This window comes from Oculina patagonica, chromosome 4, assembly GCF_052425735.1.
Source record: "Oculina patagonica isolate OP01 chromosome 4, crgOcupat, whole genome shotgun sequence".
In the NCBI taxonomy this organism is placed as follows: domain Eukaryota; kingdom Metazoa; phylum Cnidaria; class Anthozoa; order Scleractinia; family Oculinidae; genus Oculina; species Oculina patagonica.
This window is the reverse complement of record NC_135761.1, coordinates 44,965,289-45,109,467: the sequence shown is the minus strand read 5'-3', so window position 1 is coordinate 45,109,467 and position 144,179 is coordinate 44,965,289. Positions and strand designations below refer to the sequence as shown.

The 144,179-nt window shown below is 39.2% G+C and overlaps 10 protein-coding genes and 3 long non-coding RNA genes across 20 annotated transcripts in view; 6 read left to right on the top strand and 7 right to left on the bottom strand.

Annotated features, from left to right (window-relative positions):
- The window catches only part of LOC144650312 (uncharacterized), a 4,825-nt gene extending 1,702 nt beyond the window's left edge, over positions 1-3,123 (bottom strand). The window contains exons 1-3 of the mRNA XM_078509962.1: positions 2,784-3,123; positions 2,248-2,567; positions 670-799 (exon numbers count right to left, since the gene is read on the bottom strand). Coding sequence (XP_078366088.1) covers positions 706-799; positions 2,248-2,567; positions 2,784-2,963 — 594 coding nt within the window. The 5' untranslated portion in view covers positions 2,964-3,123 and the 3' untranslated portion in view covers positions 670-705. The remainder of the gene's footprint in view (positions 1-669; positions 800-2,247; positions 2,568-2,783) is intronic.
- Positions 3,124-5,847: 2,724 nt separating this feature from the next.
- On the top strand, positions 5,848-10,179 carry LOC144650311 (uncharacterized). Of its 3 annotated transcripts, none has more exons than XM_078509960.1 (3): positions 5,848-5,910; positions 6,975-9,943; positions 10,104-10,179. In XM_078509960.1, exon 2 carries the CDS (start codon positions 7,002-7,004, stop codon positions 9,450-9,452), a length of 2,451 nt encoding a protein of 816 aa, XP_078366086.1. In that variant the 5' UTR covers positions 5,848-5,910; positions 6,975-7,001; the 3' UTR covers positions 9,453-9,943; positions 10,104-10,179. The 3 variants fall into 3 exon arrangements, with proteins under 3 accessions (XP_078366086.1, XP_078366084.1, XP_078366085.1); XM_078509958.1 differs by having other exon boundaries at positions 6,955-9,943; XM_078509959.1 differs by having other exon boundaries at positions 5,859-5,920; positions 6,955-9,943.
- Positions 10,180-14,720: 4,541 nt separating this feature from the next.
- LOC144652654 (uncharacterized) lies at positions 14,721-17,889 on the bottom strand. The gene is made up of 2 exons (XM_078512734.1): positions 17,784-17,889; positions 14,721-15,190 (listed from the first exon to the last, which is right to left on the bottom strand). Exon 2 carries the CDS (start codon positions 15,163-15,165, stop codon positions 14,764-14,766), a length of 402 nt encoding a protein of 133 aa, XP_078368860.1. The 5' UTR covers positions 15,166-15,190; positions 17,784-17,889; the 3' UTR covers positions 14,721-14,763.
- Positions 17,890-18,767: 878 nt separating this feature from the next.
- LOC144652666 (uncharacterized) lies at positions 18,768-31,364 on the bottom strand. Of its 2 annotated transcripts, XR_013570578.1 has the most exons (6): positions 30,842-31,364; positions 28,803-28,930; positions 22,694-22,801; positions 21,592-21,624; positions 19,795-19,922; positions 18,768-18,899 (listed from the first exon to the last, which is right to left on the bottom strand). It is a non-coding gene; the product is annotated as an uncharacterized LOC144652666 (long non-coding RNA). The 2 variants fall into 2 exon arrangements; XR_013570579.1 differs by lacking the exons at positions 19,795-19,922; positions 30,842-31,364 and having other exon boundaries at positions 18,823-18,899; positions 28,803-28,941.
- An 8,608-nt stretch (positions 31,365-39,972) lies between these two features.
- LOC144652690 (uncharacterized) lies at positions 39,973-43,882 on the bottom strand. Its single transcript, XR_013570602.1, has 2 exons — positions 43,140-43,882; positions 39,973-40,867 (listed from the first exon to the last, which is right to left on the bottom strand). It is a non-coding gene; the product is annotated as an uncharacterized LOC144652690 (long non-coding RNA).
- A 9,969-nt stretch (positions 43,883-53,851) lies between these two features.
- On the bottom strand, positions 53,852-88,555 carry LOC144648510 (uncharacterized). Its single transcript, XM_078508042.1, has 12 exons — positions 88,466-88,555; positions 86,997-87,411; positions 74,711-75,012; positions 74,023-74,165; positions 63,750-63,814; positions 62,277-62,681; positions 61,012-61,319; positions 59,948-60,093; positions 59,611-59,708; positions 55,665-56,075; positions 55,123-55,424; positions 53,852-54,208 (listed from the first exon to the last, which is right to left on the bottom strand). The coding sequence occupies exons 1-12, from the start codon at positions 88,466-88,468 to the stop codon at positions 54,062-54,064; spliced, it is 2,745 nt and encodes a 914-aa protein (XP_078364168.1). The 5' UTR covers positions 88,469-88,555; the 3' UTR covers positions 53,852-54,061.
- Positions 65,735-74,021, bottom strand: LOC144652614 (lactadherin-like). 2 transcript variants are annotated; one of them, XR_013570567.1, is made up of 4 exons: positions 70,856-71,760; positions 68,835-69,151; positions 65,893-66,398; positions 65,735-65,858 (listed from the first exon to the last, which is right to left on the bottom strand). XR_013570567.1 is itself a non-coding variant. In XM_078512690.1 (4 exons), the coding sequence occupies exons 2-4, from the start codon at positions 71,259-71,261 to the stop codon at positions 66,252-66,254; spliced, it is 870 nt and encodes a 289-aa protein (XP_078368816.1). In that variant the 5' UTR covers positions 71,262-71,266; positions 72,611-74,021; the 3' UTR covers positions 65,735-66,251. The 2 variants fall into 2 exon arrangements, 1 of the variants encoding a protein (XP_078368816.1); XM_078512690.1 differs by adding an exon at positions 72,611-74,021 and having other exon boundaries at positions 65,735-66,398; positions 70,856-71,266.
- LOC144652682 (uncharacterized) lies at positions 76,028-86,805 on the bottom strand. Of its 4 annotated transcripts, none has more exons than XR_013570592.1 (4): positions 86,503-86,805; positions 82,380-82,445; positions 81,452-81,705; positions 76,028-76,606 (listed from the first exon to the last, which is right to left on the bottom strand). It is a non-coding gene; the product is annotated as an uncharacterized LOC144652682 (long non-coding RNA). The 4 variants fall into 4 exon arrangements; XR_013570593.1 differs by lacking the exon at positions 86,503-86,805 and adding an exon at positions 82,782-83,018; XR_013570594.1 differs by lacking the exon at positions 86,503-86,805 and adding an exon at positions 82,835-83,018.
- A 1,526-nt stretch (positions 88,556-90,081) lies between the features above and the next one.
- Positions 90,082-96,412, top strand: LOC144648509 (uncharacterized). The gene is made up of 2 exons (XM_078508041.1): positions 90,082-90,153; positions 93,916-96,412. The coding sequence occupies exon 2, from the start codon at positions 93,938-93,940 to the stop codon at positions 96,410-96,412; it is 2,475 nt and encodes an 824-aa protein (XP_078364167.1). The 5' UTR covers positions 90,082-90,153; positions 93,916-93,937.
- A 1,728-nt stretch (positions 96,413-98,140) lies between these two features.
- On the top strand, positions 98,141-106,694 carry LOC144650309 (uncharacterized). Its single transcript, XM_078509957.1, has 2 exons — positions 98,141-98,232; positions 103,732-106,694. Exon 2 carries the CDS (start codon positions 103,755-103,757, stop codon positions 106,182-106,184), a length of 2,430 nt encoding a protein of 809 aa, XP_078366083.1. The 5' UTR covers positions 98,141-98,232; positions 103,732-103,754; the 3' UTR covers positions 106,185-106,694.
- A 2,039-nt stretch (positions 106,695-108,733) lies between these two features.
- Positions 108,734-113,209, top strand: LOC144648508 (uncharacterized). The gene is made up of 2 exons (XM_078508040.1): positions 108,734-108,843; positions 110,759-113,209. Exon 2 carries the CDS (start codon positions 110,777-110,779, stop codon positions 113,207-113,209), a length of 2,433 nt encoding a protein of 810 aa, XP_078364166.1. The 5' UTR covers positions 108,734-108,843; positions 110,759-110,776.
- A 6,581-nt stretch (positions 113,210-119,790) lies between these two features.
- LOC144648507 (uncharacterized) lies at positions 119,791-123,208 on the top strand. The gene is made up of 2 exons (XM_078508039.1): positions 119,791-120,032; positions 120,865-123,208. Exons 1-2 carry the CDS (start codon positions 120,022-120,024, stop codon positions 123,206-123,208), a joined length of 2,355 nt encoding a protein of 784 aa, XP_078364165.1. The 5' UTR covers positions 119,791-120,021.
- A 2,115-nt stretch (positions 123,209-125,323) lies between these two features.
- On the top strand, positions 125,324-130,655 carry LOC144648506 (uncharacterized). Its single transcript, XM_078508038.1, has 2 exons — positions 125,324-125,712; positions 128,283-130,655. Exon 2 carries the CDS (start codon positions 128,289-128,291, stop codon positions 130,653-130,655), a length of 2,367 nt encoding a protein of 788 aa, XP_078364164.1. The 5' UTR covers positions 125,324-125,712; positions 128,283-128,288.
- Positions 130,656-144,179: the final 13,524 nt, after the last annotated feature.

Below are 144,179 nucleotides of genomic sequence, written 5' to 3'. Positions count from 1 at the left end.
AAATGAAGCTGTTGGCTTTCCCTCAAGAATGCACTCCACCTCAATCTTATTTGAATTCTGTGGAACTGATATACAGTCAACTCTCTATTAACGGACACCTCTATAAGATGGACACCTATGTAAGATGGACACCTGGTGTTGGTCCCATCTCTAGACCGTTTCTCAGTAATTTTACTGTAACTTAGCCCACTACATGTATGTATGAGACAGAGACCTCTGTAAGACGGACAGTAAGAGCTCAGCTGGTCTGGATGGTGTCTGTCTTAGAGTAAGAGGGAGTTGAGTTGTAACTGGTATTTTTTGTATACATTGTGTGTTAACTAGTGATGTAACTGCAGACACTTTAAAGGATTGAGGTGAAATCTACATTGGATCTATCATTATGTACAAATTTAAATTTAAAAAGGAGGCATAATAGTTACCATTGCCAGTAATTAAAAACAGATAAACATCCATGTCATGAAGTGTTAAGGGTTCAGCTAAATCGAAGCAAAACTAACAAGTTCCACAACTATCAAGCTTCTAGGTCAAAGAAAGAAAATACGGTATGACACAAATGACCCTGGCCAGTGCTCAAACCAGTGCTGCTCAGTCTGGAGTCCAGCCGCAAACCATTAAGCCACTGCCCCTAACTTTAGAGCGTTAAGAATTACTGCACAGTAATTTTACCTTTTATCATGGCTGTAGAAATTCAACAACCATGTTCTACAGACCATGGTATACCTCCAGCATAACATCCCATAGTCCTCCTGGGTGGCAGTAAGACGGAATACAATGCATTTGATACTCAGGCCTGTGTCTTTGAAACAAAACAGAAAAATAAACAAAACATTATAAATAACAAAAATATAATGACAAATTGCTCAAAAGAACCCCCCAAAATTATGGTTTTGGCTATAGTCACTGGGTTACTCGATCCTTACAAACTTTCAACAGTGCTGTCTTGCCAACTGAAAACTGCTCAAGCATTCCTATCAAGGGTGAATTAATTTCCTGCAGTTTACTGGTGGTTGTCATTTGATACATGTAGTTGTGCAGTAAATAATAAAGATGGATAATTCAATGACAAATAATGAAGATGAATTGTTCAACAATGATGCGAGCATGAGTCACCGGCAGGAATCAAAGTAACCCATGGCCTCCCAGATACCAGTTTGGCGCTCTAAACAACTGAGCTATGAGAGACTCATAATGAACTGGGCAATTTACTAGGCTGATATGTGACACACGTCCTGCATACTGCTATCTGCTACACATACTGTATTTATTTGAATGAACGCTGCAGCGTTTATTAAATTTTTCACAATTCCAGTGCGGCGTTTATCGAGGGCGGCGTTTATTTAAAATTCAATTTATTTCTTGCAAACAACAGCACGATAACTGAACATCTAAACTTTGAAAACAGGAACATGTTGTAGTACTTGTCTCAAAAGTCATTTTCAATATCTTAAAACATTGTTACCATCAAGAAAAAGAATTGTTTTAGGCTTGCTCAAATTTGATAGTTACTGCATTTGCTTTTTGAGTCTTTAATACGAATAAACACCGCATCATGATGCCGCGTTTATTCAAGGGTGGTGTTTATTTATATTTCTGCTCTAAAATGCGGCGTTTATTCGAGGGCGGTGGCGGTTAATAAAATAAATATGGTGTCTGGAATGCCATGGGTTCAATTTCCGTCCCACGGGGAATGGTTATTACTGTATATGTACTGAGGAAAAATTGGTCAAGTTCTGTAAAGGCAAATGTTTTGAATAAAGTCCAAGACTTGATCCAAAACAGCTGCCATAACATAACAAGAACATCAAGTACATTTTGTACATGTACACTGTTTTATAAAAATTTTATGACTGGTTTAAATATTATGTTTTGCATATCCAGAATAAACTTGCCAGAGTGTTGTAACTGGTGAAATATAAATTGGATCCCAATGGCATAGCATAAAACGTCAGTCACTTCCTGTAGGAGTAATACTCAGTATATTTTCTTATAAACACCTAGATGGGATGCTACATGGGGCTATAGTCAGTCAGCCAGTCAGTCAATCAGTCAGTCAATAGTCGACCAGTCAGTCAGGTAGTCAGTCAGACAGTCAGTCAGTTAATATAATTTTATATGACAAATAATTTAGTCTGCAGCCTCCAATATAACCTCTCATGTGCAGATACACAAGTTGTATTAAAATTCCCTTGGCAATTTAAGTTAATTAACAAACGTGGAACGGTGTTCTTTACTTCAAACACTTACTTCTGTAAATATTCCCTTGCTGGGGATCCTTTAGTCGGCGAACTTTCATCATTTGAATTTGGCGGGCAACCATTCGTGTCAACAGTTTCACATTCGAAGTCCATATTTTCTGTGTTTTCTTCGCCTCCGTTGGATATATGACATTCTAAATTATTTTGCAGTAAAGAATCTGCTCCAACGCTGTTTCCGTTTTGAACTATACTTGGGCAAATATCGCCATTGTTGACGGTTGAGAGGTAATTTAAACCACCATTTGTGCACATTTCTTGTCTGTTTACGTCATAGACTTGAGTAGAGTGGTCTGAAAATCGCTGTCTTTTCTGCAATAAAAAGAGAAAAAAATGTATAGTTCTTCTCTGTTAGCTCGTGAAATACAGGTAAATTTCAATAAAAGAAAGATTCAAGCTCAGGATTGAGTTTTAACTAAGTTGATCTTCGACGAACAAATCGAAGGTCAACCAAAATCACAGTTAGCTTGTAAACATTTGTAAATTTAGTCGTTCAAATAGTAAACTTTTCGAAATAAACTAGCCTACCTCGCTTTTAAGACTACATTCGTGTTCTTGGAAACCCATTTCGTGGTATTCTGTAGAAGCAAAACCATTTCTACCGGCGGCTTCCAGCTTTCTTTTCAGACAGTTGTTCGGTAACATATTTAGCTGCTGGTCGCGTCCGGCGCTCAAAAGCTGCTCCGAAATTGAGAATTGCGAGGACATTCTTCACTTCATATGAAGATCTACAGTAAAAACAGCTTGAAACGATGATTTTTAGTCAGGAAACAGTCTTGCTCGGAGTTAAAACCGTTTCCGCGTTAAATAAACAGTGTGGTTTTGAACAATGAATGGCAAGTGATTTCCCGCCATTAGCATTCATGAAATTTCCGTCCTTCTTCTCTTCCCCAGCCCTCTCGCCACCAAATGGCATCTTACTCACCCCTCCCCATCAAGTCTACTTTTGCCATATTTTTAAAAAATCCTTGTCATTTTTCCTGTTTTTTTTTCGATTAAGCGAATGGCCAACTTTTGTTTTGGAGATGGCTTTGCTTTTTGTAGTGACATCAAAGCGTGGCAAAGTGAAATTTGAAATTGCGGCAGTAAAATGGCAGCCCCACCCTACCCCCCTGCTTGTGCAAAGTACTCAGCACGGCCGGCCTCACAGGTCACGGCACGGACAACACACCCAAATAACAGGTCCGCAATGCGAACATGTGTCTAGTGCAAGGTGGATACTGGTACTCGCGATCACACCTGTAACTATGGTTGATTTCCGTTGATCTCTCGAGTCCAGATGTGTTTGGTTTTTCCGGAGGATTAGGATCTTCGTTTTGGGGATGAGCGTGGGCTGATTTCCTGGCTGCTAATTGAGCCTAAGATGTATGCTTTAGCTCTTTTCCTTCACGCTCTTTTTTTATGGGTCGATTTGTACCCTTAAAAATAAATAATTTTGCAAAAATTTGTGTTACTCCCCCTCCCCCCCCCCCCCCACTCCCAATTCAAAGTTGTTTTCTGGATTTTGGAAATATAATTGGGTGTCAGGAGTCGAATGCGGGTCATAAATCTTAATAAGGTATTTAATTAGTTCACCGCAAAAATAGCTCTTAAAATCGACGTGTTTGGCGATAATATCTCATATTCAGTAATCTTTCCCAAAAATTATTTCTCACAATGTGGATGTGCCTTCTAATGGCGAGCAATATAATAAACGGGACGCAGTCCATGCAGAGGGATGACGTTTCCTAACGGGATATTAAATAAGGAAATTTGTCAAAAAACTAACATACTAAATAAAAATAGCTAGCAACTTCTGTATTGAATGACTGTTCAACAAGACCTAAACAAAAGTTGCGTTATCTTGTAGCGTGACATAAGGTAATACATGCGACAGAGGTCAAACGTGGTCTCGTAATGTATTACACAGGCCAATTGTAGAAGTTGTCTTTTTACTGAATCTAATAGAAGTCATCAAAAAATTGTCTCATCCGTACATTGTATAGTCCTTTCTAACTTTCCAAAGAATTTATCTTGCTCTTCGTGGCGATTTCTTGTTGTGCTAAACTTAATCTCCATTCGACGTTCACGTGTAGTTAGTTCGCAGTCCTATTTGGTCGGTCGATAGCTACAAAACATTCCTTAAGACGAAAGATTCACTCATCGCCTAAAATACTTGTTTTTTATACATTGCAAATTAGGCGAAACCTTATCGCCACGATCTTTTTTATCGCCACGATCTTGCCCTGTCGTCTTTTGAAAATGTGACGCACAAGCAACAGTGATAGTTTGACGCTTATTTTCATTACACTGAAGGATGCACTTCTTAGGCCTGTTTATACTTAAAACCCTGTTTTTCAATTGCTTCTTTAGACATTAAAGCGGGTTTGCGAAATGCTTGTAAAACAGTAACGACCCTGATGTTAATTTTAAACAGCGTAAACCAACAGCTTATCGCCGGGCCAACAAGGGATAACAAAAACTAACACTTTCGTGCCAATCGCGATCAAAAGGAGATAATGAAATTACTTCATTTATCTCGGAAGCACGCTTTTTCGCAATTCCGAAACAATACGTGCACGAACAAACTTTGCAAAACCTAAAACGTTTAAATTGACAGTAAATTGGAACAGGGCAAACATTAGCGAAGTCTAAATTTATAAAGCGTGAGTTAAGTCAGCGCGCGTGCATTCATGCGGCGAATCATTGATAATCACAATAATCATCTTAAGCGGCTTTATCTATTAAAGGAAACGAATGACAGAAGCTAACCTAACCCCAGTTGGCGCATTTCGCACGTAGTAGCGGGAGCAATAGAGGCGGCTGTATTCGCTGAGTAATTAGAGTTTTGAGTGTCAAAAAATTTTGGGGAATTTGGAGGGCATTTGCACGCTTAATAAAGGCCATTGTTACCCCGAAATTGTGTGATTTTTTAAGTGGTAGATAAACTGAGTTTTTAAAAGTGTCTGCAATTTCTCGTGCTCTTAAAGGCAACAATCCCGTAAATATGGAAGCTCTCACTTTATATGCCGTAATCATTAGACGTGAAATAGTGAAATTGACCAACGCTTACATGATTTGCAAGTAGTTTACTACTTCTATTATTACTTTGTCCACATAAATACTCAGCAGCTTTTGCAGATGTTTGGTCAGTCACAGCTGTTTTCAGTCGGGCAGCTTCAGCTTTTTCTTGCTCTACAAAATACACTTCACAATAACTTCTCTGGGCTAGCTAGTTCCGCTGCAGTTCGCTACTAGAAGCAAATGCATTATCACTGACACAGAGCATCGCAAACGTCGCGGAATATTCGTCTCAAATTCAATTGGTCCCGAATATCCCTTTTGTGATCATTCTCGAATTCAATTGGCTCCGATATCCTCTTTGTGCTCGTACTTGATTTCAATTGGGTTCCGAATATCTCCTTGTACTCGAGTGATTGCGAAATGGTCACGATGATATATCGATAGTTACACTTTTCCTGAATGCGTTCTTATCCTCATGTAAATGGTCACGGAACGGGAAACCCAGTGAAACTCTATGCGCATTACTTGATATCTTAGCTTACATGAAGTATTTATCTGAATTTTTACCCCTTCTGCATAGTGTCTAGATACACTAGACACAAAAATCATTCCTCGATTTCCTGTATTTCTTGCAACATAAATATTACCAAAGGTTCAGTAAGGTTAGTACTACGTCGTAAAACTTTAAAAACTTTGTAAGCAAAAAGAGTGAATGAGATCGGAAAACATTCGAAAGTTCATTACGTTTATTATTCAGAGGCTAAATATCATCAGCGTTTTCGTGACTACCATATGAGTATAATCCTGATTTGCTGTATACAGTGGGATCCAGGTTTTTTGAACCTCCAAAGGAAACGAAAATTGGTTTGAGACATCGGGACCCTCGGGGAGTTGGAGGAATCGGCGATAAAATAACTGGTCGACTCAGAGAAGAGAAACGACTTTTGCATGCCTCAATAGGTACGAAAAATCAATAATCTTATAATCTGAAGAATCAAAAAATCAAGGGCTTGAAAAATCGAGATTTCACTGTATACCATGTACCAAGTGTTGCTAAGAGATGTTGTTTTTCGCAATATTTCGTTCGTTTTCCGGTTGAACTGCGGTAAGAACATTCACTGGGTATTAATCGTGCAAATATTTTAAAACTATGCACTAGAGTGGTGAAATGTCACGGCTTAATATTAGACGCGTACAACAAAGTTCGTGTTTGTACACATGTATGCAAGGGAAATTCTTGCGATATTTTCTGTTGTGTTGTTCATTTGTGTTTTGTGCTGTTTTGACGAATGCCCTGCTAACTGTGTTGCTCACTAGAATCATACGATTTTTACAATTGAATTAAGTGCGAACTGAGTTTTTGACCTTTTCAAGCTTGTCACGCAAGGAAGCGCCGGTTGTAAATATAGGATAAGACCTGGATCACTGGACTCAAGGAACAGAAAATCGGAACATCAATAAAAATCTCTGACGCCCCAATTAATGCTTTTAAAAAAAGTAATGTAAACTAAAGCATCATCGCTTTGCCTTTTCTAGGTTTCCTAACCAGATTATTTACTACAGAATCAATGTACAGCTGCAGTTTGTTTGAAAAATGCCAAAATAAATTAAATGCGTAATGAAATGACAATAAAAATAAGAGTTCGGTGTCGAGGATTTGTTTTGAAATCACAATTTCTTTTATTCCTTACTGCAGACTTTAATGTACCTTTGCAGTGAAGGTGGGCTCTAGCGATAAAGAGCATGTATGACGATCCATTCTGCCAAAAGCTTGGCTTAGACTTGGTTCAAGCCGCCAAGAATGAGTTGGAATTTCTGAAGCTGGTAGACCAACATCCCAACTTATACAAAGGCTCTGTTCTGAGGAACGCTATCAGACGGTATGAGGTTTACTGGTTACCACTGGCTGCCAGAGAAGGTTATGGAAGCAGGCTTCTTGCGGCTCCACTGGACATTGCCTGGGTGTGGCATGTACATATGTTGGCACCGTATTACTACGAACAGGATTGCATCAACAGTGTCTCCACCATAGTGGACCATGTACCTTTAGATCACTGGCAGAGAAAAGACGGCCTCGAGAAAGCTAGGAATCTCTGGGACAGGAACTACAGTGATGAGCCTTTTGAGATCGATCTGGACCAGCCCCCGGATGTGCTGACAGTTTACAAAAAGTCCAGCATCCAGTATAACTTGGAAGAAGCTTGTTACCGCCAGTCCAAGTTCTATTACCAAGTGTCGTTTCCGCATTATAGAGACACTAAATTTCTTCAGGAAGCCGTTGAGCGATACGAACACCATCTACAGTTGAAGAAACGTAATCCCCAGGTATTCCTTGTCCCATGCTACGATTTTGATCTCATCTGGCATGTCCATCAACTTCACCCAGTGAACTACAAGCAAACTACAACGAAATTTCTGGGACGCTTGCTACATCATGATGATACTTCGACAAGTCGAACTCCAGGGTCCAAACTGAATGACTCTGAGATGGAAACGCGAGCGGTGTGGAAAGCAGCAGGTCATCAATTTGCCAAACCTGGAGCCATGTATCGGGGTGATCCACCAGATCCGGCTCTGCCAACACCCATGTGGCTGTATGCACCACTCGCACTTTCTGAATACGCAGTGGACATTCTTCAGGTAGAATCCTTCAACATGGCCAAGAAAACGTTTGTGATTCGATTAGAGGGCCCCAGAAGAGAAGAAATCTTATCTCATGTCTTCAAAGGAAACCGTGCTGTGAAGAATCTGAAAGCAAGACGGTTTACTGTCGACAATGACAAAAGACACACGATCACTGCTGTAATATATCAGAGGAAGATGTTTTTTCGAAAGAGGTTCGTCACAAAAGCCACTGTAAGTGTTTTACCGTACCTCGATGCTACTTCGATTGCAGAAGCATCAACTGCATGTGTATCCGTTCCCTTTAATGACGATAAGGGTCAATACACAGCACAGCTAACAATGACCATAAACACTCCAACTCTCAAAAAATACAGCTTCGAATTGAAAATTGGCACCTTCCATACCCGAGACCACCCATCGAAATATCTCTGCCATCCACAGCTAATGCTTTCTCCAAGTGATTTGGCAAAGCCGGTATTGCCTTGCAGTTCCGCTGCACAGCGAGTGCTTGACTGGAGAGGAAGAGAAGCGTTCACATATCGTATAGTTCACTCATCTGTGGGTTTGATATCCGCAGTTGAAATTTTCAATCTTTATGACCAGCTTCTGGCTTCAGGTCACACCATCAACCCGAGCTCATTTCCAGAGAAAGATGCTGTTCACGATGCAAAGAATTCAATCTTCCTGAACCAAGTAGAGGGCGAAAGAGCCATGCTTATTCGCGGGAAAAAGGATTGGGCAGTGTGCATTGGAAAATGGCAGCATGAACGAAGTCTTTTTCAAAGAAGCTTCAGCCGAGGAGGCCAGGGATTTGTCGGCATCAGAGTTTTCAAACTTTTTGACAAGCAAAGTTGGTGTGTTGTCAAAAAGTCGAGACTTGGAACATTCGTTATAAAAATGGACTCCTATACTTTGATACGCTTGCACCTAAGGAAGAGCAAGATTGACATCTCACCACACGCGCAGGCTATTCCTGAGGCTATTGCCTTAGGAATGTCAGTGGCTGTTCTTTATCTTCTTTGCATGCCCTATCTCCCTAAACGCTCGATGGAGTCGTCGCCTTATGACCAAACATCCAGCGTTGGCTCGATAGTCTCACCCATATTTCGAGTGGCCGGTTATTGCTGTCACACCGTGCCCACCAATGTTTATATCAAGCATGTGCTAGGTGACGATGCGTGTGCAGTATGCGGAGCCTCTATTCAGGTTGGATGTTATGACTTCAATAAAGACGAGGCTCGTGACTGTAACATCGGACCGGCGCATGCGGACTTTGACACGTCATGGGATAACAGTGGTACAGGGGAAGGAGGTGGTGTACCTGCAGAAGAAGGCATTGATGGAGAAGATGGAAGCTTTGGCAATGGAGGCGGATGTCTAGGTGAAGAAATGGGTGGTAGCAGCGGTGGTGGATGTATCAGTGCTGGCGGCGGTGTTTGTGGTGCTTCTGGGGGCTGTGTCGGTGGCGACGGTGGAGGATGTGGTGGCGGTGGTGGTGGTGGCGGTGATGGAGGGGGAGCTAGTTGTGGTGGTGGCGGTGGCTGTGGAGGTGGTTGTGGTGGTGATTAAGACAGACAAACGGACAATTCTACTTTCACGGGAGGCAAGTGTCTCTCAACCAAGTGTCTCCGGCAGATCTAGAGTCCGCGGTGGATGTCAATCACTAACATCAAAACACCTGTATCCATATTTAACGTTTCTGTATACTTATTACAGAAATTACAGACATTTTTTGATTCATTTTTTGTTATTATTGTATCAGTTAATCCGTCAGTCAATCAATCAATCAATCAAATAATAATAATAATAATCATAATAATAATAATAATAATAAATAATAATCATTCAATCAATCAATCAATCAATCAATCGTCAATCAATCAATCAATCAAACAACAATCAATCAGGCAATCAAGTATTAATCATAGATACATACATTCAGTCCATCATTCATTTGCCAATTACAAGAATCATCATATATATACTGTACGACAGAGGAGCCTCTGGCTCTACGAGGAGATTCTCTTTCAACAGTGGCTTCCTCAATTATATCAAATACCGTAGCGGGGGGGGGGGGGGGGGGGGGGGGGGAAGGAAAAAAAAAAGGGGAAGGGGGCGGGGGCCGCCCCGCCAACCCCCCAAGGGGCCCGCCCCCCACAAACTACGAGGCCGCCGGAATTTCATTCACAATAATAATGTTTTTAAAGGGGGGGGATTCAGTAAAATGATCAATATAATGTTTTTATTCAGTAAAATGATCATATAATGTTTTTATTCATGAAAAGTAAAAATAAAAAGTCACAAAAAAATCTTACAGTGTTAACCGAGCTGAATGTCTCTTGAAACTGACATACGTTTTGACTGGATGCTTTTTAGACACGTGGCACCGGCTAAATTCAAATGTTCAGCCCTGCACTGCCAAGTGCGGGGTACTTGTTGCACTAAATTTTTATTATCTGTCTCTGCCAGGGAGGCGCGGTGGCCTAATGGTTAAAGCGCCGGACTCCGGATCGAGCGGTCCGAGTTCGAGCCCTGGCTGGGGTCACTTGTGTTGTGTTCTTGGGCTCGACTAGCATCCCATTCAGGTGGGAGTAGAAATATTCCTAGCCGCTTAATGCTACGGAAACCGGGATAAGCTCCGGCAGTGTGGACGGCTTGGCTCGTGGCTACTCCTTCTGTCAGAATAGTCACATAAGGATATCTTCTCTGGGTGCAATCTTTGACATGTAAGCTTCACTTGGGATGCGCGGTGGCCAAATGGTTAGAGAGCTTGACTTCAGATCGAGTGGTCCGGCCAGGGCTGGAATCATTGTCTTGTGTTATTGGGCAAGACACTTCACACTCATAGTGCCTCTCCCCTATTTTGTTACATCAAAATAAACAATTGATTTTCCTTCATAGGAGGGCGGGGGGGGGGGGGGGGGGGCAAGGGGGGCTGTAGCTCTCCTAAAAGAAAATTTGGGAGGTTCTCCCCCCACGTTTTGGTGCCGAAAACATCGCGTAAAATTGGTTTGTCAAGTAATTTTTCCGTCTTGTAGGTAAGTCCAAACCTCTCCGAAACCTCCTTGAAAGTCTTTGGGAAACTTCGTTTATCTTCGGAAAAGTTCAAATAATGATCGGGAACGTTCGTATGGCCTTCGAACAATAATAGGAGAATCTTTGGTCTAGAAACTGCTTATATTAAAAAACAAAACGTTACTAGAACGTAAAAAAGTTGCTCCAAATGTTAAATCCTGCCAAGAATTTTCTGGGCAGTCTAAGCTCCCCCCCCCCCCCCCCCCCCATCCACCCCACGTTCCAAAACGCTCCACCGGCTCTGTCCTTTCTTTTCCTGGAAAGGACAGAGCACTTTTTTGTTGTTTTTATTGGCTGAAAGAAACACTTGTTAAAGCTCGGGAGAACTCGATAAAGCTACCGGATCACTAGTCGTTTCTCGCTCTCGCAAATTTGCACTCAGCGCGTTGTTCCAGAATTGACACAAGCAGGGAAATAGTCAGTTTATATTTATAGACATATTGACCATGTTAACTTATTATACAGCTGGACATACATCTCTTGCATGTGACACACGTTCTCATTGGATGCCTCTTAGGACGGGATACGTTACGAAATAATCAGGCCTTTAAAGGTGGATAAGACACGTGGTACCAGAAAAGAGCTTCGAAATTGTTATCCCGACATATATGTTCCCGCTCGCGAGTAGCTTTTTTTTTTAATTTTCTCTTTTTTTTATAACCAGGAAATATGCGCGCGTAAGACTTAAAACTTAAGCAAAAGATGGAATGTTACATGTCAACTGAGGAAAAAGTTACAACGAACTGCTTTCCAGACAAAGACTTCGCCCTGCGAGTGCTCTCTTAAATAAAAAAAAAATAACAAAAATAAATATGTGTTTATAGTGGTCATGCACTTAGCTTCATATCTCAACGAGTTAGCTAGTTTACAGGCATGCCACTGAAACAGAGGAAACAAATAATTTTAAATGAACATAACAAGGTTAAAAATCCCAACTGGCAGGAGGCAGACCAGTTGGCTATATACAAAGCGTGGTCGAGGATTTGAACTCGGGACAACCGAGAAACAAATCCAGCTAGTGGCAAGGGTAGGCCTCGAACCGCGCCGGTGACCTCCGGATTACAACACCAGCGCCCTAAACCACTGGGCCACGCTTGCCTCTCTTGAATCAATCACCACTTCATCTTCAATCCCTGAAGTTGGATCCGCGTTTTCAACAGATAAAAACCAACTCACCCCGTCACTACGAGATATAAAGAATAGTCTGCGTATGTTCCATTGACGAATGTTTCGAAGAGGAATCTCTATCTGTCGTTTTGGGCAAGGTTAGTGAATCACATCACATCGTACGTCAAAACTAAAGCTCCATCTCCACTGCACTGACAGCAGCCTTTGGACCTTTGATGCAACAGTTTCGGCCAGTAGATTTGTCGCCGTCTGGAAATTTCTCATTGACTCTGTCTTCAAGTACTGCACAACAGCAGCCCATCACCTCTTTAAATTTACCAAAAAATACTGATAATCATCAGTATGACAATGACATGCAGCTAGGTCAGTGAAGATTCCCGATGAGCAATATTTTTCATGGTTCGGAAAAAGGAGCATTTCGTCTTATTTGTTTATATGTAAAGAAAAAGTAAAGTACTGTATAACATATAAGTGCTCGATGCAAAAGTTGAAAGTGCAGAGATAGTTAAATAAAAATGTTCTAATCTTATTTCTTACATTGGGTATGTTACCAGTTACAATATTGAACATTATTTTTTTCCAAGAGGGCACGGTAACGAATCCTGCAATCTGATTGGTTATTAGCGCGGGCAAGATTCTCCTATATCTGCCCACGGGCCACGGTAACGCTTTCGTGAGTTTCATTTCGCGGCGAGACGAACGAACCCAGACAGTTTTGCTCTCCAAAATGATTTAAATCGATGTTGTTGCTCACCAACCGTTGTAAATTTGAAAGGGAAAATTAGCAGTGGAATTAAAGGCCTTGAAGTTCTCCAAAAGGCGAGTATTTATTCTCTTTAGTGACAAAATGAAGTTATAGTTTTATGGCCGTGGTTTGCCGATCGTTGTTTGTGCATTCGCACTGATTTTCACGCCATTGCGGTTAACTGCAAGTCGCCGGTTTACAGACTCGATTTATCCTTTCAAACACCTTGCTTCTCTGCTACTTTTCTCCAAAACCGAATACTGCTTATCGCCATTCAAGAAAATGAGATGCTTTATTAAAAAACAGTCAAATTAATTCTCGCAATATTGTGCCGTCACTGTGCAGGCGACCAAACTACACATTTCACTTCATTCAGTTTCACTTTCGCAAACTTTTTGTCAAAGCAGAATACTGTGGGAATCAACACAGAGGTTTTTGACTCGTTAAATACAAATGTAAATAGCTAAGTGCTTTCCAGTCCGAAAAGTAAGTTTAATTAACTGAAGAACTCACAAGCCGAAATGGAGTTAAAAGTGTTTCGCAACTCGCTGATTGCTCTGTTCTACATTGTGCTTTTCTATTATTTCAGATGCTTTTTTTCTTTTTTTTTTTTTCAGATGAATTTTCCTTGAGTACTGTTCATTTTAGTGAATTTATTTTGTTTGGCAGTGCTCTTATAGCAAAAGATCATTATTTACTCTTCCGTAGCTCATGGCGATCGACTCAACATTGGATGCGCGCGTATATAAACAAGTTACATTTGGCAGAAAGTCTTTGTAGGTTTTTTAGGTGTTTTTTAATCAAACACATTAAAGTAGGAAAAAAAAAAAAGTATTACCGGCTAGGGCGGACTGACCGGTCTGAAACCCCGGCCTGCGGCCTCGGGCAGCTTTTCAGCCTCGGTCACAGTTTTTCACTTCGGACTCCCACCGGCAAATAAATATATATATGAACAATTGCAAATGAAAATAAATTTTACAATGTCTGGCTTCGGTTTACTTGGTTTTAAAACAGTAGATGCAAACAGTTACCGGTCAGTTTAAGAATCACTTTGGTTTTACTTGGGCTTCTTATTGTCTGACTCGGATGACTTTGATTAACTTTAAGTTATGTCAAGTAATTCCTCATTTTTCTTGTAGCGCAATATAAATCACGTGCATGTCAGGTAGTCATTACTATACCTCTCTCCTTCGCAGAGGCCTCTTTCGTGTTCAGTACGGGCTGGAAAATCGGGAGAGGTGAAAAGAAAGCGCTCAGAGCCTATTTTTCGTTTTTCGTGTTTTTCGCCCTCCTCCCCCCGTGTTTTTCGCCTTCCCCGACTAAAGGGGTCTCTGCGGAGGAGAGAGATAACTTTACTGCGACGCATTTAGAATGGCCAACACGTTATAGCAATACGTAACAGTGACGTAACACTGTGGTGTAAGTTACCGTTAGTTTTTCTTATAATTTCGCTGATTTCCTGGCTTAACTAACAGAACTGACAGTCAACAGGGACTGACAGGAATCTATTGGGAAACTTTCGAAGCTAGTGCACAACCCCTATATTTTATATGTTCCCAAAAATACACAAAACTGATAACGATACTAAAAGTCTGTTTGCCTCCTTCGTCAACAGTGACGAGAAAGCTTAACCCGCAGCAGCGTACTTTTCGTCTCAGACGTCCGTGGATAACAAAGGATTTTTTTCGGTTCGCTTCACGGACCGTTGGTTTAAGTCTGCGGTTCAAAAATCATGGTCACGTGATAATGTTTTTTGCGGCGCTGCAGTTTGCAAAACACTGATCACGTGATGGCCAGCGCCGCAAAAACACTATCACGTGACCAGAATTTTTGAACCGCTGACTAAAACAGCGGTCCGCGAAGCGGGCTGAAAAAAAGCCCTTGTCGGAATCAATCTCCACTCGAGCAAAAGATGGATATTACATGCAAAACTTAACACTTTGTCTGCCTCTGAATGGTCTCGTCAATTGTTCTCTTCCAATACTCAGGATCTGTTACCACAATAGCTACTTGGTCTTCAATCCCTGAAGTTACATCGACGAAGTCAACAAATAAAGCTGGTTGCCCCACCCAAGCTTGCTGTCTGCCAAAGCCGAAACTAACTTGCACTACACGAATATTCCGAAGTGGCATCTCAATTTCTTTATTTGGGCAAAGTAAATTAAACCACAGCACATCTGGCGTCAGAACCAAAGCTCCGTTTCCTTGAATCTGACAGCAGCCTTGGCTTCTTTGATACCGCAGGGTCGGCAAGCAGACTTCTTGTACAATAATCTGTTCTTCTGAGAACTTCTCGTTGACTCGTTTTTCAAGCGTTCCACAACGACAGCCCATGTCTCCTTTGAAAATACAGCAAACACTAAAAAAATCCAGTACTTCAATTCAGAACAGAATAAACACAGTTAGGATATAGACTCTTGGTTTTAGGCTATCGTAACTTGATTAAAAATATAACACAAACAGCGGTGATAAACATTATGAAAAATCGCATTTTACTAAACTTGACGTTTCGTATGCTAAGCTACATACATTTTCAAAAGTATGACCGTTAAAATTTTGGCAACTATTTATATATTGTTATGAAAGAGGTCTGGAACCTAGACTGAGACAATTGATCTTCAGCAGTAACTTAATATTTACAGTTCAGTTAATAAAGTAACAACCTCTCACTGCCTACATTGGCATTTAAAGAAGGCTGTAGTTCTTGAATGTTTAAATGCCAATGTAGGTAGTGAGAGGTTGTTACTTTATTAACTGAACTGTAAATATTTAGTTACTGCTGAAGATCAATTGTCTCAGTCTAGATTCCAGACCCCTTTCATAACAATATATAAATAGTTTTGAAAATGAAAATGTATGTAACATACGAAACGTCAAGTTTAGTAAAATTCGATTTTTCATAATGTTTATCACCGCTGTTTGTGTTATATTTTTATACAGTTAGGATAGTTGTTGAAGGTGTCTGGATATAAAATCCGGACAAGAAAATCTGGAAAGTACAATTCTGACAAAACCCAGACCTGATGACAGTTTCAGTAATAAAGGACGAAGGATATCCGAATAAGTCATTGTGTCCAACCAGAAGATCTTGATAAATAGATTGTTATATTTCGGTATGAACTATACCATCATCGACTAAAAAAAAATACAAGCTAATCTTAAATACTGCGAGTGAGGAGACGAAAAAATAAGTTACTCAGGAGAATGATAGAGTTCTCTGCTTGATTTTAGTCCATTGTTTAGGGAAGGTGCTGGCGTTTGATATAATTGCCTCTTTGTTGAGGATTCCAGTTGTGGTCACAGTCTTACCGTTGTATTATCACGAAACTGGTGAAGTATTCTTTGTCATTACTGATGAGGTGGAGCGTCGTGTTTAATCCGGTAATTAATAATCGCGAATGTAATGGTTACACGTTCGCAGGTGTGTGCGCTCTCGTCGAGATTGCGTGTTCAGTGTCGGGAGGTTCTCTCCGCCGGGGGCGCCTGCGGCCATACTTTTTTTCGCTTTGTACCGATCTCCACCTCTTCAGTTGACTTCACCTGTTTCCGTGATTCACGGTAATACTGTGACCACAACTAATCTTCTTTTATACAGGGCTAATATCACCCACCTTCCTAAAAGGACTTCACGAGAACTATCTTCCTGGTAAACTTATTGTTTTCGTCTCCTCACTCGATGTCTACTGTATGTATTAGTCTGTGTGGTATAGTTCATACCGAAAAAATCTATTCAGATCCTTTGTGGTCGGACACATGAACTTTCGGTCCTCCTTTGTACAATTCTGACACGTCGGCGAAAATACTTTCCCTTCTGCCTCGATTACAACTCTGAGGCAATCTACCATCTTAAATGTGGCTCTGTTAGGTGGGTTTAATTTATCCTTTATCCCATTAATTTTGAGGGCAGTTATTCTTTATCCCTAAATTACCAAAGGTCTTATCCTTATTATTTTGATTTTCATAATCGCTAAAAACTGAGTTGTTATACCTTATCTCTGTAATAATTTAAACATTTATCCCTTATCCCTGAAATAATTTTCTGAGTTATCCCTTATCCTTAAAACTCGATCTCCTGACTTAAATGTGAACGCTTGAATAATTCTCAGGCAATATCGTAAATGTTTATCAAGAGTACGCAAAATTCAGCTCGTTTTATGATACTACGATCAGGCACTTGTTAGGCTCTTAAAATGATTTTCGTTCAGTGGATCACGCTTTTTTTTCCAAAAGCAAGAATTGTCGTAAAATTATTTTTCCTGACCACAAGTCAAACGCGATTTATTAAACGTACGTCTTACTTTTGGCACGTTGTGACACGAATGCGTGACCGTTATCACGATTTATTAATGACATGACGGATTTATGCATAACAAAACATAACATAACATAAACCTTTATTTATACGTGATCGTGATCACGATTCATAGTGACCTGACGGATTTATGCATAATATAACATTAACACAACATAAAACTTTTGTTTATACGTGACCGTGATCACGATTCATAATAACCTGACGGATTTATGCATAATCATTAACACAACATAAAACTTTATTTATACGTGACCGTGATCACGATTCATAATAACCTGACGAATTTATGCATAACATAACATTAACACAACATAAAACTTTATTTATACTCGAATTTTGGGTTAGCTAATACAAGCTAGTATCTTCGAGAAATTAAACTATAAACATATATATAAAAAGATCATCTCCTCTAACTACTGAGACATTAAAAAATGCACACCAAATAAATTATTTGTGTCTTCTGGTGTCTTTTATTTTTGTAGAACTACGTATCTGCTGGTATAATATTCTAATTTAGGTCAAATTAGTAGAGCAAAGCAGAGTTTAGCCTTGAAGTTTTAGGTGTGTTGAAGAAACAAAATGTAAAGAAGTATGTGCCTCCAGCCGTATAAAAATTTTTTATAAAACAACCACTAACCTTAGCCAGTGTTGAAATTATTGTAGCTTTTCGTCACTTTCTTCAGGAGGACACTCCAATTAAGACGGTCGATTTAAGTTGTTGTGCACGTAATTTCTGTTTTTTTTTTTCAGTCAGAAACGAGGCTTCTTGATTTTACGTCATCATTACCAATCGTCACCCAAAGCTTTTATTGCGTCTCCCGCTACCCCTTGCGCGCCCACTCCCGACAACCTGTGCTCTCCCACTGAAATAAATCGAGATGTTTCTGGGTGCTTTCCATTTTCAAAGTGCGAACGGTCGGACCAACTGGAACTGACCGTTGTAAAAGGAACGACATTTTCTGATTAAACGGGCCACCCGAGTGGAACGTTCCTTTCCATTTTGCATTCCTTTCCCCAATCCCCGCGTCTATGAGAGCGATTGAACTTAAGTAAGCCTGACCAGTTTGTAAAAAATGAAACGGTAAATTGGTCCGATCGGTCCGACCGGTCAAAGTGCACCACCTCCGGAGGTGGTCCCGAATATCCGGTTACTCCGAACCGAAACGGACCTTTCCATTTGACTTCTACCGAAATTTCCGAAATATTTGGCTTAATTGAAAGCACCCTCTGTATACCAAGGAAACCTATTCGCGGGGACAAAAGGATGCCCCTCGAGTTTCGACCGCCTCTGGGCAAAAACCCTGCGTGGGTACTGAATATGCCTGGGGTTATAATCGGAATGATTTATTTTCGATTTTTCTTTTGCATAAAAGATTATGGGGGAAGGGGAATTTTGGGAAGGGGGGCAGGGAGGGAGAGTTTTAATTTTATTTTACGGCATTCCATATTTTGGAAGGGGACGAGGACTCTCTTATCTGACTCTTATGAGCTGCAAAGACTACCTCGACACTGCAGTACCAATTCGGTTGACGCAATTGTCCTAAACGCAGACACGGTGACGATAACATTTGCCATCTGAATTGAAGTTAGTGAGCAGTCGAAGACATCAATCTTTTTATTAGTTAAATAACTTTATTGAAAAAAAATTTTTTCATTACACAAGCATTCCTTAATGAGTAGCAATCAAAATTGGTAATTTTCCAACTGTTTCAAGTTGTCCACATATTACAAACGGACGCCAGAAACTCCAACCCTGCATCGAGGAAGAAATATTGAACAGTTAAGCTTCGACTCTGTGCGTTCTGTTTTTTTTTAGGATATTAGACATAGGAAACTACACTTAATTGTTTTGTACTCTTATATTGTAAATATATATATGTCAAAAACTTGTCATTATTAAGAAACCAGAGCCATGTACTGAATGCTGTCGTGCCTTTGTTAATATGAGATCGCTAAGGAATGTAGAGGAAAAGGTGACGACCAAGAAATTAATGGCGACGGAACTTTGAAGCAGACATCAAGAGATTGGGGCTGATTTGGAGCCACCTTGATAGGAAAGCTCAGGACAGGGATGCCTCGAGGACTCTTGCAGGTGGCCTATACCCCAGGGGGGTGGGGGAATGGGCATTAGTAAGTAAGTAAGCAAGCAAGCAAGCAAGCAAGCAAGCAAGCACGCAAGCAAGCAAGCAAGCAAGCAAGCAAGCAAGCAAGCAAGCAAGCAAGCAAGCACGCACGCAAGCAAGCACGCAAGCACGCAAGCACGCAAGCACGCAAGCACGCAAGCACGCAAGCACGCAAGCACGCACTGCACGCAAGCACGTAAGCAAGTCATGTAGAAATAATTTTCCTGCAGCTCGTGCTTTCATACAGTTCCCCGCGAGTGTCTTGCTACGAAATATGCCAAAATGTACAATGCACGTGCAGAGCCATTGCACTGGCCATTATTAAAAGAATAATTAATAATGGATAGATGTGTGGAGAGAATGAACTCAGAAAAAAAATTCTGAGTTCACAGATGGGACTCGAACCCACGACCTCTAACCGTACACTCGTACACTAGTCGGACGCTCTAACTCATTATTAAAAGACTTTATCAAACAACATTTTTTCAACATTTTTACAACGATAGTCACAACCAGTCTACTCACCTCACTTCATTGGCAAACACCACATGTAAGCCTACATCTGGTCCTGATCAGCTTGCCGTTCTCGTTGCTGTCTTGACAAAACTGCTTATTTGTTTCACAAAATACGCCGCTATATTCATTTTTGCAATCTAAAAGAAAACAATTTACCAGGATAACATGAGAAATATCGTAGAGTAAAATAAAAAGATTATCTCCTCGAGACCTAGAGGCTCCAGGTACCGGCATGAATTACGTTTCCACATGCACAAAATAAAGCCGTCACGCGTATTGCCCGGCCTGACCAATCGATGAAAATGGATGATCGGAAATCAATCAATCAATCGATATCAATCGACGATGGTTAGTTAATTGATATCGATTGGCATCGGCCAATCGATGACCAATCGATAGTCACAAAAAAACTTAATTACATCGATTGTCATCGTTTGCTATCGATTTTCATCGATTTCCATTCATTGTTATCTTGCGGTGTACTTGGGCATCCCCAGGACAATTCTCCAGGATATCCGGAAATGGATTTTCGCAATCCTAAGACGACTGATCGTGAGCTGACCCGGAGAGCTGAGCGCACGATGTCTGAAGAAGCGAATAAAGCCGGGGATAAAGCAACGGACGTTACACAAGGGCTACCATGCCTGCGACTTCACCGTTGAAGTTGTTGAGGAGTTTGTGGCGAAGAGAAAACGCGTTTAAAGTTACTATAGGTTAGGTATTCGAAGATAGGTATTGATCGCTTTTAAAAGCCACTGAGTTGATGTAATAACAGACATAACACCCATATTCAATCAAACCAGATAAAAAACGATCGATGAAAATCGATGGTAATCGATGATAATCGATGATAGTCGATGAAAATCGATGAAATTAAAAGTCACAAAATTTTCCGTCATCGATTGGTCATCGATTTCCAATATCAATCGATTAATTGGCATCGATTATTATCGATTGGTATCGATTATCATCGACTATCGGTTTCATCGATTGGTCAGGCCGGAGGTATTGCCACTTCCCACGTATGCCATGCTAGTCCCTGCATAGTTGGTTACTTCCAAACATTTTACTCCAATATTCTGGTATCCATTTAAATACACTGGGGTGGAGAAAGACACTGTGATTGTCAAGTGCCTTTCCCGGCACAAACAAAATACAGGACCCCAGCCAGGTTAGAACGCCGGTCGATCTCTTGACCTGAGCCCAACTCTTTATAATCATTATGCTATCGTGCTTCCCACGATAGGAATGTGTCAAATCATCACAAATGATATCACTCTGACACAACTTAAGAAAAGCGCGCGCTCCAAGTCGCTCGTCATTGAGTCCGGATAGAGTAAACCTTGAAAAAGTATAATAAAATCGCGTGAAATCTACTGATTTGTCCGTGCGTGTTGGCACGCGGAGGGCACTAAATCTACAAATGGCTCGTTCCGCGCAGCATACATATGGCGCAAGAAATCAAACCAGAAAAAAGGAAGTGTAAGTACTACACAAGTTTTTCTACTTTTCTTCTATTTCCTACTAATGAATTGAAAAGCTGCACGCGTTAAAATTCAGAGAGTAATCTTAGCATGCGCAGCTGTTATACAGAAAAACAACATAGTAAACCACCTTAAAGTTGTGCAATGAAACAAATGGTAAACGCCACAGCCTGCACTATTGAGTTATGGAGACACTTGGGAGGTGTGCTAAGCACTTAAAAAAAAAAAGCTACTTTCGTGCTCAGCAACTTCCTGCGTGCATCCATGACTCAACAGTGCACGCGGTGGCGTTTACCAATTATTAAATAAACTAGATATTTACCTAATCCACGACGATATTCCTTCTGAGAGTCAACTGAGGAAACAGAATGGTTAACTTACTATAGCGTAAGCTGATTAAGGGCTTTCTTCTAAATTCCCAATAAACTGAATATTTGTCAGGGCGGTATTTATCGTCTGAAAGTTCACCTGGAGAGCTGACACAACAACAGTCAGAAATTACCTCTTAGTGTTCAGAAATCCCGCGCTTTTTTGAAATACAGGTAATCCAACATCATTAGCAATACCAGAATGATTGCGCATAAAATGTCTACCCTTGGCCAAAAAATAACCTTCTACAAACAGATGTCATGATATCTAGAATTTAGTTAACTCAGTTTAGTGTTCGAGCATTAATTTGAAAGCTTCTAAATTACAATTTAACAGCAAAATTGAATTGTGGCCTTGTAAGTATCTTAACTTCAGCTTTTTCCTTAGTAAAATTCCAGTCTGGCAAAAGGTATTTTTGGAAAGCTAATTTACATTGTTTTTGCCCCGCTTGAAACCCATACTATAGCATGTGAAACACTCAAGGGTAAATGGGTTATAACATTTCATTCAAATGTTGAGCTAACATTTAGAACTTCTCGTTTGAGTTAAATTCATTATTTTCATCGCATATGTAGCAGCTTTGTTTCAAGGTCCTAAACAGGATCAATTGCGCGCAACCACTCGAGCTTTGCAAAAGCGTAACTTTTCATTTCAAAATGTTTGCAACTGTATCAAATAGAGGGACATGCAGAATTTGCGAACAAAATAAAAAAAAAGATTATGGTAAAAATATCGAAGATCTCTTACCAGGATTCATGAAAAAACAGTAAAAAAAGCCTTCTCTGGTGATAATTATTAAAAAGTTATAAGCTTTCGGCAGTCAGTATGCTGTCTTAGATGGATAAAAATATGTGATAAAATAGACCTAACAAGTTACACGAAACAAGTGAATCGCAGAAATCCAAAAAAAAAAAATAAATAAATTTGCGACTCGGCTTGTTCGCCTATGCTAAGGGCTGACCCACATTTAGGGAATAAAGGCAGAACTTAATTGGTTGTATCGCCTGACGTATCTTAAAGTTTACTTAAACTGTTGGCGGAAGCAACTTAATTACCCAGCATATCTAGGATGAAAGTGGAATCTGCACAGGGAATGCTTTGCATCCAAGACACCAAAATGACGGCCGATAGAAGGAACAGCAAGGCTCTGGTGGATGCCATAACTGAGGATAAATATGTTTTCCCAAAGAGTCAGTTTTAAAAGGACTATGTCACGGATTTCAGTTACCAGATTTTTTGAACAGCCAAAATTTATATTTGTGTCGCAGGAAACCTAAAAATAGTAGTCCATTTTTATTAAAAATTGCTATATTAGAGCACTGAAACTGTTAACAAGCATCTTTGACTGCGGATGGCTTGGATGGAAACGGATTGCAATTTGAAAAAAAGTTAGGCAAAATTAACGTTTTCAAGTTGTTTCCGCGCGTCTTCGAAATATCGGTACTTACTTACTTACTTGTATTTTTGGTGCGGTGTGCCTAATTCCGAACGTACGCATAACGACAGCAAACTTTTTTCCCTACTTAAAGACAATTTCATGGAATAATTTTGGAAAACAATTTTTTTTTATAACCACCTGTGCTCCATCTAAGCTTACTAATTTAAGCGAGTGGTTTCATGCACTGATTATCACATCGCCAAAATTAAAAGAAAATGCATTAAATTTTGCCGAAAGGTACTTTTTAAAAGGATAATTCTTTATTTAGCCTTCATTAGTTATATTTGTCATGATCAGGAAGAATATTTCCGAAAAAAGGAAGTATTAACCTCGTAAACGATCGCCCGGAAATAGGGCAACCAAACTGTCCAGAATTACGGCCCCAAAGTCGACCAAGACTTTTCTTGATTACAAAGAAGCCAAAGAGAAGTTAAAACTTCAAGGCTTACTTACTAGCAGTGAAAGCCACATGGTGCCATAAGTTTCAGCTTTGTGCTGATTTAAAGTAAGATATTACAGTTTTGCAACAAGAACATTGAGAAGCTTGAGAAGCTTAAAATCGGGCGCTTTGCCTTGAAAGGCAGGGTTCAGTACAGCAGAAACCACGAAGCAGTTACTTAAGTAGCACTCAGTCCGACTGTGTTTGTGTAAGTCACAGGGCTTGCATGAGCTGTATTAGTGTGCATAATATAATATCTAGAACGTTGTCGAGATTGCATTATTACTTAATGACATGATGGTTTCAATTTATAAATGTATCTCACACAATACAAATAAACGATTGAAGTAGACGACTAGACAATGTAAAGTTTTAAGACTTAGCAAAGTGCAGTGTATTGGTAATACTGTAAGGTGCGGTTTCACCTGAAGGTCGTGTGCTTTTCGGTATTTTCCAGGCATTGCACTTTGATGGGACAGTACTACAACCGTTTACCGGGGAACTACTATTGTCAAGAAAATGATCACAACTTGTTGATGAATGATTGAACATTTGTTTCATACCATTACTGTAATAGCAATTGATGAAGGCTTTTAGTCCTGAACCAAAGTATAAGGACTGGGAAATACTGAAACCCATTATCAGCCACCTTAAACGGAAATATCTTGTTGGTGTTTCAAGGAATCCAAGGAAACTTCACTCATCCCATGTATCTATGTATTGCGGTATTTTGTAATTTTTTGAGTGATTTTTGGGGATGTTTGGCAGGTGATAGTTTTTTTAAAAGAATTAGTAAAATTTAGACAACTAAGAAATATTGAAAATTTAATGTGAATTTAACATTGGAATTTGAAGTTAGAAATTGGCAGACGAACAACAAACAGCCCCGTGACATCCTGGAGTGTTTTTGCATGGGGGTCAACTGTGTGATGATGTTTCCATTTTTTTCTTCAATCCCCACTGATAAAGAACTGTTGTTGGTGTTATGTTGGTGCTATCACATGTCAAGCCTTTAACAAGGTATGAAAGAACACAAGGATTTAAATTATTCTGGTGCTCAATTTTTGCGTAACTAAAATTAATGTTACTCAAATTCCTGATGGATTCTGTCTTAAACTGTTACGAGCTTAGTATTTCCAAATTATTGCATGTCAATGTAAGGCAAGACAAGACATGCCTTGGTTCTTATGTAATTCTCTTAAAAACACATAAGATATTGACTATAATTTTGTCTGTGCTATGGCAATTCACAGTGGGGTGGTCTTGTTGTGTCTTTAACTTGTAGACTGGACTGGACTAGTAAAACGCGGACTAGTAAAATGCGGACTTGTAAAACGCCTCTAGACACTTCGAATTCCTTGGCCACAATCATCTTACGGCTCTCTTCAATACATAATGTCTCAAAAAAACAGTAACCTCAGAAAGAAGTCAGAAGCAAATAAGGTCGAAAGACCGAATTTGAACATATAACGGCAAATGTTCTAATGTCACGAACGTAGGAGTCGTGTAGGCCCGTCACCTTTATTTACCACATACTGCCCCCAAATTAAAACAGTACCCTCAGAAAGAAGTCAGAAGCAAATAAGGTCAAAAGACCGAATTTAAACATTTAACGGCAAATATTCTAATGTCACGAACGTAGGAGTCGTGTAGGCCCGTCACCTTGATTTCTGGACGGGCCCCGTTCTACCTCGTGCGAGCAATACAAACGACTGCACTCAACAGACGTCCAGTAGTGGAAAGAAAGAAACATATGCACACAACTCATAGCATCAATCCCGTTGTTTAAGTAGGGGTTTGCAGAACGATCATGTGCTATACTGCAAAAACATCTCCACGCTAAAACAGACCATAGAGTGCTCAAAAAAGCTAGAAATATGCCGTCGAAGAAACACACAAGAGCTTCAAACACAAATTGTTTCGCTCGCTAAACCGTTTAGTTTTATCCGATTTACAAGCGCTTGTTTTACAAGTCCGCGTTCTACAAGTCCGTGCTTAACAAGCCCTCGTTTTACAAGTCCGCGTTTTACAAGTCCGCGTTTTACTAGTCCTCGTTTTACAAGTCCGCGTTTTACTAGTCCGCGTTTTACTAGTCCGCCTTCTACAAGTCCGCGTTTTACCTGAGTCCGCGTTTTACTAGTCCGCGTTTTACAAGTCCGCGTTTTACTAGTCCGCGTTATACTAGTCCGCGTTTTACAAGTCCGCGTTTTACTAGTCCGCGTTATACTAGTCCGCGTCTTACAAGTCCCCGTTTTACTAGTCCGCGTTTTACTAGTCCAGTACAGTCCTCAAAATACAGTATGCCAAAACTCCCCGCCCTCTAAAGATAAGTCCTTGACGGTTCTTGTCGTTTTTCGGTGCCTATTCATCTTCGGCATCTTTCTCATCCACCTCTCGTTCTGTCCTGTGTCTGTCATCACACGAAAGAAAAGCTGATTCTCAAAAAATCTGCCACAAAAGGAAATTGACAAAAACAATATGAAAACCATATATCGAAAGTTTCTTATTCTAAAATTTTATCATACGGCGTCTTAATTCAGAGCTACAAAGAAGTTCCTCCTTTTGAGTTATTGATACTGTTCTTACAGTACCTCTTTCCACTAGCGAAATTTTACAAAATTCCTTCGCGGCGAAAAGGTAGCGCGAATCCAGAACAGACTCCAATCGAGAGTGGGTTAATTCTAGATTACTATTAATTAACTATTACAACATTCATTTTTAAAATAGTTTCCCAAGCCGACTAAGCTAACTAAACGTCGAGTGTATCTTTCAGTAAACAAAACATGCCGTTATGACGCCGGAAATCCAGCTCACGCATACTATACCCCGTGACTCACGTAAACCTCCGACTTACGTGCTACTACAGTCATTCCTTTCTAAACATTTTTTTTTTGACCACCACCGTACCTTTCTACCCAAAAAACTCATGAAACCGCCCGGTTTTAACCTGTTTTAACCTTTCAAAAATTAGAGCGTTCGAAACTAAATAAGATCCGTAATCACAAACAACATACAGCCGTTTACCAGCACTCTTTAAAACTCCTGAAACCCTTCAAAATCAGGCAAAATAAATCTTTGAAATAACCTTTATCAATGTTTCTTATTTTTTATTCAGTTCTATAAAATGCCTTTCATACACTACTGTCAAACAAAAATTTCAATTTCCTCAAAGTTTCAAGACAAAAGAATAACAAATATTTCGTGCACAAAGTAATTTGATTAAGCCAATATTATCACGTCTAAAAATACTTCAAGCAATTCAGTGAAAACCCGTTTTTTTTTCGTATCAACGAAAACCACTTTCGAATAATCAATACATGAAAATAACAATAAGATCAAAAGGAAGAAAGGAACCTTTCTAATTATTTGAAGACTTTCAAAGCCGTGATATTATGCATCCAATCCGCGATAAAATTTAATTACAACAAAATCCAAGTTGTCATTTTGAATTCCATTTTTTTTAGTTGATACCTTTATCCAACTTGTGAAAAATTCCATTCAAGTTCCTATTAATACTGTACATTCCCAATGTTTTGCTCAGGTCTTCAGAAGCGTCTTACTAACCAAATCTAAAATAATTCCAAAACATGCTGTACAAACATTCTACTCTTTGTGACAAACGACTTGACGACCAATTGTTCAGAAATGAAAATCGACACAGTTCTTGCTAAATAAAAAAAAAGTTTTACGGCGGAGTCAGGCTCAAAAAATATACCGCAAGATCACACCCCCATTCATAGTCAGAAACCAGCAAACCATCTAGTTTGCTAAAAAAAACACTGCGTGACATCAATGACGTTACCTTTTTCATTTACAAAAATAACTTTAACTTGTCAAAGTAAGTGCAATTTCACAATGGTGAATATCAGTACAGTATGGGGCCCAGTTCTCGGCCGGGTCCAGTTCTCGGCCACTTTGTGTTTAACGCGCTTTTTCACACTCCAGTTGAATCAAAAGAAAAAGGTATTTCCTTCAAACGATAGACTGATTCATGTGCTTTAAGTATCTTGAGTTTGATCGTTCAATTCGATATAGAAAGCTCACACGTCGAGTTTACGCGGAGGTAGGTGAATTTGCATTCCCGAAAAAGTTGTTTGTTTACGGCTCCAAATTCATGGATGTAGTTAAATTCGTATTTTATCCAAAAGCCCCCACCATACGAGCTAATTTTTGGCATGTGAAACGTAGAATAATTCAGCTTTCTGCTTTAGTTAACTTTTCGTTGAACTGTTGTTTTTTTTGGTCTTAATTTACTTCGAAATTTTTTCTTGCGACGTTTGCGTATTTGCCAGTTCTCGGCCACCCTGCTCGCTATCACAGCTTAGCGCTTGGTTTTTAATATAATTTCATCTGCTGCTGCCAGAATGAAAGAAATAAATGTTTTAAAAATCAAGTTCAATCTTATCTCTAAGTTTTGAGCTGACTCTTGTCTTGTCTATTATTTCTACAACACCTAAATCTTTCAAGACCTTTTCACTGCAAAATAAACCATCTAAATGCACGGGTCACACAATGCGGTTTTGCCAGAACCTGCACATAGGCAACTAGGCGCGTTAAAATTCTTCTTTTCTAAAGTAAAACAAAGCATCATAAAAATAATTTGGGATCGATATAGTATAAATAGGTTTACAGAGTGATTTTATGACTGTGAAAATTAATTGAGCATTTTTTTACAGATAATTACGCACAAGCTTTTTAGTGGCCGAGAACTGGGCCAAGGTGGCCGAGAACTGGGCCCACAAGTGGAGCTTTTATTTTTATTATTGCTCGGGCAAATTAATTTTTGACCGGTCGATAGCTTTACACCAAAAAGCTGAATAATGTAGCTAGCTCTGGGAGAAATTTCAAGTTCCTGCGGTTCTTCTGAGGTAAGAAATACAAGTTTACGTCAAAAGTGGCCGAGAACTGGGCCCCATACTGTACTTTGCCCCGTAAGCTTTTTTCTCTGTCCTTCCGCCGAAGCAAAAAAACACAACCTGATTACACATTAACCCAAAAGTCGACCAAGTGTGCCTGCAACGATTTCCTGTCAAAACTAAAATGAAAACCATTGCGGTATGCGTCACCCGTAGCGGTTTTGTAGCAACCCCAAGCTATCCCCGTCTTTTTGGCCGCGCCAGGAGACTACGCTTTAGGACGACCAAAGGGTAAACTATAAATCGGCCACGCCCGATTAAAAAGTGTCCTGAAATATGGCAACATACTGTTGTGTCGAAGACACGGAATGTAAATAAGTATTTGGCTCCGGTTTACTTCATCTTATCAGTGTAATAAAAACACCACTTACTTTAGGTCGGTCTTGAAATAACTGTGGTTTCACTTTGTCTCCTTGTAGACACTCCGATGACCTCGATCGATTTGAGTTATTGTGCCAAGTATTTCCTGTTTTTATCGCCATTGCGTTGTCACAGAATGCTTTGCAAGATGAATTGCAAAATGAAAGCTTAATTGAATCTTGATTTAGTGGCTATTAGGTTAGGGCAATTAATGCCAAAAATTCTCGAAAATACACAATATATTGAAAATAACTATAAAAACAAGATAGTGGTAATTGATTAAGAAAATCACGTTTTTTGTAGTCACTTGGCACGAAGTGTTTTCTTGTATTTAAGTTCTTGATTGGTGACGTTTATGTCTTAAGAACAAAGTTTAGGAATATTTGTGATTGTGAACGTGAGTTGAATTTACTGGAAATAGATCTAATATATTTTGATCTGTAAACTGTGAGACATCATGTCTCAAACCTCACATTTACCCCGTGAGACCTACTGCTATTACCACCGAAACCCATTATTCGGCAAACCGAGGTGGATGGACCCTAATCAATCTTGTTTATGGATCTTAATCTAAAACTAAGCAACGCTGTAAAACAAAGAAAGTAGAGGAAGACAAATGATGGAAGTCAAGACTAGAAGAAAGTAAACTGTTAGTCAAGACATTGAAGAAGACAATGTAAACAATGTAAAGTCAGCGTATAAACTAGCTATCTCGAAGCTAAGTGCATGACCACTATAAACAACATTTACATTTACATTTTTACAATGATGGAAATGAAAAGTGGAAAGAAGATGTAATATCTGAAGAAGGTAAACTGTTAGTCAAGACATTGAAGATCATGAAAATTAAAAGTCAGGAAGCACAGCATGAAAATTGGGATTTATGTGAAATTAAAGGTGGTTAAATCTGGTTTAAAGTTGCTTATTCAAATTAACACCATAATTAAAAAGCTGTTAAAGGTAGTTTAACGCCAATCTTTACGCTACCATGTGTGATGGTAGCGTCATGTGATTTAAAGTTGGCTTAAAATTTTTAGTCTCTTTAGGCAATCTTTAAACTTGAGTGTAATGCTGGCATAAAGGTCAGCTTTAAACAATGTAAAGTCAGCGTATAGCTGAATAAATTCCAAATTTACGCCAGCTTTATTTGAGCTTTACACCACGGTAAAGTTATGTTTTCATGCTGTGAAGGAAGATGTAATATCTTAAAAAGGTAAACTGTTAGTCAAGACATTGAAGAAGTCAATGATAGAAATTAAAAGTGAAGGAAGATGTAATATCTGAAAAAGGTAAACTGTTAGTCAAGACATTGAAGAAGACAATCATGGAAATTTAAAGTGGAAAGAAGATGTAATATCTGAAAAAGTTAAAATATTAGTCAAGACATTGAAGAAGACTATGATAGAAATTTAAAGTGGAAAGAAGATGTAATATCTGAAAAAGTTAAAATGTTAGTCAAGACATTGAAGAAGACAATGATGGAAATTAAAAGTAGAAGGAAGAAGCATATCTGTAGAAGGTAAACTGTTAGTCAAAACATTGAAGAAGACGATCATGGAAATTAAAAGTGGATGTAATATGTGAAGAAGGTAAACTTCTGGTCGTTCGTTGGTCCTTCGACAAGTAGAGTATCAGCTCAGAGCTAACCTCCAGTCCAACCCCCAACAGCAGAAATAAATCCCCTTTCACAACGCAATGCGAATCACGTGAACAGTAGGCTGCATTGTTTTGAGAACTTCCTGTACTTCTCAACACGCGTGTATTATGGGCGCTGATGATGCACAGCATATTGAGTGCCCGGGGGGGGGGGGGGGTACTCCGGCTTGTAAATGACGGGGATGATCGAATGAAGGCAAAACTCAGGACCCAAAAAAATTCCCTAAGTCTTCCGACATTACCCAAAAAATCCCTGGACCAAAAGTAACTCCCCAAAAAATCCCTTGTCAAATTACCCCTAAATTGCCTCCCACTAGCGAATCACAGAGAACTATGAGTGTTAGCTAGGCGGAGAACGCCTAAAATTGAGAAAACAAGAAAACTATGTACTCACATCAGCGCTTGAAGCGATTCCTTTGCTATCCACTTCGACATGTTTCTTTTAGAAATAATCGACAATGTCTCGGATGTATTTGAATGTCGTCGAGCGCGTAACGCCCAAAACTTCAACAGTAAACTCCCCAAAATTCAACAGTAAAAAACAAAGTCTTCAAGCCAAATATCGTTATGACCGCCTTCAAATCAGCCCTCAAGTCTAGTTCCGAGTCCTAATTGATGTAGCTAAAGAACTTTGCTGTCTAAAGCAAGCTCAACGTTATCTTGACCTGGCTAAACGAGCCGACCGGTTATCTGTGTTTAACCGCCTAAAGCTTCGGTTTGAGGTACGATAACAGCCGACGCATAACTTGCAAATTGTAAGACTTTCACCTTCACGGGACTTAATCATGTCCTCCGGCAAACTTCCTTTAGACAGCAAAATAGAAAGCTAGAACACTTCTGTTATCCGAGTCAGCGCGCGCGCCTAAAATTCAAATGTATTGAAGTCCGGTAGACACAACGAGTTGGAGACTGGGGTAAACTAACCAAAGGTAAATGGAGGGGGGAGGGTGGGGGCGGAAAGACAAACCAAACAATATAAAATTGAAATCACTGTATCAAACAGGGCATCATTCCATTGAAAATAAGGCAAATAATTCTCCATGTCCTTGGGAAAAAATAACAAAAACAAAAAGCACACTCATTTTCTTAACATCCCGAATAGCCACCTTTTTATAAATCAAGTCAGAAATACGTATACAATCATGTAGTTAAGGTGACAAGTAGTTAAAGTGACGATTAGGAATTTAAACAAACAATTTTGCTCGGATTGAGTCTGATTGAGTGTTGAGTGTTGGCTGAAGTTCTCTGATATAAAACATTTCATATAAGAGGCAGTCAAGCTTACTCTTGCATTTCTTTAAGATGATGAAATGGTCTTCGATATCAGATATCAGTTTCTTTTCTGTACACTGTGGTTCAGACCACGGTGAAATTTATACCGATGTTTATCGGAAACCAACACGACACTTATTCATACTTACATCGGACCTTAAAAAGTGGTTCTGAGCACCATGTACAGATTTTTTTTTTAAACTTTGCCGAAACATGTATTTTAACATGCTGATCATTATTCCGTCATAAAAAATGGGGGTCACCATCTAGTTTCAGTTTAAGCACTTAAAGCGAAAATTAAGGGTGTTTTTAACAGATTCTTACGTTGCTATGGTTACCAGTGACGTAATGAAAAAGACCACAACTTGTTCAGCAATGATTGGTCGTTTGTTTGATATTATAATTGCAGCAGCAGCTGATAAATATTTCTATTACTTACCCATCAAAAAAGTATAAGAGCTGGAAAGTGCTGACTGATCCCTTAAATTTGCTTTCTCCTGGTTACTTCACATGTTCACTTTTAAATTATTCACCTTCGTTCTTCAAAAATCTTAGTTATCAGTGACGTTGATTAATCGTGATAAAAGATAAGCGTGACTTTAAAACATGATAGTATGTACATTAATCAAGAGTACATTAATCAAATGATCCTTACTCTACTACAGAAAATGAAATTTATTTCTGGGGATAGATATTAGAAATCACGATCCCATGTTAAACTAAATACTAGGGAATAAGAAAAAAACCTTACTCAGTAGATCACAAGTTATTTTTAGCTAAAATAATGCTAATCATATCCGGTACGAAGTATAGGAGATAGCTCTTTTCATTCCAGACACAATACTCAGACACAATACTCAGCATTCATTATTTATACTAAAGGCCCGGCCAAACGAACGCAACATTTCAACGCAATATATCCCAACATTGTTGCGCCCAGCATGTTGCAATCGTTTGGCCACCCCGTGTTGCAACATGTTGCAACGTGTTGGATAATGTTAGACCAAGTTTCGAAATGGTCAAATTTTTCTCCCAACATCTCGCAACATTTTTGGATGTTGTATGATGTTGTACTCGTTTGGCCACGTTCGTGCAACATTGTTGCGCTGGAGCATGCGCACTATTTCGATTTGCGCCATCCAACATACCGCAATATATCGCAACAGGGTGGCCAAACGAGTGCAGCATGTTGTGCACAACAATGTTGCGATATGTTGCGTTGAAATGTTGCGTACGTTTGGCCAGCTGCTTCACAACATGACCCAACAATGTTGGAATATGTTGTGTTAAAATGTTGCGTGCGTTTGGCCGGGTTTTAACATTTGTCCAACATTCATCATAAACAAAACTGAAACCCACATTGTCGTTCCTTTAAATTGTTCCAAAAATATGTACCCCATAAATCGTTATTCTAGAACAACAACGACAAAACAAAACAGTAAGGGCTAAATTAATCTTGAACTTTGTCCTGTGACAAAATGGCCAGGCCGCAAAAACTTTATAGCATTATAGCTCAAAAGCCAAAGCACATGAAACTAACGAGCTTCGTGTCTCTATCCCAACCCATATTGTTGTACACGGGGTGTGTTTCTGGAAATACTCGCTCTCAAACCTCAATTAATAAATAAGTTTTGCAAAACATTACTAGCTAGTTTTTGAATGGTCTCGTCAATAATCCTCTTCCAAGACTCAGGATCTGCTAACGCAACCACTACTTGGTCTTCAATTCCTGTAATTGGGTCGTCGAACTCAACAAATAAAGCGGGATGGTATTCAAAGCGGGCGGCTTGCACCGCACGAATATTCCGTAGGGGCATCTCTATCTCGTAGTTGGGCAGATAGAGTAAACTAAACCATAGCACATCTGGCGTCAGCACCAAAGCACCGCTTCCCCGAATCTTCTCGCCGATCTTGGACTTTTGTTGCTGCAGGCTTACCCAAAAGATCTCTTTGGCAATAATCTGGCTTTCTGAGAACTTCTTGTCAACTCGTTCATCAAGTCTCTCCACCCATTTTCTAATAGGGCAGATACAACTTCCCATGTCCCTTTAAAAAAAGAATGAAATAAAAAATAGTGTGAAAATGTTCTTTTTGGTAATTCAATTCAGAAACACATCAAACACAGTTGGGAAAGCTGTTGGAGATATTTTAGAGCGCGTCCGTTTTAGACAAAACCCAGAATATGAATAATCCGAATACGAGTACGTAGAACTTAGAATAATTACGTCATAAGTTTCGTGTTAACAAAGATGGCGTAGTCAGTGTTCTTATGAAAGTGTCGAGGCTGGGCTTCTGGTGGAACAGAGAGGACACTCTATAAATGTTAATTTCTCAATATCATCAGTAGGGAGCGCCAGAAGCTATTCGGAGATGTAAATCTGAACTAGCTGTAGGCTAACCGGAGTAGGCTAACCGGAGTAGGCTAACCGGAGTGCTTTTAAGGCAAACCAATGTGCCTTGGCTAACCGGAAATGACTCGCACATTGTCAAGAACCCATTTGAACGCCTGAACGACTCTGGGCCAATGTCTTATTTGTTTATCAGGAACGAAAAAGCTTACGATTAGTCATTTTTTCGACTATATAATGGTTTTCGTTCAGTGGTCGGACGATTTTTTTTGCAACAACAAAAAGATAACGCGACAAATTATTTATTCTGAACGCAAGTCAAACGTGGTCACAACGCGTTACTTTTTGCACGTTGTGACTCTCGAACGCGTGACCGTTATCACGATTCATAATAACGTGAAGGATTTATGCGTGCGAAATCTATTATCTGTGCCTGCTTGTAAAATATTCTAAATTTAGATATTCGATTTGAAAGTGCAGGCAAGCCATCGAAATGCTAGAAAGGTATTCTTTGTAGTGAAAAAACTCTGTTCTGTTCTGTATCAGTAGAATAATTACCGTACGGTAGAAAAGGTTCAGTAATAAAACAACTACGCTCATGCATATGATTACTGAAGAGTAATTTATTCGATGATGTCATTATTTTTTTTCCCACCACAAACGCAGTCTGTAATACTTGTAAAATTCTCACAGTAACAGTCCAAGTTTGCCAAGAGTGTCAAAAATGAGAAGGTTTTGGATCGGTAAGTTCAGAACAAACCTAACTAAATATTACACTTGCTCGATTGACGGATGCACTATTAGAAAATCACGCAAAATCGCACGTGAAAGCTTCAAAACATTTAAAAAAAAATTTCCTTCTATCTCCGTTTATTATTCAGTAAAGAGGGACGCTTACAAATCGGAGAGCGGTCAACAAACACATACTACTTGATAAATAACTCGAGAAATAAACCAATCCACAAAAGGTCACTGGTCAGTGTTATAGCTTGTAGAGAATGGTTGAGTTTTGTCTTGAAAATTGAGTTGTGTCGAAGAAACAAAATTTAAAGTACATATCGGCTCCAGTTTGCTTCACTTTAAACAGTATATTGAAAACGTAACTTACCCTAAATCAGTCTTTTACTATGTTTCCTTGTGGTCACTCCAATGTCTTCGATCGATTTAAGTTGTTGCGTCAAGTGAAACTTGTTTTTATGTCGTCCCGCAGTAGAAATCACGTGAACAACTAGTTCGCTGAATTGTTTTGGGAACTTTTTGTCTCGTTTCCTCAGAAACGAGACGGTATTATTTTGGATTCGATGTGAACTATTTATTGCCACTATCCAATCAGAAGAACGCTCGCAACCACAAAGTAAATACGTTTGACCGAAGGCAATTAATTTCGTAAAAACATGTTCTTTAAATATCGGAAATATAATCCTCAGCATGACCAAAAAATATTGAGATTCGTTACAAACAGAAATTTCTGACGACTGCAATGGTTTTAAGTTTGATTAAAGCGTTATATTGGAAGAAAACAAGAGAAAGCTCTCGTAGCGTTTAATTGTTAAAGTAAAAATTCTACCTATATTCTGAAACGGAAGAAAATTTCCACCTATCAGAGTGTTTGCAAGCGCAAACAAAAACGTGATGACTTGGCGTATCTCGTGTTTGCTCGCACGGCCGGGGGGCCACTATCCAATCAGAAGAACGCTCGTAACCACAAAGTAAATACGTTTGACCGAAGGTAATTAATTTCGTAAAAAAAATATTCTTCAAATATCAGAAAGATAATCCTCAGCATGACCAAAAATATTGAGATTCGTTACAAACAAAAATATCTGTCGACTGCAATGGTTTTAAGTTTGATTAAAGCGATGTATTGGAAAAAAAAATAAAGTAAGCTCTTTCAGCGTTTAATTGTAAAGTAAACATTCTAGCTATATTATGAAACAGAAGAAAATTTCCACCAATCAGAGTGTTTGCAAGCGCAAACAAAAACGTGATGACTTGGCGTATCTCGTGTTTGCTCGCACGGAAGGGCTAGCGTGCCCCGAAAACGGGCAAGTTAATTGAAGAGAAGGGCATATATGCAGGCGAGTTACAAAGTTAATTTCACTTCATGTAACAGAGTAATGTATAAATGTGGGAGATTGCCCTATTCTATTTGTATAGGAAAATTCACGGCATCTTCAATTCGACGTCACAAATCGCGCGAAAACACGCACAATTGTGTGGGTTCTCGCGTGGGAGTACCCGGAGTTGCGTGATCAGTGTCACGCGAGTCGCGAAAACATTCGAGTCTGCACGAAAAGTTCTGAACGAAAAAGAAGGCAGTCAAGTTCTGTTAAAACATCAAACTTCGTATGAACAGTATCGTATAGCAAGCTGTGCAACTCCATGTCGAACTAAATTCATCTCCTTGATGTAAAGCTCAAGAATAACTACCGTTGCAACTGCTGGAGACGTTTTCTGAGATGAAATTAACGATATAAACATTATTTGGATTACTCAAAGCTATCGCGGTCTGATCGAAACTCTACGGAATCTCCAAAAATGCAAATCGCAATTATAATTATCAAGGCTGTTACACTGACAACAGAAGCAACTTTGCTGTGTCTTAATTATTCTATGGAAATAATTTCATATTTGCCAGAAATGTCAGCTTGCAGTGCGGATCGAGACGAACGAGCAAAATACAATCCTGGTATGACTGTAATTACTTCTGGATGCATTTCAGCTTAATTATAAATCCCGGTTTAAAATCTGTGTATGGTACCTTTTTACATTAAATTGCCCTGGTTGTTTACGTGTCGAAGTTAAGTAACCACAGGCATTTGATTTGGAAGAAATGGCTTCGAAACAGTGTATCTGTGCTTATCTCTGTTCTTGTCGACCAGGGTTTTGGTTTGTCTAGAATATGGCATTTATTTGATTTGAGCATGTGATCAAATTCAGAGAAGTATATATACCTCAAGCTTTTTGTCAAAAGATAATAATTTCATCTACGAATACTCTTGTGGTTTGATGTTTACCCACATTGATAGGAACAGATTGGATGAGTAAAAAGGTGAAGGCAAGCTCCCTTTACTTAACTTAATTTGGAGAGAGAGACACATGCTGTTTCTATAAGGAGAAATATTTATGTGTTACTTGAACTCTGCCAAACTGCATTTTATGTCTCCTCTATATAAAATGGACAGTAGGTGTTAAATGGGAAGTTACTACTGAGTATGAAGTCTTTTTTATTCTTCACTCGCGCATAAATTTAGAAAATTCAACATACACTAGGACCTCCAAATTAAAATAAACCCCAAACCCACCTCTCCTTAAACGTTACGTTATTCTCAACCTTTCGCAATCTGGAAACGAAACACTGTTTCTTTTTTAAATAGCTGCTTGTTGTACTTTCACTGAGTGTCAACATCAGTCTTATTTACGTGATCTATATCAGTGCTAAGGGTCGTACCGTTACCAACGTTACAAGTTATTTTTATTTATTTTTGACAAATGTTTGACATGTTTTGACGACTTTGTAATGAGTTCTATTTCAACTGGCCAATCAAAATGCAAGAAGTAGGGGGTACAGCGAGGATTAAAAATGAAATCTAGGGCATCAGAGTTAGTTCAAATTGAAATTTCTCCTACCTGCTAAAATTGCTTTTATAAAATGAAATGACTGATATGCAGTTTGGGATGAATCTTGGAAGTTGGGGGAAGGGGATATCCTGTTACAGATCACAGGTTTGTTTTTCAGACTGGGTCAGATATTTAACAATTGTTCCATGAGCGCGCGTTGGATACGAGATGGTAAATAGCCAGAGCACTAAAACTGTTTAAAAGCGCTTTTGGCTGCGTATGGCTTGGTTGGAAATGGATTGTACACTCTTTTTTTTTTATAAGAATACAGTTTTTCCGACCCAGGCTGAATATTCTTATTTTTCTGCCGATTTTAGGCTGAAAATATTCTTATGAACATTCTTAGAAAATACCGTTTGACCTTTCCGTTTTAGCAAGTAGTGGGTACATTGTGCACATGTACCATTGCTTTTCGTTGCAGCCTGGCTTTAAACAAAGCATTCCCCACAGAGATAAAGTGACGGAAATGAAAACACCTGATTTTGCTTCAACTAAAAACTAAATTCTTTTCAAAATCTCAGCCTCGGGTTTGTTCTAATTAAAATATTCTTAGAAATTCGCAAATTTCAGCCTCGATATTCTTATAAACTAGATTCTTATAAAAAAGAGTGTAATTTGAAAATGTTAGCCAACGTTTTCAAGTTGTTTCTACGCGCCTTAAAAAAAGCGACATTTATAGCCGAAGTTTGATTTCTATCCCCAAATATAGGTTATATCTTCAGTTAGTGTTCAAAGATTATGTATTTCATGGGTAACGTTACCTACCACTTATTTCAGAACAGTTTAGACCAAAAATCTGCGAAATCCCCGTGACATAGTCCCTTTAAATTGTCAATCTTCGCTTTCACTCAATTTAAATGAATTTCACAGAACGATCGGCAAGTGATGTAGCTTCCGGGCGCCAAAACGACGTTTTTACATGACACGCGCACTGCCGTGCGAACAGTTGAATGAAAAATCAAAACCGAAGCAAATTACAGCTTAACTGAAATAACAATAATCTAAAATTGAAGGACCGTTTAAGACAGTAGGAGAAAACCTTACTGAAGTATTCAAGTGTTCAAAGTTCAAGCTCATCGAGAAGTGTATTAATTGAGGACATTCACGCTGTAGTTGTAAAAATGCGGTACAAAGCTTCTCTTCTTCTTGCAAATGTTGTAACATGATACTTTTGTTTTTCACGGCGACTTCACTGACAGTTGTCAGTTTTGCTTTTTCTCAAAAAGTAAAGAACTGATCAAATAAAAGACAGCTCTTTCGAAAGTTTTTTTTTTAAAGGGGGTACAGCTAGGATATTTGTTTCATTGTTATTAGGGGTTTCGCGCCAAACTCCGGGTGCACGTTTTTCATACTTAATACTAAATGAAAGCGCTGTGAAAGACTCAAAATCTAATTTAATTAGTTTGCGGTTTTATCTTGGCTCCACGGAGCCTGCATGAAACCTACCACAAAACACCGATACAGGCAATGTTCCTGAGAATATAACGTAGACTACTATCTGCGCATGCGCTTGGCACAAAGTACTTTGCTTTAAAAAGAATAGTACCACAAGGAGAGTAAAGGTTTTTCTGAAACAAATATATACCTTTGAAATCTTCATATAAATGTAACGTAGACTGATGTTCCGCATTTTACCTATGGGTACGGTCAGGTGCTGCCCACCCCTTACCCCCACCACAAGGAGTAACTAATTAATTGATATTAATTAATTAATTGAATATTAGAGTTTACTCCTTAGCGCCCGACAGCCCCCAACAACAAACCATCACAATAGTGCATTCTGCACTAAAAACTGTGACATATGGTGAACGTGCCTTTTCTTTTTCTTTTCTTTTCTTTTTCAGTCTACCTGCCTTTTAATCTGCCATCTTAAAGCATTTTTGTTTCAGAATTTTTTTTCTGGTCATTGCCCTGTATTGCATTGCGCATCCTTACTGTGCAGAATTTTACGCGTAATTAGGGTCCGCGCATAAACAAGATGGCGGCTTTTTTCTTTGCGGCTAAGTCCGCGAGAAAAATAAATCGTCTCTTTCTCGTAAACGAGTATAGTGACCTATCATTTTGTTCTCAGATTTTGGATGTAGCGATCAAGTTCTTTCTATAAAACGAAAACAGATCAATTCCTATTTTGAAAAATAAATTACCACTGTAAATGTGTACTTTGCCAGAAGGGAATTATTAACGAGTTATATGGTATATACAAGGTCTCCTAAACGAATATGGCGACCCCACTTTTTTATTTCAAAATTTAAGTCCCCTTAAGGTAGTCAAAAAGTAGGCAAAGTTTGGTTGAAAATATATGTTCAGTTTTATTTCGGGGCAATGACCTTAAATGGCCCTTAAATCATCATCATCGTCATCATCATCATCACCATCATCATCATCTTTATTATTATTATTCTTTTCACACTGTTCTAGTTTCACAATACACAGCATTCATGCATTGTTCATGCTAACGTTTGTAGAACATTCATCATAAATGAAACAAAAAATAAATCCGCATTGTCCTACCTTAAAATTTTTCTCTCAATTACGGTAACTTCTACAAATATGCATCCCATAATCGACATTCTACAAATTTAAATCATTCTACAAATTCAAAATTCAAAAATAAAAAGCTAACCAAACCGTGTACTATGTCTTGTGACAAAATGGCCAGGCCGCAAAAGGGTGACAACATTTTAACTTGAGAGCCAAAGCACATGGAACTAAATTGCTGTACACTAGGTGTATTATTTTGTAAAACTGGAAAAATGCGCCATTAAAACTAAATAAAAAGATGGATATTTCAGGTAAAAACTAAAACCTCGTTAATTTCTGAATGGTCTCGTTAATAATTCTCTTCCAATACTCAGGATCTCTTAACAAAATCACGACTTGGTCTTCAATTCCTGAAGTTGGATCGTCGAAATCAACAAATAAAGCTGGTTGGTGAAAGCGGCCAGCTTGCACTGCACGAATATTCCGAAGTGGCATCTCAATCTGTTTATTTGGGCAAAGTAAATTAAACCACAGCACATTCGACGTTAAAACCAGCGCACCGTTTCCTTTAGTCTGGCAGCAACCTTGGCTTCTTTGATACTGCAGATTCGCCCAAAAGATTTCTTTTGCAATAATCTGGTCTCCTAAGAACCTCTCGTTGACACGTTCTTCAAGTTTTCCACAACAACAGCCCATTCCTCCTTTAAAATACAACAAATAGTAAGAAATGTGGCATCGCGGTGCCGGGCAACCGAGTGTGCGCAGTAGCTATCGAATGATTGCTAATTGCATATTGACAAATTCATTGTTAAGTTGGCATGTTTTGGTCTTGACTGCGCACAAAACACACACAAAATACGTTCTACCGTTCCCATAATACACCTTGTTTACCCCCCAAAATGTTTGCATTAGCATTTTTTCATTGTTTCATTGTTTCACTCGCTTTCGTCCGGTTTATGCAACTTACACAGTAAAATTTGCCTTTAATTTGTATTCCTCTTCCCCTTCCCCAGAGTCTGTACGGACGGGAGCATGGAAAGGCGTACGGTAACGTCATAACCGATATTTCTTGCATCGATAGATTAACAAAATTTCTCATCCATGGTGCTCCGCTGGCGCGCTTCGCGCGCTGGGATTCGCTAAACTCGCTAGATTTGCTTTAATACGAAAACAGAAGAGGAAAAAAAACGTAGTTATTATTGATCTTTTATCCACATTTTGAACTCCTGTGTACGATCGTCACATCCCTATACAAACTCTAATATATAATTATGCTGTTACGGAATGTCATATAACGTTCACGGCTGAGAAAAGGGATTGGGCACCTAATAATAGTAATAATTTATTTCTTGCGCATTACATAAAAGTCTCAATGTTTTTACAATAACGAAATCACAAGTAATGTAATGAAATACGTTAATGAAAACAATACTAAGGAAAGTCAATAAAAAGGGATAATTTAGTACTTAAATTCATTACAATACTCAAGTTCATTACAAAACACTAATCCAACCACATTGTCAGCTCTGGAAAAACTCTCGCTCAAAATCTTTTCCTTTCATCTTGATTAAAATTCAGCCTCGAGGCATTTAAATCATCCATGTCTAAAATCGTATTAAACTTGAACGCCCGAACGACACTGGGCCAACATCTAACATGTATCAATATGTTTGTTTATAAAACTACCCAAAGCACAGATCGTTTTACGTTACTACGATTAGCCATTTTCGGCTCTTATAAGACTCTCGTAACGCGTGGATCGGACGACTTTTTGCAACGGCCACGAAAGGTGTTCACAATACCTTACTCTTGGCACATTGCGACCTTCCAACACGCGGCCGTAATCACGATTCATAATAACGTTAAGGAATTATGCATGTGACGTTAATTATTAGTCTTTTGTTTCCACTAAAATTACTGCCTGTGGGTAAAATTCTAAATTCAGGTATTCGATTTGAAAGTGCAGGCACGCCATCGTCGTGCAAGAAATGTAGCCTTCCTTTGGAAAAACTCTGTAATGTATCAATCGGATAATTATCGTACAGTAGATAATTTTCAGTATTAAAGCAAACTATGCTATCCATGTACGTAATTATTGGGGGGGTCATGTTTCGGTGATGTCGTTATCTACCACAACCGGAGCCTGCTGAATAACTGTAGAACCCTATCTAACTTAAACTAAAAACTAAAACTTAAACTCTGACAGTGCCAATCATGGCCTTCAAACTTAGGCATCGTTTACACGGACGCGATTTCCAATCGACACGGTTTCATGACTTTTGAAACTGCATCGAGAACGAAACGGTATTTTAAGTGTTTGCACGTTTCCCAAGCGTTTTCATTTGTGATCCTATGAGAAAGCCCTGCATCTATGCAAGGCTTACCTTGTTTGCTCTTCGCAAGCGAGTCATTTTCGCGCTAAAATACGTGACCGCGTTTTCAAATCGATGCAGTTTCGCCGTTTTGGTCCGTTTACATGACCAACGAAGCCGTATCGTTTTGAAAACGCTCCACTTTTGACAGCGTTTTCAAAACGATCCTATTTCAGTGGTGGTCTTGATCGGCGCCTTGTTAGACGAAAGAGGCAACCATCATCGAAAGCGATGCGGTAACAAATGAAACTGCGTCTCTATAACCAGTGCCTTAGTAAACGATTTCTCATGGGTAGGTCATCGATCCGAAAATTCAATACACTTGTTCGACTGGCGGATGTGCCATTAAAAAATCATGCAAATAGCACGAGAAAGCGTTTATTACTAAGTAGCGAGAGTTTCTTACAAACTGAAAGATCGGTAGGGACAAATATCTACTACTTGATAAATAACCTAACTAATAATTTACATAAAATCGCTGAATCTTATTGCATGGCTAAGTTTAGCCTTGAAAATTGAGTTGTGCAGAAGAAACGAGATTTAAATAACCATTTGGCTTCCGCTTCCTTCCCTATAAACAGTGTAATGAAAACATCACATACCTTAAGCCGCCTTACAATAAATGTGGCCTTACGATGTTTTCTTCTGGACACTCCGATGGCTTCGATTGATTTAAATTTCCTGCTTTAATTGTCATCACCCAACAGAAGTCACGTGAACAGTTGGCTGCATTGTTTTGGGAACTTTCTCTGTACTTTTACCACCGGCATGCATATGGGTGCTGATGCACTACAGATTAAGTGTCAGGGTTGGCCAGGGGGGTGAGTGGTATACCAATATACCTGAAACCCAGTATATCCAAAATTTTCCCCCAAAATCATGACAAATACCAAAAACTTGGGAAAACATTGTATACTTTATACCCAAAAAAGGCCCGATTTTAGCATAAAAATACTGTATACCAATTTAAAATCCCTCTGTATACCGTATACCTAAAACCCTGGCTGTCCATGGAGTGTAGACATCAGTCTAATTTACGTAATTGATAAGTTCTAGTGTTCCGATCCCTTATTACCGTTGCCACGTTACAAGTTTTTTATTCATTTTTGACAAATGTTTGACAACGACTTTGTAACAAGTTCCATTTCCAACTGGCCAATCAAAATGCTAGAAGAGGTGGCAGCAAAGCTGACGGTTGTTGAAGAGCGAACGTGGGACTTGACAACTCTGCCTCTTGCAGCTCTTGCACTTTCATTTTCCAGTTTAAGCGAACATCAAAAAGATGTCAAAAATTTGTTTAAAATGAATAAAAACCTTGTTAAGTAACAGCGGTACAAAAATACTTTTGATACTTTTTCGCTCCTCATGATTTAAGGTGGACTTCCACTGACGTGTACTTTTTTACGTGCGTAAAGAAACAAGAAACAATGTATGAACGACTTGAACACACTTTACGCAAGTCGTTCATACATTGTCTCCAATATTTTTTACGCACATAAACGCACGTAACAAATTACGCGTCAGTGGAAATCCACCTTTAGACGACGAAAATGATTAAGGTCGTTTAGTGCTATGTTTGAGTTTGCATGTCTTCCAAAAGAGAATAACAAGTATAGAACGACATTTTCATTGCTGTGCAGACGTCATGCATCGCTGTTTCTTAATCAACCGATCGAGGAAAAATATCTAGAACAATCTGCTTTGTTGTTAAGTCTAGACATGCTTTTAAGTTAATGTCGTTGCCTGAAGCGACGATTTAGCTCGATATACACAAGCCTTTGATAAACATTAAGGTCGCGGGGGACACCTAAGGCTCATCATTATGCATTTATTTAAAGCGTATGCACGAAGTACAGCGACTGACATCGACAACTTTACGACATATTTATGACTGGACAAAAATATGGGCGCGTGCGCGTGATTTGAAAAAAATCCCTGTTTCTTTGATATTTTAACCAATTTAAAACAACAATTAGCGATATACGTTCTTATAGATTGTAGGAAGTCTTTGAGCTTATTTTCAAATAATTTGAATATTTCTGCAACTCAGTAATCACAAAAATATTCGGCATAAACAATCGTGCCCTTTTTAAAAACGCATTGTTCTCACCATAAAAGCGTGGAATATAATTACCATAATTACATCTCTCTTTGGCAAAATGATCGTGTTTAGTTCGGGACACCTTCGGAAATCTCAAAGTTTGGACTTTTCCGACAATTTTGTGGCAGAGAATACAGCACGGATACAGAACTTCAAAACTTGCCACTGCAGATAGGTAAACTATGAATACTGTAGTGTGTCATAACAGAAGCGGAATTTTAAAAGAGCGCTTTTAGAAAGAGGTAGTAGACATTAAATTCAAATTCGCGCACTTAAACAGCCATAACTTGCAGGCAAACTTTAAATTAAAAAATCCGCTTCTGTTATGACACTCTGGAGGTATTGACTGATTAGCTTTTGACAAGATCACAGTGTGCTGTCTTCTACTCGTTCCGCAAACTCTGCCACAAAATCACGTTTTTCCCAATTTGGCACTAACGAGGCTATAACATCGCCGTTAAATGAAATCTGCCAAATAAAAAATGACATTCACAATCTTTCGTCATTTCTTTATGTCTTTGTAAAATTTGAGATTAATCGCACCCATAACAGCTGAGATATAAGCGTCTTAAAAGATGCAGGTCAAGAAAAATTTCCCTTCATGAATTTATTCATGCTGTTGGTATCCCCCGCGACCTTAATGAACATTAGAAATGGAAACAATCATGAAAGAGAGGTTATAAGCCGGTGTTAAATTAAGCCAAGTTGGTCGGTCGGTGTGCTGAATTAGCAATTCGCTACGGCTCATAAATATTTCGGGAACTTTGGATAAGACAGATAGTTATGACCCTTAAGGTTAACACCTAATTTGGTAGTTTGAACAGTGCTTTCTAGCTCTGAGCCTCGTTTACTTTCAATGATGACACTGACTATGTTACAGATTTTAATATAGAGGTAAAAAATACGTGTATTCCATGTCACAGAGCGATTTTCGATTATTGTCGTGAAACAAAAACTGGAGAAATCACTCTGGCGAATCAGAAGGACGCATTGAAGCAAATACGTTTAGCCGACGTGGAGCGGGGGGGGGGGGGGGGTAGGGGTGGGGGGCGTTTACTTCTGATTGGTCGAGAAAGTGGCAGGTGTTTCTTTTAACCAATCAGTACATCAAGAACTGCAAAACCAAAGCAAATTAACGCGAAATACTTTGGACACTAAAGCGAAAATCGCTCTATTCTATAAACAATCAGTGACAAAGAGATCATGAATGTTGCTGATATTCAAATGTATTCATCTATTTGTAATGTATTTAACCATGTTCTCATATCATGTAGCCGGCATACAACATTCCTTTGGCAGGTTTCGGTTTGGTACCGATAAATGTAAACACTTTTAGAAATTATCCAAATCTGCAAATCATTTCTTAATATTTGTATAGTGTAAGTTAAACTGTTCGTTTTCTGCTGTACTACCTGTGGGCTTATTTTGCCTTTCTTATCGTTTGTGTCGTTTCTGTGTTATTTACAAGCTTTCTACTAACTACTAATTAATACAGGGAAAAGTGTATTGAAAACTTGCAACTTTGTAGGTAATTCAGTTTACCAGTTTTGTACGCATAATTAAAGTAGTTTTATGATTTTCTGCCATTAAAACATTAAAAAAATACTGATTATGAAAATATTAAGACGACAACCAAAGACAGAAGCTTTGCGAATGCTAGTATTTTTCTTTACCTTGCATCGCCGTTTTCAATGTTGAGCTTCTCTGGGCAACTTTACTGACACAAACCTAGATATATATATTTCTTTCAAACCGTTAATCTGTGTATGCTGTCGCGAAGTCTAATTCAAAACTCCCTGAAATCAGGTTTATTTTTCCACCCTCTTCATCTACTTTGGTCTTGGGTTTTCGCTTCGTAAATTTTTTTTGCAAATGTGAACAAGATAAACGGCTTCAAGTAAAAATTGCAAAAACATTATAACCCATACAATGGCTGACAAATGACCGAAACGACAGAGTTACTTTAATTGCCTTACCGAGATACCCCGAACTATTTAGTTTACAAGACTTTTTTTTAGCAGCAGACCTCAATTTCACTCCATTACTTACTCAATGAATTTATGAACTTCGGTAATTTTTTGACATTCTCTGTCTTTGTTACTCTTTGAACGCACGATTTTGGAGTTAAAATATTAAAAAATATTTGTAAATCTTCGTATCACTGCTATAAATTTCGCTGAAATCTCGGCCTCGTCAGGCATGTTCCGCCATCTTGGATCCTACAAATATTAGATATACAAATAACAGATATATGAATATTTTCTGCAGCAATGAATTTATGCATTTGCATTTAACCTGGATTAAACACGTTTTCCCATGCCTCCCATACTAGGTATTCCGTGTTGTCCCAACGTTGTGCCAATGTCTCCTGTGCATATATTTATGATGCGTAACGACTCGTAGAACAATAAAGATCCAACATGCATACTATCTTGCGTATCATGTGTATCATCGGACGTACAAAACCTGCATGTACATCAATTTTCATCGTTTCTGAAGTGGAAAAGGTATGGCATCAAGATGGTCATGGGAAAACGTCTCTTTCTGCAAAAATTATGGAGTCATTTAGTGCATAAAAATGAAAATGCTGTTTTACAGAGCATTTAAAGTACTCCAAAAACACTATTGACCACTTATTAATCGGGCGTGGCCGATTTATAGTTTACCCTTTGGTCGTCCTAGAGCATAGTCTCCTGTCGGCCAAAAAGACGGGGATAGCTTGGGGTTGCTACAAAACCGCTACGGGTGACGCATACCGCAATGGTTTTCATTTTAGTTTTGACAGGAAATCGTTGCAGGCACACTTGGTCGACTTTTGGGTTAATGTGTAATCAGGTTGTGTTTTTTTGCTTCGGCGGAAGGACAGAGAAAAAAGCTTACGGGGCAAAGTACAGTATGGGGCCCAGTTCTCGGCCACTTTTGACGTAAACTTGTATTTCTTACCTCAGAAGAACCGCAGGAACTTGAAATTTCTCCCAGAGCTAGCTACATTATTCAGCTTTTTGGTGTAAAGCTATCGACCGGTCAAAAATTAATTTGTCCGAACAATAATAAAAATAAAAGCTCCATTTGTGGGCCCAGTTCTCGGCCACCTTGGCCCAGTTCTCGGCCACTAAAAAGCTTGTGCGTAATTATCTGTAAAAAAATGCTCAATTAATTTTCACAGTCATAAAATCACTCTGTAAACCTATTTATGTTATATCGATCCCAAATTATTTTTATGAGGCTTTGTTTTACTTTAGAAAAGAAGGATTTTAACGCGCCTAGTTGCCTATGTGCAGGTTCTGGCAAAACCGCATTGTGTGACCCGTGCATTTAGATGGTTTATTTTGCAGTGAAAAGGTCTTGAAAGATTTAGGTGTTGTAGAAATAATAGACAAGACAAGAGTCAGCTCAAAACTTAGAGATAAGATTGAACTTTATTTTTAAAACATTTATTTCTTTCATTCTGGCAGCAGCAGATGAAATTATATTAAAAACCAAGCGCTAAGCTGTGATAGCGAGCAGGGTGGCCGAGAACTGGCAAATACGCAAACGTCGCAAGAAAAAATTTCGAAGTAAATTAAGACCAAAAAATACAACGGTTCAACGAAAAGTTAACTAAAGCAGAAAGCTGAATTATTCTACGTTTCACATGCCAAAAATTAGCTCGTATGGTGGGGGCTTTTGGATAAAATACGAATTTAACTACATCCATGAATTTGGAGCCGTAAACAAACAAATTTTTCGGGAATGCAAATTCACCTACCTCCGCGTAAACTCGACGTGTGAGCTTTCTATATCGAATTGAACGATCAAACTCAAGATACTTAAAGCACATGAATCAGTCTATCGTTTGAAGGAAATACCTTTTTCTTTTAATTCAACTGGAGTGTGAAAAAACGCGTTAAACACAAAGTGGCCGAGAACTGGACCCGGCCGAGAACTGGGCCCCATACTGTACTGATATTCACCATTGTGAAATTGCACTTACTTTGACAATTTAAAGTTATTTTTGTAAATGAAAAAGGTAACGTCATTGATGTCACGCAGTGTTTTTTTTAGCAAACTAGATGGTTTGCTGGTTTCTGACTATGAATGGGGGTGTGATCTTGCGGTATATTTTTTGAGCCTGACTCCGCCGTAAAACTTTTTTTTTATTTAGCAAGAACTGTGTCGATTTTCATTTTTGAACAATTGGTCGTCAAGTCGTTTGTCACAAAGAGTAGAATGTTTGTACAGCATGTTTTGGAATTATTTTAGATTTGGTTAGTAAGACGCTTCTGAAGACCTGAGCAAAACATTGGGAATGTACAGTATTAATAGGAACTTGAATGGAATTTTTCACAAGTTGGATAAAGGTATCAACTGAAAAAAATGGACTTCAAAATGAGAACTTGGATTTTGTTGTAATTAAATTTTATCGCGGATTGGATGCATAATATTACGACTTTGAAAGTCTTCAAATAATTAGAAAGGTTCCTTTCTTCCTTTTGATCTTATTGTTATTTTCATGTATTGATTATTCGAAAGTGGTTTTCGTTGATACGAAAAAAAAAAACGGGTTTTCACTGAATTGCTTGAAGTATTTTTAGACGTGATAATATTGGCTTAATCAAATTACATTGTGCACGAAATATTTGTTATTCTTTTGTCTTGAAACTTTGAGGAAATTGAAATTTTTGTTTGACAGTAGTGTATGAAAGGCATTTTAGAGAACTGAATAAAAAATAAGAAACATTGATAAAGGTTATTTCAAAGATTTATTTTGCCTGATTTTGAAGGGTTTCCGGAGGTTTTTTAAAGAGTGCTGGTAAACGGCTGTATGTTGTTTGTGATTACGGATCTTATTTAGTTTCGAACGCTCTAATTTTTGAAAGGTTAAAACAGGTTAAAACCGGGCGGTTTCATGAGTTTTTTGGGTAGAAAGGTACGGTGGTGGTCAAAAAAAAATGTTTAGAAAGGAATGACTGTAGTGGCACGTAAGTCGGAGGTTTGCGTGAGTCACGGGGTATAGTATGCGTGAGCTGGATTTCCGGCGTCATAACGGCATGTTTTGTTTACTGAAAGATACACTCGACGTTTAGTTAGCTTAGTCGGCTTGGGAAACTATTTTAAAAATGAATGTTGTAATAGTTAACTAGTAATACGTGACTCGCAGGGCTTTGCGAAGCTCTGGGTTGGGGAGGGGGGGGGGGGGTTGTTATGAATAAGGAGTGAATTATTTGAAGTTGAACATTTATTGAATTGTACATATTCAATTTTCCACAGTATAGTAGGCAGGAAGATATATTTGTTAGAAATTTCAACGGGCATGGCCGCGACACCCTCGTTCCCAGGGTCTACTCCGCTTTGAAGATGGTGGCTTTTTCTGGTTCGTAAAGAGGTATAAAGCGTTGGGAAGCGCAGACTATTTTCAAAATCATCGACAAATTATTGGATAGTCGCATTTTGGACATTTATTTGATGGCATTAAAAAAAAAGAAGAAGAACGAATGGCAGGAGGATTCGAAACCTCCGCCCGCGCGCCCCTGATGGCGATGAAAGATTTATAGCCTGAATAGGCGTTGAGGGAGTATTATGTGGGAATCAATGTTATTTTAATCCGAAAAAAAAACAATAAAAATGAAAGGCTCAGGATTCGAACCAACACAAAAAAAAAACCCTAGCCGGATTCGAACCCCCGACCTCAGTTCCGAAGATCTGATTTCAAGTTCGACGCCTTACCATTAGGCCACCAGCGCGCGGCGGCCGTGTGACGTCATTTCCGCCACACACCAAGCTCACAAATATATATATATATATAGAAATATATATGACCGTAAACTCCACACGAGATTTCATCCCGCCTGATCCCTTTGAGGGACAAAATTATACACCCCGCTACGCTCGGCCTTCGGCCTCGCTTCGCGAGGAATTAATAGTAATCTAGAATTAACCCACTCTCGATTGGAGTCTGTTCTGGATTCTCGCTACCTTTTCGCCGCGAAGGAATTTTGTAAAATTTCGCTAGTGGAAAGAGGTACTGTAAGAACAGTATCAATAACTCAAAAGGAGGAACTTCTTTGTAGCTCTGAATTAAGACGTATGATAAAATTTTAGAATAAGAAACTTTCGATATATGGTTTTCATATTGTTTTTGTCAATTTCCTTTTGTGGCAGATTTTTTGAGAATCAGCTTTTCTTTCGTGTGATGACAGACACAGGACAGAACGAGAGGTGGATGAGAAAGATGCCGAAGATGAATAGGCACCGAAAAACGACAAGAACCGTCAAGGACTTATCTTTAGAGGGCGGGGAGTTTTGGCATACTGTATTTTGAGGACTGGACTGGACTAGTAAAACGCGGACTAGTAAAACGCGGACTTGTAAAACGAGGACTAGTATAACGCGGACTAGTAAAACGCGGACTAGTAAAACGCGGACTTGTAAAACGCGGACTAGTAAAACGCGGACTCAGGTAAAACGCGGACTTGTAAAAGGCGGACTAGTAAAACGCGGACTAGTAAAACGCGGACTTGTAAGACGCGGACTAGTAAAACGCGGACTTGTAAAACGTGGACTTGTAAAACGAGGGCTTGTTAAGCACGGACTTGTAGAACGCGGACTTGTAAAACAAGCGCTTGTAAATCGGATAAAACTAAACGGTTTAGCGAGCGAAACAATTTGTGTTTGAAGCTCTTGTGTGTTTCTTCGACGGCATATTTCTAGCTTTTTTGAGCACTCTATGGTCTGTTTTAGCGTGGAGATGTTTTTGCAGTATAGCACATGTTCGTTCTGCAAACCCCTACTAAAACAACGGGATTGATGCTATGAGTTGTGTGCATATGTTTCTTTCTTCCCACTACTTGACGTCTGTTGAGTGCAGTCGTTTGTATTGCTCGCACGAGGTAGAACGGGGCCCGTCCAGAAATCAACAGTCAATGGTAAATAAAGGTGACGGGCCTACACGACTCCTACGTTCGTGACATTAGAATATTTGCCGTTAAATGTTTAAATTCGGTCTTTCGACCTTATTTGCTTCTGACTTCTTTCTGAGGGTACTGTTTTAATTTGGGGGCAGTATGTGGTAAATAAAGGTGACGGGCCTACACGACTCCTACGTTCGTGACATTAGAACATTTGCCGTTATATGTTCAAATTCGGTCTTTCGACCTTATTTGCTTCTGACTTCTTTCTGAGGTTACTGTTTTTTTGAGACATTATGTATTGAAGAGAGCCGTAAGATGATTGTGGCCAAGGAATTCGAAGTGTCTAGAGGCGTTTTACAAGTCCGCGTTTTACTAGTCCGCGTTTTACTAGTCCAGTCCAGTCTACAAGTTAAAGACACATCAAGACCACCCCACTGTGAATTGCCATAGCACAGACAAAATTATAGTCAATATCTTATATGTTTTTAAGAGAATTACATAAGAACCAAGGCATGTCTTGTCTTGCCTTACATTGACATGCAATAATTTGGAAATACTAAGCTCGTAACAGTTTAAGACAGAATCCATCAGGAATTTGAGTAACATTAATTTTAGTTACGCAAAAATTGAGCACCAGAATAATTTAAATCCTTGTGTTCTTTCATACCTTGTTAAAGGCTTGACATGTGATAACACCAACATAACACCAACAACAGTTCTTTATCAGTGGGGATTGAAGAAAAAAATGGAAACATCATCACACAGTTGACCCCCATGCAAAAACACTCCAGGATGTCACGGGACTGTTTGGTGTCCGTCTGCCAATTTCTAACTTCAAATTCCAATGTTAAATTCACATTAAATTTTCAATATTTCTTAGTTGTCTAAATTTTACTAATTCTTTTAAAAAAACTATCACCTGCCAAACATCCCCAAAAATCACTCAAAAAATTACAAAATACCGCAATACATAGATACATGGGATGAGTGAAGTTTCCTTGGATTCCTTGAAACACCAACAAGATATTTCCGTTTAAGGTGGCTGATAATGGGTTTCAGTATTTCCCAGTCCTTATACTTTGGTTCAGGACTAAAAGCCTTCATCAATTGCTATTACAGTAATGGTATGAAACAAATGTTCAATCATTCATCAACAAGTTGTGATAATTTTCTTGACAATAGTAGTTCCCCGGTAAACAGTTGTAGTACTGTCCCATCAAAGTGCAATGCCTGGAAAATACCGAAAAGCACACGACCTTCAGGTGAAACCGCACCTTACAGTATTACCAATACACTGCACTTTGCTAAGTCTTAAAACTTTACATTTTCTAGTCGTCTACTTCAATCGTTTATTTGTATTGTGTGAAATACATTTATAAATTGAAACCATCATGTCATTAAGTAATAATGCAATCTCGACAACGTTCTAGATATTATATTATGCACACTAATACAGCTCATGCAAGCCCTGTGACTTACACAAACACAGTCGGACTGAGTGCTACTTAAGTAACTGCTTCGTGGTTTCTGCTGTACTGAACCCTGCCTTTCAAGGCAAAGCGCCCGATTTTAAGCTTCTCAAGCTTCTCAATGTTCTTGTTGCTCGTTATTTTGAGTGCTACGCAGCAAAAGCTCTTTTTAGTGAATGAAAATGCTTGTTTTACGGCATGGCTAGCTTCACTAGCTTTGAAAAAATGGAATTACCTTTCTAATATACAACCCTGCTATAAGTTTGGGAAACTTTACAAGAAGCCAAGTATGTAGTAACAAATTTTATCTGAAGTTTGAAGTCATTATTTTAATTTTCCTATATTCCCTCCTTCCTCCCCAAAGCAATGGTAGAATATTTGACCTACAAGGTTTGACAGATCAACATTAGGATTGTGTTCTGGTTGGGGAGGGAGGGGTGAATACCAAGGCCATTTTCAGGCAAAAAAGTGAAGTGTACCAAGACTTTTGAGTAGGATTGTAGTTTCTACTAATTTTTTACTTTAGCTTACCTTATTATAGGAAATTAACGCGTCATGAAATTAACGCGAATTTCAAACTTTCGCGTTAATTTAAGTCGCGTTAATTTTTGTTAACGTTAATTTCCGCGCCGTTAATTAAGTGGAGCGTTAATTTCCATGACGTTAATTTCCATTATTTCGGCTCCAATATTTCGTTACAGTCCAGATGTTATTGACTCCAAGGAAAAAGCATAATTTTATCTGCCACTATCATTGATACTGTGGAGAACGCTCAAAGTGGGAAAAGTACCACGAACATTGTTTTCGTTTAGATAACACGCCTACAAGTGTTGAAATAAACTTGTTCCTGTTGTGTACGTCGCGTTAATTTCCTTCATTTTGAAATGTTACCCCCTCTTTCGCGTTAATTTCCTTTATTGGGAAGTAATTTTTCCTTCAATTCGCGTTAATTTCAAATACCTTAATTAACACAAGCGTTAATTTCCTATAATAAGGTGTTTGATTCATAGCTCCAGGGCCTTACAGGTAAGTTAACTGTCAATCAATCGAGCCTTCGCCATTACTCAAGTGAACAACCGTACAGCTCTGCTCTCATAGAGATGTGACCATACCAGGTTTGTGGCAAGATTTTCACAAAACGAGCTTTGATATGCTGTGGAAACACGTGAAAAACCACTGTGTTCATCTCGGTGTTGCCTTGAAATACCTGAAACATATAAACGCTATAAATAAACACACAGACAGAAATGTTATGAAGCCATGAAAGCCTTAGAAACAGAAAGAAAGATGTAAATAAATTACAGAAGGCTTTCGGCACACGTCTCTGAAATGAAAGAAAAATTGCATGCCCCGAGCAGGCATGTAATTTTTCTTTCTTGCTCGGGGCATGTAATTTTTCTTTCATTTCAGAGACGTGTGTCGAAAGCCTTCTGTAATTTATTTACATCTTTCTTTCTGTTTCTAAGGCTTTCATGGCTTCATAACATTTCTGTCTGTCGCCTAACCCAATTAAGTTGGGGGTTTAGCCATGATATACACAAATGTCTCGAAAGAAAAATGCCCTGTGGATTGACCGTGTTCGATCCAATAATACTTATAAGTTTCCACGTATCCAGCGTGGTGACCCGATGATGTAGTGGATATCACGCCTGACTAGTAACAGGGAGACGCGGGTTCGAGTCCTGCTCGGGGCATGTAATTTTTCTTTCATTTCAGAGGGGTGTGTCGAAAGCCTTCTGTAATTTATTTACATCTTTCTTTCTCTATAAATAAATGAATGGATTTATAAAGCGGTCACCCTCCCTCAACCTCCTACCCTTTGCCCCCTGAAGTTCTCTGAAAATTTGAGGACGGATGCAATTGTTAACTGCCAAAATTTATAGTAACTTAATGTCCATTCATCTTTGAGGGACCATTTTGACGTGAAAACTGTTTGTACACGTTAATTGATCGACATGCAAGTGTAGCCGAAGTTTGAAATGTAAAAAGGATCTGTCGATCTCTTTGACAAGATAAACAGTAGCAGGGCTCGTGATCGTGGTTTGAGAGCGCTTGGTTTCCTAAAGCGCATAAAAAACGGTTTCTCGAGCATAGGTTTTTCAAAAAAAAAAACTGACTTACTTTTACAGCATTGTTCTCCAGATATGGCACCCAGTCTCCTCCGTCCATACGCGTTGAAAGGTTATAAGATGTCACCCACTGCATTCCATCGTTCCTTGACTGAGTGGCTATTTTCTTGATCGCCATATTCCGTCCGAAATCAATTTGAAGCCACTGTGTACGGTCAGCGATCCCTGCAGTCCATGAAGTCGGCGAGTTGAGGCGAACGAAGCTAGTGTTTAGTCCGGCGCGATAGAATGAGGAGGCAGTTATTGCAGAATCTGGAATCTTCCCATTTTCAAGACCAAGAGCACCACTACAATCTGATAAAAAGGAACATGCCTACTTGAGTAATACAGGCAAGACCGGTCAAGTGTGTTAAACCTTTCATTTGAAAATGAGTTTTACTTGCGCGTTGAATTTAATGCAAATAAATAAAACTCCTTTCATGTAGAAAGTGAAGCACAAAGACTTGTTTTGAAACGGAGGCAAAACAAATAACCTATTCTACGTGGTGATCAAAATTTGAAAACCAATTTATTCTAAAAAGCTGCTAGTTTTACCTTTACACTTGTTGCCTCCTATTTCAAGATGACATATATCCGTCTGTCGACCACATTCCAAGTCAGAGTTATTACAAGAGAGGAGTCGTACACTGTTGGTCATGTAGATTGCCCATTCAAAATCCACCATGTCATCTGGATTGGAATCTTCAGTCTTGTCATTTAATTCACAAATCTTTGTCTTTCGGTAATAGTTGACACTTTCACACAAGGGATCACGCTCGACGCACAATGCCACGCAATCTCCAATGCTTGGACATGTTTCGGTAAGAAGCGCATGACCAACAAGGACACGATCTGCAATGGAATAGGTTGCGTCTTTGCACTGCCTGAGAGAAGCCAACGTGACTTGCACCAGACAAAAGAGAGTCACGGATAAAGTTGTTACGATGAACTTTGGGAACATAACTCCTAACGCGGAAAAGAAAATTAAAGTTGAAAAATACTAGAGCCCCCAAACTAGGATGCTATTGCAGGCTAATGGTAGCCGGTAACATTATTATTTATTCATTCTCTAATCTTATGCGAGGACCCCCCCGTGACCCAACAATTTTTGTGAGCGTTTATTTCCTCCGCGACATTATTAAAGTGGAGCGTTAATTTCGAAGACTTCACTTTCATTCCATAATATTATACTGGATACTGTCCGAACATATATAGAAACAAGGAAACAAAACAAAACCCTGTCTTTTCTGTACGCTATTTTTAGTTTTTTTTTTTACAATGTTAAAGCCTTAAAGCTATGTCATCTGCAATATTATATTTTCAGTTTGTTCGTCTTTTCAGAGAGCGGTACAACAGCCAAAACATCTTTAGAGACATCAAAAATCGCGTTAAGTTTCTTCATTTTGAAAGTCTGCTCCATCCCTCGCGTTAATTTTCTTTATTTTAAAGGAATTTTCCATCCAATTCGTGTTAATTTCAAAGACCTTAATTCACGGGAGCATTAATTTCCTATGAAAAGGTAAACATCGATATCGAAGTCAGTTTTAATAAACATCATACATAATGCTTTCAAATATCCTAAATTTCTTAGAAAAGGTTTTGGCTGTTCTTTCAATTCTAGATGGGTTTTCTGCGGTTTCAGAAATTCTAGCTTGCTTTAAGTCTAACCTAGATTGCTTGGCAGCTGTGCAAACTCTCTCTACCGGTTTTATTTCATTCCGTAATGATCGAAAGATCGTTAATTTTCAGTTACAAAAACTCTAGATCGCTTTTCAGTTCCTGGAATTGCAGACGACCCTTGTTCACCGGACATATACGCGAAGAAACGTGAAGTTTTGAACGGTGGGTGTAATTTCGAAATTTAAGAGTTGTAAGCATTGGATCTGGATTTGTTTCTTTTTTTGTTATTCATAGCGGGAATATAAAAATGCTACGACGTTATTATCGCTTTTTTGATAATAGAACAAAATAAAATAAATGAAAGCAATAAACTGAACGGAAAACAATCAAACTTACTTTGCTTACCTAAATGTCCTTGCCTTTCCGTGAATGCGATTTCGTTTGTGTTGATTATATGAAAACGATGTTAAGGGAAGCACAAGAAAGTAAGAAATTATTAATAATTAATAAGTATAAATTATTCACGTGCTCTGCCCTTTACATTTTTACTCTCGCGTTGTTCCGCTATCTGTATTTTTACCTTTTGTAGACTGTAGTGAGACAGCCGAATAATTTAGCCAGACAACGTTTTCATATAATTTAAATCTAAAAAAGGTCCGTATTTTCTCGTTTATAAATAGAGTTGCTACTTGTTTTGATTACAATCGATCAGATAAAAACAAGGTTATTTAAAGAAAACAAAAAACTTCAAGAACATTGAAAACAAAAACAAAGATGACAAAAACATCGCCTTGATTTGTTAAAGTTTTATCTTCTATCGAATGTCTTATTGTCGCAAATGTGGCTGATTATTATAAAGGTCATCGCTTACCATATTAAAGCCTTATAAGATAGACAATGATCTAAAATACCTGGCCTGCTTGAGAAGGATCACGAGATCGAGTGGTCGAGCGAAGTGAGCCTGCGAGGGGCCAACGAGTTCTCACTGCCTCCCCACAGGCTTGCTTCGCTCACCGACTTATTCATGCGCCTTTGCAATTTGCCGCTCGCGCGTGATACCCCTAATTGAGCCTTTGAAATTGTGTGAAAACCATCAATGGTAACCCCAATAAAGTATATATTTTCTGAAAGCTTATTGAATAAAGATTTTTATTTTGGATTTTGTTTTGATCATATAGACCATAATAAGCGACGTAAGCATTTTGTTTGCAATTATGATGTTGCGCAACATTAGGTTTATTTAAGAACACATTTACGTGAGAGCCTAAACTTTTATGTGGAATTTGATCTACTTACATTGGTCTAAAAACGGGGTCTCAAATTTTTTTTTTTTGCTCCGTTAATTTTTTTTATAAATATCTAAACTTTAAAATGGCGTTTTTAGGGCTTCTTTAGGATTGAAATTTCATAAAAAAACTAATGGAGCAAGAAAAGAAAAAAACTGAGACACCGTTTTTTAGACCAATATATGTAGATCAAATTCCACATAAAAGTTTAGGCTCTCACGTAAATGTGTTCTCAAATAAACCTAATGCTGCGCGACATCATAATTGCAAACAAAATGCTAACGTCGCTTATTATGGTCTATATGATCAAAACAAAATCCAATCCTACAATCTTTATTTAATAAGCTTTCAGAAAATATATACTTTATTGGGCCTACCATTGATAATTTTCACCCAATTTCACTTGGAATGAAAACGCCAATTTTCCTTCCGTGAGACCTTAATGCTTTATGACCGGTTCATGGAAAATCTATTTCAAGCGTTATTAGTTTCTGTTGTTTTGACACAAAATTCTGACTCCCGTCATAATGTGTAACCAAATTCATCAACAAATCTCTCTGGTTCATTCTGTTTGGTGTATTTAAATCTTTCATTCGATCTTCTACAGGGTTTTTAAAGTTCCTCTTCCCTTGCAGAAATACCTCTGCCTTGCGTGTTTATTTCCTTCATCATGAAAAATTGCCTTCTTCTCACGTTAATTTCCTTCAAAATAGCATAATAAACTCACATGACTTTCATCAAGAGCGACTTTCAATTGTGTCGTAAAACAAAGGAATACTACTTACTTAGAAGCCGGCTGGCAACCAGGCAAACGTGCGTCCATTGCTTTTGTTTTCTATCTTAATAGTTGGGGGAGGCGCAAGGGATGAGTTTTTAAACCAATTACAGAAGTGCATGAACGTTAGAGTCCCAGTAGCTAGTCCCAGTGGTTAGAGCATCCGTTCTAGAACACGGAGGGTCATGGGTTCAAATCCCATCTGGAACTCGGATTTTTTTCCGAGTTTGATGCCATTTAAATCTTATTCAATACCTTTGTTACTCACTTTGGAGGTTGGTTGGTTGCATCTTTGATATGCCTTAATGCGACAGTGTGATACAGTTATGAGTCATATGTGCCAGTCATCATTTGGCTGTGTGACCGCGTGATGCGGTTCCAGTCAAAAGCCCACATTTCAGCCTTGCTAACCACAGAGTCCCATTGCCAATAGCTCAGTAGTTAGAGCATCCGTTCTAGAACACGGAGGGTCGTGGGTTCAAATCCCATCTGGAACACGGATTTTTTTTTCCGAGGTTGATGCCATTTAAATCTTATTTAATATCTTTGAACGTAACATTAAAACGAAATAAAATAAATTACACAGTGCAATAAGCCACTCCAGAAATATTATACTAAATAACAACCTTGCTATTTACAAACTCAAAAAGCAATGAAAGAAAAATATAGCACAGAACACATGTAGTGAAAAAAATTAAAAAAAGAAAAGTAAAGAAAAAAACTTGGGACTTCTTTTGTGCAGACCATCGATACTGGGTTACACATGTTACATGTATTCTGCTGGGCCAACCGGGTTGTGTGAAAGTCGATTAACACTAACCCAGGATTAAAAAGTTGATCGAGGTTTCAGCTTCTCTTGTATAAAAGAGCTTTTCATTGCTAATTGTTGGTGGAGTTTGAGATTGCTCCACGTTAAAGCTGGATGACAGAAAATAGAAACAGAAAACCTCACTGAAAAGTTGTTAAACCGAAATCAAATTTCACGCTTATCCTGGATTTGATTAATCGTGGTATGAACAACCGGGCCCTGCTATGCTTTGCTTTTTTGTGATTTCGTAGAAGACATTTTAACTTGGTCAAGGCACGTTGTAAAATGACAACAGTTCTATTGTCCTTTTCTTGATTCATTTTACAGTCCTCATTCAAACACTTGCCATCACTCAAGCGAACAACCGTACAGCTCTGCCCTCATGGATACACGTTCAATCCAGGTCTTTGGCAAGATTCTAATAAAGCGAGCTCTGATATGTTGCTGAAACACGTGAGCAACCACTGTGTCCTTGTCGGTGTTGCCTTGAAATACCTAAAATATAAATAAGTGCATTTTGTTTTTAAAATTATACCTCATTCCGGTCCACGTTTATGATGCTCAGAGCACCTAGCACCATTAACAAATATTACCGTCATGCGCATGAATCAGTTTTATCTTAACCGTACCAACAATCCAATGTTGTATACGGTCAACTCTTACCTTGCAGGCACCTCGCTATTACGGACACCCCATTATTACGTACAGGGGTTGTAGTCCCAGCGAATAAGAATTATTGAAAATAACTCTCGCTTCTACGAACTTTCTCTATTACGGACACCAAATGGTGGTCTCGAAGGTGTCCGTTATAAAAGGGAGTTTACTGTAAATCGGCGGACGATGTGACACCATTCTTAACGTTCATTTACATTCTTTAATGAGTTTGGACTAAAAAAGATGGCTTCATATGGCTGCTCACAGTGAATTCAGATCGCCATACAATTTTAATTTTAATAGCAGACTGCTTTAAGTTGCCTTTAGTTGCTTTAAATTGCTTAACGCACCTAATTTTTGCCAATTCTGCCTTACACGCCTTTCAAAAGTCGCCATAAATCACTAAATGTTGCCCAAATTACGGCAACTTTAGGCATTATGCTCCATCTTGTCATTATCTTGACAAGTAAAATGATCGTGTTATTTAAAACTCTTTTGTTAAGCCCTTATATTTGAAGATAAATCCACGGCTTCCTTCATAAATCCCCTATCTTTTGGAAGGGTCAAGCCTATTTTCCCGATTTTCCAACTTCCAGTCACAGTTTTATTGTTTATTTGTTTGAGATTACCATCACCAGTGACCTAAATCACACTTTCCGAGCGACAATTTGCCCAAATCCTATTTCCCATTTTAACCTTAAGGCTACACTTTTGAGGAAAGCGTGAGTTACCTGACACGCACAGAAAAACTTCACTTACTTTCTCACTATTGTCCTCTGTATACATCACCCAGTCATTCCCGTTCAGACTTGATGAAACAGTGTAGGAAGTCACCCACTGGGCATGATTATCAATGCGTCTGCCCTGTGTAGCTACTCCTTTGACCGCCATGGCTCGTCCAAGATCAACTTGGAGCCAGTGTGGACCAGGAAGGTCATCAGCGATGGACCATGCAGAGGGCGAGTTGAGACGAACGAATTTGGGAGATAGTTGGGAATTGTACGAAGAGGCTGTTATAGCGTCGTCTGGGATCTTTCCATTTTCAAGGCCCAGTGCTTTATCGCATGCTAGACAAAAGAGGGAATCTCATATGTATCTCATTTATATATCTTAAATTAAATGGATAACCTCTAACTGATTCTAAGCTTGCTTGCATGCATAGGTTTCTGAATGTCTATGGAAGACATTCAGAAATTACCAAACAATCTGCTCTCTTGGATATACCATCTTGGATTTAATAAATTCCATGTTAAATAAGGTGCTATTAACTGACTGACTGACTGACTGACTACTACTACTGACTGACTAACTGACTGACTGACTAATAACTGACTGACTGACTAATGACTGACTGACTGACTTACTGATTGACTAATGACTGACTGACTGACTGATTGACTGACTGATTGACTAATGACTGACTGACTGACTGACTTGACTGACTGACTGACTGACTGACTACGCGACTAACTGATCGACTTATGACTGACTGACTGACTGACTGACTGATGACTGACTGACTAACTGATCGACTTATGACTGACTGACCGACTGACTGACTAACTGATGACTGACTGACTGACCAACTGATCGACTTATGACTGACTGACTGACTGACTTATGACTGACTGACTGACTGACTTATGACTGACTGAATGACTGACTAACTGATCGACTTATGACTGATTGACTGACTGACTGACTAACTGATCGACTGATTGACTGACTGACTGACTGATGACTGACTGATGACTGGCTGACTGACTGACTGACTAATGTCTGACTGACTGACTGACTGACTGACTGATGACTGACTGATGACTGGCAGACTGACTGACTGACTAATGTCTGACTGACTGACTAATTGCTCGACTGATGACTGACTTACTGACTGACTGACTGGTTGGTTGGATTACAGACACGCAGACAGACAGGCAGACAGACAAACAAACAGACAGACTTTATATTTCTAAAACATAATTAAAAAGCTCAAAAAACGTTTTAGGCTACTTGTTTGATTTTACCTTTACACTTGTTGCCACCTTCTTTAAGATGACATATATCTGTTTGTCGTCCACATTTGAAGTCCAAGTCATCACAAGAGAGAAGTCGTACGCTCATGCAGATTGCCCATTCAAAATCCACCATGTCATCTGGATTGGAATCTGCAGTCTTGTCATTTAATTCACAAATCTTTGTCTTTCGGTAATAGTTGACACTTTCACACAAGGGATCACGCTCGACGCACAATGCCACGCAATCTCCAATGCTTGGACATGTTTCGGTAAGAAGCGCATGACCAACAAGGACACGATCTGCAATGGAATAGGTTGCGTCTTTGCACTGCCTGAGAGAAGCCAACGTGACTTGCACCAGACAAAAGAGAGTCACGGATAAAGTTGTTAAGATGAACTTTGGGAACATAACTCCTAACGCGAAAAAGAAAATTAAAGTTGAAAAATACAAGAGCTCCCAAATTAGGATGCAATTGCAGGCTAATGGTAGGTAACATTATTATTTATTCATTCTTTAATCTTATGCGAGGACCCCCCGTGACCCAACAATTTTTGTGAGCGTTTATTTCCTCCGCGACATTATTAAAGTGGAGCGTTAATTTCGAAGACTTCAACTCCATTCCATAATATCATACTGGATACTCTCCGAACATATATAGAAACAAGGAAACAAAACAAAACCTTCTCTTTTCTGTACACTATTTTTAGTTTTTTTTTTACAATGTTAAAGCCTTAAAGATATGTCATCCGCAATATTATGTTTTCAGTTTGTTCGTCTTTTTAGAAGAGCGGAACAACAGCCAAAACATCTTTAGAGACATCAAAAATCGCGTAAAGTCGCTTCATTTTGAAATTCTGCTCCATCCCTCGCGTTAATTTCCTTTATTTAAAAGGAATTTTCCATCCAATTTAAGTCGTGTTAATTTCAAAGACCTTAATTTACGGGATCATTAATTTCCTATAATAAGGTAAACATCGATATCGAAGTCAGTTTTAATAAACATCATACATAATGCTTTCAAACATCCTAGATTTCTTAGAAAAGGTTTTGGCTGTCCATTCAATTCTAGATGGGTTTTCTGCGGCTTCAGAAATTCTAGCTTGCTTTAAGTCTAACCAAGATTGCTTGGCAGCTGTGCAAACTCTCTCTACCGGTCATATTTCATTCCGTAATGATCGTAATGGGGGTGAGATCGTTAATTTTCAATTACAAAAACTCTAGATCGCTTTTCAGTCCCGAGAATTGCAGACGACTCTTGTTCACCGGACATATACGCGAAGAAACGTGAAGTTTTGTACGGTGGGTGTAATTTCGAAATTTAAGAGTTGTACGCATTGGATCTGGATTTGTTTCTTTTTTTGTTATCCATAGCGGGAATATAAAAATGCTACGACGTTATTATCGCTTTTTGATAATAGAAAAAAATAAAATAAATGAAAGCAACAAACTGAACGGAAATCAATCAAACTTACTTTGCTTACCTACATGTCCTTGCCTTTCCGTGAATGCGATTTCGTTTGTGTTGATTATATGAAAACGATGTGAAGGGAAGCACAAGAAAGTAAGAAATTATTAATTATTAATAAGTATAAATTATTCACGTGCTCTGCCCTTTACATTTTTACTCACGCGTTGTTCCGCTATCTGAATTTTTTTTTTTTTTTTTGTTTGGGGGGGGGGGCGGAAAAATTAGCCGGAAAAAGTTTTTAAAAAAATAAAAAAAAAAAAAAGTCCGTTTTTTTTTTTTTATAAAAAGAGTTGCTAATTTTTTTTAATAAAAAAGAAAAGAAAAAAAAAAAGTTATTTAAAAAAAAAAAAAAACTCCAAGAACATTGAAAACAAAAACAAAGATAAAAAACAAACAAAACATCGCCTTGATTTGTTAAAGTTTTATCTTCTATCGAATGTCTTATTGTCGCAAATGTGGCTGATTATTATAAAGGTCATCGCTTACCATATTAAAGCCTTATAAGATAGACAATGATCTAAAATACCTGGCCTGCATGTGAGAAGGATCACGAGATCGAGTGGTTGAGCGAAGTGAGCCTGCGGGGAGCCAACGAGTTCTCACTGCCTCCCCACAGGCTTGCTTCGCTCACCGACTTATTCGTGCGCCTTTGCAATTTGCCGCTCGCGCGTGATACCCCTAATTGAGCCTTTGAAATTGTGTGAAAACCATCAATGGTAACCCCAATAAAGTATATATTTTCTGAAAGCTTATTGAATAAAGATTTTAATTTTGGATTTTTTTTTGATCATATAGACCATAATAAGCGACGTAAGCATTTTGTTTGCAATTATGATGTTGCACAACATTAGGTTTATTTAAGAACACATTTACGTGAGAGCCTAAACTTTTATGTGGAATTTGATCTACTTACATTGGTCTATTTTTATAAATATTTAAACTTTAAAATGGCGTTTTTAGGGCTTCTTTAGGATTAAAAATTCATAAAAAACTAATGGAGCAAGAAAAGAAAAAACTGAGACACCGTTTTTTAGACCAATATATGTAGATCAAATTCCACATAAAAGTTTAGGCTCTCACGTAAATGTGTTCTCAAATAAACCTAATGTTGCGCAACATCATAATTGCAAAAAAATGCTAACGTCGCTTATTATGGTCTATATGATCAAAACAAAATCCAATCCTACAATCTTTATTTAATAAGCTTTCAGAAAATATATACTTTATTGGGCCTACCATTGATAATTTTCACACAATTTCACTTGGAATGAAAACGCCAATTTTCCTTCCGTGAGACCTTAATGCTTTATGACCGGTTCATGGAAAATCTATTTCAAGCGTTATTAGTTTCTGTTGTTTTGACACAAAATTCTGACTCCCGTCATAATGTGTAACCAAATTCATCAACAAATCTCTCTGGTTCATTCTGTTTGGTGTATTTAAATCTTTCATTCGATCTTCTACAGGGTTTTTAAAGTTCCTCTTCCCTTGCAGAAATACCTCTGCCTTGCGTGTTTATTTCCTTCATCATGAAAAATTGCCTTCTTCTCACGTTAATTTCCTTTAAAATAGCATAATAAACTCACATGACTTTCATCAAGAGCGACTTTCAATTGTGTCGTAAAACAAAGGAATACTACTTACTTAGAAGCCGGCTGGCAACCAGGCAAACGTGCGTCCATTGCTTTTAGTTTTCTATCTTAATAGTTGGGGGAGGCGCAAGGGATGAGTTTTTAAACCAATTACAGAAGTGAACGTTAGAGTCCCAGTAGCTCAGTGGTTAGAGCATCCATCCGCATTCTAGAACACGGAGGGTCGTGGGTTCAAATCCCATCTGGAACTCGGATTTTTTTCCTAGTTTGATGCCATTTAAATCTTATTTAATATCTTTGAACGTAACATTAAAACGAAATAAAATAAATTACATAGTGTAATAAGCCACTCCAGAAATATTATACTTAATAACAACCTTGCTATTTACAAACTCAAAAAGCAATGAAAGAAAAATATAGCACAGAACACATGTAGTGAAAAAAATTAAAAAAGAAAAGTAAAGAAAAAAACTTGGGACTTCTTTTGTGCAGACCATCGATACTGGGTTACACATGTTACATGTATTCTGCTGGGCCAACCGGGTTGTGTGAAAGTCGATTAACACTAAGCCAGGATTAAAAAGTTGATCGAGGTTTCAGCTTCTCTCGTATAAAAGAGATTTTCATTGCCAATTGTTGGTGGAGTTTGAGATTGCTCCACGTTAAAAGTGGACGACAGAAAATAGAAACAGAAAACCTCACTGAAGAGTTGTAAAACCGAAATCAAATTTCACGCTTATCCCGGATTAGACTAATCGTGCTTTGAACAACCGGGCCCTTCTATGCTTTGCTTTTATGTGATCGAATTCCTGGAAGACATTTTAACTTGACCAAGCACCCCTTTAAGGCATGTTGTAAAAGTGACAACAGTTCTATTGTCCTTTTCTTGATTCATTTTAGAGTCCTCGTTCAAACACTTTCCATCACTCAAGTGAACAGCCGTACAGCTCTGCCCTCATGGATACGCGCTCTTTCCAGGTCTTTGGCCAGATTCTAATAAAGCGAGCCCTGATATGCTGTGGAAACACGTGAGCAACCACTGTGTCCTTGTCGGTGTTGCCTTGAAATACCTGAAACATATAAACTCTATAAATACAAGAATGGATTTATTAAGCGGTTGTATATGTTTCAGGTATTTCAAGGCAACACCGACAAGGACACATTTTGATTTACCGCATTCAAGTCAATGTTAATGATGCTCCGGCCCGGGGGGTGGGGGGGGGGGGGCGGGGTACTCCGATATGTGGCCTATATAGGTATGTGCCGCCCGATAGGGTATGGTTTTTGAGGTTCTCGGTCCTGAAATAGGGTATCATTTTTGCTCCTTTTGGCAATGTGTTCCCGGTATAATCCTTAGATAGGGTACCTAAATTCTATTAGCTAAAATAAACGCCCAGCTAAACGAAAAAAAGGTATCTTAAAACTGAATTTTCTGTTCAGGTATTAGTAATATAAGCGATTTTATAAAGATTTATGTCTTGCCGTGCGCGGTTAGCCGTTATTTGGGTCGTCACGGAACACTTCTCCTCCCCTTGAATAGGGTGTTATTTTTCGGTTTTGGGCCTTAATCAAAGGCTCTTCGAGCAACCTCATGGTAATTCGATGAATGAAGTGCCGACCTCCGCATTTTTTTCTAAATAAGTGTCCAATAAAGTAAAGCAATCTCACTTTGCTTTATTTTTCCACGTGAGTTGCGTCATTGATGGCTCGTGCTCTCAGGGGTCGTAGCGCCATTCAGTTTTCACAACCAAAATATTTACCGGTTAGTGTATTACCTTTGATCCTTTTAAGCATTAAGTAAATTTGTTTTGTGAATATGTTTACTTTTCTGTCAGCACGTATAGCGTTATTTTTGAGCAGCGAAAAAAAATTGAGAGAAAAGATACGCCCGAGCACTTCGTGTATCTGCTCGAGTCAAAAAGATGAAAAACGGATGACGTGACACGAGGTGACGTGACGCGAAACAAAAACGTGCCGTGGATGTTGTGTTGACTAAAACACGTCACAAGGCGAGCGTAATAATTTTAACAGTTTTTAAGCGTAACTATATGTAGTTCATTGGTGCTATCAGTAATGTCACAATCTCACTTAATTTGCCTTCGAATGTTTTCTTGCGTGAATGGGTCATTGATAGTTTTTTTCTTCAAATAAGCGTTCAATAATGTAACACAATCTCACTTTATTTCCCTGTGAATTTCCATGGGAATTGCGTCATTGATGGTTCGTGCTCTCAGGCTTCGTAGCGCGAATTCTATTTTATCACAAAAAATATTTAAGTGTAACCTTTGATCCTTTTTAGCATTAAGTAAATTTGTTTTGTGAATATGTTTACTTTTCTGCCAGCACGTATAGCGTTATTTTAAGCAGCCATTAAAATTTGAGAGAAAGATGCGCGTTTCTGCACGACTCAAAAAGATGAAGAACGGATGACGTGACACGAAGATGATGTGACGCGAAACAAAAACGTGCATGAATGTTGTGTTTACTAAAACGCGTCCTTGAATGTTTTCTTACGTGAATGGGTAATTGATAGCCTATGCTCTGAGGCTTCGTTGAGCGAATTCTTTTCTCTTTTATCACCAGAGGATAAGTGGAAGTGATCCTCTTTCGATTTGTTTTGTGAAATTCAATTTAGTTCCCTGAAAGAGAGAGACCCTGGAACGAGGTTGAGATTTGATTGACATGTGCTGAATGCGTTTAAAGGACCTTTCTGTCAGCACGTTTCTCGTTTTAAGGCTAAATTAATTGCGGTTTGATATCAGAATCGAGTGAGTGAGTGTTCGAGTGAGAAAATGCGGCCCATAACATAACCTCATTACCATTCGGTAAAAAGGGTATCAATTTTCGCTTTCTTTATCCTTAAATAGGGTCAGGGTTTGAGAACCTTGGCGGCACACCCCTATCCGAAATTTATGGGAGTACCCACCCCCCCCCCGTGCTCCGATTAGCTGAGATAATAAACACACCAATAACATGTGCATTAATCAATTTTATATATCTTTAAATTTTCAGTCGTCTTAGAGTTGTCCTTCTTTCTGCCAAGTCTAAAAATGTTTTTTTCCAGTCAATTCTTCTTTCAAACTATAAGACGCTTCAAACATGCAGGATTCATCAATACTAGACCTCGTGCAAATGTGTGTGTCACCTTGAGCACAGGGCAAAAAGTTGAAGGGGAGGGTGGATAGCATAAACCCTAAAAACATTTAACAACAGACCACAGCACAAAATTGAAGCAAGGGAAGTAAATTTTAGCTTGGCTTTTTACACTTTATAAGGGCCCAATACAACCACAAGGCTACAATTACTTAAACTAAGGCGATCTAATGTGGAAAGAGTGCTGGTCACGTGACTAGCCCAGGCCCAAACTGCAACTCTAACCCTAAATGTAGTCCCAACCCAACAACTCAACCCTAACCATTACCTATAAGCTACATTGACAAATCTTCTTCTCTGGGGGTAAGCACAAATCACCCAGCACGTTGCACGCACAGAAAAACTTCACTTACTTTCTCAACATTGTCCTCTGTATACATTACCCAGTCACTCCCGTTCAGACTTGACGAAACAGTGTAGGAAGTCACCCACTGCGCATGATTATCAATGCGTCTGCCCTGTGTAGCTACTCCTTTGATCGCCACGGCTCGTCCAAGATCAACTTGGAGCCAGTGTGGACCAGGATGGTCATCAGCGATAGACCATGCAGAAGGCGAGTTGAGACGAACGAATTTGGGAGATAGTTGGGAATTGTGTGTAAAGTACGAAGAGGCTGTGATAGCAGCGTCTGGGATCTTTCCATTTTCAAGCCCCAGTGCTTTATCGCATGCTAGACAAATGAGGAAATCTCATATGTATCTCATTTATATATCTTAATAAAAATGGATAATCTCTAATTGATTCTAAGCTTGCTTGCATTGTATAGGTTTCTGAATGTCTATGGAAGACATTCAGAAATTGCCAAACAATCTGCTCTCTTGGATATATCTAAACTGACTGACTGACTAATAACTAAAATGTGAGATTATTATTCATGTCTTATGGTTGTAAACCCCTGGCAACACATCAAAAAAATGCTTTTCGTCTTCTACGCAATTATGTTTACATACCAAGCATGTTCTTTGCTCTACTGGGATTGATGCTCCTTTATTTTCATGTTTTTCAGTCTGTATTCGTAATGCATGACATCCTAATCTAAGCTTTGTCAGGCTCATTCTATGTCCTGGGTTTTTAACTGTTGTTAGGTAATTCTCAAATTGATAGCTCTTTTTAACTTTCTTGTGTGTAAATTTTTCTCTTGAAGTTGACGATGAACTATTTTGGGTGCCCAGCCAGTTTTGTGAATACTTAGTTCTGAGGGGTTTTCTTAATCGGCCGTTCTTAATGTGTTGCCGGGTTATCGGTTCTGTTTCTTGATGCATCTCTTCGTTAGTTACAACATCGAAAAATGTTTTTTTTTTTTTTCCCCCACAAAATATATAAAATAGATATACAATCATATACACTCTACAGTTGTAGATGTTGCTGCATATTGAAATGCCTCACTTAACAAAACGTTATTACAACCATACTTCAGTCTTTTCCAGTAGCTGAAGATTGAGGTTTTTATGTCAATGATTAAAGGATAACGCCCAAGTTCTGCCCTGCAAGCAATGTTTTCTGTATACCATGGGACGTTTAATGTTTGTTTACAGAACTTAATGTGGACTTAATTGTGCTTTTATCGAAGTGTGTTTTATATGACAGTAGTTCTGGTCCCCAAATTTCGCACGCATAAAGTAACACGGGCTTAACAAGGGCATTGAAAAGTTTGTTCTTTATAATCGCAATAGCTGCTGAATCCGTGTTAGAAAAGGATCGTTTGATTATCGAGAGGACCTTAGTAGCTTTTTTGCTGAGAATTTCCCTTGCATAGGTGTAACGACCGGATGAAGTCATTTCTATACCTGAATATGTTTGTTAGTCGACAATTTGCAAATTTATATTATTTATAATATAATTTAAAATTTATATTATTTTTGTTTTGTCCGTTACCACTAAATATGATTATGTTCGACTTTTTGGTATTAACTTTGAGCTTCCATTGCTGAGCGTGTCTATGAATTACATTAAGCGATTGTTGCAACCCTTCGGGAGAAGGACTGATTATTAACAAATCATCTGCGTACATTAAGCAGTTTATAGTTCGATTCCCTAACATCACACCTGGAGATTGGAGATTTGGAGATTTGAATGACTGAGTGACTGACTGAAAGATGACTGACTAACTAACTGATCGACTTATGACTGATTGACTGACTGACCAACTCATCGACTGATTGACTGACTGAATGATGACTGATTGATGACTGACTGACTGACTGACTGATCGACTGACTGATCGACTTATGACTGACTGACTGACTGACTGACTGACTGCCTGGTTGGATTACAGACAGACAGGTAGACAGACAAACAGACAGACTTGATATTTTTACAACATATATAGTTAAAAGGTTCAAAGAAATGGTTTAGGCTACTTGTTTGATTTTACCTTTACACTTATTGCCGCCTTCTTTAAGATGACATATATCTGTTTGTCGTCCACATTTGAAGTCTAAATCATCACAAGGGAGGAGTCGTACGCTGTTGGTCATGTAGATTGCCCATTCAAAGTCAACGATGTCATCTGGATAAGAATTTATAGTCTTGTCATTTAATTCACAAGTCTTAGTCTTTCGGTAATAGTTGATGCTTTCACACAAGGGATCACGCTCGATACACGATATCACGCAATCTCCAATGCTTGGGGATGGTTTCGTAAGAAACGCGTGACCTGTTAAGACGCGATTTGGAATGGAGTAGGTTGCATCCTTGCACTGTGCGGCAGAAGCCAAAGTGACTTGTACAGGACAATAGAGAATCAGAAACAAAGTTGCTATGATGAACTTTGAAAACATAACTCCTGTCACGAAAAAGAAAGAAATTCACAATATACATCGTTCAGTCAGTACCTTGCTAACTTATAACTCCTTCCATTTAAACGTTCTTTACGCATGGTAGTTTGAACACCTTTTAGTCCCTTCCTCTTTTGCGAATATACACGAGTTTTCAACCGCCTAGGGCGAGAGGATCATATAGCCAAAGGGATCCCAGATAACCATTCACCAAGAAAGGAATACGGTTTGTGTGAAACGTAATTCTGCTATGGACTGTAATAGCAAACGATATAAATAAATAGCCTTTAAATTTGACAACATTACCCATGATAATAATCATTAGTCGGGAGGTCCATATTAGGAAAAACTGTGCCCGAGGTCTTGGATACCGCCCGAGGCCGCAGACCGAGGGCTGTTCCAAGACCGAGGGCACAGTTTTTTTCCCAATACGGACCGAACTAGGCACGGCTCAGGTAAAAATGGTACGCGTACCGAAAAAAATGGTTCGGCACGGATAAATTTTGTCGTGTAAACGACTTTGCCTTACCCGTGCTCGGACCTAGTCTCGAGGTAGTCCGAGCACGGATAAAATGGTAAACGTTCCTGAATATCTAATCCGGCTCGAAGAAAATGTGTAGTGTAAACGATTAGCTGTGCAGAACGAACTCCTTTCTGATGAAACTCCATTCAATAATTTGCAGAAATTCCACTCGATCGACATGGCGGGTTTAGGAATATGTATTTAAACAAAATAGCATACGAGTCTCGCATCGTTTCGCTTATAATTGAAGTTAACAACCGGTACAGCTTAGCGCAATGACGTGAAAATGATTGCGAAATGCACATACAACCGAAAAGTACTAACAGTAAACTAAAGTGTACAACTGGATTTTGTCCTTTCACATTGACAACGGTTAATGAATAGCTATTTCGATTTTTGCAGAGCAAATCTTTCATGCGTTCACTCGTAAAACGCTGCAAAATGATTTCGCGCGAAAATTACACTCGACGATTCATCTCGCAACGGATACCGTCCACTCTGAGCTCGCCGGACGGGAGAATACCGCCCGTTCACGAACATAGAAAAAAATAAGTAACAATATTATAATACAATGCTGATACCTTCATAATTTCTACCGTTAAATTGTTTTACAAAACAATTATTATATTCGGTTTCGGCATGATAGCGAAATTATCAAAGACACGCAGGTTGTGTCATTTGGCAAATAACATAAACCTCAGCCTTGATATATCTTTGTTCTCAAACTTAACCTTAGCCTGCGTTGCAGACGAACAAAACTGTTCGTCTGCAACGCAGGCTAACTTAACCTCAGTCGGTAAATTGCAGTAAACCATACTGCAATACTTACCTTTAGCCGGGCTCTTCCGTACGATGTGGATGTGAGTGATTCACCAGTTTTGGCTTTTCCGTAAAAGAGACTGATCTGTTTTGCTTTTTAACGATATAAAATCGTTCTCTGCTTTCGGTTGTCTTGCGAAAGAAAGAATCAATAACAATTAAGGTCGCGTTGTCAAGTTAACTATAAATTATAAAAATGTAATTATTTCCATATCTTATTCAAGCAGTATTTCATTTTTCATATGTTCAAGCTCCTAATTATGTTTATTTGTGCAGCACTTTTGGTCTCAGAAAGCCTGCTTGGTATAGAAAACTGGGATAAATTCCAACAATTTTTGTCATCTACCAGTTAGCAACTTCTTGCCGACTAGGTTTATTTACTCACAGAAATAGCGCTTTAATTGTGAAAAGGGCTGGAAAAGCATTTTCATGTAAATTTCACTGATTATGCTCTCTTCTAAAAAAAAAAAGTTAAAATGATAAATTATTTATCAACTCTGCTCGTGACGGACGCCTTTCATTTTGGTCCATCCTGACTAAAGCCCATCCATTTTGTAATCTCTCTCTGTTAAACTAAGGTTATCGTTTCATATCATCGCATTCAGAGAAAAAAGAAAACGGACCTTTTTTAAATTCCAATTCGATCGGGAATCCGAGGCCGGCCACAGGTTTGTCAGTTGCAAGACTGTTACGTGCAGCCCTCGTTAAACAAAGTTAATTTATTTTTTTTATTTTTTTATGCAGGCCGACAAGTTCATTAGTTTTATTAGTGTCACTTGCTATCCTCATTAAATAAACAATTCTTTAACTTTACTTTACTTACTGTAGGAGGAAACAAAAACATGATCTTGTTTTGTCAGTTCCACCTTTTACCAGATGTCTCGTTCTCTCAGGAATTTGTAGTTTGATATTATTACACGGCTTGTCGGCTACCGACTGAAAGCCTAAAGGTTAACCAATTTCTGAAAACTGGTCACTGAGGCATTTTGAACCAGCGCGAATAAGTTCAAGACAACTTTTAGAACGGGGATACAGGGCCTGTAACCGAGAAACTATGACCTTGCAACTTGCAAAGCAGTCCGGTTTTTTTTGATTTTGTGTTTTGTGCACACGCGGGTGAGAAATCTTCTGGTAAACAACGATCATTGTTTTCCAAGGTGTGAAATAGTGGCTATAGGGCTCTTAAAAGTGGATAATCTCTCAAACATATATTACTTTCCCATGAATGCGAGCAAACACATTTTGACTCTATTATGCAGACGTTCGACCCAGCAATACACCTATCATTATGCTAAATCAGGTTCCGTAAATAAGTGGAAGCCATCTTGAATTTGGCAAGTCATATTTTAGACATATTTTAGGCCGTACTTGTTTATAGTTTATGTTAACTACAGTCTTCATTCGAGCTCTCTGCAACATCACTCAAGGGAACAGCCGTACAACTCTGCCCGCATGGATACACGATCTTTCCAGGTCTTTGGCCAGATTCTAATAAAGCGAGCCCTGATATGCTGTGGAAACACGTGTGAAACCACTGTGTGCATATCAGTGTTGCCTTGAAATACCTAAAATGTAAAAAAAGTCCAATTAAGTTGGTTACCATTATTATTCCAGTTCAAAGATGCTGATTATCAATCTTTTTCCAATGCTACCTAGCTAACCTCTCCTCAGGGCCATAGCCAGACCTTTGCCATAGACGAGGCAAGATCTTGCTTCTTGCTAGGGAGTTCTGGGGGGAAGCCCTCCAGAAAAGTTTGAAAACTAGAAGCTCTGAAACTCTTTCAGAGACATTTTTCATGACATATTTCTGGGAAAACTCAGTCTTGTTCAACTAAGGATTGTTTTCCCAACAAAACATATTTTGTTTTTAATTTTGGAAAAAATCTAGACGAGGCAAGTGCCTCGTCTTGCCTCTTGCTAGTTTTTTTGTCTGCAAAATGTGTTTCGTTGACAATTTGTTAAATAATAAAACAATTATCCTGTTCAATCTTGCGTAATAACGTCCGATTTTAGCCAACTCGGCCCACGGCCTCGTCGGCTAAGTATCAGGCGATATTCCGCGCGATTTCGCAGGATAATTGTTAAATACACACAAAAAGAGTTGACTCACATTTTCAGCATTGCCCTCCATGTACATGACCCAGTCAGTCCCATCTACACTGGATGAAATCGAGTAGGAAATCACCCACTGTTGATGATCATGCCTGCCCTGTGTAGCCACTTCCTTTATCGCCATGGTCTGTCCAAGATCCACCTGAAGCCAGTGTGGGCCAGGGAGGCGACCGATAATCCATGCAGTGGGAGAGTTCAGCCGAACGTGGCTGGGAGTGTATCGGTGATCGTAGTAAGACGAGGCTGTTATAGCAGCGTCTGGAATCTTCTCACTTTCAAGCCCCAGAGCACTGTTGCAAGCTGAAGAGAAGAAAAAAAGAGTCGTAGCTTATGTAATACCTAAACGACAACTTACATACTCTTATTAATTTTAAATACAGCTATGCGGTTAAAAACAAAGGCAGAATCTTTGGTAAAACAAATTTTCCTTAGGCATTCGCTAGCACTGTTCCTCTTATGAACAACATTTTGATTGAAACGGAGTGAAAACGAAAAGGGTAAAAATGAAAACGAAAACGCGAGACATCTTAAGAGCAAACAAGAAGCTTAAGGAAGCTTAAAACTGGGCGGGAAATGACGTCTACATTAGAGATATCATATTGTTTGTGTTGAAATGAATTGGCCTTTCAGTGTATCGGTTTGAGACACTTTGAAAGATAATTGTAAAGGTGTAATTGTGATTTTTCTGAATGCTTTCGTGTTCGTCCTGAGGCGAAATTTTGATGATATTAGTTACCTTTAGTCTGAAAAGGCGATTCTTTTTGGACGGAGGTCATTTCGTATATTTTTGTATAGAAAGGACGTTTCGGTTGCCGGTAAGGTGCGGTTAGAGAAAGTTTGAAAAAGGGTTTTAAATTTTCTAAGTCATTTTCATCGACGCTTTGTCAAGTTATTCATGACGTCGTGAAGTTCTTAGTGTATTATACAGGTCTATATATACATGTATGTCGGTACAACGTGAAAATGGTAGGTTTTTGGCCGTGGTTATTCTGTATATTCGATTAATATAAGGAGTTGTTTCAAAGGAGTAAAGTCGGTTGTGCAAGTCATACAGAAGAAATGGAAAAGTTACTTTTGGTTTGCTTGATGGCGAGTGTGGTTGCGAGCTTTATGTAGGTAATCGTTGGCTGGTTTAGACGAGGGACAAAACGTGCGGTTGTGTGACTTGCTGGGAGAGAGACGCTTTTTTTTAGGTTTGTAAAAAATTTATGGGGAAGATGGATTATTGTCATGGATTGTTGTCAGGCACAGTTAATGGCTAGAGTGTGAAATATTATGGAAATAGCAATATATAAGTAATATATTATATACAGAGTACAATCATTGCTTTTCATTGTAATCACCAGCTGTGAGTACAGTTCATTGAGATTTTTCATTTTAAATAAATAAAAAGTGTATTTCATTATGTAAGTCGAGTGACGTTTGGGCCGTGACGTTGTTAGACAAATCACATGGCTTTAGTTAACTTCAAGTGAGTTGCAGAATTTACAAACTGAAGACTTTTATCCCTGAAACAGAAGTACGCGATTGCGTATAGTTCGTGTGTCGATTAAGAACATTTTTATTTTAAAGCAGAAGGCAAATGGAATGAAGCAAGAAGTGTAATTCCTCTACAGATGTGAAGTATTAATAACTGCACGGCAGTTTGTTCTTTGGCTTTTTGTTTACTTTGTTTTATATTTTAGTTGCTTCGCGAGTGTGATGCATTACTCTGTAGAGGTGAAACGTCAAATCAGCTGATAAAGTTGAGTCAGAATCCATGAGTTTTGTTTGAACTATAATCCTTCTTGATAATTGTGAGATGGTTCTTTCTTGTGGATCCATTTCGTTAGTTGTTGCCTTTAATTCTTGTGTACTTGACTTGTTGTGAACCATGTATTTTCTTGCTCTGCAACTGAATAAAATGAGAGAAAGATCCTTTTAAGTTTTAGAACGAAGATAAGTTGAGTTTGTAGGAGGCTAGTAAATTTCTTTAAGATGAAACTGGCTGACATTTAATATTTTGGTTATCAAGGACTGGATAGCAAATTGATTTTGTTAACAATAGTTAAGTGTCTGAGAATTATGTTGGAGATATAGAGACCTAGAGTTAAGGAATGGAATGGTGTTGTTGAAGGATAACTGCGTTAGAGTATTCCAAATATGTGAGGCAGCGGGGTATGCGAGGCGAGGCAGTGAGGCATGGGAGGCGTGTAATCCCAATAAAAGGTACAGTAAAATAGAATAAAAAAGGGGACCAACACAAAAATCAAATAAAATGCGCAACAAAGCACCTGTCCATATATGTGTCCGATAAAAGAGTGTGTACTGTAAAGCAACATTTACTGTCATCTACCATAGGGGGGGGGGGGGGGCTTATATCCGGATGTTTTTTTTGTTTCCATGTAGATGAGCTTATAACTAGACACGGTTATAAGCAGGAGCACTTATAACCCTGATTTTTCGGTATGCGTTGATACTGTTGCATACACTGGTGCATCTAATATTAAGTTCCCAAGAAATTGTCAATTTACCACAAAGCTTCCCATACCTTTCACATCCTGATTGATATGCACGTAGCCACTAGTACTATCATCAGGTTACGGTATTTATTCGAATAAGCGCGGCGCTGTTTATTATATTTTTTTGCGCCTCAGATGCAGCGCTTATTGGATCGCGAGTGTGGCGCTTATTAAAAAATTGGATGCGCTATCTGTGGTGGTGTCACCATTCGTCTACTCCCGGCACTTCCACAAAATGCCACTAAAATTGTAAGTAAGGCCTTCACAACGGAACTATGTATTGCAAGAATTCTGAATAGAGACCTTAAGGTAATTCCCTTGAAATAGAACTGCTCATAGATTTCCAACCAAACTTTGCCAGTTGGTTGTTTACCTTAAGGGAAGTTAAATTTTGAAATAAATCAAAGATCTCTTCGAGATATCGACTTTTTTGCATGAAGTTAGTATGAGTAGAAGGTTTATCCTGGGCATTGTTGTTCGAACATATCATGGAAGAATGCAAACGTCTTTCAGTTCAAGCACTTTTTTTTTATTTTCGCGGAGGAAATGCTGTATTTGTCAGTCGCGACGGCTTGGCACTTTGCAACTTTGGCTTGGTTAAAAATGGTAAACTGACGTTTGCCTTTAATCGAAATAGCCTTTGGGGATTTACAAACAAGAGGAAAACATAACTGGCAACACGTGAACAAAAGCAGATTTTAGCGAACAGATGAAATGCTTCCACACACAACAAGAAAAATTTTGTTCGAAACAACACAATGTGCTGTCCCCCTCCCCTCCATGGGTGGCCCCCATAGTAACAAAAATATCAATAACTTCGAGTCCAAATCAACATAACTTGATCTATTTATCATGCTGGAGAACACGGTGCAAAAATGTATTTTTCTTGGCGTTTACTGTCTTTTTATACCACAGCTTTGTGCATAACTTAATTCAAATTGCAGATTTTAGGAATGAGAAACTCCGTTAGCCTATAGCCTTCTCAGCCAGCAATCACTACCAAAGAGCTTTATCAATTTCAAGTCTGAAGCGGCTTAACATAAGATTCCAAACAAACCTACAAAAAAATCGCACTTGACATTAGCTTCATACATGTACCTGAAACTTTTCGATATTACTCTGATGCTCTACCATTATCAAAATTATCAAGGCATGCAAAATTATCAATGTTGGTTCAGTGGTATCTAAAAGCATCATACAGTACTGCATTGGTAAGACCAGGTTCCAACTTTAAATCCCATCTTGAGCCTAATCCTTTTAGCTTACTATTTTAAAAAGCTAACTTTATAGAATCACTGCAAGTACCCACAATTACTTATACAAATTTTACTCGATATAATGTTCGCTAAGACGTAATTTTTTTTTTAAAAAAGGTTAAAAGGCTATAATATGTACAAATAAAAACCGAACGTTTTTTTTTACTATAACGTCTGTTTTCCACTTTTCTATATTAAAGGAATTTTTTGTAACATTTTTATTAATCATTAAGTGAGAAAAAAAGATACAAAATCAAAAATTCTTTATTTTATTGTTGTAGAAGTTGGACCACATCATCCCCGATGTTTGTTGTTGATAATTCATGATTTAGACAAAAAAATCCCTTCTATTACCCCACCAGAGACAACAGGAAACCAAGTGATCTTTGGGAATGGGAAAGGGACACTGTGCATCTTTAGTTCTCAAAGGGCCAATTACTTCAGCACGTACCCTTCAACGGAGTTTACACCCCACCTTACCCACCCCTACACATGGTCTAACAAAGAATTCAAACAATTGTTATCGCTTTTTGCTTCAAGTTGATCATCATATTGTTTTCAGCAGTTAAAAATATTGTCATCTGACGCCCTATTTTTTTTCTATCAGAAAATAATATTTTGCTTAACTGAAGAAAAATGATCCATAACTCCCTCACAGAAGGAATTTTTCCTAAGACCCCCACCCCCACCCCCAACCTAAGGGAACCCTCCGGAAATCCAATTTAGCTTCATACCTTTCCTTACCGTTTTGGCCTTTGAGACCCCTCCCATCACCTGGAATTCCCAATCCCTTCTGTGGAGGAAGTATTGACATTTTCTGTAAACACAATTGAGAAATAAATTATAACATAAAACAGCCTTGCAATTAAATTCGGCACATGTGACCGGGCAAAAAAGCAACAGTTCACGCTGATATACTGCTAAATAAAAGAATGAGTAAAGCACTTTCTCTATGCAACATTTTGGTGTATTAGTTTAGTTCCACACTTCCAGTGGCAGTGAAAAAGCCAAACAATATTGGATACTGTAATGATTCTATTAAGCGCCCTCCTTCCAATAAGCGCCCCCCTTCGAATGTGTTTTTGTCAATAAGCGCCCCTATTCCAATAAGAGCCTCTATTAAGTGCCCCATTGTTATGAGCCTCTATTCTAATACCCCCCCCCCCCCCCCTATTGTGGATAACCATCCCTATTGAAGTCATCGATGCATTCTCCTTCCCAAAAGGATTGCAGCCTCTGGGGATGAAAATGTCATCAATGTCGAAAAGATAAACTCACAAACATTCACCGGACCGAACATGTATATATTTACTGCTAAAATAAACAATTCTTTTAAAAGTAACTGAACTTTCAACAATTTGTTACTGACAGTTTCAGTTATTGTTAGTTATTTCAATATATATTTAAGTTTTGTTTTGAACATTTGGTTTTTTCTCAAAAAATTAAATAAGTGCCCTGTCTCAATAAGCGCCCTTCCATGAGGTGCCAAAAGTAAATAAGCCCCCCGGGTGCTAAATCGAATCATTTCGGAAATACTATTAGCTGTGCACTTATGAGTTATGCAGGTGCACTGACATGAAAACACAGGTAGCCCAAGCGCCTAAAGGAGCCGTCAACATATAGACCACATACGACATTGCGTAATAACGTTATTATAAGGGTTTGTATGGGAATATAACGATCGTAAAAAATAATTCAAAATAGAGGAAAAGTATCCAATAAAATTCACTTAACTATCCTCTTCTGTCTATATCTTGTGTTTCTATGCCGTTTGGAGGCGATTTAAAGCCATTTCAGTGGGTTTTAGGTTCGCTGGTTTCCTATCATTCACTGTATCATTTAAGGGTTTGTATGGGAATATAACGATCGTCGATTTTATCGGATATTTTCCCCTTTATTTTGAATTATTTTTTACGATCGTTATATTCCCATACAAACCCTTAAATGATAGGAAACCAGCGAACCTAAAACCCACTGAAATGGCTTCAAATCGCCTCCAAACGGCATAGAAACACAAGATATAGACAGAAGAGGATAGTTAAGTGAATTTTATTGGATACTTTTCCTCTATTTTGAATTATTTTTTACGATCGTTATATTCCCATACAAACCCTTATAATAACGTTATTACGCAATGTCGTATGTGGTCTATATGTTGACGGCTCCTTTAGGAGCTTGGGCCACCTGTGATGAAAATTGTATGCCAAAGCATCAACCAATTCATATCTAACCATAAAGTACTGTTGTCAATCTGTAGAAATTGTCCAACAGTTCATCGGATTATTTGAACATAATACATATGGAAAATCTGCCATATAAATGCATTTATTAATCATTATTAGCTGTTTTGTTGTTATCTGCTCACTCACAAGAATTGTGATAGCTGTCATTTGCATACTGTAGTGAAGCAAGTAATTCACTAAGACACCTTTCAATACTAGTAGAGAGGCTAATTTCTGTATTCTGAAGCTTGAATATCAAGTTTATAAACCATTTTAATGATTTATTAACTTGATATTCAATAATTAAAATTTTTAATGACCTTGACAATTGTAGTTAACACACCACAAGGTCAAATTATTTAAACCGCAAAGACACAGAAGCACCATTTATCCCATTGACCTCAATAAAAAAAAATAAAATTCAGTAAATTATTTATAAGGTGGACAAGGCATATCATTATCAACTTCACTGGTTTTGATCAGACGGACTAACTAATGGTGAACTTCACTTCCATTTCATCTCTCCCTTCAGGATATCACCTCCATATGATTGACAGAAGAAGATATATCATGTTAATTAATAAGTGTTGGATACATGAAAAAGTTAAAAAAAACTTGTATTGAAAATAATTAACTGGTTAGTAACAGCATACAATAACTGCTAGTAACACTTACCTGTCCCTGCCTCCTCCTCAGGCGCCTCGATTTTCTTTCTCCGACAAAGCGAGAACAAGAGAGACGTCTGGGTACGAGGCCGTACCTGTTCTCCATTTTAAATAACGTTCCGGATAACAACTTTTCCATGGGTATCATGTGGAGCAACATGCCTGTGCTGTAAAGCCAAAATCTCTGTAAGCCATTGCCAACCCATCGCCTTTATCTTCACATAAAAAGCAACCTTTTTCTCCCTTCATGTGAGCTAATACAGCCTTTCCAGATTTAGGTATGCAGATGATAGCAGCAGTGTTCCTTGCACCACTTTGTTCCCATCAGTTGTTGAAACTATTATAACTCCTTAAATAAACAAAAACAAAATTGAGTTATTGAAAAAACTTTTCAGTAATTTTACTTAATCAAAAAACAATAATAATGGGCCAAGTCCATTACCACCACCCCATTAATACAATCACCTACCTATAATAATTATAAAGCCCCTTCAAGTTGACCTGAGCAAATGCTCAGTACCAGTCATTTTCTTGTTTAAAGAACACCTAGCTTTAATATTGTCACCTTGTGGCTCATTGGTGGCCACATGAATGGAATTACAATGTATTTATGATGAATGAGATGACTACATTGAATATAATTATCAAACTCAAATGACAACACTACAGTGTATTGATTCTGTTGTTATCTACTGTAAGACAGCTAATTAATATATCTTTTTTGCCTAATCATGTGGAATTACCACTTCAGATAATATGCGTAGAGACCTAGAATTAGATGGGATTCCAGCTGAGATCCTGCCTAGAACTAGTTAGGATCCCAGGTGGGATCCCCCTGGGATCAATGCACATGCAGCTAAAATTCCATGTGGAATTAGCAGCAGGTATCTCGAGTGGGATCCCACCTGGAGTAATTAGCAGGATCCTAGGTGACACCCCACCCAGGTCATTTTAGAATCCTTTAGGCAGCATCCCACGTGGGATGAACATACAGCAACCCAAGAAGGACTCACACAATCTCACCTTGCATTTTTACGTGAGTTCACCTGTCAAATATTCTTTTTAAATTTTCACAAGTCCAAATAACACCTTTAAAAAAACAAACGATTAAGTATAGTAAATATCTTGAAAGCACCACAATTGAGAAGGTAAGATAAAGAATTCATTTCACAGCTACCAACAATGTTATCATCCCTTATCCAGGGCTGTCATTAAGGGCTGTAACCCGTAACACCTGTTACGGCTGATCATGAGCTCACTCAATGTTACAGGTAAACATTTTGATTGGTGTTACTTTACAAGTTGCATTCAGAATGAAATGCTACGGGTGATAACTTCAATGTTTGGCTGCATAAAAACTTAATGACAGTCCTGCAAGTTATTGTCATCCACCTTTACACTTGATTGGTATTATAAGTATTTTACAAAGGAGTTCCATGGTGGGAGAACATAAGAGGCAGGGGAGTCCCCCCACTCACTTTTCTCCCAGGTACCTGGGATTTTACTTTCTTTCACTTGCATAACAAGTGAATGGCCTGCTAATGCCTGAGGGGAAGGGAGGAAAAAAAATCACTGGTCACAGTGCGTACAAACAAAACAACACTAAACAAATAACCCACTAAATGCAGTGAATTTTTCCACACACGAGTACTATGTATACACATGAACACAACACCAAACAAGCAGCTATTTCAAAAAGAAATAGTGTTTCGTTTCCAGATTGCGGAAGGGTGAGAATAGCTTAACTTTAAAGGAGAGGTGGGTTTGGGGTTTATTTTAATTTGGAGGTCCTGGCGTATGGAATTTTTGCGCGAGTGAAAATGAAAAGAACTTCATATTCAGTAGTAACTTCCCATTTAACACCTACTGTCCATTTTATGTAAAGGAGACAAACTCAGTCCTCCTGCAGTTTGGCAGAGTTCAAGTAACACATAACATTTCTCCTTATAGCAATAGCATGTGTTTTTCTCTCCAAATTAAGTTAAATAAAGGGAGTTTGCCTTACTCATCCAATGAAAATTAAAAATGGCACTTTATAGCATAACTTTGAATGTTCCATCAATGAAAAAATAACAAATAACTACAGAAATTATTATGAAATTATTATCTTTTGACAAAAATCGTGAGGTATATAAATCTCTAAATTGATCACATTTTCAAATCAAATAAATGCAAAATTCTAGACAAACCAATACCCTGGACGACAAGAACAGAGATAAGCACAAATACACTGTTTCAAAGCCATTTCTTCCAAATCAAATGCCTGTGGTCACTTAACTTCGACACGTAAACAAATTAATGTAAAAAGTTACCATACACAGAGTGTATACCGGGATTTACAATTACGGTAAGCTGAAATACATCCAGAAGTATTTACAGTCATACCATGATTGTATTTTGCTCGATCCGCGCTGCACGCTCTTCCGGCAAACATAAAATTATCTCCACAGAATAACCAAGTTGCTTCTGTTGTCAGTGTAACAGCCTTACATTGGTAACACTGATAATAACGATCTGCACTTTTGGCGATACTGTGGAGTTTCGATCAGACCGCGATGGCTTTGAATAATCCGAATAATGTTTATATCATTAATTTAATTTCAGAAATCTGCTCCAGCAGTTGCAACGGTAGTTAATGTTGAGCGTTACATCAACTAAATAGACGAATTTAGTTCAACACGGCAGTTGAACACCTTGCTATACGATACTGTCCATACAAAATTTGAACTTTGAACAGAACTTGACTGTCTTCTTTTTCGTCCTCAACTTTCCGTGCAGACTCGAATGTTTTTGCGACGCACGTGACACTGATCACGCAATTCCGGGTACATCCACGCGAGAACCCACGCAATTTTGCGTGTATTCGCGCTGTTTGTGACGTTGACAATGCTGTGAATTTTCATGTACAAATAGAATAGGGCAATCTCCCACATTTATACATTCCTCTGTTACATGAATTGAAATAAACTTTGTAACTCACCTGCAAATATGCACTTCTCTTTGTAGCGCACTTAAGCTCTACCGTGCGAGCAAATAAGAGATACGCCAAGTCATCCCGTTTTTCTTTGCGCTTGCAAACACTGCTTGGTGGAAATTTACTTCCGTTTCAGAATAATATTAAACGCTACGAGAGCTTTCTCTTGTTTTCTTACAATACATCGCTTTAATCAAACTTAAAACCTTGCAGTCGTTAGATATTTCTGTTTGCAACGAATCTCAATATTTTTGGTCATGCTGAGTAATATATTTCCGATATTTGAAGAACATGTTTCTACGAAATTAATTGCCATCGGTCATACGTATTTACTTTGTGGTTACGATCGTTCTTGTGATTGGATAGCAGCCCCCCGTGCGAGCAAACACGACAAGTCATCCCGTTTTTGTTTGAGTTTGCAAACACTGATTGGTGGAAATTTACTTCCGTTTCAGAAAATCGCTAGAATGTTTACTTAACAATTAAACGCTACGAGAGCTTTCTCTAGTTTTCTTACAATACATCGCTTTAATCAAACTTAAAACCATTGCATTCGTCAAATATTTCTGTTTGCAACGAATCTCAATATTTTTTGATCATGCTGAGGAATATCTTTCCGAAATTTGAAGAACATGTTTTTACGAAATTAATTGCCTTCGGTCAAACGTATTTACTTTGTGGTTACGACCGTTCTTCTGATTGGATAGTAGCCCCCACTGTGTAAATAGTTCACATCGAAGCCAAAATAATACCGTATCGTTTCTGAGGAAACGAAACAAAAACCTTGCTGTAGTGATCTACAATTTACAGTTCTGTGATATCCATATTTTGAATGACGACTTCCACCGGGTTAGTAAAGACAGTCGATTATAAGGGGTCATACAGCAGGTCGTCACAAAAGTGCGAGGCAGCAAGGTGTGCGATCCATTCTATGACTAGTAAGCCAGCTAAATAGCAGATCAGAAAGCTTAAATATAGCACTCCGATTTAAACCTTTTCATTTGGAGTAGGGATTTTTGCCTCATATACCTCGCTGCCATGCCTCACACGCCTTGCTGCTTGCACATGAGGGCCTATTTACATATAGTTCCAGAATGACTTATATTTCGGAACAAGTTCACAATGAATTTCGTTGACTGCATACATTCCACATGACATAATCGACCAGCTCAACCAAAGTCGTTTTCACGTGCGTAGTTTTCACTCAAGATCAAAACAAGATGGCGCATGTTTTGAGCAAACATGTTACCGGTATTTTTAATGCTCATGATGGCTATATCTGCAATTTTAACAAGCAATTTGACCATAGGGCTGCTTCTTCGGGCTAAACAGTAAACGCTATAATTTACATTTTTTTGCTCTGAGTTCAAACTGTGACCTCTGTATGTGGTTTCACAAGATGCGGTTTCATCTCGGAATCAAATTCATTTAAAAACCGGAATGAACTCATTCGGGAATGACTTGACTTTTGTCTTGGTATCATGTAAACAGATAGAGTGAAATATATCGGGATGGGATTAACTTGTTCCGGAATGAGTCATTCATGTGTCATGTTAACACTGGCCCTAAAACTCTCACACAGCAGCAAACCGCCAGGTTTTTTTCTTTTTAAAGAACAAATTGCTTGTATCGGTGTATGACCAATATTCAATAGGCTATCGGTTTTTAAACAACTTCATTCCATTTCGTAGCAGATCTATATGTGGGTTGTCCTAAAACCCGGAATGCCGGAAACCCGGAATGCCTGAAACCCGGAATGCCGGAAATCCGGATAAGAAAGCCCGGAATCTTAAAACCAAGAATGACCTTTTTGTGTACGCCTTTTTTCAATAAAATACGTGGAAATATGTTATTATTTATTTATTTTTTTTTTTTTGGGGGGGGGATTGGGAAGTTTGTTACGAGTTTCCAATTACGTTGCGAGTTAGCGAATCAAATTGTCAATTTCGATACAAAGTTCCAAACTTCGGCCCGACTGAACTTCGCAATTTAGCTAGTAGAGGAGAAACAAAACATGTTGTTTCAAAGTAATGGCCATATCTGAACTCACTAAACAGTTCAAGTTGTTTTAATAATCGGATCGCCGGTCCAAAATCAAAGCCAAAGCTGGCAATAAAGGTCAATAAACATAGGAACGCGCAAACTACATTCTATTATAAACACATGTCATACCTGAACTCGTCTCTCATTACCGTCTGCCTTCAGTGCACAGCCTAATTCAACCTCCTCTCACAAGAAATTCTTCCTGTCATCCTTACAAAATTCCTTTTCGGTTCATTTGGATTCCAAACGCACATTCAGGCTGCGACTCGCCATTCTCGTCCCCAGAGTCCACGATCCCTCTAGTCTCCACCGGTCAAATATGTCCGCTATTATTCAAAATGGCGTTTTTGGCACAACTTTTTTAATCTTTTCGTCCCGAAAACTTCGCATTTACCTGCTTCCTCCCCTGTCATTAAACTCATTCCTAGCGTTCCTCCTAAATCTATACAACATCGCATGACGTCTCTCCTTTTCCTTCAAAATATACGCCAACAACAAAACCTAATTAACGAAACAGCAGGGAGAATGAGGTATAAATTGTATAATGAGCTACCGAATCTATGAACTGGACTAACCGCCCAGTTAATAATAGCCGGAGCAAAAGTATACAGATGTATTTTTACCTTTACAGTTGTTGCCGCCCGTTCTTAGATGTCGACATATGTCCGTCTGCCGTCCACATTCGTCATCCAAATTACAAGGGGGCACTCGTTCACTGTTGGTCATGTAGATTGCCCATTCAAAATCCACCATATCTTCTGAATTGGAATTTATATTCTTGTCATTCAATTCACAGATCTTAGTCTTCCGGTAATAGTTGATGCTTTCACACAAGGGATCACGCTCGATGCATGATATCATGCAATCTCCAATGCTTGGAGATGGTTTGGTAAGTAACGCGTGACCGACAAGGACGCGATTTGGAATGGAGAAGGTTGCTTCCTTGCATTGCTCGAAAGAAGCCAGAGCCTCTTGTAGTGGGCATAAAAGAACGACAAACAAGGTGGCTATGATTTCCTCAATTGGAGACATAACTTCCTAAACATAGACAAAAAAGATTCATAATTGGCAGCATAGATAAGTATTTAAAATTGCAATTGTTATGCAGTCACTAATCCGATATATAGATGAAACCTTGCAAAATCGCCTTAAATGTAATAGGATTGTTCATCAGATGAATCCGAAAGAATATAGTGTAAGGACCGAAATTAAACCGCCCGATATGACACCTCAATGGCAAATTATAAAAAATTATATCAACCTAATCCCTAGATCGACAGCTACGCGACAGGGACCCAGTTTTTATTGAAGTTCTAAATAAAGTAAACGCGCCATTGTGGCAAAACGACAACTTTCGATGCACTCGTACAAAAAATTTAACTGGAAACTTTGGAAGCATTTTCAAGAAGATTTGCCAAAAGCAACACTTGTTATCTTAGCTGAACGCAAAAAATGCAACGAGCCAAAATAAAGTGGAAATATGATTAACATTGGCACTAAAGAGTTAATGAATTTCTCAGTGTGTTGTTTTGTGACTGTGCTAGGGCATTTCAATCGCATTTCAGCGCTTTATTTTTTTCGTTCATCGAAACTGCTAGAAAGGGCGCCTGCCAGTACTAACCCAAACCAACTCTTAGGTATGTTGAAAATAGTAGTTAGATTTTGTTTAACGTTTTGAGTTAGTTTATGGAAGATGGCTACCAAACCAAAGATTGACGGTCTCTTAGCCAAAAAACTCTGTTTAATTTCGAAATTATTTCACTTTCGCAAATTTAGCGTCAGATTTATAATTATTTTTTTAGCGAGAACAGAATATAAAAAACGTTTTTGTCCATAAATTTGATTGCAAACGTAAATGGAGTTACTGATAGAGGACTTTTGCGTTTTAATTAGGTGATTTTTCCTTTCCGAACGAGAAAACGCCTTTGAAACCCAATGTGCTTATTTTAACTTCAAATGGCGGAAACAAAATACATCTGATTTCTTTTCTACCCATTGCAAAAAGCAAAACACACACACAAAAAACGAACCTTCACGTGCCCCTTCTCAATGTTCAATGTATGCTGACATTAAAAGTAATAAAAAGACCTACCATGGTTGAAATTAACGTTTTCTTGCAGTACTTTGTGTTGGCCCATCGGCGAGGAAACACCCGATATCGTCTAGATATCGCCGATATTGTCTAGACGACAAAGTTTTTTTATGTTAAAATCTTATCCTTAACTAAACGCAGTAGTGTGAATTTACATAAAGACTAAAAACAACGGAACAAAAAATACAATAATGTTTTGAGAAGTATTTCATGCACCAGATGCTTCATTCGCATGGTAAACTTGCATGCTTTAATTTACCAGTAGAAAAATATACACTGCTCCCCATGGGGAAAAGTAAAACTTTTCAATTATTATTGAACTGGACGCCAAAAAGTTTTCGCTTAGGGCATTGAATTTAAATTACAAATATGTTTTATTACCAGGGCTCTGTCATGTAAAGGCTTCACCAATTATTTATAAACTTTTGTGTGAGCTAGTTGTGAAGCAACATTGCGAGATATTAATGCTGGGACATTTTGCATAATTTTGGACCAAATAACTGCTAGCCATCTTACACACCAAGATCACGGCGTACATGTTTGTCAACATTGCCTGGGGAGGAAGGGGAGGGACGGGGGAAGCTGTTAACAAAAGAACAAGAACAGTGCCAAACCCATTTTTACTTACAAGAAGGTTATTTGGTATGATTGAAAGTTCACCTTAACAAGTGGCACATTTTCGTTTTTGACCGCCATTGTATAGCTAAATTAAAGATAAGAGTTCTCATGTTCAGAAAAACCCTACACACGGTTATTTAAAGAATACTATCCAGTAGATAAGCGTTCTATTAAAAAACGTCTTTTGAACCGGCTTCACCTTGTTAATTTGTTTGTTTTTGTTTTGTTTGTCTGTTTTTATTTTATTTTTATCTCGCCCTTTCATTTTTTCTAGCCATCCAAAGATAAGCTACTGTAGCACGTAGTCGGGGATGAGGTGGGGGGGGGGGGGGGGGTGAGGAGGGGGAGCAAAAGACTTTTTCGACAATCTTCGTCGCGTTCAAGCTAGGCGGGGCTCAGTGAAAGCGGTTGAATGCAAATATCTCGTAAGCGTTTCAAGCAATCCAGAAACCCTCTGCTCATTTCACAAATATATGTTTTGCGGTGTGTTGTGAACTTTCGGGTGATTTTTGGGATTTTTTTTGGGAGGAGATAATTTTTCTCAAAGAATTAGTAAATTTTAGAAAAATAAGAAATATTGGAGATTTAATGTGATTTTAAAATTAGAATTTGAAGTTTAAAATTAATAGACGGATACCAGACAGTCCCTCTGACAACCTGGAGTGCTTTTGCGTGGTGGTCAACTGTCTCGTGGTGTTTTATAACAACTTTAACTTTCTTTCTCTTTTCCTTTCTTTAAACTTCCTAAAATGTCACTCAAATTCACATTTACCCCGCCTTAAACCTCGTAAAAATTCAGGTTTTTTTTTACCAACTACAGAATATTGCGATCGACCAAAGGCACCGAGAATTTTATATTTTGCAATCAGTTGTCTTGTACTTAGAGTTGGTGACCGCTGACGTGGTCCTGTCCGAGAACTCAATTGGAAAACAAAACAAAACAATGCTTGATTGACTTGCTTAATATGAATCAATTTAGGTAAACCGCTTGCTGCACCGCCGTAATAACGTGATCCCCTGGCGATGGAGTAAAATTCTTGAACGCCGCGCTCTTCATAGCAGGTAATCAGGTAAGCAAATGTAGTAAGTATCTAGGGGTGTCACGTATAAAATCCTTACAAATGTCTGCAGGAATAAATCAAATGTTCTCACAGAATGGAAATTTAATAATGCAATTGTGATATTAAGCTGGTCAACTGATCAGTCAAGTCTACTGTAGCAGACCAAAGCGCGTCCTAATATTCTGTTTTCATGTACTCCATGGCATAAACTTCGAAATCTGTAGGAACTATCTGGAATTTGTACGATAGGTCATGTTCCCTCAGTTCGTAAAGTGTGCAAAATGTTTCGATTGTTATGCTTCAGATACGAGTTCAGTTTTGAATGTTATCACAATGATAAATAAAAAATATAATGCTATGTACGGCTCGTTCGACACTAAAACTGGTTTTTCTACTCAGTAAAAAAAAAAAAAACGTTTTCGCTTTTAATTCGTTATCTGTATCATGTCTAGTTAACCGTTTTGATAGGAAATTTAAAGACATCGTGTTTACATGCACGCAGCAGTTTGTTCGGAAAATTGAAGAGATCGTGTTTACATGCACGTAGCGGGTAATCTAACCGCGTGCGAATGTTTTCTTTCCATTTATTTTTGAACCATTTATTCGAACCCATAATGGCCTAAACTGATCTTAACTGTTATCAAACGAGATTGAAGCAACCATAAGTGCTAGTCGGAAAATCACAAACCCGTGCTTCTTTGTTTATTTGTAATATAAAATGATTTTTTTTGTTCTCGCGGAAATTTGCATACGTTCCATGTTACTCGATGCGTCACGCAACGCAAGATCTTTGCAGCACGCTCCAAGAATTGGGTTCTTGCACACTGTCTTGCACTTCAATCGACATTTTTTAACACTTAAGGTGCGAAGCGTAACAAATGTGTAACATAAAACTTTGGCTCACAAAAGCTGGTAGCGTATTTTTTTGCCAGATGTGTGCGAAGATTGGCAAAAGTTCTATAAATTATGAATTATTCCATTATTCACTAAGTTGTTATTTTTGTCACTCTTGCCTGATGGGATTATGGATAGCAAGTGACTGTGTTACACTTTTCGCTCACGAACGTGAAATTTTGTGTCGTGTGCACTGCGAGATGTTCAACAAACTTGCTATGGGTTTAGAGAAAGTCCGTCGAGTCGTGATTACTTTACAGTTTAGTGGACTTAGTTGCGAGACTTTGATTTATTTTTTTGAGTAGTATTCATTAAAATAAATTGCTATGAATTAAGAAAGATTTATTCAATTTTTAGTGTCTTTATTCTCGATGTTTGGTTACGCTGCTTCAAAAATTGGTACTTAACTTAATTGGAATTTTTCTGCACAGAACGACAAGGATTTCTAGGCGAAAGTAGGTCACTCTGTGTGAAAGATTGAGAGACTGTTTTTCTTTAACTTTGAGGTAGCAAAAATAGACGGTACAGCATACACTAAATTACACACATAAATGCCTTAGTTTTTAGCAAGCTTTTTTATTGTTCGAACGTATGGGCGAATACATCAAAAAGTAATATAAATAAATTACAAGGTATTCAGAACTTTGCCGCTCGAATTGCGACCAGTACGCACAAATATGATCACATCACACCAGTTTTAAAAGAGCTTAAATGGCTACCAGTTGCGACTCAGTTATATTTCAGGAGCGCTATCATGGCCTTCAAATGTCTAACATCCCGCGTGCCGGAGTATCTGTCTTCCCAGTTTAGTAAGCGAGGAGAAATAAGCGGACGTGCCACAAGAAGTTCACAAATGCTGAACATTCCTCTTTTCAAGTCTGCCAGTGGTCAGAGGACGTTTTACTACAGAATAGTCAGTATCTGGAACTCCATGGATAGCTCTCTAAAAACTCTCGAGAATGTATCTGCTTTTAAGTTTTATCTTAAACGTAAACTTGTCAAAATTTTATAGATCTTAATCCTAGTTAATTAATTTTAAGTATGAATATCATTTTAGAGTTTTTAAGTAGTTTTAAATTATTATTGTATTTATTTCATTGTCTTTGAAAAGCCTCTAGGGGGAAAGTCAATAAAGTATGTATGTATGTATGTATGTATGTATGTATGTATGTATGTATGTATGTATGTATGTATGTATGTATGTATGTATGTACGTACACATACCGTATTTACTCGAATAAGCGCCGCGGCGCGTATTAAATTTTTCGCGCCTCAAGTGCGGCGCTTATTCGAGGGCGGTGCTTATTTAAAATTTGGACGCCACAAAGAATCTAATCTTTAACAGTAATTGAAAATAGCGTCTTTTGATTGTCATTATTCGTCTCATGCTGAAGAGAGGAGTGGCGCTAGCTTTCCTGGGAAAGTTCGCGGGCTTCACAGCATTTACTGAACTACGTGTTGTAAGAATGTTGGACAGAAAAACTGATGGGCAAGTGGTAAAACAATCACTTTAAACTGCAAAATAAAACTGCTGGAGCGATCTGTGGTCATAGCTTAAAATATAAAAATGGTTTAAACAGATCTAAAAATATAAAAGGATACTCTAAATTGTCGATCGCCTTCTGCGGTCTTCTTCAGAGAATAATGGATTTTGCAAGGTTCGCAGAATTCTAATAAGTTGCATTGACGTTATTGTTCGTTGCCCCCCTGGGGAGCAACTAGCGATGCGTAAACCCTTGGGAAAGGCGCTCTTTCGTTTATAGTGTTTTTGTCGAGGAAAGAATGTAAAGACTCCAGAAACAGTCTTTTGTTCTTGCTGCTTACACCTGTTTCAAGAATTTCAGCGTAACTTGGATGTATGTCGTGGCCGATTTCTGCATGTTGTTTAATCGCGGAGTTGATATTTCCGTTTGTTCCGGGCTTGTGTTCGGCTCCTCGCGATTTCCAGATTATTTTGCTTTCCCCAACGTATGCAAATGAGGCTGGGCACCTTTTGTTGAAACAAGTTAGATTTACATATTCCGGTTTAAGCTCTACTTTATAGATTTTAATTATATCATGATATAATTTATATCTAGTGTTAGGACCTCTATGTAAACCACTTTTAGTGATGAAGCTTCCTAATAAATGATTGTTATTATTATTATTATTATTATTATTATTATTATTATTATTATTATTATTATTATTAGTGAATAACTTGACAAAGTTCTTGTTTAGTTCGCATGTTTTGGTATGGACAGTGCACGAGGCACAATAGCTATTTGCATTTTGTTTGCTTCTTTGAAGTTTGCTGGACATCAAAACAACAAACAGTGATAACGGTGACCAGTCTGGCAAAAGTAAGGCTTGCGAATTATTAAAAAACTCCAATGATTCTGAAATGATTTACCATTTTTTGGTTGTTAAATGTCCACCTTATGTCACCATTAGGTGAGAAATCTGGCTGAAGATGCAAAAAAAAAAATCTCAGGGGCGTGAAACATCAAATGCAAAAACCGCCACTATTCGCATTTCACACGAATGCAGTCATTGATATTTAAATCTTTCTTAGAAAAATAAAACTTTTTGTGACGTCTTTCTTAGCAACGACTTGAATTGACTGACACAGACTTGCACCGTTACCCGGCACCGCTATATCGCTATGCCGTCAAAGGAAAGTGCCTATACCCCCCCGCCCCCGGGGGCAGACTACACAACGTAAATTGAGACTACACGACGTGGAACCAATCACCTTGACTAAACCTCAGATCAAGGTTACAAACACTGTACACTGTCTACCAACGGACTTTTGCAGTAAGATTTATAACTTATCGAACCCTTTATAGAAATAGTAGTGAATGTGCTGAATTGCGTACGCGCGTTCTTGTTTTGCAGAACATCAACTTCTCTTCAAGCAATGGCTCAAGGTCCATTCTGTAAGTGGCTCGGCATAGACCTCATCCAGGCAGCAAGGAATGAGCTAAGTTTCCTAAAACTGGTAGACGAATATCCCAGCCTTTACACTGGTCCCGTTCTGAAGAATGCTATCAGACGATATGAAACTCTCTGGTTAACGCTAGCCTTCCAGCAAGGTGAAAAGAGGTCGAAAGGTGAAGAGAAAACAATATCTTCAGGGATTCTAGCCGCCCCACTGGACATCGCCTGGGTCTGGCATGTGCACATGTTAGCACCGCATTACTACGAGAAAGACTGTGTAAATGTCGTTTCGAAACTGGTGGATCACGCACTTTTAAACAGTAGCCAGAGAGAAGAATGTCTGGTAAGGGCAAAGAGAGCATGGAGAAGAATGTACCCGTCCGAGCCGTTTGATGTCGATCTTACAAAACCTCCAGCTGTGGTGACAGAATACAGGTCCAGGATTCAGTACAACCTGGAGGAAGCGTGTTACCGCCAGTCCAAGTTCTACTACCAAGTGTCTTTACCCCATTATGATGATGAGGAGTTTTTGAAGAAGGCAGTGGAGCGCTATGAAAATCATCTTCAGCTAACAAGACAGCATCCAGAGGTGTTCATGGTTCCTTGTTATGATATCGACCTCATCTGGCACGCTCATCAGCTTCATCCTCTAAACTACAAGCAAAAGACAACAGAACTGTTAGGGAAGACGTTGAATCACGACGATAATGCGACAGACCGCACTCCAGGGTCAAAGCTGTACGATTCTGAAATGAAGACGAGATCTGTGTGGGAGGCTTCAGGGCAATGTTTTGCCAAACCGGGGGCCATGTACAGGGGATGCCCACCTGATCCTACCCCAACAAGACCCAAGTGGCTCTACGCTCCACTGGCACGTTCAGAATATCCCGTGGAGATTCAAAAGATTGAAGCGGTAAATCTGGATAGGAAGAAACGCTTCATAATTCGTCTCGAGAACATGAGGGGAAAAGCTCTCTTCTCGCAACATTTCAAAGGGGAAAAACCCGTTAAGAATGTTTGGCCGAAGTCGTTTACGTTTGATAATGAGAACAAACACACCCTCAAACTACGTCTTTACAGAAAGAAGTTGTTTTTCAAAACGTTAATAGCAGATGTTGAAGTGAGTTTCCTGTCCTGTTTCATGGCCACTCTATTCGATGACGCCGTTCCACCACAGTCAGGAACACTCTCTGTTCCCCTCAACCAGGGACAATTTACAGTAAAGGTGACAGTTGAAGTAAGTCATCCGACTATCACTAAATACAGCTTCACAGTGCAACCAAAATATACGTTTACGGCTTGTAATCATCCCGCAGAAATTTTAGCCTCTCCACCGCTGATGCTCTCTCCGAGTGATTTGGCAAAACCTTTTCTGCCTTGTGAATCATCAACTCACTCTGTGTTTGACTGGCGAGACAATGAAGTGTTCGGATGCCGGATAATCCACTCTTCCTCTGCCATGTTATCTGCTGTGGAGATTATGAGTGATGATGAGAAAGTTATCGCATCAGCCCACACCGTCAGTCCAGGTACTCTTCCAGAGAGAATCGCTTTACAAGACCAGACGAAAAGCGTCACTCTAAATCAAATGGATGGAGAAAGAGCCATGTTGATTCGAGGGAGGAGCGACTGGGCGCTTTGCATCGGAAGTTGGCAGCAAGAATTAGTGCCTGGTAGAAATCAATCCAAGAAGCATCATTTTGTCAAGATAAGGATCTACAAGCTGTCTGGCGAACGTGGCTGGTGTGCTGTCCGTAAATCAAAAGGTGGATTGTTTTTGATAAAGTTCGACTCCGACACAATCATTCGTTTGGATTTGCTGCAGAATAAGATCGTTATCTCGCCAGATGCACAAGACATCCCGGAAATACTTGCCTTGGCATTTTCGGTATCCATCCTGTACCTCTTGTGCACGCCTTACAGGCCAGAACCTTCAAAGGAGTCCTCGCCATCATCTCAACTCTCTGCCAGCGGAGATATCTCACCCATGTTCTTCATGGCAGGTTATTTGAGTACAACAGTTCCAACCAATGTTTATCTGAAAACAAGATTTGGCCACGAGTTCTGTGCCACTGGTGATGGTGACGGTGAAGATCGTTGCTACGACTTCAACAACGACGTAGCTTGTGATACGAACGAAGGACCGGGATGTGAGGGTGATGATTGCGAGGCTTTTGACGGAATTGGCGATGGAGATACCGGTGGTGCAGACGGAGGAGGGTGCGTTGGTGGTGGAGATGGAGGAGGATGCATAGGAGGAGATGATGGAGGTGGTGCCTGTGTTGGTGGTGAAGCTGGCGGGGGTTGTGGAGGTGGCGGTGGTTGTGGCGGTGATGGGGGTGGTGGGGGATGTGGAGGCGGTGGTGGTGATGGAGGTGGCGGGGGGTGTGGAGGAGGTGGTGGTTGTGGAGGAGGAGGAGGCTGTGGCGGCGGTGGTTGTGGTGGTGGCGGTTAAGACAAAGTTTCACTTCACGGTTCCTTTGACTGTTTGGCTGGTTTTGGTTTGGTTAACAACAAGAAGCTCCGAAAAATAGCCCAAGATAAACACACGATATCCGTTAAATCAAGTGTTTTCCAAAAGGGAATATGTAAAAACTCCTCAATATATTATCTATTGCATTTATTGTAAAAAAAAAAAAAAATTAAAAGCCATTTAAATAGCTTTGCGATCCAGTAATTGTAACTTAAGAGATAAACTTTGAAAGAACAATAACTAAAAGGACAGCTATCAATTTTTACATAAGCATGTGTTGCAATAGGTTCTTTGAGGTTCGCCAATTCATGTTTTCCACCTTAAGTGGCGAGAATTCTTATAATATCGAGTACTATTCATAGATTTTCTTAGAGCAGGTGAAATATACCTTTTTCAATTAACTTTGAGGTAATGAACGAGTGTTATTCAACTCTTACCGAAAAAAGTCCATGATAATAATCTTGCAATACCAAAGCTTAGTACGAAACGTTAGTGGATAAGTATTTTACTTAAAGTTGCAATTGAAATCATCCATTTGTCTTAGCGTAGTTTGTCGTGGTTGGATGGAACAAATAATTACCTTTAAATTGCTTTTTTAGTGAGAGTATCACACGGAGTGTATATTATCGTAATTATAAATATGGAAGAAACCCATACCTACAATGCTGGGGACACATATGGAAATGACAAGCGTAGGATTGGCAATTATAATGCATTCAAATCGTAAAGGTAAATAGGCTTAATGACCATAATACAAAATCCCAGCCTTTTATGTACAAAGAACATTTTATGGTCAGCAGATATAAACTCTTTATATATTCTTTTAATTTAGTTAAATACACTGGAACCACTAGTCATGGCGCATATCTAAACTTGATAGGTTATATTTGCAGCCCAATAAATTCTTATATTCAAAAATAATACCCTGCCTCTCTGTGGCCATACGTACCACATTATTTTTGGCTTTTGTCCATAAATGGGGTTTTGTTCAACAGGGTCCTAGACTTAAAGGAAGCCTTTTTGTGACTCTGCTCATACTTAGATTTAATCCAGTTAGTCGGTGAAAACATTCTAATTTTTTACCCATTCCAGTAATTCTTTGCCGCGTCATATGGCTAATTCTTTTTGGTTTCCTGTTGATCGTTATCAGCATCTTACTTCCCATCAATATCAAAACTCCCCATATAACACAAGAGCAAAACTCCCGTACAGTTAGAATGGAAGACCACATTGTGTATACGAAAAAGACTAATTTTTATGTGATGGGATCTATTAGATTTAGTAGACAGAAATTTCTCGTTGTTATAATATACAGGGCCGCTGTAAACAAGAGACCCTTTGACCTTTCTCTGAGCTTTTAATTCCCGCGTAGCTTAACCGTTTATCAGCAGTCACGCTACAATATAACGCAATCTTTGTTAAGACAACATAGGGGAATCTAAAGAAAAATAAAATATAAAATTTTAAAAAAAAAATTTTTGCAATTTTAAAAAAAACAAACACAAACAATAAAAATAACTTATTATACAGTCTTTATCATACACAAGGTGTCAGCTACTTTTGTCTACGTTAAGTTGTTGACAACATTCCTCAAAATTATGTAAGACCCCTTATAAAACTTCATCGCTTTTGCATTGCATGCCATTTATTACTTAGGTTGAACCCAGGCCAACAACTGTCACAATCATGGACGGTTACCAAGCTGGTCTCAAACAACACAATTGCAGCCAATGCTGCTCGATTCCTTGTCGATAGAGTAATATAAAGTTTTTCGTCGCCGAGCTCTTTTAGCAAGCAATCAGGTAAGTTGAGGTACTAAGGAAACCGGGGTATCACATATGAACCCTGAAAAACGTGTGCAGGATAAAACAATATTATTCACCCAACGGGGAAATTGAATGTAATTGTGACATTGGCCTGGTCGCGCTTCGCGTCAAGTCACAAAAGACAAAAGCACGTCCCTATCTTCAGCCTTTACGTACTTCATGGCATTAACGTCCAAGGCAATTTGGTGTATTTGAATTTATGTGATAACTTATGTTTACTCAGATCGTAAAGTGTGCAAAATGTACTCGATAGCTTTCAAATACCCAGTTTTAATTTTTTTTTCATTGTCTTGAATTAAGATTATAATGCTGTCTTCAGTGGCTCATCCAAAATTGAATTCACTGTATCTATGTATTAACAAACTAAAGATGGCAATTGCACTTCGTTAACTGCAATTAGACTAGTAAAGCGTTGTGTTGGGAGATATAAAGAGATCGTGTTTAAGTGCACGCAGTTGTCGATAACCTGAGCTAACTGCTTTCTTTCCATTATATTTTTGAACCATTTTATCGAACCTACAATGGCCTTCAATGAACTACTGTTACCAATCAAAACGAGAATGAAGCAACCATACGGTTCTAATCGGAAAAATCTTAGTCTCGAACTTTCTTTTTTACTTGTAATAAAAATATCTTTTTTGTTAAGCCGAACATATATTTTGCACACTTATTTCACTTGTTGAGTCACGCAACGCACGCACACTTGATGTCGCACGTACTCCAGGAATTCGGTTTTTGCACTTTAATCAACAATTTTTACACACTTCAGGTATGTAGAGTAACAAATGTACAACACAAACCTTTCGGTCAACCAAACTGGTAGCGTATTTTTCTCGCCAGATGTTTGCGAAGATTGACAAAAGGTCTACAGTTTATGAATTATTTAATTATTCACCAAGTTGCTATATCTGTCACACTTGTCTTGTCTGTTGGAATTATAGATAGCGAGTGTCTGTGTTACGTACACCTATCGCTCACGTCTGAGCGCGAGCGTGCACTGTGAGATGTTTCATTAAACTTACCGGCTGTCGGATCGTGATTACTTTACAGTTCAGTGAATGAACTTGCAGCACTTTGATTTATTTTCTTAAGTGGTCCTGTTGACAAACAGAAAACAATTCAGTAAATTAAGACAGATTTAATCAAGAAAGCTTACTGTGGTCCCTACTCGTCATGAGATATTAAAACAGAAAACTGATATTTTGTTTAACCGCAAACTTGTGAGTAGTCGTCTTTGAATCGTTAGACTAGGACCTACACTTCGCATCTCGCCCGCTTTTCGTTTGGTCAGCACCATGAACCGCGGACTCGGACCACTTCTTAGAATCAAAGACTTCCGGTCGTTGTGTGCATATCATATGCCGTGTTTACACTTGGGATTTTTACCGCGGTGAAAGAGTTTACTTACCTAGGTAAATTTTTGGTCAATGTAAACATCAATTCATACCTCAGTAAATGCGGCAAAAGACAAAGGAAATTTAACCACGGTAAAAGCGATAATGATGCAGTGGTTTGGCTTGGTTTAGCTCGGTAACCGAGGTCAAATTGACAGATACATCCGGTTGCGGTGAAGTTTTTTTGATTTATCGCGAGTTCAAGTTTCCTTGACACGTTTCATGTTTTAATCGCGGAGTTCAGGCTTTCTTTGCGCCACGTTTCGTGCTCTAGCAAAATGGAACAAAATAAGGACACATTTTTAAATTATTACGGCAGTCAAACCGAAAGGTAAGCAACGTATTACGTCTCCCCTTCATTCCACTCACACTTTTTTTTATCCGGATAAAACAGATTATTTATTTGTTTTCCGTTTTTTCCAGGCAAGATCCACAGCAACAATATTCGCGAATGAGCGCGACGTATTTCCCTTACTACCCCCCCCCCCCCCCCGTTCTATGGCTCTCAATTGCAAGGAGCGCAAGAAATTCACTCATCTTCAGTACGACCCCATTCTGATCTGCCTGGCTCGCAATTGCAAGAGAACAGAAATTAACTTTGGTTATTTGAGGCAGTATAAACACTGCACTAATCTACTTAGGTTCAGTTGGCTTGACCTCGGTCAATTTAAACCGCAGTAAACGTTTGAATGTAAACACGGCAATAATTTATTCAGTTCAAATCTGTTTGGCTGACACTCGATCACTGCCACAATCTCGTTTCCAGAGCCTTCGTTTCCCTTGACCAGCGGTCGAGAAATTCAACTCCGACCTATTAGTGACTATCATCAACGCGCTCGTTTTCAGTAAGTTGTACTATTGCTCTACTGTATGGTCCAGCACCACTGCCTGTAATGTGCAAAAACTTCAACTCGTTCAGAACTTCGCTGCTCGGATAATTAGTGGTACATACAAATTTGAGCATATAACTCCATCACTCAAGAATTTGAGGTGGCTTCCCGTAAAAAAGCAGCTTTACCTCCGAGACGCTGTTTTCGCATTTAAGTGCATGACGGGCTGTGCCCCGACATATTTGTCAAAAGGCAACAAATATCAAGCAGAACCACAAGAAATTCACAACAACTGAATATTCCCCTGTGCAAAACCACTGCTGGCCAGAAGTCATTTTATTACAGAATAGTAAAGCTATGGAACTCTTTAGACAAAGACTTTAAAACTATGCAAGAGTCATACAATTTTTAAGAAAACTCTGAAGACAAAGCTTCTCAGCGAGTTTTTAAATTATTTTTTTTTCTTATTTCTTGCATTGTTCTTTCTATTTCTTTTTATTTTTTATAATATATAACTAGGGTACACATTTTAAATTTTACATTTTATTCAACTTCATGTATTGTTCACTGAAAAACCTCTTTAGGAGTGTTCAATAAAATTTTATCTTATCTTATCTTATCTTATCTTTGCTAATCCAAAACCGAAACCAGGAAATCCTGGTTTGGGTTTGATTGTGCGAGGGCGCCGGAGATTGTGGTGAAACGAACAAATTTTCAACAGCCAATCAGATTCGGTCGCCTTTGTTGCGGGTAGGTAGGTAGGTAGGTAATACTTTATTTAAAACACGGTAAATTCCATTCAGGTATACATAATAAAATAGAACAAGGAATAAAAACACTAACTACACTAACTAAGAGAGGCTAACTACTAGTAAGAACAAACAAACAAAAACCTGCTTTACAAGGACGCCGTGTATTTATAATTTAAATGCAAAATGAGCCGAACTTGTGATTTTTCAATTTGTTCTTAAATTCGTTAAGTGTGATGGATAGTTTTATTTCATTCGGTAAGCCATTCCATAACACAGCCCCGCTGTAGCTGAAGCTTCTTTTACAATAATTAGTGCGCGGCTGTGGTATGGATAGCTTTCCTTCAGTATTCCTGAGATTGTATGTCAAGGCTTCATTACGCAGGAAAAACCGAGAACTCAAATAATTCGGAGTCAGGTTGTTCATAGCATTATACATCATAATCGATTTACTCACGGCCCTTTGATGATCAAGTTTGTGCCAATTTAAACTATGTAAGAGTTCATCAGTATTTCTATCATAATTAGAGAAGGTTATGATACGCGCAGCACGGTTCTGTAGCTTTTGTAGTTTCTGAGAGTCCCTTTGAACAGCATCCCCACACTACACTACAGTAATCGAAATGAGGCTGAATTAATGAATTGTAAACGGTGAGAAGTATCTCACGTGGAACAAAATCCCTTATGCGTTTGATGGCGCTTACACCTGAAGCAATCTTTTTTGAAATTTCCTTTATGTGAAATTCCCAATTTAGATTTTGATCAATATATACGCCGAGAGATTTCGTAGTGGATACTTGTTCAACAGGGATTTGATTTATCTTGATTAAGGGATTCTCAGGTAGATTAGATAGCCTTTGTCTAGATCCAATTAATAAAAATTCCGTTTTTGTCAAGTTTAGTGTAAGTTTATTGGCGGCAAGCCATAATCGAATTTCTTCTAGATCAGAATTTATACATTCATTTATTTCTTCGACACTATTGCTCGCAAAAGTAATGCTGGTATCGTCAGCATACATTCTCGGTTGCGAGTGACATAGACAGTTGGGTAGATCATTGATATACAATAAGAATAAAAGAGGACCTAAAATAGTTCCCTGTGGAACACCACACTGAAGAAACCTCTCGGATGATTTATTACAATTTACTAGACAGGTTTGTGTGCGACTGTTTAAATAAGAAGAAAACCATTTATGCGCGGGTCCTTTAATACCATAGAACTGTAGTTTTGATAATAATATATTGTGGTCCACCGTGTCAAATGCCTTTTTGAGATCAAGAAAGACAACAGCATTGACAAGTCCACGATCGATATTAAGTGACCAGCTATCAGTCGCTTCAAGCAATGCTGTGACAGTGGAATGAAGTGAACGGAAACCAGATTGGTGGCTAGATAGGAGGTTATTGACGATAAGATAATTATACAATTGATCATAAACTATACGTTCAAAAACCTTTGCCACAACAGGAATAATCGAAATTGGTCGATAATTAGATGGGTCAGTTCTTTTCCCAGCATTTTTAAAGAGTGGAGTGATTCGGGCATTTTTCCATTCGTCCGGAAAAATTCCAGTTGCTATAGACTGGTTAAATATTTTACTGAGTGATTTGGCAATTAGGTCAGGACATTCTCTAAGAAGCCTGGCCGAAATAGAATCAAGTCCTGTAGCTTTAGATCTACAGAGTTTAGTTAAGTGCAATAGAACTTGAGATCGAGTTATAATTCCAAAAGAAAATTCTTCATTGGTTTGATTGAGAAACTCTTTATAGCTCACATCTACATCTTCTATTTCTTTAGACAATTCAGAGCCGATTTCGGAGAAAAAAGTATTAAAGGTCTCCGCAATTTCAGTTGGATTGTTTGTTTTCTTTCCATTACATTCAAGTTCATTAATTACGGATTTGCCGGATTTGCGAGAGGTGATTTCATTGATGACCTGCCAAGTCTTACGTGAATTGCACTCGGGCTTTAAGATTAGCCCAGAGGTCCCAATCCCTCAAGTATCGCGATCTCTGGGGACGAGATTGTCTTGCCCAGAGTTCACGTTTTTGGTGATACAGTAGGTGACTAAATCGATCTAGGTAAAACTACTTCATTCTTGCGAAAAACTTACCTACTGTTTTTCGAGGCAACATGAAGAGTAGGAGGACGCTACACGATTTCACCAAATTCAAATTTATCTAAAGTTGCGCTTTTATCTACCTTGTTTTGTGTACTTGTCAGACATTTGCTAGTTTTGTCTACGCAATTTTACTTTACTGATCGGTCAAACCTGCTGTCTTTCCGCAGCCCAAAACTCCACAAAAGTTGATCACGAGAATTAAGTAAATTCTCCTATGTTTTTGGCAAACTACACGACGTAAAATCTTGATTTAACCTGACATCAAGGTTACTAAGACTCTAATATGTCTACTAACAGACTTTTGCAGTTAGATTTATAGCTAATCGAACCCCACATTGGCATAGTAGAGGTAGAATTAAAATGCGTGTTTGTTTTGCAGAACATCAACTTCTCTTCAAAGCAATGGCTCAAGGTTCATTCTGTGGATGGCCTGGCATAGACCTTATCCAGGCAGCTAGAAATGAACTAAGTTTTCTAAAGCTGGTGGACGAATATCCCAGTCTTTACACTGGTCCTGTTCTAAAGAATGCTATCAGACGATATGAAACTCTCTGGTTACCGCTTGCATCCAAGCAAGGTGAAACGAGGTCGAAAGGCCAGGAGACAACAAAATCTTCAGGGGTTCTGGCCGCCCCACTAGACATCGCCTGGGTCTGGCATGTGCACATGTTGGCACCGCATTACTACGAGAAAGACTGTATGAATGTCGTTTCAAATCTGGTCGACCACGCACCTTTAAACAGTAGCCAGAGAGAAGAAGGCCTGCAAGAAGCAAGAAGGGTGTGGAGAAGAATGTATCCAGTGGACCCCTTTGAGGTTGACATTACAGAATCTCCAGCTGTGGTGACAGAATACAAGTCCAGAATTCAGTACAACCTTGAGGAAGCGTGTTATCGCCAGTCCAAGTTCTACTACCAAGTTTCTTTACCGCATTATTATGATGAGGAATTTTTGAAGAAGGCAGTAGAGCGCTATGAGTATCATCTTCAGCTTATAAAACAGCATCCAGAAGTATTCATGGTTCCTTGTTATGATATCGACCTCATCTGGCACGCTCATCAGCTTCATCCTCTAAACTACAAGCAAAAGACAACAGAATGGTTGGGGAAGACGTTGAATCACGACGATAATGCGACAGACCGCACTCCAGGGTCAAAGCTGTACGATTCTGAAGTGAAGACCAGATCTTTGTGGGTGGCTGCAGGGCGACGTTTTGCCAAACCTGGGGCGATGTACAGAGGATGCCCACCTGATCCTTCCCCACCAAGACCCAAGTGGCTGTACGCTCCACTAGCACGTTCAGAATATCTCGTGGAGATTCAGAAGATTGAACCTGTAAATCTGGATAGGAAGAAACGCTTTATAATTCGTCTCGTTAACATGAAGGGAACAGTACTTTTTTCGCAACATTTTAAAGGCACGATCCCTGTTTATAAACTTTTGCCAAGGAAGATTATATTTGACAATGAGAAAAAACACACCCTCAAACTTTGCCTGTACAGAAAGAAGTTGTTTTCCAAGAAGTTGATAGCAGATGCTGAAGTGAGTTTCCTGTCCTGTTTTATGGCTCCTCCGTTCGATGACGCCGTTCCACAACAGCTAGTAACACTCTCTATTCTCCTCAACGAGGGACAATTCACAGCAAAGGTGACGGTGGAAATAAGTCGTCCATTTATCACAAAATATAGCTTCACGGTGCAGCCAAAATATTTTTTTACGTCTTGTAATCACGTGGCAGAAGTTTTAGTCTCCCCGCAGCTGATGCTCTCTCCGAGTGATTTGGCAAAACCCTTCCTTCCTTGTGAAACGTCAACTCACTCCGTGCTTGACTTGAGAAAAAATGAAGCGTTCAGGTGCCGGGTCATCCACTCTTCCTCTGTCATGTTATCTGCGGTGGAGATAATGAGTAATGATGAGAAAGTTATTGCATCAGCACACACTGTCAGTCCAGGCACACTTCCATTGAGAATCGCCATAAAAGATCAGACAAAAAGCGTCACCCTGCATCAAATGGATGGCGAAAGAGCCATGTTGATTCGTGGGAGGAGCGACTGGGCGCTCTGCATCGGCAAGTGGCAGGAAGAATTAGTGCCTGGTAAGGGTCAATTCAAAAAGCATCATTTTGTCAATATAAAGATCTACAAGCTGTCTGGTGAACGTGGCTGGTGTGCTGTTCGTAAATCGGAAGGTGGATTGTTTTTGATAAAATTCGACTCCGACACAATCATTCGTTTGGAGTTGCTGCAAAATAAGATCGTTATTTCGCCGGGTGCACAAGACATCCCGGAAATTCTTGCCCTAGCATTTTCGGTGTCCATCCTGTACCTTCTATGCATGCCTTACAAGCCAGCACCATCTAGGGAGTCCTGGCCGTCATCTCAACTGTCTGCCTCCAGACATATCTCACCCACGTTTTTCATGGCGGGTTATTTGAGTACCACAGTACCAACCAATATTTATCTGAAGAAAAGGTTTGGCAACGATTTCCATGCTGGTGAAGGCGACGGTGAAGATCCTTGCTACGACTTAAACAACGACGTGGCATGTGATACGAACGAAGGACCAGGATGTGAGGGTAACAATTGCGATGCTTTTGATGGAATGGGAGATGGCGTTGCTGGTGGTGCGGGAGGAGGTGGATGTGTTGGTGGTGAAACTGGCGGGGGTTGTGCAGGTAGTGGTGGTGATGGCGGTGATGGAGATGGAGGCGAATGTGCAGGTGGTGGTTGTGGAGGAGGTTGTGGTGGTGATGGCGGTGGTGGTGATGGCGGTGGTGGTGATGGAGGTGGTGGTGATGGCGGTGGTGGTGATGGAGGTGGTTGCGGTGGTTGAGACAAAATGTCACCTCACGGATTGTTTGAAGATTTGCTGTTTATAATTTTCTTGACAAGCATTTCCGAGTTCACTATCTCAATCTAAAGGCATGGCGCATGTAAGACAAGTTTTGTCCAGTAGAGAAAATGAAAATTTTATTAACAGATTATAAATGGATTTTAACAATACACTGTAAGAGTAGCTTTTGATAAGCAATGTAACTAAAGGCCCAATTTCACCGATCAGAAAAAAGTTTCTTGAGAGCAACACACGGTATAATCAATCAAGGTGTGTTATGTTACATTTTATAAGTTTTTTAACCACGAGGCAAGCTCTGCCACAAAGCAAAGTTAAACATTTGCCAAGAAAATATTCAAATATGCTTGTTTGTTTGCCCCATTAACGGCGTGTGGAAGGAGTGTTAGCAAGATGTTTTCTTAATTTATTGAGAAACGAATGTGTTTCCAGCAGTAGAAATGGAGTATATACCTGATTGAAGAATCTTTGACCCATTAAAAAAAATAAACCATGAACGATGCGACCCAAATGTTTACTGGGAAATCGGAATAATATAATCATCGTCTTTGACAGACTAGACATGATAATAAGACAAGTTGGATAAATCATGCTTTAAAGGTTCTGAAAGAAAGAAAATATCTTGATTATCAATGAAAGGAATATTATAAAGCTTACTAAGGCTATATACCCAAAATACTATTGCGTCGTATTTGTCATGGTTAATGTTTTTTCATGGGTCAATGTTTCTTCAATTAGGTGTATACAGCTAATTCGAGAAAGGTTGTCGGAAAAAATCACAACAGTGCACACGACAAGACCGTAAGGTAATATGGGTAGAAGTAGAGAGCTACTGCACGTGCTGAATACTAATACGATGTCGACATGACAAACGCGAATTTGCACGTTTTCTTTCTCTTCAAACATGTGGAATAAGATAATTTTAGCCACGCTGAATTTTAGAAGAATTTTCAAAACTCAAAGACATACGAAAGTAAAAGTAAAGGTACAGAAAAAGGCCTCTTGTGGTGGAAAAACAAAATCTTCACGTGCAAAAATACACAATTGTACATTTCCTTTGGGCCAATATGCAAAATTCAAGAGAATACCCAAACCATCTTTCGGTCTTGTCGCGTGCACTTTCGTGCCTTATACGACAACCTTCTCGCATTTGCTGTATGATAAATGCGAGTGCAGCCATACGTATACTACTGTGGTGGTTGCGGTGGTGAATAAGACAGACTTTTACTTCACGGTTTGTTTGAGGATTGGCAATTTATAGTTTGCTTGTCGGGAGCTTCAGAAAATACCTCAAGTTAAAGATGCATTCCAGTCCGTACTGCGCAATCTCGGCTACAATGTTTATGTGAGCCTCACACGAAGGAAGCAAAACTAAAAATTCCGCGACAAACTTACCTTTTTCTTCATTATTAACGCCAGATATCCTTGCAGAACAAATAATAACGAGTAGAAGAACCTTGACGCTATTTCAAACCGACGTTTCAGCTCATCTAAAATTCTTGAACGAAACGAACTGTAATGGCGGACTAAAAGACTTCATGTATGCTGTCACCGAAGTGTGACGTTTCAACGAATTCAAAACAAAAACGAAAACAACCCCGAGTCTGCGCAGTACGGACTGGAAATCACCTTTAAAGGCATGGAATTTCGAGCACATGTGTTTTCCAGTAGAGAAAATGAAAACTTTATTATCAGGTTATCAATTGCATTTTAGAAGATTTGTAAGAGAAGCTTTTTAAAATCTGTTTTATATCGCTAGCGATCCATTGTATCTAAATTGAATATGCAACAAAACAGTTTAATGGTAGCTGGCGAAAAAAGTAATGATATTAAGTATTTTTTATGCCATAAACCTCGTGCTTGATCGTTTATTCAGGGTTTATTATTCTATAGAAATGTTTCCTTTGACCATGCAGACACCTTATACGACTAACGTTGATATCATAAAATATTTTTGTTTTCTAAAACAATAACTGAATTATACTTTTACCGAGAAATGTTTTATAACATTATAGTTACAAGCGTTTGAAAATAATTACATACGTATAAGGGATTTATTATTCCACTATTCATTTTCGTAAACAGTTTCCTTACTTCCTACCGTCATAATTACACCTTTTCTTATAAGAACCATTTTTATAAGAACGTTGAGGCTAAGATTTGCCTCAAACTTTAAGAAAATGTATGGGCTAAAATAAGGCTCAGCCAAATTTTACGCTTCTTATAAAAAGAGTGTAGTCAGAACTTCATGTTTGCAGATTTCATCAATCTATGCAGACTCGAACCTGCCGCCATTTTTACTAAAGTGGAACCCAGGCCAACAGTCGCATTGATTTCCTATGCACACATTTTTTTCCTACGCCTTTCACCAGTTTAAAACTCATTCGTAAGCTCTCCCTCCATAAAATGTGGATCTGAAGAAAATCTCGATATAAAGCAGATTTCATCAATCTATGCAGACTCGAACCTGCCGCCATTTTTACTAAAGTGGAACCCAGGCCAACAGCTGTCACAATCATGAACGGTTACCAAGCTCGAGAGCAAAGTGGTTTCAAAACAAAAATTTTGCCTGCAGTAATAACTTGACTCCTGTCAATGGAGTAAAATTCTTGAACGCTGGGATCTTTTAGCATGTAATCAGGTAAGCAAAGGTAGCGTAAAGGGATATCACGTCTAAACCCACAATCAAATTTTCACACAGAGAAAATTAATGCAAGGGTCCAGTCGCGCTTCGAGTCAAGTCACAACAGACAAAAGCACGTTCCTATCTTCCGTTTTTAAGTACTCCATGGCATAAACTTCGAAATCTGTTTGGTGTATTTGAATTTGTGCGTTAGCTTACATTCATTCAGATCGTAAAGTGTGCAAAATGTACTCGAATGTTATCAGGGTTGTTATGTTTCAAATACACAGTTTTAAAATGTTTTCATTGTCACAAATTTAATAATACGGCGAATTTAATAAGATTATAGACCATTATAATGTTGTTCGGTCTTCGAAAACTGAAATTGCTGTATCTATGTATTGAAAAAGGGTTAAAGATGTCGGTTTCAATTCGATAATTGTGTTTAAACTAGTAAAGCGAATTTTTCGGAAATATAAATTGTTCGTGTTTGCATGCAGATACAACCCAGGCGTCGATAATGTGGTGAAGCAAACCGCGACAAAGATATTAGTACAACTCTTTTCTTGCTATTTAATTTGTGAACCATACAGTGGCCTTTATTGATCTTAACTGTTATCAAACGAGAATGAAGCAACCATGTAGCACTAGTTGGAAAAGCTTTCAGTGATATGCTTCGTTGTTTATTTGGAATAAAAATGGGCTTTTGTCTAGACAAAAAATTTGCATACGTTCTATGTTATTTCACTCGATGGGTCACGCAACGCTTTAGATGCTTGCAGCACGTGTTTTCCCCTTTTATATCAGCAATCAGTATTTCTCAACACTTCTTGCAGGTGTCTATAGGGCAATAAATGTCCAACGCCGATAGAGTATTTTCTTCGCAAGATGTGTGTTTTTTCGAAGATTGATAAAAATTCTACAAATTTATCAATTATTTAATTATTCACTGGATTTAATTTTGTCTGCTCGAACTTAGTTGGGATTATATAGTGTCTGTGTGTCCGTGTACAGTTTTGGCGCAAGTCTGAGGGAGATATTTTGGTAGACTTGCCACGGGTTTTAAGTCCGTCGGCGAACAAACAGAAATCCGTGATTACTTCACGGTTCATCGAACGGTGAAGTACCGATTATACTTGCAGCATTTTGATCCTTGACAATATAAGAAAGAAATTCCATTAATTAAATAGATATATTTATCATTTAAAAAGGTATTAGTGGATGATTAGTGGTCGCACTTCACGTTTGTTTGCGTTTGATTGGCTCCTGATCGCAAATCATGTTGGATATCGAAAAGCTAGACAACTTTAAGGAAAAAAAAAAAAAAAAAAAAAAAAAAAAAAAAAAAAAAAAAAAAAAAAAAAAAAAAAAAAAAAAAAAAAAAAAAAAAAAAAAAAAAAAAAAAACCTTCAAATGTGACCATAAGATGGGGCATTTGAACACCATTTTAGTGGATCTGGGAAAGTGACGTCTTAATTCTCCAGAGCATAATGCTTGAAAGACATTGCATGTATTCCGGAATCGGAAAAGCGACACGATCAAATGGACATTCGGGGTTACTCCATTTATTCTTATTCTCCGGAATAAAGGTCAATCAATATTCATAGAATATCTCTTTAAATCTCTTCACAAAACAGCTATTGCGATTACCTAATGGGTGACGTTGTGAACTGAAAACCGAGAAAGTGTCGCTTTCCTTCTCTCCAAAGGCATCTTGGTCTACAACTGTATTTATTATATTTATTCTGGCGGGGTAGAAGGAAGGCAGTTTTTATCGCATCACATCACGAGTTACAAAGGCTCTACAATGTCTACCAACTGACTTTTGCCGTTGTGTTTATAAACTAATCAATCTCCACATAGGTAGAGTAGAGAAAGAGTTAAATGCGTTCTTAATTCATGTCCCTTTTTTCCATTTTTTTTTTCATTTCAGCGAAATTTACTCAAAGCGATGGCACACGATTCGTTCTGTAAGTGGCTTGGTATAGACCTCGTCAAGGCAGCTAGAGATGAACTAAGTTTTCTAAAGCTGGTGGACGAATATCCCACTCTTTACACTGGCCCTGTTCTAAAGAATGCTATCAGACGATATGAAACTCTCTGGCTACCACTAGCTTCCAAGGAAGGTGAAAAGAGGCCAAAAGTCGAGAGAACAAAATCTTCAGGGATTCTAGCTGCCCCACTAGACATCGCTTGGGTCTGGCATGTACATATGTTGGCACCGCATTACTACGAGAAAGACTGTGTAAATGTCGTTTCGAAACTGATAGACCACGTACCTTTAAACAGTAACCAGAGAGAAGAAGGCCTGGAAGAAGCAAAAAGAGTGTGGAGAAGAATGTATCCAATGGATCCATTTGATGTTGACCTAACAGAACCTCCAGCTGTGGTGACACAGTACAAGTCCAGGATTCAGTACAACCTGGAGGAAGCTTGTTACCGCCAGTCCAAGTTCTACTACCAAGTGTCTTTACCGCATTATGATGATGAGGAGTTTTTGAAGAAGGCAGTGGAGCGCTATGAAAATCATCTTCAGCTAACAAGACAGCATCCAGAGGTGTTCATGGTTCCTTGTTATGATATCGACCTCATCTGGCACGCTCATCAGCTTCATCCTCTAAACTACAAGCAAAAGACAACAGAACTGTTAGGGAATACGTTGAATCACGACGATAATGCGACAGACCGCACTCCGGGATCAAAGCAGTACGATTCTGAAATGAAGACGAGATCTGTGTGGGAGGCTTCGGGGCAACGTTTTGCCAAACCGGGGGCCATGTACAGGGGATGCCCACCTGATCCTACCCCAACAAGACCCAAGTGGCTCTACGCTCCACTGGCACGTTCAGAATATCCCGTGGAGATTCAAAAGATTGAAGCGGTAAATCTGGATAGGAAGAAACGCTTCATAATTCGTCTCGAGAACATGAGGGGAAAAGCTCTCTTCTCGCAACATTTCAAAGGGGAAAAACCCGTTAAGAATGTTTGGCCGAGGCAGTTTACGTTTGACAATGAGAACAAACACACCCTCAAACTGCGTCTGTACAGAAAGAAGTTGTTTTCCAAAACGTTGATAGCAGATGCTGACGTGCGTTTCCTGCCCTGTTTCATGACCATTCCATTTGATGACGCCGTTCCTCAACAACCAGTTAAACTCTCTGTTCCCCTCAACCAGGGACAATTCAAGGTGAATGTGACAGTCAAAATAAGTCATCCAACTATCACTAAATACAGCTTCATGGTGCAACCTAAAAATAACTTTACGGCTTATAATCACCTGGCAGAAGTTTTGGACTCCCCACAGCTGATGCTCTCTCCGAGTGATTTTGGAAAACCTTTCCTGCCTTGTGAATCGTCAACTCACACAGTGTTTGACTGCAGGGAGAATGAAGCGTTCAGGTGCCGGGTCATCCACTCTTCATCTGCCATGTTATCTGCTGTGGAAATAATCAGTGTCTATGACAAAGTTGTCGCATCAGCCCACACTGTGAGTCCAGGTTCTCTTCCAGAGAGTTTCGCTGTTCAAGACCAGAAGAGAAGCGCCACCCTGAATCAAATGGAGGGCGAAAGAGCCATGTTGATTTGCGGTAGGACCGACTGGGCGCTCTGCATCGGTAAATGGCAGCAAGAATCAGTGGCTCGTCAGAATCAACCCAAGAAGCATTTTCTCAAGATAAGAATCTACAGGCTCTCTGGTAAACGCGGCTGGTGTGCTGTGTGTAAATCCAAAGGCGGATTGCTCTTGATAAAATTTGACTCTGACACAATCATTTGCTTGGATTTGCAGCAAAATAAGATCGTTATTTCGCCGGGTGCACAAGACATCCCGGAAATTCTTGCCTTAGCATTTTCGGTGTCTATCCTGTACCTTCTATGCATGCCTTACAAACCAGCACCATCTAGGGAGTCCTGGCCGTCATCTCAACTGTCTGCCTCCAGACATATCTCACCCACGTTTTTCATGGCGGGTTATTTGAGTACCACAGTACCAACCAATATTTATCTGAAGAAAAGGTTTGGCAACGATTTCCATGCTGGTGAAGGCGACGGTGAAGATCCTTGCTACGACTTAAACAACGACTTGACATGTGATACGAATGAAGGTCCAGGATGTGAGGTTAACAATTGTGATGCTTTTGATGGAATGGGAGATGGCGTTGCTGGTGGTGCGGACGGAGGTGGAGGAGGATGCGTTGCAGGCGAAAGTGGAGGAGGATGTGTCGGAGCAGGTGATGGAGGTGGTGCCTGTGCTGGTGGGGGCTGTGGAGGTGGCCATGGTGGTGGTTGTGGCGGTGATGGAGGTGGAGGTGGCGGGGGTTGTGGAGGTGGTGGCGGGGGTTGTGGAGGTGGCGGTGGCTGCGGCGGTGGTGGTGGTGGCGGTTAAGACAACTTTATCTTCGCGGCTTGTTTGGAAATTGGCTGTTTTTGCATTGCTTAGGAAGAATTTTCGACAAACTTGCTCAAGGTAGAAACATGACACCTGTGAAACAAGTGCTCCAGTAGAGGAAACAAAAACTTTATTTGCATATTATCAACTGTATTACTGTAGATATTGACAGAGAAGCTTTTGAAAGTCATTTCAGTCCGTTGATGATCCGTTGTAGCTTAACCCCGGGAACTAAACGGACAATCACTGAAAGTACAATAATATTTTGAGACGCGTTATGATATATTCTGTACTTTGACCGCTCAGATTGACAGGTTTAAGTGGTGAAAATTCTAATAATGATATTGCGTTCTTTCATGATCTACAGTTTAAAAGAAATCGTTTCACACTCAGAAGAAGTATTTCTAAAGGACAAATGAAATACCTATACAACTACCTTCTAGAAAATTGTTATTTCAAGATTAACTGAATTCTAAATTTGTAGAAAGATATTCCATGAAAATAATATTGATATAGTTAAGCTCAGTTCGAAATACTATTGGATAAGTATTTAACTTAAAGTGGTAATTAACCGTGAGAAGCCGGTTCCTAATCTGGTTGGCGTTTTGTCGTTTGTCGTTTTGCCGGTAAATCGTTCCAGACCCACGCGGCCCAACCGGTCACGGTCACGCAAGGTTTGATGTTTACCAGCGATCACTCGTTTAACATGAACACTCTGCTCTCTGTTTAGAGTGAAATGTATATTTTGTGTCATTCGAGTGTTTTACTAGAAGAGAGGACTGAGTAATCGCATAGCGAAACCAAAGACCGTTTGGACATGTCCAAGTTGTTTAAAAGTACCACTACGTCAGACTCATGCCACGCGATCGCTCGCCAGTAGCTATAAATAATCATTCACCTATTTTAAAAATATTTGCGAATACTCTGCGCTCTGTTTGTGTGAAATATTTATTTTTGTGTTAATCAAGCGTTTGGCTCGGAGCGAGTACAAGTCGTACAATTTAGCCGGAACGTGAACCGGGAACATTTAACGGAACGACTTGTTTTCTGGATATTCCGATTTTTGTTTTGAGTTTAATTTGAGAATCGAAACGAAAATTGCAAGCTCGTCAAGAATGTGTCAAGGCACGGAATTACGTCATCGGGCCAGGGGAATTACCTGCTTGATAACCTTACTTGCAGAAGCTCGTCGGACAACGCTAAACGAAGAAATACAACGGGATGGCCTTAGTCTACTCTTTATTTTGGCGTGAAATGGACTTCTTTTTATTGCCATTCATGAACTGGTTTGGGTTTATTTTATTGAACATTCGGAACAAAATAAATATTTGCGTGCGTAAGCAGGAATTTATCAGGCACGCAGTGAAGGAAATTCATGTCACGCACACTCCGTGACTCACGCAAACACGATTTGTGTTTCTCAAGTGACTGCTTTTCTGAAGATTTTTTTACTGTGCGGCGCCGTGCCTTTCTAGCCAAAGAACTGAAAGAGGTGGTCAAGCATTAACCGCACGGTTTTAGACTGCTTGAAGTTTCTTGTTGCAAAATCATCTCATCGTATTAGCAAAGCTTATCGTGGTTTGTTGTGATATACCTGCCTACAGTTACATTTCAAATTTCATTTGTAATAAAAGCAAACAAGAGTGTGTATTACCTTATTCTTACTAATTTTCGCGCGTACTTAATTTCGCGAAAATTCGGGAGTCGAATTTCGCGAATATTAATTTTCGCGATTGCAAGAAAAATTAGAGCAAAAGTGTATTAAATTTCGCGATTTTGTCAGTGTTTTATGGCTTAGTCGTCAAAGACTTAGGAACTACTGGAAATACACAAAGGTATATGTTCAATGAAACTAAAAGGGGCCTGCAAACAGGGAAACTTTGGTGACTGTACTTAAAAGGTTTTGGCCGATTTACCAGCTGAAGAAAACAGTAATCAAAGGAAGGGTGTCGGTCGAAAACAAGGCGTAAAGATAATTATTTTCAAGCATAATTAGTTGCAGTTCCAAACATTTAAAATGTTTATTTTTGCGTGCTGAAATTTCGCGCAATGTTTTTTTTCGCGCGTATTAAATTTCGCGGTTATTTTGAAATCGCGAAAATTTGTACTCGCGAAAATAAGTAAGAATAAGGTATCACACCTACATTTTTGGTGTATATGGAAATGACATGTGTAGGATCTGAGGTTACAATGCATTTAAAGAGAACAATAAAGGATCAGGTGACCAAAGCTTTAGACACCATGGTGGGAAAGCTGGGGCTATCATTAACCTGGAACAATGTCTGCATTGGGTTTGCATGGTTAAAACGTATGGGTTAGGGTAAGAGTATAGTTGTTGCACTGTAAAAAGGACTAGTTAAAAACTATTAAAATGTCGCAACTAATAACATAGTCATTTTAACCATTCTTAAAGATAAAAAACCTGAGTGTTTAACTGTAGCTATTCTAAACGGCCTGTACTGAGGTGGGGGACAGGGTAGGGAGGCCCCACGGTGAAATACTCGCGACATCCCCCGGGGTCCACCTTCACGGTACACGAAAAACCTCCCATCGCATCGCCCCGTCTCTCGCCTATCGCATCACCCCCCCCCTCCCGGCGACCCGACCACAGTCCCCGCCCCCCCCCCACCCCTGCGACCGACCCCTGGGGACCTCCCACTCCCCCTCTACCTACTCCCATCATCTCATCATTGACCCCTCCTCTTTCTTTATGGTTTTCTCTCTGGCGGTCCGACCCTCGGCCTATCCCCGGTAACCCCGCGCAACTTTTTTCTCTCCCTCCCGCCACCTCCGTCTTTCTCGCCCGGTTTTTTCTCTCCTCCTGCACAGTCGCCGGGCCATTTTGCTCGGGGCCGGGGGGTCCGCGGCTGCGCGGCAGATCACTAGTCGTTTCCACATCTATGTGTCACCCCGCTTCTTTCAGAGTTACAGCGATCCATGAAAATTTTTGGGCCTGCATTTCACGCTGCTTTTTTTTCTAATTTTGGTCATTTTTACTATTTTTTTTAGGTCGCACGGACTTATGGTTGAATGTGGTTATTTAGTATTTTAACAGATACTGGTATTTTGACTAAATTGGTTAACTCATTTTTATTGGTTAAAACAACATAATTATTTGAGTAAAACGACGTAAAAAAGGTAAAACTAACCCTGTTGTTAGTTATTTCAACTTCATTAATTAGTTGTTTCAAACAAAAAATCTAGTTATTTTAAACATTTTAAACTGGTCAAAATGACTAAAAAGAATGGGTTCTCTCAGATGCATATGGCAACAATTTTAATTGGTTATTTTAACTAGTCAATTTTTACAGTGTGGGGCTAGGGTTAGATTCAAGGTTAGGGCTGCAGTAAAGGCTTGGGGTTAATCACGTGACAAACACTCCTGCCACACTGGATCACCTAAGATGAAGTTATTGTAGCGTTGTGAGTGATTTGGGGCTAAATAGAAGTTCTGGTCGAGGTGAAACTTCAAATTAATTACTCCTTTTACTTCAAATTTGCGGTGTGGTCTGATGATAAGGGTTTGGGGGCTAGTGCCGTCCACCCTCTCCCCCCTAACTTCTTGCTGTTTGCAAGTTGACACAAACCTTTGCAGAGGGGACTAGCATTGATTTGCAATGTAGTTTTTCTTGTAATTTGAATAGACTGAAGCCACTCATTGTATCGTACATTTCTAAACAAGATTCATTTCATATCTTCTCCATCCACGGGTATATTACAAACTCACAAGCGATCAGCGCCCCGTTGGCTTGATTGCTCAGTTGGTTAGAGCGCTGCACTAGTATCGCAGAGGTCATGGGTTCGATTCCCGTTCAAGCCTGAATTTTTTTTAGGCTTGCTTTTCTCAACTGCTTAAGTTGAGTACATTACTGCGAAGATCTTTCATTTGCTTAAAAAGTAATAAATTGTGTTATGTTACTGACAATTTGTGGCGAAAACAATGTTCTTCAGTGGTTTTGTGAACGCTTCGCACAGGATGTTAAAATTACAACAGTTTGATAGTTTCGTGTTTTGCGCGAGATCGGTTGCTATGGTCAAGTAACAACAGTGGATGTACACAGCATTTATAGAAAGTAAATTTACAAATAACGTCATCGGATGTCAACACAGCACTCGTGAACAGTAAATTTACTGCCTTAAATCTACAGGGGCTCATTATCTATAGTGGACTTAAGTGGACACTTGCTGGAACACGTCATGGCGCAAGAGACATGACTTTTTTAAAGCTTACCCATCAATTGATGTCATATTTTCCATCGGAGCTATGAGAACCTCGTTATTATAACAATAGAGTTGATGTTCGCGGGCGTAAATATGTTTTTGGCCCGACTCAGGCTCATTTTAGCCGGAGCCGCAGGCGAGGGCTAAAATGAGCTCTGAGAAGGGCCAACAACATATTTACGCCCAAGAACATCAACTCTATTACTATCATAATCATTTCAGAGGGCATTTAGTTAAGGAATCAAAAACAGTAAGCGATATCGTGAACACTGCCGACTTGCGAGCCGGCGTTTATTTCTGATTGTAAACCAGCTTTAAAAGTTTACAAAACTCGGCAGAAACTGAACCGCAAAATTACTCAAAACAATCTTTGCTTGAAAAGGAAATTACAAAATTCTATCGGCAGCAAAGAAATACTCGCCATTTAGAAGTGTTTAAATAAATTGTGCTGTTAACTGAACTGGTAGTTTGGAATATGCCTGAAATTCAACTGAGCGAGTTTCGCTCGACGAAGAAACGAAGACAAACTTACATTTACTTCGCCGCCTGGATTCTTCTTTAAGTTTCTGTAATTCTTCTTCATCTAGCTAGCTGAGAAGACTGAGAATTTGCTTCCCCGTTCAGTCCTTCAACAATTTTGTCGTTATAAAGCTTAAAAAAACAGTTTGCAATTGCAGATAGAAGCGTCTCGACTCAAGGAGCTTGAAGTGATGCCAGCTTTTGCCAGTCAGCAAGAAAACGGCGCGAACAGTTGAATGGTTTTCAGTTCTGATTGGCTGGATTCGTTATTTTCTTGTTTCTGATTGGTCCACGGCAGCGGGCTAAAATATATTTAGCCCGTTGAATTCTCCATTTTAGCCCGCAAAATACGCCACAATACCCGATGAAATGATTATAATGTTGATTAATATAATAACACACCATGTTGTATGGTAAATTTAATAACGGACCGATGTGTTTTGAAACTGTAACACCGCAAAACGGCAGCAAAAGCTGCTACTTTTGGGAGTTTCAACTTTCATTATTTTTAACGCAAATATGAAATGCCCCGTCTCAGATGCCTTGTGGCGTTCAATGTGATCATTTTGTGACGGTAACATTTCAAGCTGTATACGTAACTGACCTACTTCTACTTCAAAAACCTTTGGTGACAAATGACGGGTAAAATTTCGCGACACTAATTTCCACTTATTGGTAACATTTTTAGAAGCCAAGAAAATTTTATTGTGATCGTTATTTTGTGGTGCAGACAAAAAATTCTAAACGAAACAAACGAGTCCAAAATAAAAGGGTGCCAAACACTGGTGGTTTCGGTGTAATATCGTTTGAAAAGTACGCTATTATAACTCGCTCTTGTAAGACGGGAAGGACCTAAGCAATTAACACCACTCAATATTGTTTCAATTAAAAACTATTTTAGCACACACTCAATATTGTTTCCGTATGACTTCGACTCCGTTTACTGCAGTAGAAGATCAACAAGATTAATCTGATCTTCTTTTACTCTATTTACTATAGTTGACCGAAGCATTGGTAGTAACATTTACTTTCGAGCAATGTATTTTTGGAGCGTCAACAAGTTTTTTGCGATTTTAGTGACGTTTTAGGATTTCATATATATCGCAGAAATTTCATGCGATAGTATGTTATTGTTCTATGGGGTTTACAACTGATATTGATGCATGAAAAACTGCCGCACGTGCACAGATATAAAAACACATGCCAAAATAAACTATAATCTGACTACTTTCATGCAATCACGTTGTTGGGGCGAAATGTCATTGAAACAACCCAAAATGTTTAATTTGAGGACGACAGTTTGCTAAAGTTCGATGTTCTGAAGAGCTTGTTTTACAAATAAGAAATTTGCATTCGACAATTAATCACTTTTTTTACAATGAATATTTATTAAACAACAGAGAGGAAGAACTAATGTTTTATTTACTAAAAAAATAAGTTTACATCTTACAGGTTTTATCAAAGTCATATTTCTATACATGTTTGCTTCAAGGTACAAATAAAAGTATTAAAACATATAAAAAATCATGACGAAAAAAATAAACGAAAACAAATTAACATGCGATTATGTTCCGTTCGTAGTAGTAAACGTGCTAAGGAAGTTGAAATTTGCCTTTTACGTCGATCAGTAGGTCTCTCGCGGCGTCTGAGAATACGAAGTGCACTTTTGTAACTTTTTGTTTTGGTAAACACTCATTGTACTAATTTGTGGTTTTTCTACTGTCATGTTTATATGAATTGTTTTGTTGCTATGGTTTGTCAAATCGGCTCTTGGCAATGACACACGAGTATGACGCTGCAAATTATGCATGCATAAAGGTTGAATTACGCTCTCGGTTTTTAAACACTGCCAAAGTACTCGTACGGAACGTTTTTTATGCAATTTCTAAAATATTATGTTGAAATGAATCTCAAATAGACCGAAAACGTTTAAACTCAGTCAACCCACGCCGGTTCCGTTGAATAGTTGACACACAGTGGCGCCGTGAAAGTACATGACGTGAACAACAATAACTCAAAAGAGTGACTCGGCAGATAAATTGTGTTTGTCTTGAAGAGCTTTTCGGCTGATGGGATTGAGGTTAGTTACAAAAAATGCTCCTTATGATGTATTTTAATTTAAGTTTTTGTAACATTACTGAGTTGAGTGACTTTTCTTTCGTTCGACAGTAAATTTCACATGTACATGGTGAAATGTTTGACTTTCGGCGGCTAGAATCAACGATCGGAAATCTGTCTGTGTACGCAAGCTTCCTTATCGTTGTAGCCTGCCTTCTTATGGCAAAAATAGCATAAATCTAGGCGCGTTTTGATGACTTACCGACTGACCCACCGACTAACATCTATAACACGTTTAATATATACTAATCGCAGCAACGTTTCTTCTGATTTATGAAAATTTAATTATAAGTTTTTTAGTCTCACTGCAATGACAGTCCCTACGGTCCGTGCACATAGAAAAACCTCACTTACAGATACTGAGACCGATACTGTTATGTTTCACTCTAAAAAAGCTTGCTTTTAAAATCTTCTAGCCGAGACTCGGTATTCAAATTTTCCATTATTGCCAGCGTTTCTGTTAGGAACTTATAGTTGGCAAATTGATGCTACAATACCTAATTTGCCTTCTGTTGACATTAAATTAATATTAATTTCTAAAAAATCGGCCTAGTGAATTCCTCCGCAGACAAATCACTGCTGCGATCAATTTTTCGTTCAGAAGAATTGTATCGGCTGTCATCTTGTAGTCAGATTTGTGCATATTCAGATTTTTGACATCATAACACCCCAGTGACCAAATTAACGACTAAATGTGTTTTAAATATACTTTAGTCCTATTCCACTTCTATTTAACGCCCAGTTGCAACCTTTTTATCGACAATTGAGCTACAAGACTTGAATTTCTTTTTCAGAAAAAGAATCGGCCAAATCAGACCAAAAGAAATGACACAAGAAGCAAAATATTCCCAGCGACTTGATGTGGAACAACTTACACAGGCAGCTTTGAATGTGCTCGACTTCCTTGAAGTAGTGAACGAATTTCCTGGCTTATACGCTGGTCCAGTCCTTAAACATGCTATCAGAAGATATGAAGTTTTCTGGCTACCACTTGCAGCGAAACAAGGAAGAGAAAGCAGGCTTCTGGCAGCTCCACTGGACATTGCCTGGGTTTGGCATGTACACATGTTAGCACCTGACAATTATGAGCAAGACTGCCTCAACATTGTGTCTCAAGTCATTGACCACACACCCATGAACAGATACCAACGGCAGGAAGGTCTTCAAAGAGCCAGATACCTCTGGGAAACCACATATCATGGGGAACCGTTTGAAATTGACCTGACCCAACAAACGCCGTATCCTGTGCCTTACAACTTGAAAATAAGTCACGACCTCGAAAAGGCGTGTTACCACCAATCCAAGTTCTATTACCAAGTATCGTTGCCTCACTACACTGACCGAAAATTTCTTGCCAAAGCAGTTGAGCGGTATGAACATCATCTGGAACTGAAGAACCAAAATCCGCACATTTCAATGGTCCCGTGCTATGATGTCGACCTAATATGGCGTGCCCATCAACAACTTCCACTTAACTACAAGGAAGAAACAACAGAGATGTTTGGAACAATGGTGCAACGCGACGACAGTGAAGCAGTCGTCTGCCTAGGATCTACGTTGCACGATTTTGAAACGTCAACACGAGGCGTGTGGGAGGCAGCAGATCTACAGTTTGAAAAACCAGGGGCCATGTACAGAGGTGAACCTCCCCCGTTCAAACCTCCAAGACCTGATTGGCTTTATGCTTCTCTTGCGCGACTTGAATATGTAATGAGCATCCTTAAGATGGAAGTCCTTAATGAGGATATCACCAAAACATTCTACGTTCAAGTTCTTGACCCGAACAACAGTTTCATGACAAATCAATGCGTTATAAACAATGACAAAAAGCACACGATCACAGTAACTCTTCGCCAGAAAGCGTTCTTTGGAGAAAAGATTATCGGTTCTTCTCAACCAAGCCTTCTCCCTTATCTCGACTCGCTTTATGTCGGTGGACCAGTGCCCGCACATCCATGGATTATGGATGTTCCTTTTACGCAGTGTGTTGTGAGGTTGACATTCATGTTAAATCCTCCAGCCATAGAAGGTTATCGGTTCACGATCCAACAAGATTTGCAATTTGCAAGGGTTGACCATCCTTCAATAGTACTTAGCTTTCCACAAGCCATGTTTACTCCAAGTGACTTTGCAAAGCCGTTTCTGCCCTGCGAATTTGCAACGCATAGTCTGCTAGACGTCAAGGGACGGGAGGCATTCAAGTGTCGTGTAGTCCACTCCACTGCAGCTGTGCTATCTGCAGTCGAAATCATCAGTATCCACAATGTTGCTGTAGCGTCGGCTAACACAGTCATGCCCGCCATTTTTCCAGACAAGGGGTCAGTTGAAGACGAAAAAAGATGCGTCCCTCTGAACCAGAGAAAGGGCGAGAGAGCCATGCTCATCCGAGGTCGAAAGGACTGGGGCATTTGTATTGGCAAATGGCATAAGGGAAAGCTTTTCAAGCGCTCCACCGGCCAAGTGGAGATTAAGTTTTTTAGCCTCCAAGGAACGAAAGGTTGGTGTGAAGTACGCAAATACAAGGAAGGACTGTACCTGATATACATTGATTCAGGTAACTACGTGTATATAGATTTGAAGAGAGGAATCTTTGTTCTACCTCCAGTTACGCAGTTCGTCCCAGAGTTCATTGCACTGGCTTTCTCAGTGTCAATTCTCTACCTGCTCTGCAAACCTTACACTCCATCACGATCGAAGGAGTCCTCGCCTTCATCTCACAAGAAATCCAAAGAAGACAAGACGACTCCAATGCTTCTTGCTGCCGGTTACAGCAGTACCTCGGTTCCAACCAATGTTTATCTGGGTCGCAAAGCATGTGGTCGGTTTGCCGGAAGGGGCAGCTACGACCTCGACTTGGAATCTGGATCCGATTGGAGTAAAAGAGTACAATCGATAGGTGCGTTCGATAGCCAGGAAGCTTCCCTGTATTTTAAAATCAACGGAGCAGTCGGTCTGCGAAGAAAAAGTCGTGAAAGGACAAGAAGTGGTAGCAGTCGCAGCAAAAGTTTATTTGGTGGCCCTAGCCCTAGCCCTGGCGGTGGCGGTGGTGGAGGTGGTGGTGGCGGTGGCGGCGGCTGCGGCGGCGGCGGCGGCGGCGGCGGCGGCGGCGGCGGCGGCGGCGGCGGTGGCGGTTGTTGAGAAAGTTGTAACTTCTAAAATAGTCCAGGATGAAGTGACTGAGACAAATTTTATTACGTTTGCCATTTTTCTGACTCACAAGATGCAGTCTGTACAAAGCTAAAGCACTCAGCGTGGATTACGGCAGTAGACAAAATTCTACATGTACTTACCCACTACGTTAGAAGCTATATTATTGTTCTTTTCTTACAAGAACAACGTTGCTTTTAGAGCATTTAGCTTCGCATTTATGGAAGACTGTGCTGTTTTAGAAGTGACTGATGCACTTAAAGGTGTTCCTTGACAATAGTTATGAAATAGATTGAAATAGGCGGAAATATAATTGCTTTCATAATACGGCATCAGCCCAGCTGCTGCCATGGACAGTTCCGATCTGCCTACGTTTAGCAACTTTTACTTTTTTTAGTAATAAGATCCTATATGATCTTAGGGACGGACCATTATTTCTTGGAGGGGGGGGGATGAAAATTTTTCCTCTCAAACTTTTTTTTTTAGTTTATGCACCTCTGCAACATTTTTTTTCGATTCTTACTATTTTTTGTTATACATATCGTGTTTGTAAACAATTTATTTTGTCTTTCAGGCCCTGCAAACAATTTTTTTCAATATTTTTCATCCCCCCCCCCCCCACCTCCAAAAAAATAATTTCCGTCCCTAATAGTTTGTTTGTATATGAAAGAAGAAAAGGAGATCCAGGATAATCAGTTGAAATGGTATAAATCTAATGGCCAGCGTTTGCGATTATAATGTAACATGTTTATGCAGTGACTTTGTTTTGTTTAGCACATATGACAAGAACTGAATGCTATATTTCAGTGCAGTTATTTTATGTTTTGACTGAGTACATGAAGTTCGTTTCTTTGATTATTAAACTAAATTAGAAAGTGTATATATTCAGCTTATGTTTAGTTCAAGGCTTTAAATAAAAAGTTGTATGAAGAAATGTCAATTTGTAGTATGATCTCAATCGAACGGTCCGAACGTCTTTGTTTATCAGTATTTATCATATCTCCAAAAGAGTACTTGGAAACAGTGAAATTCCAGATACTTATCTCTACAATGTTTGTCGAATTCTGCTCATATTAAACTTAGAAAATTTAACGTTCTTCCCCTTCTCTCCCCCGTCTGTCTGTATCCCCATCTGATGGTCTCTGATCTCGAGGTGTTGGACATTCTCGTTCCCAGAGCCCGCGCCCCCCTGGACCAGAGAGACGTACTGAAAAGGGCTCTGGGAACGAGAATGGGTGTTGGAACGAACCCCCCTAACTTTTTTTATTCCCTTATAACCCTCCCAAAACCCCCAAAACCCACCCAAAAACCCTATAATTTATAACCAGGCCATCCTAACTTGTGCAATATACTAAGAGTATAAACATATTTATATATAGACGCAAAAAGCCAGTCCAATAATTCATTAATAATAGCTTTGGGTTATTTTCTATGATTTCTTGCTTTAAGTTATAAACTGCTAATTTCTCATCATTATTTGACGCTGAGACAAGAATAAAGGTTATGAGATTAAACGTTTTGATCACGAAATTGGTCTGTACTAAAAATGATCGTGGTGCCGTCCTTGGGGCAAATCTCATCTGAAGCATTTAAAGTGGTTACGATTCTTAACATCCAATCAAAAACCAGCACGAGCACGAACGAGCTCATACCAGCCTGACGCAATGAGGAAGCAAAAATATGTTGCTTAGCAACTCAGCTGGGGACAGCAGGCTCATTCAATCCTCGGAGAAAGTGTGTTGCCATTACAAGTGGAGATGATATTCGTGTTGGATTTTTTTAAGTTGGCTTTTTGGTCGAGTATATCTGACAACAGTGTAATCAGTGTAGTCACTTTCTCATCTTTCTTCGGTGGTTAGCCAAATAACATTGAGGTCATTTTGCTTTGGTTTATTACATACCGTAAAATTCCGGTTATAAGCCCCCCCCCCCCCCCGCTTATAAGCCCCCCTGGTTATAGGCCCATCTATCTCGAAACAAAAAAAATACATCCAATTATAAGCCCCCCCGGATATAAACCCCCCTCTACCGGATGATAGTACCGAACAGGGCTAAATTTTGCTTTATTATGCGTTTTTAACCTAAAAAAGGTATCTCGATCAACACTCCCGTATCTCGTTTCGAAACGATTTTTTCATTCCGCTTATAAGCCCTCCCGGATATAAGCCCCTCCGCTTATAAGCCCACCCAAAACCCCTTACGAAGTTGTATAAGCCCAGGGATTATAACCGGAATTCTACGGTATTAGAACTTGATTGTTAAATCACGACGCTCAGTCAGTCTTGATTTGCTCGACGGTTGTCTCGGAAGTCAGTTGCTGAGCACGTCAAAACGAATGAGGAAGTTCAGATGACGTCATTCGATGAAAACAGACTGTACTCGAGCGAAGTAGATTTACTGACTTTACAAAGAAGATAAAGGGATGATGGAACTGTGTTGATATCAGTGAACGCTTGCTGTGTAAAGCGATAACAGCAAAGTTGGACAATTTCAAGGTGAGTAAAACATAATGTCTTTGTGTTGATTATCAGGAACTATTTAAGACTTACACCGATAAAAGCAAGTGAGCTTAAATACGCAAAATTTTAAAATCATGCATGTCGTGTGCCAGTGAACATAAACACGACGGAAACAGAACTAAAACAAGAACACAAGAAATTAGACGTATTCTTTCTGTATTCTCGCGTCATTTAATGTATCGACGGTGTGAACTTAAGGTATCACGGAAGAAAAATTGTGGTTTTCGTTCCAAGTCAGATTGTGTGCAAACCATCAAGGGTAACCCCAATAAAGTATAATTCTGAAAGTTTGATAAAGATGTATTGGATTTGTTTTGATCATATGACATAATAAGCAACGTCAGCATTTTGTTTTAGAAAAGAAAAATAACTTTATTGGGGTTACCATTGATGGTTTGCACACAATGACTTGGAAGAACGCAATTTTCCTTCTGTGATACCGTAACATCAAGCAGAATTAGCACAATGAAAAAAGGTCGTGTCAGCAAAATGTATTGACTGTAATTATTAGTGTCAGGAAGAAAACATGACATCGCATCGAAAGGGAATTTATTTTAAATAGATGGTATTTATAACCGTTTAGAGATTCGACGAATTTCTAAAATAAATATTAACTCATATAATGCACTTTTAAACAACGACAAAGCAGACCTTGTGAAGAGAAAACTTTAAGGAATAAGCAAATGCCTGCTGAATGTAACACTGAGCTCCTAAAGGGATGGACGTTTGAAATGTACAAAGTCACGACTCACAATTCTGAAACCGGAAGTCATTTCAGTGAAGTGTTAATAATATACGTCATTGCTGTGAAAACACTTCCTCTGTAGGATTTCTTCGTTTTTTCGGCCGTTGCGATTTTTACAGCAGTTTTAAAACTATTGATTCACGTTCAATATGAATATTTTTAAACTGACACAAAACTTGAATGAACCTCAATATCGTGAGTACATGTTACGTGCAGCAATTCAGCGACCGCGTGGTCAAGGGTCGTTTGCTAAATATACATGCTTCTTTTGTGGCTTCCTGTTGTTACGTCAATGTCTTGTTGATTGTTTTACAATTATTGACAAACTCTACACGCGACATTGTAAATTACTTCGGTTTTACATATATAAAAACAAGGATACAGTTTGCTAAATATTTTCGCGATATCGGGTTTTAAATAAAGTACAGCGCGAATTCTGTATCTAAGCCTTGCAATCGATGAATTTTCATGGGATATTAGGCGTAACTTCGAATTAAAGTGTAATATTTTTAAGTCATGATTTAATTAAATGGAGGCGGCACAGTAGAATTACTGAAAAAGACAAAGACTAGAAATGTGCCTATATTTTAGACTGGAAAGTGCGACTCTTGCTTTTTAGATGACCGAATTTTCGGGAAGGGCCATTATTTAATCATATTTTCAACAATTTTTGGAAACCACAACCACAAGTGCCTTATCAGAATGTTATAATAGTTATTTTCGTGTCTAGAACAAAGCATAATGTAAAAGTACTGATTATGATCAATGGATTGTTTTGTAGTATTGTTTCAGACAATTTGAATTACCTGAAGCGTATAACCCTGGCCCAGAACGACCTCCATCACAAATACTCAAAAAATATGCATGAAAAAACGTTTGTGCTTCTCCGTATGAAAGCTTAACTTTAAAATTTGGCCAACCCTGGTCCGCAGATCAGTTCCGATCTACAGATCCGCTGTTTATTCAAATTTTTTCTTTAAATATCCTGGATTGGTAACATTTATATCATCTCCACACAATTTCTTCTCAGTTATAAGCCAATTTCTATGGTGGATATTTGAACTTTATTCTTTAAAGGTTTCTACCAACTCGTCTCTTTAGCGATTACCTTCTTTGGTGAATTTGTCTTCAAGGTGAAATTTCTTAACTGTCTTATTGCATGTTTTTTTTTTGGTAACTCCATGTCATTGTACCAAGATCACCCTTAAACCCTATGCAGCCTAGCCTTTTTCGTAATTCCTAGCATAGTACCTTGCATGGTGCGACAAGCTTCCAAAGATTTGTTTTTGTGGCGGTCTTGTGTCAAACTATGGAATAATGATGTACAAACACACGCACCATAAAGGTGGGAACAAGCCTCTTAAGAACTGGTTAGCATAGGAACAAGTACCTTGATCAAAGCAATAGAATACCAAAAGATTTTCCGCCAATTTGACGAAAGGTTAAACAGTTTGGTTATCATCGCTGAAATATTTTTGAGTTCCAAAAAAGAAGAAATAAGAGTGGACACTGCAATACAGGCTGCGTAAAACGGGTAAGGGGAAAAGGGGGAAGGGAAAAAGGGTAGGGGGGGGGGGAAAGAGGAAAAGAATGCATTCCGTTTCCTCCTCCTCCATTCTCCTCCATTTCCGCTTTTCGAGTTCCCTTAATTCACCTGCTACCCCTTCCCCCTTTTAATGCCTGCTACGCAGCCTAACTAGAGTAGAGAAGAGTTTAAAAGAAATATTTATTGGCTAACACTTAATCGACTCGGTTATGGATAGATTTGCTTATCAGCTATCTTTCATTTCACTTCCAAAAGAACCATATGCAACACAAACTCAGGAACATGACTCAGGATACAACAGTTTCCCAGAGAATGAAAGTGCCACACCTGGTGCAAGCGGCTAGCAATGTGCTTGACTTTCTCGAGGTAGTGGATGAATTTCCTGGCTTATACGCTGGTCCAATCCTCAGAAATGCTATCAGACGATATGAAGTTTTCTGGCTACCACTTGCAGCGAAACAAGGAAGAGAAAGCAGGCTTCTGGCAGCTCCACTGGACATTGCCTGGGTTTGGCATGTGCACATGTTAGCACCTGACAGTTATGAGCAAGACTGCCTCAACATTGTGTCTCAAGTCATTGACCACACACCCATGAACAGGTACCAACGACAGGAAGGTCTTCAAATAGCCAGATACCTCTGGGAAACCACTTATCCCGGGGAGCCATTTGAAGTTGACCTGACCGTACCAACACCGTTTTTCATGCCGTACAAGTTGAAAATGAGTCATGACCTCGAAAAAGCATGTTACCACCACTCCAAGTTCTATTACCAAGTATCGCTGCCTCACTACGCTGACCGAAAATTTCTTGCCAAGGCTGTCGAGCGGTATGAACATCATCTGGAACTAAAAGGTCGAAATCCGTATATTCCAATTGTCCCGTGCTTTGATGTCGACCTAATATGGCGTGCCCATCAGCAACATCCACTGAATTACAAGCAAGTCACAACAGAGATGTTTGGAGCAATGGTACAACGCAACGAGAGTGAAGCAAGCGTCAACCTAGGATCTGCGTTGGATTATTTGGAAACGTCAACACGAGGTGTATGGGAAGCAGCCGGTTTGCAGTTTGAGAAGCCAGGGGCCATGTACAGAGGTGAACCTCCTCCATACAGACCCCCAAGACCTGATTGGCTTTATGCTCCACTAGCAAGACTTGAATATGTATTGAGCATTCTGAAGATAGAAGTCCTAAATGCAGATGTCAACAAAACCTTCTATGTCCGATTATTCGACCCGAATGGCAGCCTTATCCTGTTGCAAGGTATGAAAGGAGGCTTTGGTGTTGACCTGATGAATCAATGCACCATCAACAACGAAAAGAAGCACGCTATCACAGTGAGTCTTCACCAAAAAGCTTTCTTTGGAGACAAGGCAATCGGTTCTTCCCAAACAAGTATGATGTCTTACATTGACTCGCTTTATGTCAATGAACCAGCACCTGCACACCCTTGGACTATCGATGTTCCTTTCAATGGTTCCCAGAGCGTCGTGAGGTTGACAGTTATGTTAAATCCTCCAGCCGTTGAGGGATATCGATTCACGCTCCAACAAGATTTGTTATTCACAAAGGTTGACCATCCTTCAACGGTTCTTAGCTTTCCACAAGCCATGTTTACTCCAAGTGACTTTGCAAAGCCGTTTCTGCCCTGCGAAGCCGCAACGCATACTCTGTTAGACGTCAGGAAACGGGAGGCATTCAAGTGTCGTGTAGTCCACTCTACCACAGCCGTGCTTTCAGCAGTAGAGGTTATCACCCTTCACAATGTCGCTGTAGCATCAGCTAACACTGTTAACTCCGCCGTTCTTCCAGAAAAGGAATCAATCGAGGGCGAGGAAAGATGCGTTCCGCTGAGCCAACAGGACGGTGAGAGGGCTATGCTAATTCGAGGTCGAAAGGACTGGGGCATTTGCATTGGAAAATGGCAAAAAGGAAAACTTTTGAGACGATCTGCCGGCCAAGTGGAAATTACGTTTTTCAGTCTCCATGGTACAAAAGGCTGGTGTGAAGTACGCAAATACAAGGAAGGGCTGTACTTGATTTACATCGATTCAAGTGACTACGTGTTCATAGATTTTAAAAGAGGAATCTTCGTTGTTTCTCCTGCTTCCCAAAACATTCCAGAGATCATTGCATTGGCTTTTTCAGTGTCAATTCTCTACCTCCTCTGCAAACCTTACACTCCAACACCATCGAAGGAGTCCTCGCCATCGTCTCACAAGAAAGCCAAAGGTGACAAAATAACTCCAATGCTTCTTGCTGCCGGTTACAGCAGCACCTCAGTTCCGACCAATGTCTATTTGGGCCCCGAAGTATGTGGTCCGTTTGTCGGGTGTGGCAGCTACGACCTCGATTCAGAATCTGGATCTTATTGGACAGAAAGACCGCAATCAAGAGGTGCATTTGATACTGAAGAAGCTACCCTGTATTTTAAGATAAACGGAGAAGTCCAACCACCGATAAAAAGTTACTCTGGAGGGTCATCCGGAGGTTTCTGGGGAGGTTTTGGCGGCGGAGGATACGATGGAGGAGGTGGCGATGGAGGGTGCGGTGGTGGCGACGGTGGTGGTGGTGGAGGTGGGTTTGGAGGAGGAGGAGGTGATGGTGGTGGCGGCGGCGGTTGTTAACACGATGTTGAACGATCAGGGTGTTAAAGGACGAGTTGAACTTTTGTTTTTTATTTCACCAACTCGAAAAGTTTGTTTAAATATTAGATTGCACAATCTCCTTCCTGGTGGACGACCTATGTTCCACAGGAACAAGAAGAGAAGAAGACAGTCTCCTTCGTTGTTTGGGCTCCTCACGTAACGCTCCCTCCCCCAACAACGGTTGCGTAATCCGAACTACATTCCTTTCCACTTTTCAGCCAATCACGAATTGGCTTATTTAGTTCTGAGCAAGTCGCGCCAAAACTCGGCGGAATACATCGATCAAAAGTTGTGTCTTGCCCTGATCTAGTCCTAGCGTCGACAACTTCAAACGGACGCCAGTTCGCAGCTTTTTTTAAATTTCACACACACGAGACATCGAAAACAAACGACAAAAAATGAAACCCTATGTCAAAAAATTAATTCAAAGTACTAGTACAACAGGAACAAATGCTAAAAATTTGAAGCAATTCTTAGTTTTTACGTGACGTCATCAAAATTATAAAATCCAGCATCGAACGACCCGTCACTGGCTACCAGACGTGTTAAATATATATCATTTTGAAGGTTTTTAGCTCGATGGCGATAGCCGTCTTTAAAATAGAGCATTTTCCATTTTGGAGTTTCACGCCTCCAAGATCTGCTAAAAGGATGTCACGTTCTCATTAAAAAATGCGTCATCTTGTGATTTTTAACAATCTGAACAGTTGAGGTTTTGCTAGAAGTGTTTATGTGAATGTTTACTTGTTCACGAGGGTGATCTGACCGTTTTTTTGCAAAATTTAATGCCAGATGTTTTCATTGATTTCCGGCGGCCATGTTGGAGTCCAACCAGTTGGACTCCAGCATGGAGTTTCCATACTGTGCTCCCTAAATTTGCGTGAAACATTTTGACGGATAACTGGAGTATGGAACAACATACTGACCTGAGACTAGGACAAAACGTTTATTTAGTAGTTTTTTATAACCTGTAATATTCTTGATTTTTTTTTACTCAATAGTTTTGGATTTTTTTTTCGCGGCGTGACAGTGAACACCACCTATCATACAGCTTTTTGGCACTTTTTTGCCTATAGGTGTCAAAACAAACGGCCTCAAACCAAAAGGAAAGAAATGTGGCTCGGCTTTATGCAGCCGTTACATTTGATTTGTTTGAAGTCACTGTGAGAAGGTTCATGCGTTAACAAAGGCAATTATAAGTTATCTTGTTACCAGAAACGCGGTGTATATACAGTTTGTAAAAACAAAGCAAAGCGTGTTTATATGCCAATGTAAGATAAATATGGCATTGCTGAAGAGAAGAAAAGTGATTTTTCACGTTGTAACTTGACAGTTGTACGAATTAATAAAAATGTTTATTTTTCAAAGACACGTTCTCGTTCATTTTCGCTGATGCTTCAACGGAAAACAATGTTAAATGCGACAACGTACCAGTGCGTTAGCTGTGTATGTAAACAATACCAAAAAAACTCAGTTTTCTCTAGTTTTCCAGCCCAGCCACCTCCCCCTCCCCCATACACACACACTTGTCTCTGCCAATAATCCACCCCCCCCCCCCACAAGAAAAGCAGGGACAAGAAAGGAACCTAAAAGAACAAAGGAAGTCGTGTGCAATTAAATATTGCAATCACGTACGCATGTGAATATTGAAGATCTTATGTAAGTGCGCATGATAGCAGTCACTAACAATAAACCAAGTCCGCATGCAACAACGAGACTTCCGCTGGCTTAAAAATAACTTTCGTGAACATGACATATCCCGGCCAACGCCCTCAGTATCCCTCTCTGTCCCTGATACTCTCTTGAATAAACGTAACGTTGGCTTCCAAGAAAACGGTCATGTTAAGGACGGACCATTATTTTTTTGGAGGGGGGGGGGGGGGATGAAAAATATTGAAAAAAATTGTTTGCAGGGCCTGGAAAGACAAAATAAATTGTTTGCAAACACGATATATATAACAAAAAATAGTAAGAATTTCGAAAAAAATGTTTGCAGAGGTGCATAAACTAAAATAAAAAGTTTGCAGACGAAAATTTTTCATCCCCCCCTCCAAGAAAATAATAGTCCGTCCCTTAGTTAGTGATAAACCCGCGTAGTAGTCAGAACTATGTTCAGTTATCATGGCCGTTTAATTGGGGCTCTAGATATCTTTCAAGATTCGAGCTTTAGATATTTGGTATTTTTGATGTGATATTTTATCAGTCGAGTTTTAACTACAACTTGTTGACGGAACAATTCTGGTCAGTATATATGGTATATTTATAAAATTAAGGCAGTTTACCGAACCGAGGCGATTATTCGCGGTCGAGGCGCTTTCTTGACAATGGGATTTTTATTTCAAACACAAGCTTGCCAGTACTTTCGAAAATGGCTAAATTGAAATACAGCACAATACGGCACAATTCAAAACATATTCTGCGTGCGTGGCTACTGTAGGCGGTTCAAATTTTCAGAAAACGTATCGCATAACAATCGTAGCAATTATTGTTCACTTTGTGCAGAGCTTTTCAACGAAAGATAATACATGGCTTCGCATTAGAGCATGTAAGTATAATCTAAGTGCACTTTAAACCTACTTTTAGTGTGAAGGGGTAAAACGTTCTTTACTTAAGCTTTATTTGGTAAACATGGAAACTTCCGTAGTTCAAAGAAGCCAAAGTACGTCGCCACGTATGGTCTACACCACACTTGAGAACGCGCTTGACCAATAGAAAATCGAGGCCAAATGAAAGCGGCGTGCAGTGTTGTCACGATTCTGAAGGTGGTTGACAGCTTGTACCTCAAGCAATATACTTTTTCATCAAATGTGAAGCCAAGTTTTGTAAAGTGTGACGTGAGATTTCCAAGTGCGCTTGAGTCAACTGTTTACTTGAATATAACTTATAGCTTTCAGTGTGAAGCCAAGTAATATCGATTACTTGATATGTATGGTAAACGAGGGCGAATCAGACCACTGCTTAATTAAAGACCATTGCAGCCATTAGCTTAAATAAAAAATGTAAACAACGATTTTTTTCCTCGTATTTGTAAGCAAGCACTGGTTCGAGGCGATCAGATTTAATACCGCTCGAAATTGTCGTACACATGTTTACAAGAACTCTTTTAGAATAAAGCTGCCATATTTTTATATTTTTCTTACCCAAACAGCATTAAAGAGCTAATTATTTAGTAGCATGTTAAACAGGAGCTGGGCTTTTTGTAACGTCAGTCTTCCTGCACGTGCGATGAAGGCACGTGACCCAACAGAATAAGTGATGGGGTGAAAAGTGACAAATTAGCAAATGAAAAACAAAACTAGTTGTTTCTCTTTTCAAGTGGAATCTATAAAAAATGTATCTGGTTCTTTCGCTAGAACATCCGTTGTTTTTAACTGGATAATTTTGGTGCTTGGAAATCCAAGTACCTGATTTGATTAAATCCCATTTTTTCGACGTTTTTGCTTGTTTACAAGCTAAAAACGTAGAATAGGGGTTATGTGGACAAAATTTGGAACCACATATTTGTAAACTCTCAAGGGACTTTTTTAATTTATCAAGGGACTGTTTTAATTTCTCAAGGGATTACTTTCCGCTGTGGGTGATCACTTGCGATCTCGTGAAAAAAACGTGACTTGTCACATTTACAAACGTTATATAACAATTTTAAAAGTGACTTTCTTATCTCAACGCACGTGTGTCAGAAAGGCGATCTATAAAAAGCGTCGCACAAACAATGGATTGCGTATCTAAAACACGAATAAATAATCACTAGCACTAACATCGTTTAAAAATTGCAAACGTCAAAAATAAACCGACAGTAGTCGGAAATATCCGTATTTTTTTCGTGCTTTTTCGTGGAGCAATCGTAACGATACTGCCTTGAACACATTGAACAGCGGTCTACCCGGCTATAACAATTCAAATATGGCGTCGCAAAAACAAAGCGTATTTTGCTGTTTCATTTGCTAATTTCGCTGCCGTAATCGACTGCCTCGAAAGGTCCTTGCAATTTTAAAGTATAGAATTGTCAGATCTCGGTGAAATTTGCACTGTTTATTTGTGTAATGTTAGGAATATGTGTATAAATACCCGGCGCGGACGAGCCATTTTTGACAAAATTATATGGCTGCCTTTCCTCCGCGAAGATAGGAAATTGTTAAACTAAACTACAAAGAAACTGTAATGACGGTTCGAAGAACAATGCACAGGATAAACCTTCGACTCATACTTCATGCAAAAACGTCGACATCTCGAAGGGACTTTGATTAAAAATATATCCACTTTAAATATAAATTGAGTTTTTTTAAGAAAATCAAAAGTGTTTTTTTTTTCGCATAACTCGGACCCTTTAACCCTTTAGGGACTTGTCAATTAGTACTGGGGGTGGCTCTGAACAATTTGAAAAGTTGCGGCTTGAGAGAGCCCACCAAAAGCGATGCTTTGATCTTAAGCCATCAAGGGGGTCCGGGGCATACTCCCATGGGAAATTTTTATATTTGGGCCTCCTGAAATCGCTAGAAATACATCTAAAACTGCTCACGTCAAGAATTTTTTCAATTCATACTGATGAATATCACTGGGTATTTTCTTGTAACTATAACAGTTTAAAGTCACTAAGATGACTCACTCCCTATCTCCTTTCCTTTTTTTAAATTTTAGAGAGCAACATTTATCACTTGGCGACCAGTGGTTCCTGAGCAACAGCAATGTCTCAAAATGCCAATTTCACCCAAACACTTGGAATAGATCTGATCAAGGCAGCCAAAAACGAGCTGGAGTTTCTAAAGTTGGTAGACGAATATCCCAACTTATGCAAAGGATCTGTTGTCAAAAATGCCATCAGACGATATGAACTTTTCTGGTTACCACTTGCCTCGAGATTTGGCACAGAAACTGCCCTGACAGCTCCGTTAGATATTGAATGGGTCTGGCATGTTCATATGTTGGCTCCATCTTACTACGAGCGGGACTGTCTTAATATCATTTCCAAAGTGTTGGATCACTCACTTTTAGACGACACACAAAGGAACCTGGCCCTTCAGTGGACAGAGTATTTCTGGTATATAGAATATGCAAGAGAGCCTTTTGAAGTAGATCTTACCAAGCCTTCGACAGTGTTGACAGAATACCGGTCCAGAATTCAGTACAACTTGGAAGAAGCTTGTTACCGTCAGTTCAAGTTTTATTACCAAGTTTCCTTGCCGCACTACAGTGATGATTTATTTCTCAAGGGCGCTGTGGAGCGTTATGAGCATCATCTTCAACTTCAGAAGCTCCACCCAGACGTATCCATGGTGCCATGTTATGATGTGGAACTTATTTGGCACACCCATCAACTTCACCCCTTAAACTACAAGCGCACAACAGCAGAGCTGCTTGGAAAGCCGTTACATCACGATGGTGCAATAACAGGTCGAACTCCAGGAACCAAGCCGTACGATTCTGACATGAAGAAGAGAGAAGCTTGGGAGGCGGCAGGATTGCCGTTTGCGAAAGCAGGAACCATGTACAGGGGTGATCCACCTGATCCTAGGCCACCAACACCTAAATGGCTGTACACTCCACTGGCGTATTCAAAGTATTCATGTGAGATCCAGAAAGTTGAAGTTCTCGGACTTAAACGGATGTTCAATTATGCTATTGAGGTGGAGAGCTTGGGAAGAGCTTGGAAATTTTTTTACCAAGACGTTAGAAAAAACAATCGAGCTAATGATAGTTCACTGAGACCATCTAATGATAGTTCACTGAGGCCATTTGTCCTCGATAATGACACGAAACATATGGTCATTGTTTCCCTTCATAAGTCGACGCTATTCGGTATGAAGTCAATAGCAGAGAGCCAAGTAGACTTCCTTCCCTACTTCCAGGCTGTTGGGTTTAATGATACCGCATTAAACCAGCCAATCGTAATTGATGTTCTCCTTTGCAGCGGACGATACACGGCCAAGTTAACAACAAAGTTTGAACTGGTAATCATCAAGGATTACTGCTTTAGAGTTCAACCTCCGAAGACGTTTTGGCCTAGGAACCATCCATCAAAGATCCTAAGCTGCCCAAAATTGATGCTTCCTCCGAATGATCTAGCGAAGGCATCTGTACCTTGTGACTCCGCTACCCACTCTGTGATCTGTGGAGGATACGAAGTATTCAGTTACCGTGTTGTTCACTCATCAGAGGCTCTGCTATCTGCGTTGGACATAATAAATCTCTATGGTCAGGCTGTGGCATCAGCACACACAATCAACCCAAGTACGTTTCCAGAACGACGCGCTGTTGAAGACCAGAATAACAACATTTTTCTGAGTCAGGATGAGGGTGAGAGAGCCATGCTGATTCGAGGCAGTAGAGATTGGGCGGTTTGCATCGGTGGGCTGAAGAAAACGTCCATATCCGACGAAGAAGTGAAAGGATGGCCGCACTATGTGGACATAAGGGTCTACAAGCTGTTTGGCGAACGTGGCTGGTGTTCGGTTCGAAAGTCACGCCATGGTGTGTTTGTGATTGAACTTGATTCTGACACCATGGTGCAAGTAGATCTGAAGTTGAATAAGGTGGTTATCTCCCCTCTTGCACAAAATATTCCTCAGATTCTAGCTTTGGCGTTCTCGATGTCTGTCTTGCATCCCGTGCATTCCCTACCGCCCGGAGCACCCGTCTTGTAAATCGTCGCCTACTCAAACCTCTCACCTTGGCTTCATATCGCCTTCATTTTACAGTGTCGGAATTTTGAGTTCGAAGGTACCTACTAATAGTCAGGTTCCCAGGAGTCCAAAATGTGACACCCACGGGCATTTTTGTCTGATTTTTGGCAACATTGCTATTTTTATTAAATGGAGTACGCTGATTTCGAAAATCAATGTTGCCAAGCTTAATTTTCGCGTTAAGATGATGTTTTGATGCATTTAATTATGACGTCATGGTCCAAATAAGGAATGTTCTTTCCTTTAGCTATTTTAAGCATAATACATCCAGAAATTCATTTAAAGCATTTTTAGTGTGCTGTAAAAATGATTTCAAGAATTTTCTGAGAGTTTTTACGCTGTTTCTGTGAAAATCAAGCCCTTCAGTGACAATTGACCACGCCCTCTTAAACAAAATTCACCATATCGCGGGAACCTTATCACGGGTGTAGTTTTGTTATTTTGTCAAAGAACAAATGCGATATTTGTATTAACAAATCGCTATAGTTGCAATAAGAAATAAAAATATGGTCGTCGTGCCACGCTGAAGCTAAGAGCTAGCGAGCATCAAGAATGACGCCATTACAATTTTCATATATCGAGTTTCCCTTGTTTCAGCATTTCGTTTAAGTTTTGTGGTAAACTTAATGAAAATAACATCATAGTTAATGTCGTAATATATCATCGTTGTTTTAGTTAGAGATAAAACTTTATTGATTGTCTTGTATATTGCTGAATCTTACTTATTTCACAATGCACTTTGTCTGTTATAGGCTCATGATAAAGACTTTGGTTGAACGCATGTAAAATTAACGAATTTAAAATGATCATAACATTGCTCCTTGCTTTCAGGTTTAAATCTGTCTATAATATTTTTAATCAATATCGGTAAATATTTTTAACATATCTTCAGAACTTTTTTAAAAACACTGAACTAATATTGCTTTTTAAACAAGTTTCTTTAAAGCGCTTTAGCGCAGTTTCATATAGCAATTAGCGTTGGTCTTGGTGCATCCACACAGCCCAGTGCACATGGCATGCGTTTATCTAAATTCATAGCGAAGAGGCACATATATAGCCAGTGGTCAGATCGGATTTCATACATTCAACAAATAAACGTTTTCTGCGGAGGAAGTGGTGTCAGCTTTGAGGACATCTTCGCCGACCGAGAAGAGAAGAAAAAATTTTTCTGTGATAACTCTCCACAGATGAAAGAGGTGCTGTTACAGCCGGTGATGGTGTGAGATGGTAACAATGAACTTGACGAGTTATTAGGAAGATTTGCTGAGACATCCTCTAAAGTTATTTACGTTAGATTCTCTGAAGTTCCTGCCCATATCCACACTGTTGATGAGAGCTTAGCGCGATCGATGTGCCAGGAGAAGTAACAGCAAGTCTGTGCCTCGAGTGGAAACTATAATGTTGTCGACATGCCCACTATGACTGACTGCATAACGAACAAAATTCTTATCGGCTTCCTCTTGGTTGGATCTCAAAAAGGCTACATCTAGGCCAGAATCTGAGCAGAATCCACTTCGTATGAAAAACCACCAGATATACTACGATTGCAGTGTCAGTGCCTGCGAGATAAGTTCATCTGAGAGAATCCGTGCAAAGTCCGCTTTGTTGTCTCCTAGTGCCAAAAATGCTCGCCACTTCATCGGCCGCAACTGAACCTCTCTTACGTACTTCAATGACTCTGCTCACAGGCCACGCCGTGTTCTCGGAGCGTCGACTTCTTGTCGTTGCTTTTATGGAGTGCCTCCCATCGAGTAACACATCAATCCTCTGGTATCCAGGACCTTTCCGTAAAACAGTGTTTACGTAACATTTCGCAAACCCACCGAAAGCATTTGCATTTTTTGGTTTGCCAATAGCTGCCACCATAATTAGTATGCTGCCACCAGGGCGAAGCCATCGAAGAACAAACTGACTCTAGGCACTTGACCTTTTCTTCTGAGAACGTCTTCTAAAATTGACTTGTTTCACACTTGTGGGGTTCATTTCTGCGAGAAACAGTGGCACCGGCATTATACCTCAGATGTTACAATATGGCTTGCATGTTTATCTCGCGCCTGCCTTCTTACACCGTGACTAGACAACATAAAATACTCTGGTTTCCATGCAAATTTAAAGTCTTTCTCTTTTTGCGGCTAGTTGCAGCACTTTCAATTTCATAAAGGCTGGCAAATAGAGGTGGATTATTCTTGCGAACAGGGTCACGAAAGTTTGTCTTCCATCCCTTCTTCCCGTTCCCGTTCTTCCTCTCTGTCTGAAGATAGTAGCCTCCATTCCACGAATGGTTCAAGCTGAGTCTGTCCAATCGAAAGATCTTGTTTTATTTCTAGAGTCACGAGATCTTTCTTGACAATTTTTTGCAATGTCTCATTTGTCCGTGACAAGAACAACCCGGATTTTGTTGTGTGGAATGTACAGAATTCTCAGCTTCATTATCTTGCTTCTGTCTCTCCTTGCCACTCTCTGTGGATAAAAGCAGTCGTTATGGTGTATGTCAAACATCGCTGATGTTTGTGGAGCAATTTAATTACATACTACTTATTAACCGAGAGTGAGGTCATTACAGGGGAATCTCAGACCGACGCCTTGATGTATTGACCGAGCGATAGCGAGGTCAATACATCAAGGCCGAGGTCTGAGATTGCCCTGTAATGATCGAACGGACGAGGTTAATAAGTTATTTATTATATGGCCTTTTAGCGCCATTCTAAACTGAAATATCTAAAAAAACACCGAGGTGAAACTCGCTCTCGCTCTCTGTGGCTCTCTTCGTCGCTCATACTAAAGAAGTATCGGTATGCTAATATTTTTCTTTTAGTTGTTGAAAAGATAGTTACATTTTGTCAGTATTTATTGTCGTTCTCGCAATTGCGCTAGTAGCTTTTACTCACAACTCAAAAAAACATGTAAAAACCGCCGAGCCGAGAAAATTTTTCATAATGCCCGGTCATTACAAGAAAATAATGCCCGCTCAGCAGCCAATCAGAGCGCGCGTACTATTGTAGCCGTATAATAATACTTTTTATTAATACAAGAATCACATTCATTTTTAAACAAAATGTTAACACTATACCCGTGATAAAGTGATTTTTTATGAGAGGGCGTGGTCAATTCCCACAAGACGGCTTGATATTCATAGAAACGGTATAAAAACTATCAGAAAATTCTTAAAATCATTTTACAGTATACTAATAATGTTTTGAACGAACTTCTGGATGAATTATGCTTAAAATAGCTAAAGGAAAGAAAATTCCTTATTTGGACCATGACGTCATAATTAAATGCATCAAAACATCATCTTAACGCAAGAATTAAGCTTGGCAACATTGATTTTCGAAATCAGCGTACTCGATTTAGTACAAATGGCTATGTTGCCAAAAATCAGACAAAAATGCCCGTGGGTGTCACATTTTGGACTCCTGGGCACCTGACTACTAACGTTTACCTTTCAGTGGACCAAAACTTCTGTGCTGATTCGAAAAACTATGATGATAGATCTAGAGCTTGTTGGTATGATTTCGACGCGGACATGCTCTACGGCTAGAACGACCGTTTGCCCAATTCTGTTTTCTCTCAGTGGGGCGCAGAAAGTTAGAACCAAGCAGAAAGCGGAAGTGGAAGTGATGCTGTTAACGTTGCTAGTGGTAGAGGATGTGTGAGAGGTGACGCTGGGGCTGCGTAGAGGGGGATGGAGTTTCGGATGACTGAGGAAGATAGTGATGGGAGATCTTCAGGAGATAGTAATAGAAGAGGCGGAGTTTAGATGGTGGTGGTTGTATTGATGGAGGATGGCGATGGCGGTGAAGGTAGACGTCGAGGTTGTATTGGACAGAAAGGTTGCAATCCAAAGGTGTATTTGAATCTGAAAAGCTTCTCTGGTGAACCGATCTTCGCATTTTATGAGCTAGAGAATTACGTCTTGAAGATGTGGCAACATTTATTCTTATCACATATTTTTGTATTTTAATGTTTACCACAAACCTTGCTTATCTGCTTATTAAATTAATAATTAGTGACAACAGTGAATTCGAAAAATGCCGCTTTTTAGGTATTACATAGCTGTTAATGTGGAAGTGGTGGGGCATGCTTCAGTTCTTTGAATTCACTATGAGTAAGTTGAAGTATTAACAAATGCAATTAAAATTGAGCATCTTACGAAATTACCGTGGTGTATATAAGCGGAAATAGATGTTTTTGTTTTGGTGATACAACTTTTAAAAAAACGTCAGAGAGTACGTCTACGTTTCTGCTTTAACTTTCGTCCTCCAAGAACTCGGAGGATATCCGAGTAAAAATATCTAGACATAGCTAGTTTCACAGTAGCTAGTAGAAAAGGCTCTGGATGTACCGGAAAATTTTAGCTTGAAGAGAGCTGCGGTATAGGGAAACATCGCCCTTTTCTTCAGCCATGTGCTAAAACCCGAAACAAAACGAAGCAAAACCACTAGACTGTTCACAGTCCCCTATTTTTTCCGTGATGTTGTAGAGATCGATCGTTCAGTCCGACGGGCCGCCATCTTGGTTTACGAACGCGAGCGAAATCTGGGGAGAGTGCAAAAATCCCGTGGATGGCGGGGGAGGGGCGAAAAAAATAATTAAAAATAATTCCGCTCTCCCACCCCCACGCTATGAGCATCCCACCCCGCCACCCACGGGATTTTTGCACTCTCCCCAGTTTTCGCCGCGTTTGTAAACCAAGATGGCGGCCCGTCGGACTGAACGATCGATCTCTACGACTTCACGGAAAAATAGGGGACTGTGAAACAGTCTACAAAACCACCGAAACGAAGCGAAACAAAATTCGCTTGCGGTTAGCTTTTTACCCCTGTTTGCCTGCTCTTTAAATAGCTTTCACTCCCGTTTGTTCGTTGTTTGTTAGGGCAGTACTCTTACTTGTTTCGTTTCGTTTCAGTGGTTTCGTTTCCGGTTTGGGTTTTAGTGCATGTCTTTTCATCAGTGTCAAAGGACCAGTGTCTTTTCAGCCTAACCACCCTCCCCACACTCAGCTTTACCACTCGGATATATGTGACTCAAAACTCTAAGACAAGGGGCAAGAGAGGAATTCTTTTTTTTTTAATATATACAGAAAGGAAGATGTGTGTATTTACAAATTGCTATTACGTACGCGTCTTACGCCACCGTATTAAATCGTGCGTTGGAGCAGTCACAAATGATAAACGCAACGTTAATAGCTTACAAGGACCTGTACTGCGAGAGCAACTAGGTAAGTTTCAAGACGTTTCTTACTTTAGAGACATACTTTGGAATTTTTTTATTGTTATATTTATCTTGTATCGGTCGATGTTAAACTACAACATTTAGAGAACATTTCTGGTCAGTACATCGTCTGTGGTAATATAAACTTCATAAGGGAGTTTACAGAATTTTGACAGTTATTCGTTATCAGCTAAATTGCCAAGCTAAAATACAGTTATGTTCTAATACGATTCACAACCGAATTTCTTCATGCCTGACTACCGGTTTAAAGTTTTAGTGAACATATCGCATAACGATGTCTTTCAATTATTTTCCTTTTTGAACGCTTTACAAGGAAAGATAATGATACATTACATATATTACACGAAGGGGCAAGCCAGAAAGTAGCTTTAATAGTAAATTTAGACACGGATTTTTTTTTTCTATTTGAAAATTAGCGCCGATCCGCGGACACAATCAAAAGCAATTCCACTCGAAACTTTCGATCACAGGATGTCTTTTAGCATAACGCTGACATTTTATATTCCAATATTTTTGCCAAACAGCCCTGAAGAGAAAACTATTAATTTATAGTAATACGTAAAGTGGGAACATGGCTTTTTTGCAGTGTTTTTCTGCACGTGCGGTGAAGAGAAAATCGTGCCGAGAGAGTTGCGTGGCAAGTTACTACAGTGAACACTTTGAGGGTCTATTATACTCTGAGGGGCGGACCATTATTTTCTTGGAGGGGGGGGGGGGATCAAAAATTTTCCTCTGCAAACTTTTTTTTTTTTAGTTTATACACCTCTGCAAACATTTTTTTTCGAAATTCTTACTTTTTTTTGTTATACATATCGTTTTTGCAAACAATTTACTTTGTCTTTCCAGGCCCTGCAAACATTTTTTTTTCAATATTTTTCATCCCACCCCCCCCCCCCCTCCAAAAAAAATAATGGTTCGTCCCTGACGGTCTGGCGGTTTAAGCAAGTTTTGAGTGTTGGTTTGCGAGCATATTCCCATTTATCTGGCAGTTTACGTCACGAAATTACGGTGGTTTTGTTCTTTAGGAGAAAACGTGAGCTTTTGCAGCCAATAAAGAACAAAATATGGCGGTTTGCGGAATGTACTGCCTCCTATATAAGACCCTCCACTTTGCGTATAAAATAAGCAGTTGTCACTCTTTTCAAGTAGAATCTATAAAATAGGCATCTGAAGCTTTGGCTGCATTAGCCATTTTTTTACTACATGATTTAGGTACCTAAAAGTACAAGAATTAGATTTGATAAATGAAATACCATTTTAGTAAACATATACCCACTTCTTATCTGCTAACAGATACTGAACATAAAATTTGCAAAACCATTGTATTTCACCATAAGAAATCTGAGCTTTAAAATTAGTAAAACTGGCCATATCTGCCTTTTAGCCACGTTTTATTATCGATATCCTATATTAGCAGCAGGTTCTATAAAACCTTTCAGTACACAATTTCTCCTTAGATAATTTCTCATCAACCAAGCAAGATAAATGACTCAATAACACGTTCTTTCTATAGACGTGATATGCAGTCTGTTTTACTTTTTCACATTGGACGGTTGGCGATATCGATCATGATCATGAGTGCTGGTGT

Coding starts and splice junctions, on each gene's coding strand:
- LOC144648506 (XM_078508038.1), top strand. CDS start 128,289: ATGCAACACAAACTCAGGAACATGACTCAGGATACAACAGTTTCCCAG.
- LOC144650309 (XM_078509957.1), top strand. CDS start 103,755: ATGGCTCAAGGTTCATTCTGTGGATGGCCTGGCATAGACCTTATCCAG.
- LOC144648509 (XM_078508041.1), top strand. CDS start 93,938: ATGGCTCAAGGTCCATTCTGTAAGTGGCTCGGCATAGACCTCATCCAG.
- LOC144648510 (XM_078508042.1), bottom strand. Junction 63,815..74,022: donor TTGTACGGCTGTTCCCTTGA/GTGATGTTGCAG, acceptor CTTGTGCTTCCC/TTCACATCGTTTTCATATAA. Junction 59,709..59,947: donor TACGGTTGTTCGCTTGAGTG/ATGGCAAGTGTT, acceptor TCTGTCATCCAG/CTTTAACGTGGAGCAATCTC.
- LOC144652654 (XM_078512734.1), bottom strand. CDS start 15,165: ATGGGCTGTCGTTGTGGAACGCTTGAAAAACGAGTCAACGAGAAGTTC.
- LOC144652614 (XM_078512690.1), bottom strand. CDS start 71,261: ATGTTTTCAAAGTTCATCATAGCAACTTTGTTTCTGATTCTCTATTGT. Junction 69,152..70,855: donor AGGCGGCAATAAGTGTAAAG/GTAAAATCAAAC, acceptor TCATTTGTCTAG/CATGCGATAAAGCACTGGGG. Junction 66,399..68,834: donor CAGAGGACAATGTTGAGAAA/GTAAGTGAAGTT, acceptor TATATGTTTCAG/GTATTTCAAGGCAACACCGA.
- LOC144648508 (XM_078508040.1), top strand. CDS start 110,777: ATGGCACACGATTCGTTCTGTAAGTGGCTTGGTATAGACCTCGTCAAG.
- LOC144650311 (XM_078509960.1), top strand. CDS start 7,002: ATGTATGACGATCCATTCTGCCAAAAGCTTGGCTTAGACTTGGTTCAA.